The 144,179-nt window shown below is 41.0% G+C and overlaps 1 protein-coding gene and 1 pseudogene across 1 annotated transcript; one reads left to right on the forward strand and one right to left on the reverse strand.

Annotated features, from left to right (window-relative positions):
• The first annotated feature begins 33,586 nt into the window (after window positions 1-33,586).
• On the forward strand, window positions 33,587-88,018 carry UBL3 (ubiquitin like 3). The gene is made up of 5 exons (XM_069467392.1): window positions 33,587-34,614; window positions 78,382-78,490; window positions 82,464-82,550; window positions 84,641-84,718; window positions 85,037-88,018. Exons 1-5 carry the CDS (start codon window positions 34,588-34,590, stop codon window positions 85,087-85,089), a joined length of 354 nt encoding a protein of 117 aa, XP_069323493.1. The 5' UTR covers window positions 33,587-34,587; the 3' UTR covers window positions 85,090-88,018.
• Window positions 88,019-137,482: 49,464 nt separating this feature from the next.
• LOC138382477 (glyceraldehyde-3-phosphate dehydrogenase pseudogene) lies at window positions 137,483-141,105 on the reverse strand (annotated as a pseudogene).
• Window positions 141,106-144,179: the final 3,074 nt, after the last annotated feature.

The raw sequence follows: 144,179 nt of genomic DNA on the forward strand, positions 1-144,179 counted from the left end.
TCTAACACTAATGACACAGGCAGTAGGTCAAATGCGTCGATGTCACAAAAGAGAGAGCTGAATCTCAAATCTGAGCAAGTCTGTCTGAAAGGAGAGGGAGGGGCTCATCTCCAAGCATTTAAGCCCCCATCCTACATTGCCATTTTCTAGTCTTCTAACAATGAGGCCTTCTCTGGAGCCCCAGAGAAAGAGACCCTCTGGACAGTGAATGCGAGACTTGTTACCCACAAAGAGTAAACTAAGAAGTTGGGACCAGCATTTTCTTTTACATCAAGAGACACTTTTGTTTAAAGGACAAAACCATCTCAGAGCAGCCAGAGCCACAGCACAGGGATGGAGTCTGCACTGCCTCCTCCCCTCTGATCAGGATGGCAGGGCTCACGGGGCGGACCAGGGTCCCGGTCATCAACACCTCAGGAAGGATCCAGAAACCAGCCTCACCTTGGAAAATGGGAGCCAATCAGCTGCTCTGGGTCACCGGCTCGGGTGCAAAGTCCCAAGTGCCCTCCTTCCTCCCGAGAGTTTACCTCCTGACATGGAATCTCCTTAGAGGATACCAGAGAGACCAGCTACACCACAAGAGGATGTCCTGCCGCAGAACCAAGTCTCCCAACGTGCCGTACAGTCTGCTTTCTGGAAAGTAAGAAGATCTGCTGTTGCCAGGCAGGAAGCAACTACTGACACCTTGTCCTTGAGACCCGTGGGCGCTGCTTTTCTCCACCAAGCAATCTAGTCCTCGCCACGTGAAGTCGGTTCAGAATTCTGTCTTCCCAGAGAGCATCAGGAGAAACAGAGAATTGTTATTTACTAACATAAACAATTATTATTTAATATCTTGGAGCACGACAAATGTGCATTATTCTGAACACTAATACTGTTCCTGAAACAGAGAGAGTTCTTCACCCAACTCGAGAGACCACAGAACCACTCAGGTGGGGCAGGGTTAGAATTTCCTTCAGGGGATGGGACATTGGTCAGGGTTCAGGGACAGGGCTGGCATCTCTGCTCTGGCTAAAACTCAAATTGTACACGTGCCTCTATGAGGTGGGCATTTTGCTGTCAAAGGTTCTATGGATGGTTCCAGATGTGGTAACAGATTATTCAAAGGAAAAGAAAAGACTTGCGTGGCAGAACTTTCGCTTCTCAAGTGTTGGCCTGGGCTTTAGATTTTGCAAGTGTGATTTCAGAGGATGTGGGACACCCGTAGAGGCTGTTTTGGAGGGGTAGGAAGACAAAGGAAGAGAGGCTGTGGACTCAGTCCTCAGAGCTGCAGGCAGGTGGTAAGAAAGCACCAGGAACACGGGGCAGAGCACCAGGAACAAAGCAGTTAGTGCGGCAGGAGTCAGCACAAATCATTTTCCTTCCAAACTGGGGCATATTCTCAGACAGGCTTTTCTGGAGGTCTCTAGGGGCCCCAGCAATGGCTGCATTAACTCCTTGGCACTGACTGGGCACTTTGGGCTGAGACTCACTGTGCTTCTGTCCAGCACCCTGTGATAGACAAAAATGTGATGTTTGCTGCAGAAATCTTCAAAGTCTCCGCAGCGGTGGCAGTAAATCCAGGGTCAGCTTTTCTGCCCCTTAGGCACTAAGCAAGCCATACAGCAAGGGAGTGTCCCGTGGTCCCCAAATAATGAAATGTATCCCAGGCTGTACATTCAAAGTCAAGATTACAAAGGGATTAAAGGTGTCAGAAGAAGAGAGGAGTGAGATAAAAAAGCAAAAGGAAAGTCGTGGAGCCTCTAGGACAAGCTCCAGGGTGGTAAAGCCCCACTTGCTGCTCCTTGCTTTGCGCCAGCCAGAATCCTAACAAAATTGTTTACTCACCAGCCACTGATCAAATATCCCTTCATGGTGGTCGTCCAGTCCCTAGGTGGAAGTAGAGAGAATAAGACAAAGGATGGGATGACATGAGCCCACTGACCTTTCACCTTATCCCATATTGAGGGTGGCCTGATTCTCAGTGGGCTTCAGAAAAACCTTGGTGGTACAAACACATGTCAGGGCTTCCTCCTACCATCCGAGGTTTGCCTTCTTGCCAGGACTGGCCGCAAGCCTCACCTTCACACATGTCCTTCTTCCCCTGACGGGCTGCTGGTAACAGCATCCTCACAACTGCAGAGGATTAACAGATCTCACCATAGCCCAGCGACTAGTTAACTTTATCCTCACGTTCTTGCTGCGGAAGCTGAGGTCCAGAGAGAGGTTAGGAGACTTGTCTGACATCATACCATCTAAGGAAAACAATCATAAGCATCCAGTGTTTATTGAGCACTTACTACCTTCCAGACAAGTGCTCTATTTGGACTTATTATTTCATCCTCATAGCATCCTTATTATTTCAGCACTCATACCTCAGTGCTGCAGGTATGTTGCTGTCCGCAGGGGACAGAGGAGGAAGCTGAGGGCATGCATGCATCTTGCCCATGGCCTCAGCGGGGGTGGGAGGCCAGCAGTCTAACTTCACAGCCCTCCCTCTTCATGTGTCTCTGCCACAGCTGGAAACCAGTAAAGGTAGAATTTGGAGGTCCTAGACCCCCTTTTCCACTAGGCCTGTGCTTCTCAAATTTGATAGGCACATTTTGCATTTATCATCCTGTTGTAATGCAGATTCTGAGCCCACAGGTGTGAGATACAGCCTGAGGGTCTGCATTTTTACACAAGCTCCCAGACGACACTGACACTGCGGGTCCGCAGACCCCACTGTGAGTAATGATATTCTGTACTATAGACAGTTTTAATTGTTACCGCCGACTGCCACAATCCCTTGGCCCCCACCCCTATGCACACTGCTGTCCTGCCTATTCCTCAACAAACCTGTTCCGTGGTTGAATCCATTAGGGCAATGGCCCTTTACCAGGAATTAATATAGTAATCATCTGGGGAGCTCTTTCAACACAAAAACAGCCTCACCTCAGTTGTGGAGACTCTGATTCAGTATACAGTATTGGGAGTCGGCTGGGGTAGGTTGCACAGGGTGAGTCTGGGCCCTTTCCAGTGCCAATCAAGCCATCCCTTCTCAAATACTTTCAATTCACACGTTACCCAAGTAGTCTACGTAACAAGATCCAGGAAAGGGGCTAGCAAAATCAGAGTTCTCCTGAGTGGGGACACTTGTCCCCACACCTGGATAGGTCGACTTCCCTGCCAATCACAGTGTGCCTGCACGGGATTGGCTCTCTTGAGTCCATTCCCCCTCCCCCTCCCCCCAGTGACACAATCACTTAATCATAGGCTTCCTTCCACCACGTGTAGGTGTGCCCAATGTGCTTAAATATGAGCCTTTCTGCGAAGGATCAAACTGCTTCTGATCTAACAAGTATAAGACTGAAGTAGCATAGATGTTTTTTATCTTCCCCAAGTCCTGAGCCCCAGTAGTCCAGGCCGTTCAGAGCCTTGGCTGAGACATAGGAATTCTTAGAGGACTCCTTTCACTTTAAGGATTTTCAAAGACCAGCTCCCTATGTGATTACGTTTTCCCCTGATTTTTTTCCCCTACAATTCCAAAGAAAGCCTCACATTGAGAAAAACTAGAAAGGCGTGATTCAGTGATGTCAAATGCTCTCAGGATTCCTCCTTCCAAAGCCTTTGTTAATTGTACCCAGTATCTATAGTGATAAATTTAAAGACACAGGAAACAGCGGGATCCCAAAGACACTAGACTATTGTATTGTCCCATTAAGTTGAAACAATGGAGCAGAGTCTTGAGCCTGTCTCCAGGGCAACAGAACATGCCAGTCACAGTCAGGTGGATTTTCTGATAAATTTTTTAAAAACAGAGTTGCACATACTTTGTCATTTTAAAGATGGGAAAGTTAATAAGTATTTAGGTGCAATTACAAATACTCTGAACTGAAAATATATTTGATTTAATTGCCAGTTTTCTGTTTTGGTTTTTGTTGATTCCCATAGCAAAATAAAATCTCTCATACCAGGAGATAAAAGACCCCATGGAAAACCTAAAAACAGCATATTAGCAAAAAACTGAATTTTATTTAAACATCTATTTTAGTATTTAAATATCAGCACATCGATTAGCAACATAATATAATCTGCTGAGCTTTCTGACATGTGGTCTTAAAATCTCTTTCTATCCCCATACTAATTTACTTTGCTCTGGATGTCAGATCTGGACCTTCTAAAAAGCCCAAAGCAATCAAATTACAAGTTAGGAACGCTTGCAAATACAGCTGTAAGTAAAGGGCCCCAGCTCCGTCTAGAGGAAACTGCCAGTGGGACCTGTGCCTCCCACTGGGGACCTTGCCCTCAGCTTCTCAGTCTGGTCCTGTCGCTGTCCGCCCTGAGTGGCCCTCTGTACTCAGCTCTGATTCCTTGCCATCAGTTCCTGTGCATGACCACTCATTTTGGCAGCGTTTTTCCTGGCTGACCTCAGCATCCTCCTCTGAGTATGATTTTAAGTGCTTGCTCTCCAGACACATTTATGGTACCAGGAATAAAAAATTCTAGAGCTGTGCTATCCAATTTGGTAGTCACTAACCATATGTAGTTGTTTATATAATTTAAAGTGAAATAAAATGTAAATATCCAGTTCCTTGGTTGCAGTAGTCACTTTGCTCAATAGCCACAGGCAATGGACAGCATATAGAACAGTCCCTTCATTGCAGGAAGTTCTATTAAATCATGCTGACTTAGAGACGCTTCTATGCCTACCCCCAGCCTAAGGGGCTGACCAATTTGACTTTAGCATCTTCCCCAAATTCCCCCAATCCAAGTAATGTGAAACCAAAAATCCTGAAGTCTGAAATAATCTTGTTAACATTCTCTTAAGATAGTTCCAGGAGATGACTCCGGAACGCCTACAGACCACTCTGGCTATCTGGGTCTCCAAAAACACCTGATGGTTGGATCTTTAGTGAAGAACATTTTAGGTTTAGGAACTCACTGCAGCATGGAAAAGAGATTCTAGGAACAGTGGAATACCACCTTCATTACAGCACATTTGAGTAGAGCCAGAGTATATTATAATGGTTTGCTGCTTATGTGCCTCTTTTTTGGTCAAGGTGCCTTACAGTCCACTATTGGAAGTTTATTTTACTTTGGGTTTTATAGGTATCTTCTTTGTTCTCTATACTGGGAGAGAGTACACGGACCATACTGGTTAGGGCAGAGAAGGGAGAAAGAGAGATGCATAGGGTATGGAGATGCACACTGTCATTGCTGTCATTTTGGCTTACTTCCTCCCCCCCCAAAAAAATAACCCCGTGGGTGAGAGAGCAAGAATAAGGCTCTGTAGCCCCCATCATATATCAAACATCATATCATGAAAAGCTATTTTTAAATGTTACTCATATATACCCAATATAATGCTATGCCCATAGGTGCTCACTACATACCTGATAAATGAACTACAGTTAGTTTTAAGAATATTTTAATACACTAGAATTAGAATTTAATACATTTGAATCACACTGAAGCATGTTCATCCATTACAAATTTAAAATTAATTTTTAAGTACCCAAAGCAAGTTTTCTCATGCATTTTTGGCTTAATAAACAAAAATCATTCCGTCCACACCCACCACCCCAAACAAAACTTCTTCGTTTTTTTCACTCATTTGTTTATTCATTCAATAGCAATTTTGGTGTACCCACTCACAGTCTCTTCAGGGGATATGAAGTTGTATAATACCCCTTAGTCTGGAAGATTGGAAGGTAAATATTGCTAAAAGGAAAACTTTAGACAAATTAAATTGAACACAGTTTAATTGGGAAGAAGACAATGCAAGAATCAGGTGACCTCTAGAATCAGGACAGGTTCAGTGAGATTCTGGGGCGGCCAAGCGTCTGTCTGGCGCACAGACGGTGGAAGTGAGGTACCGAGAGAGCCGGGTTGATTCCGCTTGGCATTTGCCTTATTGGAGCCTGGCTTGAACAGCTGGCTGCCTGCAAGTCACCGAAGTTTAGCTGCTGTGATTGGTTGAGACTCAGCTCTTTGTTAACAAAGTATACTCCTAGGCTGGGTTTTCAGTATCCTTATGTCCTAAGTTAGGTTACAGTTCTTTAGGTAGGACTTGTATGGAGGCTTCTAAGGCTCAAATTTACTTTGATTTAACACTATGCAGTTCCAATGTGGACCTGCAGCTTCTAGAGGAAAAGATTCCTGGCCCTTGCTATCTCTGATTTCCATCCTCCATTCCACGTTCCTGAATCCCAGGCTACCAGTTAGACTTCATCTTGGGTGCCTAATTGAGGAAACCCTACATAATAGTGGCCCACACAAGATAGAACTTCATTTCTCTCTCGAGTACAAACCCAGAGTTGTCCTCCAGGACTAACATGGTGGCTCCTGGTCTTCTAGAATCCAGGCTTCTTCTGCCTCGTTCCACCAACCTCGGTGCATCACTTCCAGACCTAACATTTGCATTGCACATGACAGAAAGAAAAGAAAGACAGGAAGAACGTTCCCTTACCCTTTTAGGGGTCTTCCTCTTGATCTTACTGGGCAGAATTTAGTCCCATGGCTGCACCTAGCTATGAAAGAAGTTGAGAAATTTCATCTTTTTTCATCAGGCTTCGGATACAAAAGTAAAAGTCCAGAGTGGATAGTAGGGTAGATGCCTTGCAGTCTCTGCCACCTACCACATGCTGTGCTTAAGGCATGGTCCTGCTCTGAGTACACTACCTACAGATGCGAAAATAATAATCCATGCCCTCTGATAATGGAAACAAAAGCCATTAAGCTCAAATGATATTCACATCACCAACATTCTTTCGATCACATATATTGCAAAGAGCTAATCTCAGCTTTTGAATGCTTGCTTGTTACCATAAAATAGGAGTAAAATTGATGTCAGTAGGCATGACTATTATAAACTTTCATGTATATCAAGACAAAACCCTTGCAAAGGCAATAACAAAGCCATAAAGCACTAAAGCTATGGAATTAGAACATCTAAGTTTTTACATATTAAAGAAAACATTAAATCGGTCATATTGACCATGGTATTTTAAATTTCCAATTATCCTGCTAATTGCAAAATCTTAGAATAGGGCATGGGAAATGGGGAAATAAATTAATGTTACCATGAGAACGCTAATTTTTTAGACCATAACTTTGAAATAACTCCATGTCTTTAGTTTTTATGCATAAAAGGAAGAGGGAGAGTGGAGTGGAAATGCCAGAATGTGTTACACAGTAACAAAGTCCGAAGAGACTTTGATGTTAATACCTGGCAGAGTTAAAAGAGGACCAGTTCAAACCTCACCTGCTGCTGATACTCAATTGGGGATAATTAAACCACTGTCAGGTTTCCCAAGCAGAAGAACAGACATTTTTTCATGAGAAGAAAAGTGCTTCTCTACATTCTGCCCAAATAATACCTAAACACACCTAAAAAAACTTCTCTTTAAATTGTGACTTATTGAAGTTAACTGTTTGTAGCCAGTGTTTCACTTGCTTTCACCCTGATGAGTAATGTCAGATCTGGATCCGACGCAGAGTCCCTGCCCCTGTCCCCAGTGTTTCTGAGTTCCCGGAGTACCTCCATGTGCTCATGAAAATGCGGAGTGAAATTTCAGGAGATGGCTGCAGTGTTGTTTCTTTTCTGAGGCTCCTTGGGGTCCTGGCCTTCTCCTCTGGCACGGACTGCCAGGTCCATGTGTGCCCTGGCTCCCCTTGCCACCCTGCCACCTCTGCTGGTCCCTCACAGGCTCCCCAGTCTCGTGTCTCATTGACTTAAATCATAGATTTCTGGCTAACACTTGCTACAAAATTGGTAGACATGCTGAGGCATATTGCACCACAACAGTGGAATCAGCTTATATGGGAGCTGTGACCCTGTGGCAGAAACTCATGTCTCCCAGCACCCTTCCTCCCCTTTTTCCATGGTAATAGAACCCATAATTTTAGCTGTGCACATGGCTGCCCCAAATAAAGACACACTTGCCAGCTTCCCCTGCAGTTAAATTTAAGAGCATATGTCTAAGTTCTAGCCAATAAGATATAAGCAGAAATGGAAGAGAGGGATTATGCCCCTTGTTTCTGCTTTCACCTTTCTGTTGGTGAGAATTTAGATACAATGACTGGAGCACCAGCAGCTATCTTGAGCCATGAGATGACCTAGAGAATGGAAATCATGCATTAGGCAGAGGAAAAAAAAAGAGTTGGCAGAGTTTGGATTCCCTTACACTATGGAGTATACTCTAGTTTAGAACTAACTGCTTCTGAATTTACAGAACATAAGAGAGAAATAATTTTCTTTCTTGCTGGCTTGAGCAAGAAATGTTACATGATAGTTACAGCCAAATTTAATCCAAACTATATGTTAAAAGCAGAGCTAGCCATAGTCAAAAGAGTGACTGGATGAATTAGTTTTCCATCTCATAGGCCTTCTTTTTATGTAGTCCTCCCAGAGGCCTTTGCCCTCTGATGTCCTTCATTGGAACTCCCATGTTTTACAATTTTCTAATCACTTGTCTTCTGTCCAGATTGGCACAGCCTATATAGCATTCCTCTGGGATCTGGCAGATGACTGGCTAGGTAACGTGACAAAATCTATACTAAATTGTAACTGGGAAACAATGGGTGTTCTTATTCCAATACAGCATTGTAACAGTGGCTTGGGTAACTAGACCCAAGGAATGACTAACACGGGCACCCTGGCAGGTAATTATGGTAGGGATTTTCAAACAGGCAGGCTTATTGACATTTGATATAAGAAATACAGTTCTGCAGACTGTCAGGCAGCCCGAGTTTACATACATAGCATGTCAGATTCAGTTAGAATCTCCAGATACTTATCTCAACTTTCTCCTTCCATTGCTTACCAGTGCAAAACCATACCAGTGGTGTTCAAAATAAAATACATGGAGTCTGGTAAGGCGAAGGATGGAAGTTGACATTTTGAAAACTTTCCAAGTTTCTAGAAATGGTATATTTTTTAAATTTTCTTACCATAGAAATTAGAAACAAGGTTGGAAAAAGACCCTCATGCCCAACATAACAAGGAGTGTTGAGAGTCTTAGGCTTCCCCCATCATCTCCGTCAGCTAGCTCTCGCCCACTCCAAACAAGCACACAATGTCAGTAAAAACATTATGCTCTACGTACACAACGCCTGTAGACATGTTCCCTGACTCCTGTCCTTCCAAGAAAATTGTAACCCTGATGCCCTTCCATTTGGAAATTACGAGGCTACCACTGATTGACACAATATCGTCTTTCTTACTTGTTTATCATCAAAGCCAAATCTACTAATTATTGGTGAACCGGTATGGTTTGTTGTTATTTCAGTAGCTTATACTGACGGGCTTTTCTCTAACATCTTACAACTCCTAGCCAGCTAGCCGGCAGGGAAATATAGATATAAGGAAGTTCAGGAGACTGCCTGGATCATCAAATACTGCCTGGATAAACATCCGCTTTTTCTTAGCCTCCACTGGTCTCCCTTCTAGTAGAAATATAGTAATTTGAGCCTGTCTTCTGGATCCCAAGGCAACAGCTTATGGAAGATGTGTAATTGTAAACCGACTTCCTTAAAGATAGCAGTGCCTGGGAAATTAGGGAGCAAGTAACCTCACGCTAAACCTCTTCTCTTTCCTTTCAGCACCCTTCTCTTATTCATCTCTTCCTTTCCCTCTGTCCTTCATGCCACTAGTATTATCACAATGGACTCCTGGCAAGGAATGCGTTAAAAAAAGTTGTTACTCACAATTAAAAATATATATATATGTATGTCTTAAGCTACTCTCCCCCTCTTATTATTTCACTTTAAGAAGTGTGCCTTACTATAGAAGTGTTGCTGCTTTAAGCCCTTCCTGCCTAAGCTCACCAAGTTAGAATGAACTTTCCTGAGCTCCAAGGCCCGTACTCGCACAGTTTAGACCAAGCACACTTTGTGGGGGAGGATGAGGCATCTGCCATGGCTAACTGGTAGTCTTGTGGGAGACGACAGAATGGGTGGAACAATGAGAGAACAAAGCCAACTGCAGATAACTAGCAATGATGTCATGCTATAAGTCAGCTCTTGCAATAATGACCCACATGCCTAAAAATAGAGCGCAGGTGAGTAAGGAACTACGTGGGTAGAGAGGTAGAGCAACAGGAAGGGTTCAGAGGAGGAGATGTGAGCCATGCCGACTTCAGAGAGTTTTCAAAACTGCTAAAGGCAGATATTTAGGTCAGAGCTTAATCCCATTGCAGGTCTTTTGTGCATTTTCAGTTTGGAGGCATTCAGCACAGGTTGGAAGGGAAAGGACTCTGATGTGTGCCCCTGCCTCCTTCTCGACGAGTAGGAAAGCCACTCAGGTTGCGAAGCAGGAGTGACCCTTAACCCTCTTCTGGACCCACCTGAGAAAGGGCCTGGAGTGTTCTTCTCTGACAAAATCCTTTGGGATGCAAGGATAGGAAGGAAAGAAAGACACTTTCACTAGAAAGCTATTAGAGGGAAATAAGTGAAAATGAAATGAGATTTTACTCTGACTTCCAAGCCAAATTTTGCATATATAACGTCTAATTATAATCTTTTTGTAAAATGAGCAATATTTTAGATGCACTAAAGTCAATATTTAATTACTCATGAGTTCAAAATAATTTGCCCTTTGCAAATGTAAAATTCTTGCCACTAGAAAGAAAAATCCAGTCTACAAGGACTAAGATTTTGCTTCTAATTCTACATTTAAATAAAGGTTGCCTTTAAACGTCGTTTAAATTGTTGGGTTTGTTAATTTATGAGTTTGTGTTAACTAAAATAGAAAATGCCCACCATACTAGCTGGCCATTGTGTGTGGTGCTAAAAAATGTTAATTTATTATTTTTTAAAAACTCTGTAATTAAGCTGTGACCCTCAGTGATACAGGTGTATTGTGCTTTCCAGTTTTTCATTAACTCACTCATCCCGTGTTTTTCCATTTTAATGAGTTAAAATGCACAACAGGAGCTATTTAAAAACGTTCAGTTTTTAAATTCTACCTGACTCTCCCTACAACTCTTACGTCTCTCAGGATTCTGAATTAGAATGAACTCTCCTTTATGTGCTTTAGTAACCATATTGTTGGGGACAGGAAAACTAGTGAGAGGTAATAGAAATTAGAAAAACAGAAAGGAGAAAGCAGTTGTAGAAAAACAATAAGGAGGAAATGGTTGCATGAAAATAAAAGGAGGGGATGGTTGTTTCAGTCTTAAAGAATGGGGTAATTAGGCCACGGAACACTGACCACCAGTCAGAGAAGGGAGAAAACACCGTAAACAGGTGATGGCACTTTCCCCACCATACGCAGGTTAGAAAGAATGACCGAAACATACCCTTTAGGTCATGTGCATACCTGGGAAGAATTCAGTCCCCAAAGCAGTGACGTATAGTTATGAATAGTTGTAGTTAACCTTTACCTAAACATAAAGCATATATAAGGAAAAACATAGAAGTAGACAGTGTCTTCTCCACTCGCGGAGACAATCGCATTTCCCCTTAGGAAATGTACTTTCCCTTTGCACCCTTAAACTCTGCTCGTAATAAATTCTTCACGCTTATTTGCTGAGTGTCTGTCATCACTTTCTCCATCGTGTGGGCCCAGTCTTGCGATTCTTCCAAGCCTGGAGCCCAAGAACTGGGGCAACACTTCAGAGTTCAGCTGTGAACAGGACCGTGACATTATTATCTCAGCCAAGATATCAGATTTGCAGTTTATAATCATTTCCTCATGTGGAACAGGTCTCCATTGACTGACAAACCATGCTACCTACTTCCTGTTTTAGTGCATATGTAGTGGATGTCTGTTTTTCCTTCATTTTTAAAGAAACTGCTGTTGACCCAGTTGATATCTGTAACGGTTGCAACAGCCTATACAGTTCAGATGTGTGTTTAGCATCTTTGGCCATTTGCAGGACATTGCTGGTTTTATCAATGGAAGGACTGTTGGTATAAATTAAATGTAGGTAAACCAAATTGTTTTAAATGCAATAGGGCTTTCAAACAAATCCTCTAGTTGCTCCTTTGCAAAGTAAAAGATTCTCTTACAAAGCCAATAATTACTTCCTAATGCATGGGTTTTACGAATTGGGAATTTAATCCATTCGGTTTGCTTAAAGCAGGTAGACCTTTATTTGCCAATCTGAAGGTTGGTCTTTTGGCTTAATTTTAATTTACAGAATAAAGGAATCAAGACAAGATTGCACTAATTGCACCCTTGTTTTGGCAGAATTGATGATTAACGTGTAAAGAGTACTTGGGTGTCAGAGGAGGAGAATGTAAGGTATGGAGGTGGGCTGAGCAGAGCTGTGCCTCGCAGCAGCATGGTCAAGATTGTAGCACACCCATAGTTTGAATGCCTCCGATTTTCTCTTTAAATCTACCAGGTTGTTTGGGAGATTGTACTCTATAAAAACACACTAAAACCCAATATTCTACACTGCTGAAAAAGGAAGAATAAACCTGCAACTGCTTCTGTTCAGAGCAGTAGCAACAGGGTAGATGAAACTAGCACAAAGAGATACGTAGGTGCGGCAAGTAAATATCCAAGTTGATGTAGTAAATGAAAACCACTAGGATGGAAAAGGGCAGAATTAGTAGGAGAAGCATGTTTTTCTAACCTGGAGAATATAAAACTAAAAATAAGACCTCCTGCCTCTCAAGAAAGGCTGGACTGTACCCTTTAAACTTATCCTCTGTGCCCCTCACTCCCATGCTTCTCTCTTGTGTCGCTGCCATCCTATCCCCCAGGGAGGAAAAGAATCTTGCTTTGTCCCTGCCAGACCTTCAAAGCAAACGTAGCCCTTTGTTTCAAAGCTCTTTGTCCTGCACAAAATGCTGATACAGTTTCTACAAATCAAGGATATCTGATGGTGGGAGTGGGGGCAAGTTTTGCAGAAAAAGAATTTTCCTTCCTGCCACCAAGACAACAGGATAAATTTAAAGTCATCTCCCCAGGGATAAGGACTGTGCTAAGGACTGTGCTTAAAACCCTATGTACTTTTAAGAGTTCCTTTGCAGGACTCTATGACAAGCAGTGTAGAAATTAGCCGGGGGTTGGGGGGGAGGATCTATCCAACATAAATGCTCTGGCCCTCTAGCTGTCTACATTTTTTTCAAGATTTTTAGCTGAATGTTCTTCAAGGTGATGTATTTTCAAAAGGAAACCTCCAATTCTAACTCTCAATCAACCTCTTTGAACTTTCCTTTCAGGTTCTCTGAATGTTCCGTGTGCTTTACTGCTTGAAACTGAGCGAGAGGGCATTTCAGGGGATCAAAGATAATAGGAGGGTTCTGAGCTTTTATAGTTTAAAGAATGCTGTTTTCAGAAATCGTGAACAAGAGCACTATTATAAGCATTTAATTATTTCTATGAATACATTACAAACTCCTCCATCACTAGAATGTAATAACTAAAAACTGTCTTATAATGACATTTAAATGAATTTCATTCCATGAAAATGAGACTTCTAAATCAGACAGGCAAACAATGGCATTCTTTTCTCCTATTGGTTCCTCACAACTGTTGCTCCATCGAAACAGAAGAGGAATATTTTCCCTGACATGTAAGACATAATATAAACATAACTTTCATGGTAATTTCAGGACCCGAGTCATGGAATATTGCAGGCCAACTCCAACTACTTCAAGGATATTGTGAAATCCCTGAAACAAACAAACAAATAAAAACCTAAATAAAATTTAATACACTTCAGTTAAAATGATAGATACATGACATGAAAGATTTTTATAGGTAGAAACATAAATTATCAATTATATAAATGTATTTGTGCTCCTATGTACATATTCAAAATATAAATTTTTGTCAACTGCCAAAAGCCCAAAAGCCTGGGGTCTAAAAGATGTTAGATTGAGTGTTAATTATCAAAAGTAAGAAAGTAAACATTTAAAATACATTCAACTCTGATTTTTTAAGAGTTATTTACTCAATTGATGGGCTTTTTCTTTTTCTTTCTGATTATACCTGGACTTTGGGCAGTTGTTCTTTAAGAGCTTCCCAAGATGCTGAGTTTAGTAAGAAGAGGATTTGAAAGTCATACTCAAGCACTTGTTTCAGCTTACATAAAAATTGTAAATGGGGAGGAAGGAGAAATTTTGAAAATAAATATATATGTTGTGACACAGCCTTATCATGGAACAATTTGCAGCCATTCACTATGATAGTTGCAAAGAGTTGTGATGCTGGCAAAGTGTTTATGCTAGTTAAGAAAAAGGCAAGATTCCACATTTTATACATGGCATGAGTTCAAATATTTAAACTCAATGTATAAAACAAGATTAACAGGGGTTGGGTTGGTGGCAGGGGTTAGGTTTAGGGTTAAAGGTGGGATTTGTTTTTCTGACTTTATGTCCTTATACATTTTTCTAATAAGGATGTATTACTTTTGTCTTTGTGATTTTTAACCAAGTTTTAAAAGACAAATTTATTTCTATGCCTTCTCTGGACTCAATGATTCTTAATCCCTTTGTTATTTTTGCAAAGGTTAGAGATAAAGAAGCCCTTTAGGTATTGTTGTGATACATGGAGATTCCCAAGGACTAAGGTGGCCACAGCCCAGTTTCACAGAAAGCAGGGATCAACTGACTACCTGGGGCAGGTTTCTGTCTAGATGCAGTACATTGTACATGGTGTCTGTCTGTGAAATGACTGTCACTGATTATTAAGGGTTACATTTTAATGAGTAAACAAATGGCTCTCTTTTTATTCCTTCAGGAAAATCCAGATGGCCTAGTGAACAACAGCTTAAAAGGGAATACAGGCAGAAAACAGAGGACAGTTCCAAAAGAGAGACTTAATTTTTTATTTGCACAGAAGCTGAGCATCAGAAAAGACCTCTTTTTTGGGTCAGAGACGTTGAACTGGGAGCCCTGCCAGAGCTGGGACTAGAATCGAGGGCCGGGCAGAAACACTGCTCTGGTATTCAGGGAGAATCGCTTGGCCTGGAATGGGAAGAAGAGCGGGACTCGACAATACAGACTGTGCAGGAGTTCAGCAGAAACCAGCCCGTAAAAACAGACCTGATCTGTGAGGCTGCACAAAGCCATCCACGCCTTGGGATCTGAGTCACTGGAACCAGGCTGACTCTATTTTACTACCTATAACCACCTGCCACGGACAGATTGCACCCTCGTCAGTTACCATCAGGAGGAAAGTTGTTGTCATCACCACGCTCAGAAAGCCCGGCCTGCGTGCGCGCTGCTGTCACGATGATGGCCTCCCAGGGAGGAAAGTACGGGCAGAATGAGAGACTTCTGGCCAAGGGGAGCAGGAAGAATTTCAGGCTCTCCAGGAGATAAAAGCCAAGCTGCAGAGCTCTGTGCTGCTGCAGCCGGCTCCTGGATGTACCTGCCACAAGCAGCGGTGCTAATTAAATTGACATTCCTTATCGCCACTGCAGTACAACATATAAGTTTGTCTCTGTAATATCATCACTGTCTTTTCTGTAATCCTTTCCCTTATGTGACCACCTGCCATGGCTGCTGCACGGGGACAATTTGGCTGGTCCTGTTGACTCTACCTTAAACATACCCAGAATCCAACCGCTTTCCTCCTCTGCTCCCTCCAACCCAGGTAATACAAGTCATTATCGTTTCTTACCTAGATGATGCTAAAAATCTCCAGACAATCTCTCTGCTTCTTCTCCATGTAGCAGCCAGAGTGATTCATATGAAAGGTAAACCAAATGTTGACACTGCCCTGCTTAAGCCGTGCACATCTTCCCCGTGCATGGTCTCAGCTCAAACTCCCTGCCAGGTTTCTGAGGACCTGCATGAACTCTGACCTCTCTGAGCTCATCTCATGCCACTGTCTCCTACACACAGCAAAATCCGGGTCCTGGACCTCAGTTTCCCCCTACTCCTTATGTGGCTTTTCTTCTTGCCACCAGGACTCAGCATAAATGTCCCTCCTCAGAGAAGCCCTTCTAATCACCCATTCTAAGTGAGCCTGTCCGGTCACTCTGTCTTCTTGTGTCATTTTATCCATAGTACTTGGTACAATCTGAAGTGGCCTATTTTAGTTATTTATTTGCTTGGGTTTTTTATCTGTTTATTTTTTGTCTCTTTGTGCTGGAATGTCAGCTTCACAAGAGCAGGGATTTCTCTCTTTTGTTGCCTGCCATGGCCCAGTGCAGAGAACATAGACGGTGCTAAGGGTTCGTACCACAGTCGGTGGCTTTGGGTAGTTTGTATTGCCCTTCCCCAATGCACCCCATTTTCCCGAAAGATTTGTCTTCCTGAACTGCATTTATTAAGTTTTTACTAACAGATTTTCCTGTGAGATAATGCCATTATGTTCCAGCCCAAATCCAAGAAATCTGACATTTGAGTCCCCAGCCCCCCCCTCCAGCCTTATCAGTTGTAAATATACAAGTTCTTTTATCTTTTTTAAAGTGTTAAAAAAAAAAAATAAAAAAAAATAAAAAAAAAATAAAAAAAAAATAAATAAAGTGTTGAAGGTATCTCAAGGCCTCCTCCCTCCTCTCTCTTCCATTACCAGTTTTCGGATGCCTGGCATTGAGAAACCCAAGCGGAAAGCCCAGGGGATTAACCCTTAAGGGGTTTGCCACTCTCAGACCCTGTGATTCTTTGGGTACTACAATATGTCAGCTGAGCAAAACCTAAAAATGTCACCGCATCCAGGATCGTGCCCTCCTCCACTTACCTGTGTGGGTAAAGCAAGTTCAAGATCCACAGCCAGTCCGGTTAGCTGAGCTAAAAAAACAAAGGCTAGAACAAACACCATTCCCCCCGCCCCCCCCCCCAAAAAAACTAAAACAACAAAAAAGCAAAAAACAAAGGAGGCCATTCACTTTAACTGAAAAATCCATGGTGAATTGTCCCATTAAAAAAATGATCTGTTCCACAAATGGCAGGTCCTTATCCTTGACACGAAAGCATTGTCATATCTTGAAGTCAGCAAAAAAGTTTTTATAAGAATGAAAATAAACACACCCATGGTGCTATAACTAAAAGGTGACTATGGAGCCAGCTCAAAGGCACAGCGATGCCACCAGAGCACGGAGGATCACCAAGCAGCTGTTCGGAGGCTCACAGCACACCCCGACAAGGGAGGTTTATATTATAATTAAGAATTTTAATTTCATACTTGCCTCATCAGACTCATCACTAATATGATTTGTTTGCAAACTTGAGCCTTCACACATGTGATTCACCACGGGGCCCGCAACAAAATACCGCGTGCCCACGTGAAGAACTTACACGCACTCGAATCGAATTAGGGTTAAAATTTTTTAAAAGAAGAACGTCTCCAACAACAGCAACAAAATCCTCTCTGGGGTATTTTTATAATTGTTATTCGGCATATTCCAAAGGAATAACCTTACTGAGAGTAAACCGTGTTAACTGAATTACTGTGCCGCACAATACAAGCCCAGAGGAGCCACCAGGTGGGGGGCAAAGCACACTCAGGCTTCCAGCAAAATCATCCTTCATTTTCTTCAATGGGCAGCCTGGAAGAACATTTGAGTTTGAAATTTGGCAAGCACTTCTTTAGAACACTTTAAAAAAAGAAAAAAGAGCTTGGGACAGAGCTGGCAAGAGAAAGAAGGATAAAAAGTCACTAGAGCTGTTCAGGCCTCCAAGCGTTTTAGGGCGTCAGGAGATGTGTTTAAGCTTTCTGTTGCTACATACCAAAAAATGCGAGTGGGGTGGTTTGTTTTTAAATAAATGGTAAAATTTGATTTCAAAATTTTTTTTGCTACTTCACAATGCAGAGCTGCCTGTAATCATATTTGTACGGAAGGTAGGAACACCCTTCCAGGAATAAGACAAACCCAAGAGTGGATTTGGTGGATAAATTATATCCTTAAAAGAAAGTAAACCCAAAGGCAAACATTTTATTAAGCCAATAATTTATTTCTGGGACCCTGAAGCTACTTACCTTTTTTTTCTTAGCATGAGTTAAGGAGCGTGGAGCTTACGTTTTTCTGAGGTCTTAATTCAACTCTACATTAGTGAGTTAGTGCAAATGGCCACCTGGTACCTTTTCTAATTGTCCCCTGCCCTTCTCTTCAATCCTTCTCAGAGTTAACCAGACTCAAATCTGAATCCCAGTGACCATGAGAAAATTATTTAACTTCCGAATCTCTTTTCTTCATCTGTAAAAATAGGCAAAATGATGTGACTTCACAGGGTTGTTGTCATGACTGTGTGAAATAAAGTATGTAAAGTCCCTGACACATGGATGTCACCGGGGGACAGTCAATGCCATCCCACTCCCCTCCTTTTTCTTTCTATTGTCCTCTCGTCTTTTTCTTGTCTTGTCCTCACATCCTCGAAATGACAGATGTGTGATAGAGTCCAGGAAGATTGGTGGTGGTGGGGGGGTATTCCGTGTTCTTTTGCCTTCTCTTGCCTAATTAAAGCCCCATGCAGTATGAAAAATTGCATGAATAAAGCTTTACCAATTCCTTCATTTCTGTGCCTTTGTAATTGGTATAATTCTCCCTGGACAAGGTAACTAAACAGTCAAGGTAACTCAGGCATAATAAATGCAAGAGCTGAAAGCTCTGAGGATGGGCAAGGCTAACACCACCTGCCATGGGCTCTTCAGAGATGCAGCAGAACCGAACAGAGTGGACCTCCTCCTCCACCTCTTGCCCGGGGCATGGCATCTGCATTTGCTGCTGCTGTTTTTCAGTTAGCTTCCTCTTCTGCAAACTTTGTCTGTGGCTATACTGCTTCACTCTCTTCCATTTCCCTTCCGTTAATGTTCAGCGTGTATTCGGTGAAACACCCAGAAGTCTTTGGAGTGAAGTGTGCTCTGAGCTCCCTAGGATGTAGGGAAAAGTCAGCTTTGTTAAAAGATAACTAATAATGGAGATTCCAGTCAATAATGGAAATTACTGGGGTTAACTATTCAAATCTTCAGACTAGCATTGTTTACATCATAAGCATCACCTAGTATATCTTTGTTTGAATTCCTGCAGTACACTCCAGTGCAGCCCCTGCAGGGGCTACAAAATAAAGTACTTTAGGGAAATTCCTCATATTAGATTTTCTGTGAGTAGGAAGTAACCTTTTTTTCTCAACTTTGAAGCTGGTTTAGAACCTATGTGTGTCTTAATTTTCAAGCTAAACCAAAGTGTTTGTTATCTCAGTTCTGTTTAAAGATAGGACACACATTCTACGAAGTAAAATTGTGAAATGTGCTCTGGGGCTTTAAAAAGAATGAACAACATGGCTGTGTCACTGTCTCTTCCATGAGATCCTGATCTCACTGAAGTACTTCTAGTCCCACTTTAATGCCACTTGGGTATAAGATTAGGGATGGAAAAGTGACAACAGAGAAAATAACAGTAGGATATGTACAAAGGAACATTTCATGAAGAACCTACCCACAAAGACAAAATAGTAAATTCCTCTCCAAATCCCCATAGAACTTTGAAAGTGTCAGAACTGGGCAAACCCAGGGGCCAGAGGCAAGTTTAGTTTATAGGTCAGAAACATAGCAATTCTCCACTGACTCTACTTTTCTTGCTTACCCAAGACAATCCAGTGAATCTGTAAACTAATATTTTCCCAACAGGGGATGTTAGGAGAGTCCTAAGAGATAAAGAGCCCAGCTACTGAGCCTTCCTAGTTTCTTCAGCTTTACAATTCAACCACCTATTGAGCATTTATTGAGCAACTACTGTGTGCTGAGCTCTGACAGTGTACCAGGTAAGGGTAGGGTTTTTGTTTATGTATAACACTGTCTTTTGATGAAGAATACCCGGAGCCTTCTTCCCCTAGCTCTTCACTTGGCTGGCTACCTCTTTTCATTCAGGCCTCTGCTCAAGTGTCACTCTTTTTCCAGACTGTCTCTGATCATCCAGCTGGAGCTGCCCTCTCTTCTTGCCACTCTTCATTTCCTCACCCCATTTTATTTTCTTTATAATAATTTATGACACTTAAACTTATCTTGTATATTCATTTGTTTATTTGTTGGGTTTATTAGCTGTCTCCCCACTAAAATACAGGCTTCATGAGAGCTAGGCCTCACCTGTCCTGTTCTGTGTTCGCACCAGGTGCCTGACACACAGTAGGCAGGTGGATGCCAAAGCAGGGGGCACACCTGCCAAAGTGGTGTCACTCAAGGGAGACCTCAAGGCCACGGCTGAACTCAAATGTCTTCCCCTTGGTCCTGTGGGGGCTAAAAGTATGATTGGTCAAAGAGTGGGGAACCTGTGGATTACTTCCTGGAGGTCACTGAGTTTCAGGGGGTGAGTAGAAGTTAGCCAGGTGCTAAAGCAGGAGGAAGATATGCCAAGTAGAGGGAACAGCTCATGCAAAGATATGGTCACCTAAAAGAACTTATCACATCCCCAGATTTATAAGTTTTTGGTGTAACTGAAGTAGGTATTGAAGGGTGAAGAGAAGTAAAAAAATTAAATGGGGGAGAAAGACAGAAGGGGAAAGAGAGAAGGGGAGGAGAAAAAGAGAGAGAAAGGGAGAGGGAAGAGGCCAAATACTGAGGGAGATAAATAAGGTATTTGGGATGTGATTAAAAGATTTTTAAAACAAGGAGGCAATAAGACAGTGGTAAAGATCAATCAGTGGCTTTTGGGTGAGTCAAACCTGGGTCCCAGTCCCAGTTCCACTACTTACAAGCTTTGTGACCTACTGTCTGTGTCTTGATTGCTTCATATGTAAAATGGGAATAATATTAGAACCGACCTCACACGTTTGTTGTGAAGATCAATGCATGCAAATGCGATAGGCACACCCAAGTGTGCAATTGCTTTTAGCTTTGATGATTATTACTGGAGACAGAATGATAGTTTTACATTTTAGAAAGACCCCTCTGGCCTAGATGCACAGAAGACATTGACAGGCATTCAGAGTTTAAAAAAAAAAAAAAAACTTTATTGCCATATAATTGATGCCCAATAAACTGTACATTTTAAGTATACATGGAAAAAACATTTCTAAGAATTTTTGGAGACCAATGTAGGAAAGCTAACTTAAAAAATATATATATAATAGGCTGGGCTCAGTGCTCATACCTATAATCCCAGAATTTTGGAAGGCTGAGCCTGAGGATTGCTGGAAACCAGGAGTTCAAGATCCGCTTGGGCCACATCATGAGATCTCATCTCTACAAAAAATTATAAAAATTAGCTGGGTGTTGATTAAATTAAAATGCTTCTGCACAGCTAAGGAGATAATCAATAGAGCGAATAGACAACCTACAGAATGGGAGAAAATATTTGCAAACTACACATCTGATAAAGAGCTAATATCTAGAATCTACAAAGAATTCAAACAAATCAGCAAGAAAAAAACAAACAACCCCATTAAAAAGTGGGCATAAGACATGAACAGAAGTTTTTCAAAAGAAGATAGGCAAATGGCCAACAAACATATGAAAAAATGTTCAACATCATTAATCATCATGCAAATGCAAATTCAAACCACAATGAGATATTACTTTACTCCTGTTAGAATGGCTTTTATTAAAAAATCCAAAAACAATAGATGCCAGCATGGATGCAGAGAGAAAGGAATGCCTTTATACTGTTGGTAGGACTGCAAATTAGTACAACACCTATGGAAAATGGTATGAAGATTTCTCAGAGAACTAAAAGTAGACCTACCATTCGGTCCATCAATCCCACTACTGGGTATCTACCCAAAGGAAAACAGGTTATTTTATCAAAAAGACACCTGCACTCAAATATTTATTGCAGCACAATTCACAATCACAAAGATCTGGAATCAACCCAAGTGCCCATCAATTCATGAGTAGATTAACAAAATGTGGTATATGTATACCATGGAGTACTACTCAACCATAAGAAAGGATGAATTAATTAATGCCTTTTGCAGCAATTTGGAAGCAATTGGAGATAATTATCCTAAGTGAAGTATCTCAAGAATGGAAAAACAAACAACACATGTACTCTCTAATAAATTGGAATTAACCGATGGGCACACAAGTGCATGGAGGGAAGTAGAAGTAATTGGAAATCAAGCAGGGGGGAAGGGGGAAGAGGGGAAGCAAAAACCCACCTAACAGGTATAAGGAACACTATTCGGTTGATGGGCATATTTATAGACCTTACTCAAGCTATGTAACAAAAAAATTGATATCCCCTTAATATTTTGAAATTAAAAAAAGAAAAAGAAGATGACAAAAAATTAGCCAGGCATGCTGGTGCGGGCCTGTAGTCCTAGCTACTTGGGATGCTGAGGCAGGAGGATTGCTTGACCCCAGGACTTTGTGGTTACATTAAGCTATGATTGCACCACTGTACCCCAGCTTAGGTGACAGAGTGAGTCCCTCTCTCTAAAAAAAAAGTATATATATATGTATATATATACACACACACACACACACACACATATATAATATAAAGATAACCTATTATCACCATTTCAAAAGAAATTATTTTAACACTCAAAAATTAGGAAGAACATTTTCTCCAAACAGAGAATGATGTTTAAATTGAAAAAAAATTGCTTTATGAAAAACCCACTGCACTTTCAAAATTTTTCTACAGATTTATGAAAATTCTATCCTGGATTGGTATTGGGAAGCTTCCAATATTTGGACTTTATTAGAGGGAATGAACTTGGGTGCAGGGAGGCAACGTGGATCGCAATTGGTCCCAGGAAGAATTTGTGAACAAATGAACTAGGTTTGTGGAAATAGGTATGGAAATGTGGCTGATAGACTTCAGAAATGTTAGAAGGTCGAATCAGTAGGACTTGGATGTTGCGGGTGAGAGATGGGAAGAAGTCAAGCATGGACAATGGGAAGAAGCTGGTACAACATAGGAGGGAAGAGGCCTGGTGGGGGCAAGTGTTTGTCATGTGTTAACTTTGGAGTCCCCATGGGACATCCTAGTAGAGGATGAGCAGTGGGATGTATGGGTCTGGAGCCCAGGGGAGCAGCTGATGCCTGAGATGCATAACTGGACATCGTCAGCATCAGTGAGGTCTTGGAAGTCACTGCCGCGGAGGATGCTCAGATGGAGCAGAGGGAAGGGGTGGAGGGGGCAGGGAAAAGAGGTCCAAGCTAGCACCATGGAAAACATCGACATTTAAGGGTTAGATATATAGTAGAGAAATTAGTGAAGGAGATGGAGAGGGAGCAATGAGGTAGCAGAAAACCTGGAAAGGGTGGTATTCGAGAAAACTGTGTGCCATTTTTGAAAAGATAATGGTAGCATTTCTAGAGTGCCTTATATCTATCAGGCACTGTGCTAAGTGCTTTACAAACTATTTCCTCTGGTCCTCACAGCAATCCTATGAAGTATTAAATAGGTACTGTTATTAACTGTACTTTATAGTTGAGATGCTCACGTTTTACCTAGATAAAGTAAATGTGCCCACAATGCTTGTGAGTGGTAGAGTTGGAATCCTGTTCTGTCCAGTCTGAGTCAAGAGCTCATCCAAGGGCAAGGGAGTAGCTTATACTGTCAAGGAATCAGGGCACTGGTCAAGGGTGACCAGACCTGAAATGTGTCCATGGTATTTGGCAGTTAAAAATCTTAGCTTGGCCGGGCGCGGTGGCTCACGCCTGTAATCCTAGCACTCTGGGAGGCCGAGGTGGGTGGATCGCTCTAGGTCAGGAGTTTGAGACCAGCCTGAGCAAGAGCGAGACCCTGTCTCTACTAAAAATAGAAAGAAATTATCTGGCCAACTAAAAATATATATAGAAAAATTAGCCGGGCATGGTGGCGCATGCCTGTAGTCCCAGCTACTCGGGAGGCTGAAGCAGAAGGATTGCTTAAGCCCAGGAGTTTGAGGTTGCTGTGAGCTAGGCTGACGCCACAGCACTCTAGCCAGGGTAAAAGAGCAAAACTCTGTCTAAAAAAAAAAAAAAAAAAAAAAAATCTTAGCTTGCGCGTCTGGGTGAGGTGTGAAGGAAGGCGAGGAGGAGGATTGCCACATTGAAGTGGATAGAGCCAGCACATGTGGCCTTGATGCACAACTCCAGGGGGCGCCACTCACATCACTAAAATGTGAACTACTCCTGGAGTTGTGTGGTGTACAGCCTGCATGGGATTGAGTGGAGTACTTGCGATGCACTCCCACGTACTTTGAAGCAGCTTGATGTTAAGGGAAGGAAAAGAGAGGATAAGAGTTAGAGTACAGCACTGAGAAACGAGACAGCCTAGTTTTCCCAGATGGGAGAGACTTGAGCATATTCCCATTCTAAGGAGAAGTAGATTGGTTTGCCTGGGATAGCCCCACTTACTTGTTGTCCCTAGGAATTAATAATAGTGTCCCCCTTTCTTCTAATATGGGCTGGTTTGGGCAATATATTGTATGGCTCCCATAGGCAGAAGAACCTTAGGAGAGGGAGAGACAAAAGCTATAAGAGACAGAAGGATTGTTTGCTGGAACAAGACTCAGAGACAGAGGGGGCAGCCGGGCTGGTAGAGGGCTGTGCCAGAGAAGGGAGGGGGATAGAGCTTCCCCTGAGGTAGGAGGGTGAAGAGGTCAGAGTAAGCGTGGGCACTAGCAGGTAAGGGGCTGGATTCAAATTTGTGAGATTTCCCACTTGACCCTTTTTCTCTGCAAAGGAAATGGCCATTAGGTCACAGTTTGGGGTTCAAATTCCCAGGCCCCGTTTGCTGTACTCTGTTAGCTGTGAGGCCAACCTTCCTGTAAATGTGGTTCCACTGGTCTCTACAGGAAAAGGCAGACAGGGTGGGTAGGTCTGTGCTGAGCAGGAACAAGTAACTGAAAACACACGCTTCAAGAGAAGTTGGTTTAGCAGTGTTTCTAGCACACGTGAATAGTCATATCCCTTTCCATTACAATAATCATAACAGTAGGTTATTGAGAGCTTATGATATGCTAGAAAGTATTCTAAGTTTTAAATTTATATGTTTGGATGTAATATTCTAAATGTATGTACATTGCTACTTTTAATTTTATTATTAATTTTTTTAATAGATGAGGAAACTGAGTAACTTACCCAAGCTTCCACATCTAGTAAATGACAGAGTCAGAATTTGAATCCAGGGCCCACACTCTTAACCAATATTTTATTTCTCTCTCTCTGTAATCTATTAAGTTCATTTCAGGCTTTCTCTTTTATCTGTGGCATTAAGTGAAAGGTGGTCATTGTGATCAATTAATCATGTCTGAATCCTCTGAAAGAGATGAGCTGGTAACATGATATGAAGGCTCCTGGAATGCTAGACCCGATGCCAAGCAAAACAGGGTCACCAGTTCTTTGTATTGTTGCTACCTCTGTAAGAGAGTCAGGCCCCAGCTCTTCCATCAAGTCTCTGATGGGCGTGCTGGAGAAGGTGCATGCTAACTGGATTACTCAGTTTAGGAAACACAGCCACGAAATTCAACCATGTGGGCAGCTGCCCAATAAGGCCTGACTCAAGATTTGAATCAGCAATGACAGAGGTCACTCTCTGGCTGCAGCCACTGTCCAGTGGTGGTGACCACCCTGACAATGTGGAAGCCTGAATTCAAGAGCAAACTTGAGGCTTTGGAGAAATCTCTCCTTGATTCTTTATTCTGCTCTGTTAAATATTAATATAACGTACAATACCTTTTTTGATAAACAGTGCCACTATCTCCCTTAGTGGATACAGAAAAACACAATTTGAATGTGTGGAATAATTATGGATCAATCAATGAATCAGAAAACTAGAGTCAGAAAACTATATGGCATGAGTATGCTAGAGGTTATTGGGGAATTTATAGTTCATGACACAAGATTAGCATTAAAGAGAGTTTACTTGCCTACACTGAGGGGAATACAATGCTTATATAGGATTTAAAAAAATTTTTTGGATAGATTTTTATTACTTTTGGCATTAAAAATTTTTTTTTCATTGAATAACCCAATGATCATGGGCTGATTTCTATGACAACGAAAACCAAGAACAATAACTGTGTTTTATAAATACAAATTAGATAATAAATTCTATACTTATTTGGCACATTTATCATGATTTAACATAAAATTATATAATAATTCAACAATTACATAAAGCCACTAGGAATCATTCTTTTTGTTTCTTGAAACGTCTTAGAGGAAACTCATTCTCAGGTACATTTGAAAATTACAAAGAAAATGTGGCTGCTTCTCAAGAAGTTTCTATTTCCTCATTTGTGGAAAAAAAATATGGTGATGATATTGTCTCTAAGATTCCTTCTATTAATAGCTCTAGCATTGGTTGATTCAATGACGCTATGGTGCAAGCAATGTGGGGTCAGGGCAAGAAGAAAGGCGTTGGGGAACATCAGTAGGAGAGAAAATGCAAGTATTACTTTCCTGGTGGCCTATGAAGTCTTAGACTGCCCAACTCACATCGTTGCATGTTTGCAAAAAATAGTCAAAAACATGGTACCATTAAAACATGTAACTCTTGTTTTTTCAAAAGTAAATGTCTCCAATCCTAACATGAAATCTGTGTCTTTTCCCATTGGCATAGTCTCTTAGTCATGGGGAGGCAATTGAGCCCAGCCTTAGCAATCAAATCTGTGTAAACCGGCCACAGCTCTGGGTCTGAAGATGATGTTAAGAACGTCGTCCCTGACTTGACAGAATCACAGACTGGGAAGTGGTTTTTAAAGGTCACGTGTTCATCTCTTCAATGAACTTACTGACAAGATTTTGGGGTGCTATTCCCTATGTTAAGCTCTGGGGATACAAAGATAAATAAAACCCAGCTCTGGCCCTTAAGGAGTTTACGTGCAGTTGGAGACCCAAGGCACAGCTGATGGAAAGATGAGTGACGGTGCTGGAGACAAACAGCAAAGCTGCCAGCCTGCAGCAAAACTGGGTGCTGCCTCTTTCTGCATGCATGATGGATGGCCCGGGCGCTGGATTATGTCAGTTAATTATTTGTAAATAAGAATATGATTTCTAAATTTTAACAAATTGTTATTTGCATTAAAATGATCCTAAAACCAAGGGTTTACTCCAGGGCCAAGACATGAGACCAGAGTTTTCCAGCAATCTCTCAAATGAGTGTTCTTCAGAGGGAAATAGCCAGAGAATGAGGAAGGGCTACCACTGACCATTGCACTGTGGAGGACGCACCCACCTACCTGCCCCACAAGGGAGAAACGCCCTGGCTACAAGGTGGGCTTCCTGGGCTTAGTCTCACACAAGCCCTGGACCTACCTGTGCCTGTTGCCCTGTTTCCGCTTGCTCAGCATTAGTGCTTCAAAAATGTTTGTTTCCTATGCACAGAAAAAGGCTCAATCTGACAGAAACCATTGAAATGTAAAATGAGAGACCGCGAAGTACATTTTTTTAACCTAATAAATCAGCATGCATAAGCAGGGACAATTCCCAATTTTCTAGTTATGAGGAGTTTCCCATGTAGTTGGAATGTGTGTATGTGTGTGTGTGGGTGTGTGTGGGGGGGTGATTGTTTTGCTGAAGCTGTGCTTGCAGAGCAAACAATCATTTTTACTTCGGTTGTATCTTTACTTGGAATAGAGGAGAAGAATTAATGATATTGCCGAGAGAGGCTAAGACCTCCCCCAGTCCCTACTGTGCATGGACAGCACATCAGGGTTATGTGTATATAGTACACATGCAGACACAGGTCCAGACACATGTAAGGGCTGGGGGCAGCAGTGGGCAAGTTGATGTTCCCCTACACAGGTAGCATTCTTAGCAGACAAAACCCTCTTGGAAAGAAATTTGGCTGTGCAGCTCAAGAGCAAAGGGAATGCTCACAGACTTTGACCCAGAGATAGTAGTTTCTGGACTCTCACCTAAACAAGTAATTCAAAATGCACGTTAATATGCACAAACAGTGAACAACTGCAAGCAATCTTTATGTCCTTCAAATAGAAAATGATTGCATATGACGTGTATATGAAATGGAAGAGTATGTAGCACTATGAAAATCAGTAGAAAGATTACATAGTAATTTGTAAAAATAAACATTTTGGTTTAAAAGAAAAAAGAATTTGTTTTTCATATTTAAAAGAAAAATTTATGCATACCATAAATATGTGAAATCATGTATACATACACACACAAAAAAGGAAATATACCAAAACCCAAAAATAAGTTCTTCTTATTGCCAGAATTTCTATGATATTGATATTACTCTTTATTTTAAAAATAAAAGAGTAGATACATTTTTACTGTGTTGAATATGTATTATGTAGTAGAATGATTAAAAGTCCTCCTTGTTTTTGTTGAATTTGTGGGCAGGAGAGGGTAGTGGAAAAAGCGTTGCATTGGGAAACAGCCCTCATAGCCCATTAAACTGTATGTTTTCTGATCTGTAAAAAATGAAGAGGTGGGGTTTGATGATCTCTAATCCCTCCTAAAAGTTTTAAAATTGCATGAATCTAAGAGGTCATGCAACATGGCAACTGACCCATACATACAGGCAAAAGGTACTATTGGAGTTCAGAGGTCTTTTTTTATCCTAGTATGGAAACAAATCTTACCACCACACTCTCCAGCTTAAAACCTTACAATGGCCCCCATTTGTTGTCTGAGTGAACCCAAACTGCTCAGCCCAAATGACAAAGCCTTTGGTGATTTGCCCCCAGTTTCTCTCTCCCGCCCTTTTCTGACCCAGTTCTACCTTAACTCCCAGCAGCAGCTGTCTGAGGTCAGCCACTTCCCCTCCCTGACTCTCCCTGGCCCACATGTTCTCTTCCTGACCACCCCACCTATTCACCCGGCCTTCTCCTGGTTAGACTCCACACCCTCAAGGCTGTTTGCTCTGTTTCCTGTATGAGTTTGAGACCAGCCTGAGCAAGAGTGAGACAAACCGCCAGTGGTGTGCGCCTGTAGTCCCAGCTACTCGGGAGGCTGAGGCAGGAGGATAACTTAAGCCCAGGAGTTGGAGGTTGCAGTGAGCTGTGATGATGCCATTGCCCTCTACCTGGAGCCACAGAGGGAGACTCTGTCTCAACAACAACAACAAAAAAGGAAACAAAGTACCTGGTGCTTATTCCTATGGTGGCATTTATCAAGTCAACCCACAGGTATTTCAATTTTCACCTTACTTGTCTGTAGAACTGAGCAGAGGGGAAACATCTTGAGACAAAGAGACTTGGGCTGCATCAAGGGAGGTCAATGTCTTAGTGACTAAATGAATACAGTCGTTTGGGGGAGGAGAGAGCGGTGTGATGTGATTGTTCCTCAAGCCACTTGAGACTGTGGCCATAGGTCACCTTTACAAGTCACAGCACCTTCAGGTGAGCACTCAGGGAAGGGAGTTGGGCTGAAGGAATTTGGCTTGCACATGATCTCACATGATCTCACTTGCATGTGGAATCCCAGTGATTCTTATGGGAAGCAGGTTAAGAATCTCTGATTAGGGAAGCATAGGCTTAAACAGCTGGAGGTATCTGCAATGTGTGTGTGTGTGGGGGGGGGTCCTCAGGAATAAAAATACGTCGCTCAGCGTGTCCTATCTATTCCCTTGCTGTACACAATTCTATTCTTCATATCCCAGACTCCTGCAGAGCACAGTTCTCAAATCTACAAGCATACATATTCATTCTGCTCTGGCAAGAGTAAAGATCAAGGGAGGAAAGTCCATTACAAAACCAGTAAGCAAATTATCTCTAGTTTCAGGGAAAACCTCTTGGCCAACTGTGGTAGGGAATTAACATTTCTTAAGACCCCTTCTATGTTAGGGGGCTGCACATAGGTTTTCTCATGAGAACTAGAGCATAATTGTACAAAGTAAGTCTTTGAAGTGACTCTTACTTTGGCTGGAACCAAAGTAAGATTTAGTTTAAGAACTTTAGGTCTGGCTAGAGTTGTGATCATCTTCAGGATGGGCCACTGACCCTGTGCCATGACTGGGACACGTAGCGTCTCAGCTGCTCTTTGATGGGAAAGTCAAGATTGTGCCTAGGTTCCTGGGTACCTGCAGACCAGGCTATTCTTGGGCAAAGCAGAATGGGGCCATCTCTGCTTCTTGTGGTATCTTCCTACTCCCTGGTCTTTTGTAAATGACAATGGTTGGCACAATGAAATAAGCAACTAAAGAAATACCTGGTAAAATGTTACTGGTCTCAAAGACAGTAATGCTTTCACCTACATTAAATTTATGAGTTCCCTGGAGAAGACCCTTAAGGAATGATCCTAAGATGGTAATCATTTTGGAATCCTTACATGGCAGATGGGAGACGTTTTTTAACAGCTTTATTGAGATATAATTTACATATTATAAAATCCATCCATTTCTCAATAGCCAAAACTTAGAAACTCAACTGCCTATCCCCTGATGAATGGATGAACAAAATGTGGTACATACACACAAGGAAATATTATTCAGCCTTAGAAAGGAAGAAAATTCTGAAGCACGCTACGATATGGATGAACCTTGAAGATACTATGCTAAGTGACATAAGCCAGACACTGTAAGACAAATGCTGTGTGATTCCACTCATTATGAGGCACCTAGCACAGTCAAAAATCATAGAAACAGAAAGTGCAATGCTGGTTGTCAGGGGCTGGGGGAGGGGAAAAGAGGAATTAGTGTTTAGTGGGTACAGAGTTTCAGTTTTGCAAGATGTAGAGTTCTGTGAATGGATGGTGGTGATGGTTGCACAACAATGTGAATGTACTTAATGCCACTCAACTGTACACATAAAAATGGTTAAGATGGTAAATTTTATGTTATGTGTATTTTACCACAATTTAAAAAACAGAAAAAAAAATCCCCCATTTTAAAATGTACAACTCAGTGATTTCTAGTATATTTATAGAGTTATACAACTATTGCCATAACCTAATTTTAGAACATTTTCATCATTTTGCCCTCCCTCCACCCCCAAAATCCTTCATACCCATGAGCAGTATCATGGGGGAGATACTTTTAACAGGCCATGGGTGTCTCGCCTTGTTTTTCCAGGACTTGACTCACACAGACTCTTAGAAGGGACCTCAAGCTCCTCAGATGAAGAAATTGAGGTTCAGAGAGGCAAAGTGTCTTGGCTAAAGGTCACACAACTAATTCGTGGCAGAGTCAGATCTTTTGAGCTCTTGTGAAGTTATTTTTCCCATTACAAAAATGCTGTGTCATTCACTTCCTTCCATTTGATGCTGACAATAGATTCCTGGTATCAAGAAGACATTACCCTTCCCTGCTGCGGACAGCTGGACTCCTTTCTACAGCCTCCTATCGCCTCCTCCTGAGCCGGGAAGCAGAGAGCAAAGAGAGGAGGGTGGAAAAATCTGCCACTCTGTTCAATAATGCTTCCTCATGCCCTAACTGTGTTACAGAGGCGTTTTACTGAGAATAATGTCTCAGCCTCTCTTAGAAAAGTAATTGGAAACCTAGGTACTTTTGAAAGACGTGGCCTTTTGTAGAGGTGGCAGTGGTATCTGGTAGCAAACAGCAACATCATGTGGCAGAAATGCCAAGGTCTTGGGCTGGCAGTGGGGGTCTTAACATTCCTGGCCCTAGGGCTATTGAAAAGCAGCAGAGGAAGCGTGAGTTGGTGCTTTGATTCGTCCTGCCATCTTATGCTTCTTGCTTTACTACTTACATAGCACTTAGGCCTGGCAGAGCCATGGGCAGGGGAGTCATTGATAAAGGATAGGGTGGGAGGACTAAATTTGTGAGTGAGAACCTTCAAAATATAATTGCTCCAATGTTCCTCCTGAACTCATCGGTTAGTTGCAATATTTCAACTGGCCTTATTTCCTGGAGGGCCGGGTGTGGTGGCTCACGCCTGTAATCCTAGCATTCTGGGAGACCCAGGCAAGGTGGGAGGATCACTTGAGCTCAAGAAGTTCAAGATCAGCCTGAGTAAGAGTGAGACCACGTCTGTACTAAAAATAGAAAAATTAGCTGGGTGTGGTGGCACGTGCCTGTAGTCCCAGCTACTCAGGAGGCAGAGGCAGGAGGATCACCTGAGCCCAGAAGTTTGAGGTTGCAGTAAGCTATGATGACGCCACTGCACTCTACCCAGGGCGACAGAGCAAGACTCTGTCTCATTAACAACAACAGCAAAAACAAACCAACAAACAAACAAAAAAAACCAAGGAAATTTATTTCCCGGAGGGCTGGTGGAGGGGTAGGGGACTTTGTGGCTGCTAAACATGAAGAATGAGCAACCAGATAACAGAGATCATGGAAAATCACCTAACTACAGACTCAGAAAGAGCTAGACAAAGTCCTGAGGCCTAATCCTGGTGAGATTTGGGGCCCTCTTCTCCTCTGCCCTTTGGTTTCTTTGGGAATTTGATCTGTCCTCCTCAGGGTGATCTAGGCTCCTAGGAGTGTTTGGAATTTCTTAGGCAGGCTACTCAAGAGACAGGTACTTTAAACCCCGACCTGTGAGTTTCTATTGGATGAGACAATCTGGCCTGGAGAGATTGCTATGGGGAATGACAAGGGCTTCCAGACAATGAGCTCCCTGAGGAGTGACTGGCTTATTCATTTTTAAACTTCTAGCGCCTAGCAGAGTGCCTGGCACATTTGTTTGCTGAATGAGAGAATGAGTAGTAACAGCATTATTATTTACAAAGTGATTTAGTTCCCTTACATGAACTCATCCTCACAACTGCCCCTACTTTAACCCTGGAAAGTAGGCAAGACTGTTTTCCAGATGAGGTCACAAAGCAGTAGGTTGGAGAGGTGGCTTTCAGACTCTAAATCTGTGGGCATTTGGATACAGGTGTCATATTGAGAATGCCCTTCCTAAAGTACTCTGCCAAAAGACTAAGAGAAATGTGAATAGGGATTCAGATGTCTACCCCAGATATAGGAACAAAACACAGAAGCCACAAATGTCCATCTGTATCGTCTCTCAATAATGGCATTATTTTCTGCTATCTGCTAACCACTGTAGGTGTATAGGTTTTCAATTACATTATTTGAGTTAAATAGAATTTAGGAGCTAGAAGGGTAAACTGGCAAATCCCCATGTAGTCTGTAGTAGCTAATTCCTGATATGGATTTGATATGATAACACAATTGTATCTAATACAGTGTTTGGCAATTTCAATTAAGTACATTGTAGCTTTATGGCTCTGGGTCTTCAAGAAACCCATGTTCAAACATTTTCACTGCTTAATGAGATCCTTGTTCCTGTTGAACTTCTGTGACCTTATTGGAAATCAATAATTGTTTCTGATCCTCAAAATGTAATGTTGAGGAGACCTAGATCAAATCGCTCTACAACATGCTTTGAGATTGCAGGATGTGGACAGCGTGCTGTTATTAAAATGAATGATTCTGCTTGGAGGCATACCATATTTTAGCTCCGTGTGCATATTGTGCATGAGGGAATCTATCTGTGCAGAATTATTTCCCCTCAACAATTCTCATGATAGCAGCTACCACCCCTGGTAGCAGGTATCACCTAACTCCTGGACAGCAGCTTGGCTAAAGCCAAGGAAGGGAGCTTTCCTTTCCTAGCAACTGTTGCCATGGGGGGGCGTGGCTTCGGAGTCAGAAAAGGACACGTTCGGCGGCCCCCTCCCCCCACGCGCGTAGACTACACTTCCCGTGATGCTCGAAGGTGGTCTCCGTAGTGACGCACTTGGTGTCCGCGGAGGGAGGACGGGGGCGGTGGCTGCTGGGGGGGTGCTCTCCCCGTGTCCCCTACTCTCACTCAGGCAGCCGCTGGCGCCGCCGCCGCCGCCATGTTGGTTTGAGAGACGATGACAGGAGGCGGCCGCGGCATGTGGGACTGAAAAAGTGCAAGAGGAGGAGAAACAAAGCTCTAAGAGGAAACTGTTCCCGGGCTGAGGAGAGGGAGGACCCGGCCTCTTCCGGGGACCAGCCGAAGTCGGCGTCGCCCGGAGCTCGCGAGGCCGGGGAGGGGAGGGGAAGGCGGAGACGGGGGAGGCGGAGGCAGAGAGGAGCGCCGCGGAGCTGGAGACGATGCGCCCCGACCCTCGCGGCTGCCCGGAGGCGCCCGCGGCCTGAGTCCCGAGCAGCCGTGGAATGTCCTGGCTGGCCCCGAGCCTCCCCGCGCCCGCCGCCCCCCGCTCAGTCTCTCCGTCCGGCGCTTTCGCTTCGGTTCCCAACTAGTTAAATGCCCTTGAGCGCGGGGTTCCGCGGCTCGGCTCTCAGCCCCGGCGGCGCGAGTTGAGCCGTTTCCTGGGCCGTCCGCGCGGGTCCCCAGCGTGCGGCTCCTCGGCGGGGTCGCCCGGCCGCTGCTCGGCCGCCACTCACGGCTCACGCGTCGATGTGTAGCTACATAGTTATCTGTGTACATGCACGCGGGGGCATTTTTCTCCAGCTTAATGAGGACTTGACTCGGGAGCGAGTGTGAATCACTGCCGGGGCTGGGAAAGGAGGAAGGCGGATTTAACCCCCTCCCACTCCGCTCCATGTCCGTGTGTCACTCGGCTTGGTCCACCTGGCGCGGCCGGTCCTGGGGTTGCTGCTGCTGCTGCTGCTGACGACGACGACGACGACGACGACGACGACAACGACTACGGGAGCTGCCGCTGCCGTCCCGGGAGTTTCCTCGCTCCGGCCATACAGCTTCTGGGGATTGTTCCTCTTCGCACCAGAACCTCGGCCAGGCCGGCACTTTGGCTCCGAAATAACTTATTTTTGGAGGGGCAAAAGCACATCACGAACGAATCAAAGTCGTGAAGGTTTATTTCTGTAGCTTGAAGACTTCTGCTCTTTTTTGTTTGTTGTGGGGTTTTTTTTTTTTTTTTTGGCGTAAACATCTGGGTATATATCAAGCGGCAAGATGTCCAGTAATGTCCCGGCGGATATGGTAAGCGAAGGCTAAGTTGTGACACGCTTTGATTTAATTGTGGTCTCCAATCTTATTTAATCAGAAGGGACGCAGGCATGGGGCGAAGGTTTGCTGGGGACTGTCGAAAGGCCACTGTGCTAGTAGATTTGGAGAAGTTGAACCTTCTGGTTTTTTCCTTTCAGAACTGCTTTTAATATGCGTTTTCTCATTTAGTTGTGTTTTCTAAACCATTGAAGACAGTGGAGAAGTAGGTAAATGTAGCAAGGTAGCTTAAAGTGGAGAAAATATCTCCCTCTTTGCTAGAAGCCTCTGAACACTTACTTGTATTTTAACGCTTCTGAAAGCGTCAGTGACAGTGGGCAGAGCTGAGGACGGGTGTCCGTAACGAGAGACATAGGTGGACACGGAAACGGGAATCTTGCTCTGTGACACAGACGAGATCATTAATGCGGTAGGGACAAACTTGATATGTTACAAGAACAGGGATGCACATCTCTTCAAGAAAAAGTATACTAGAATTTGCAGTGAGCGTTTTGAAATGTCTGGGTGAATACGTATGGCAACAGAAACATTAAGATGCTTTGGAATTTTCACAGATCTAGGCTGGCCGTGTATTTGTACTTTTTATGAATATTCCAGGGCTTTTTAGTACCAAATATTTAGTAGATATATCTTAGACTTTTAAAAGGTAATGAAACATTATTGAGCCCTCAGCACTGAGTGTGGAGAACTTGAAACAAAAAGTACTCTTGTTTATTGACGCTTTTTGTTTATAAAGGTTACGGTTGAGTCAGTTGCCTAACAGTAACAGTAACCTTACAGTGCTGGAGGGTGGGTTTGTGTGAGTTCGAAATTACATTTTCCAGTGCTAGGGACAAACATAAGGCAACTAAAAGGAGGGTGAATAATCTTGTTTATGGAAGAATTGTGGTTAATGTAGTTATGCTCACTTATATTAAGTTAACATTTGAGTGTTTCTATATTCCAGTAGAAAAAAAAATTGAACTTTGCTGATGATTAAATTTTAAAATGTCAGATACTGCTACAGGAGCAAACCTCATTTACAGATTTTAAAACAAGAAAAATTAAATGACTCTAAGCGGCTTGTTTTGACCTTGATTTAGAGATATTTTACTTATGTTTAATTTACCATTTAATGCACTATTTAAATGCAAAAGAACCACTGTTTTCTGTCTCTTGGGTGGCCACAGCAACCTTACACTCTCCTTCCTGAGACTTAAAACTCAGTGCATTGTCCTTTTAGTTCTCCCTTCCCTCCTGCTGTGTACACATGAGAATAGTCTCCTGCCTGGTTAAGGATGGCTGAACAAGGTTTCCCCTACGCCACTCTTGAAGTCTCGGGGAGAGGTCTCTAGACAGAGCTGGGAAATGCTATTTCCCTGGTTCAATGAGGGATCTGTGGGCTCAGAGCCTCCAGCAAAGATTTGCTCTCTCCAAAGCCTCCATTTTATATCATCAAGCACAGTGTAAGATATGTTCATCCTAAGTACCATTTATTCTGTAACAGAAGTTGTAATGAAATAGATTTGTGTCGTGAAAGCAGTGCCACTACTTTCTTTAGGTCCAATGAAGAAGAAAAGCTGGAATGTGCGTAGCATCAGTCACAAATTGAGATGAATTGGGGAATACTGTTTCCAAGTCAGAGAGACAGAGAGGGTTTGGAAGCTGATATTAGGATCAGGGGACTGGGAAGTAGGGGCAGGGTTTATTAATAGCTGCAATTATAAAATATAACTATCTGTTTTAGACTCTATGTTAAGGCCTTGATGATTCTGTGGTGCTTTGAGATCGCTTGATTAAAGGTGATATGCAAGGGCAAATCAGTATTATGTAATAAATATATAATGTCCTGATGATGCTATTTCAGAGTGTGTACTAAGGTATAGCACAGGTTAGATTGTTCTGAATATTATGTCTTATTTTCTAGCTGTTTAAACTGGTTTGGAGGTTAAGATTTTTTTCTTTGTTAAAGCCTTTTAAACCTTCATTTGCTATTACTTACCCTTGCATTTTTGCTTAAGAAGTGCCTTCATTTGGTATGTGCCTAGAATTCTCAACTTTTTGAAATATAACGTGATAAATATTAGTTAGAAGTTGTTGATTAAATACTTCATATTTATTAAACTCTTCATGCCAATAATTGACAGTTGATTTTAGTTTACATTCATGACTTAAAAGTGAGAACAATTTACCACTCTTTGAATCTTGAAAAGCCCATCTCACCACTCCCACATCTTTCCACAAACTAACATTTCTCTTGCAGCATGAGTCTAAATTGATCAGGATATGTACTGTTGCAATCCTCTAAACTTGCAAGTATGAGTACATGCATTTTGCTAGGTGCAGCAAAATGTTAAGCTTTCTAAGTGTTGACAGTAAGTGCCATTTAGAAACAAATGTTACACTCTTTTACATTTTAATGGTGTTTGTCAGTTGTATAGGAAAACCTATTTGGGAAATGGGGTGTGTGTGGGGGGGGGGTGAAGTTATGACCCCTGTAATGATTTCATTAGAGATAATTTATTCTTGAGCTACAGTAATTGCTAAATCAATTGATGTTTTTGGTAAAGTCTATGGCTATGATTATGACTCACTTTAAAATCGATTTTTTAGCATTGGTTTTTGTTTTGTAAATAGAACTCACATTTAAAATTTATTTTTAAACATTCAATAAATTTTTGTGTTTCCCATTAAGGAGTCTCTTTATAATCCAAACTTAGTCAATTTTTTGGAGGGGAGAGAGGCACCCCTAGTGAATAGTTTAGCTGTTCTCTTTAGAAGAATAATTTGCAGTTGGTTCTTTTATTACATTCTATAATATATATGTCCTATAAATATAAATGTGTTTACATGAAATATTGTTTTTTCTTTTGCTAAGAGTGATTGAACTAGATTTACTAACATCTCAGGGTAGTCACTTATTTGTGAAAAAAGTCTGAAAATATCTAAGTAGAATATCATTATAAGACATTGTATTTAAATGATTCATTTCCTTTATTTTTCAGCCAAGATCATAGTTCATGATGGAGCAATATTCATTGTTTAATCGCAGCATGATTTGCATTAACAACTGTAGATATTTACTCTCTATGTCAGTAATAAAGACTGCGTAGCAGTAGTAATTTTGCTTTCTGGATTGAGAAAGTTATACATTCCTGTATATATAAAAGTATTATATACAACATTTGGGCTACTCTTTAGAGCTTTGGACTGAAATTATACTTTATGATATCTATTAAATTGAAAACTCTACCTAAGAGAGAAATTGGTAGTGTGAGAATAATGGCAAAGCAGTTTTGGTATTGGAAACATTTTCATTGATGAAACAGTTAAAGGAAAGCCCTGTGTCTTTAAAAACTGTTAATGTAGAAAGTATAGCAGATGTAAACAGTTTTTAGTCAGGAGTTGAATGAGATAATGACGATTCAAGTTTTTTCAGTACATTTTATGTGCTTCATATTGTAATTTTTGTTATGTTACTTCCATTCATGGAAGAATTATTTGGAGCCCTCTTGTGGACAGGAAATTACTAAAATAAATTTCCTTTCGAAGTGAACTTTTTCACTTTTCCAACTTAAAGTAAAATGACAGATGTAGAATATACCAGGGAAAAATGCCATGCTAGAAAAAGGTCCAGAGGATAGAAAATTTTTAACATTGAGAAAACTATACCGAGATTTAATGCCAAAGGATTTTCTCTCTTATAGCTCCTTTTTAATTTTCTTTTTCTTGCTAGACTCTTATTTCAGGTCTAAGTTGGGAGGTTTTATGAAGCTCCCAACTACTGTTTACATGTGTGTGTGACTTTATGAATAGCTTAATAAATAATATATCTCTCATTGAATGTTTCTCTAAATTGTTTTATTTGTGTTTTATATGTGGTTTTTGAATTAGATATTTTTATTAAGAAAACAAATGACAAATTATTTCCCTCAGCTTTGAATGCCTTCTCCTTTCTAGCTGAATCCTACCATCACTCATGACTCTGAAACAGTCTGTAGTTCATTCCAGCCCTCAGTGATCTTTCCTTCTTATGAACCGTTTTCCTTAGTGCTTTTGACATTCTTCTTAGATATCTAATTTATATGGATATATGTATCTTATATTTATTCTATCGCCCATGTTCTTAAAACAGAATAGGCATTAAAAAACTATTGAGTGACTTTCTTGACTCATGAGGCTTTACTTTCTGTTATTTATGGAAAAAGTAAATATTACATACTAATAGTGGAGTTAAATATGAAGTCTATGATGTCTATTTATGCTGTCATTTTGAATATGAAAAGTATAGTTGTAATATTAAAGTTTGAATTTACTTTAAATTAGTGAATAAAGTACTGATGGCTCTATTCATTTTCATAATATGAAACAGTAAATGTGTTTTAGGAGACTGAAACATATATTTCTTAAATATGCCTTTTTGATTTTCAAACTTCTCTCATGGGGAAAAAAATTGAAAGCGACTGTAGAATTGATGGTAACTTGGAAAGCCTGGGTAATAAGTCATTCTAAATTAGTCGATTTTCTGAATACAATTTTGGATTACTATTGTATTTGCTTAATTGGAATATACTATGTATAATTTAACTTTTTTTTTTTTTTTGGTGACTTAGAGCCACAATTTGAGTAATACTGATTCCAGTCAATGTTTATTGGATACCTGTCTAATATAGTATTATTATTATTCTATTAGCCACAACTGTAATACCCTCAGCACCTAATATAGATTGTGAGGCCTTATGCCCCTTCATTAGATCAGTAATTTTCAAAGTGAGGTGAGGTGAGGTGAGTCAGTTTTGGGATGTGAGAATTAAAATAGGAGAAAGTCTCTTTGTTTATTTTGTGTCCCAAAAGGGGGAGGAATTGATCTTTTGTATTAATGTTAATACTGTGTGGATTGGCTCTGAGGTTTTCCTAGGTCCACATTCAGGTGGTCACAGTGAGTGTGGTTTGCTGAGGGAAGATGTTGGAATTCTGTAATGTACATGCCAACAGCAGCACCATGAGTTTCTCACTGTTTTTAGTTTTTCTGTTACAGTGTATAGTTACTTTTAAAAATACTTTTTAACAGAAGAATCTGTGATACTTTGTATTGAGATGGAAAACAAATGTTTACTGTCAGCATATTTAAAAGAGTTGTAAAATTCAAAGATGAATTATATATTTTTATTACAAAAGATGAGAATCTATATCCTGATCTTTTCCCATGATGGCAAGTAGCTATTAATATTAATAGTATGCCACCTAGCAGATATTTTTGAGGGAAAAGAAACCCACTAAGTTGTCACATCAAGGCAAAATTGACACTGTAAACAGTAAGCGTGAAAGTACCTGTTTTTTGGAAGAAACTGTTATGGAGAGAACATTTTGAAAGCATGTTTAGATATTTCCAATCTGTTGAAAAATCTTCCTTATAAAGCATTTCAGTGGACTTTGGATCCATGCATTGGAAACACAAAAAGCCAAACGTTTTATTTAGTTTGTAAAAGTATCTGGCTGACATCAGGAAAAATAAAATTTTAACAACATTGGCATTAGGTAGCTAACTTTTGACAAAAACTTTTGCATATTCGGTGATAGAATGGAAAAGTAATGTAATATTTAGTAAGTGATACATTCTTTATAGATCTATACATCTTTGTGAGCTAGGTTTTTCAGTTACGACTTATGACAGCTCTTTAAACCAAGTGTCAAAATACATTGAACTTCATAAACTGGGAAACCAAGATTTTAAAACATAAAGAGGCATATTCAATAACAGTGCTCTCACTTAACATAATGTTAATAGTATTTTTAGTGATTGCAAGATTAAAACAAATTAGTATTTAAAATAGTTAATATTTAATTTAAAACAAAAAGGAAAATAATTCTATTTTTTAACTTCTGTTTTTAGTATATGTTTTAAAATATACATATGTGCAGTATAGATTTATAAATGAACACACATATACTGGAAGTATGTGCTTAAGTATTTTATTGTTGAGATGTTCAATCAAAAAGATTTAGAAGCCACTGCAATAGGTGACTTTAGATTTCTGAGCGTTTTAACTGCTTGTGTTTGATATTTACAGGTTTTTTTCTCTTCTGTCTTGTTGAGCAGCTATTTCTTCCTGTGGTCAATATGCCTACCTATCTCTCTCTTGAACTATTTACAGTTGCTGATTCTAATTTGCTATTGATGTAGAAAACAGATTTCTAAAGTTTATTAAAACAATATGTGTTAAAAATGAGCAAATGGTGTCTGAATAGGATTATCATGAATTACCCTACAGTAAAGTGCATTATCTTTATTTCATGGACTTGATCATATCTGTTTTAATTACTTAGAGTTCTGTTCATTTGGGGGAGCTTATTTTCTGGCTCTTAGCTGTGCTTTGTAGAGATGTAGATTCTTGATAGTGGAGAACTAGGTAGATGATTAAAAGTATAAAATTATATGTGTAGCTTTACTTTGTACCCGCAGAGGAAACTAATGTTTGTTGTGTATTTGCTATTTATCAGGCAGATGGTTGGCATTTTACATTGTAACATTTCATTTAATCCTCACAATGACCCTGGATAAATATAGTTGTTGTATAAAGAAACTTTTAATGCTCACCAAGTGAAGACCACCAGGAATACATCTTGTAGTGAAACAAGTTAGGTTAATTGGGTTGCTGCAAGGAAGAAGAGCACATGCCTGAGGAACCCTGCAGTCTCAGTAAGAGGGAATGGGAGGAGTTCTCAGTAGGGTTTGGCCTGTGCTGAATGATTCTAATGAGAGAGAGGGGGAAGTGGGGACTCCTGGATTGAATGCTATCATGTGTCTAGTGGTTGTGGGTTAGTAATTGGGTCTCTCAGCAGTCTTTGTTTTGGAGGCAGGAGATATAAAGGAGACTGGGGAAGTCAGTCAGTGATGAGAAAGTGGTAATCACAGAATGAGAGATTGTTGGTCATTTTGAAGCTGTAGTGTGGCCTTGAGAGAAACTTTGTTACCTGTTGTTGGTCTTCTGTTGGCCTTGTCTGTGTCTTTCAGACATCACAGTCTATCAACAGAGCTCATTTTTACTTTCTCACAGCCTAGGGTTAGGAGAGGATAAGGAACTTGTTTGAGGCCGTGTAGCTGGGAAGAAGTTGGGCCAGGATAGAAATTTGGGTCTGATGGTACATCCTGCACCCTTCTCCCTACCATACTTGAGCAAACACTGCTAAATCCCTCAGGCACATTTTCCTGAACAGGGTGCCTCAAATTCCTTCCCAACATTTTGCTCCAGGCAGCCACTGCTGATTGGCCTGAGCCAGCATGGTAGGTAGAAATGAAACCTGTTTTATACATCTTTGTAATATACTGTGTAACTTCTGGTTTGACTGATTTTAATGAAGATTGTTTTAGTAATTGCTAAAATTAAAGGGAGTGTTCTTTAAACTAGGAGTTTTGAGTCCTCTTTTGTATATATTTGTTATACAATATAATTTCCCTATAAAATAACAATTTGAGTGCTTTTTATATGTAACAAATAGATTGATTTGTAAAGGATTTAGTGCTTTCAGGGCATTTTGTTTTGGTCTTCATACTTTAACTGCTTATATATGATGCAGATGCAGATTCTCTATTGATTGTTTCAAATCTAGTAGCATTTTTTATGATCTAAGTAAAATATATATGTGGGCAATTTTCTTACTAGATTTTGAGAAGAAAATGTTCTTTGTACTGAAGAAAATTGTTGAAGTTTGGCATTCTGTTTTTTGTTTATATAGTTAAGATGGCAATTCATTGTGTCTAGACAAAATGTTCTCATGATATATGTTTTCCTTTACTTTCATATAAAATTGGCCTAGAAATATTCCTGCTTTTGTGTCTTCCTTTTTCATTTAGTCACATTTCATGAACATTTATCTATACAAATAAATTTAGAACCACAGTATAATTTTGAATGTAATAGATATTCCTAAACCCAACTCTGTGCCTTGTGTGATTATTCCCTTAGGATAAAACTCTTAGGAATGTAGTTGCTGTGGCAAAAGATACGTGTTAATTTTGGGGGGTCAGGGGGGGAGAAGGTACATATTTCCTAATTTTAATAGTATCTTTGAATTTCTGGGTATACCTTGCTTTTTCATTATGCATTATTCTTTTAATATGATAGATAATACTTAATTTGGAATGTTTGTAATTTTGTTCATGAAAAAAGACTATCAATTTAAATTTCCCATAAAATCTTTGATAGATTTAAGTATCAGTGTTACACTGCCCCTATAAAATGAGCTGGGAAATGTTTTTTAATTCTATGAAAGAGTTTGTGAAGGTTGAGTTTATTTCATCCATAAATGTTTCAAAGAATTCACTGGTGAAACCATTTGGAGTTTTCTTGTGGAGATTATTGATTGTATTTCTTTAATACATGTAAGACTATTCACATTTTGTATTTATCAATTTTTACAAGTTTTGCTTTTTAAGGGATTTGTCCATTTCATCTAAATTTTCCAGTTTGGGTTAAGGATTTTTGCATAAACTTGTATTAGTGTTTTGATATTTTTAGTATCTGTAATTATATCTGCTTCTTAAATCTGCTTGTTGGTAACTTGTGCCTCTTTATCTCATTCAGTCTTTTTAAAGATCCAATTTTCAGCTTTAAAATATTTTTTACTTTCTATTGATTTCTGCTTTTACCTTTATTTGTTTCCTTCTACTTAAAAGAAATGTAACTTGATGTTTTTGTTTGTTTGTTTGTTTTTTTGAGACAGAGTCTTGTCTCCCAGGCTAGAGAAATTGCAGTGGTGTCATCATAGCTCACTGCAACCTCAAACTCCTGGGCTCAAAGATCTTCCTGGCCCTGTCTGCCAAAGTGCTAGGATTAGAGGTGTGAACCACTGTGCCTGGCCCAATTTGCTTTTCTTTTTTAAGATTCTTGGGATGGGTACTTAAGTCATTAATTATCAGCCTTTCTTATTTATATATGTATGTACTCAGAAATGGGATTTTGCTGTGTTGCCTAGGCAGATCTCAACTCCTGGGCTCAAGCATTCCTCCCGCCTCAGTTTCGGGAATAGCTGGGGCTACAGGCATACCATGCCCAGCTCCCTTTTTCTTTTTTAATTTTTAATTTTTTAATGTATACATTTATATCTATGAAATTTCCCTGCTAATACAACTTTAGCTGAATCTCACAAGTTTGATTTATATTATTTTTGTTATTAAATTGAAAACATTTTAAAATTTCCATTGTGGTTTCTTCTTTGACCCATGGGTTATTTAGAAGTGGTATATTGCTTAGTATCTGAGCATTTGGGGATTTTCTGGCTATATTTTTACTATTGATATCTAGTTTATTACTGTTGTGGTCTGGGACCATTCTTTCTATGATTACAGTTGTGGGTAACTTGTTGACACTTGCTTTGTGGTCAATTTTAGAAAATTGAGCACAGTGTGCCATATATAGCAATGAAGTTTATTAATCAGGTTCAATCTACTATAACACTATGGACTTTTTTTATCACTCAGTTGACAAAAATTATGTTAAAATCTCCAAGTGTGTGAGGATTTGTCTATGGTTTTAGCTCTCTCAAATTTCACCTTATATATTTTGCTGCTAAGTTATTAGCTGCAAAGAGATTTGTGATTGCTGTATCTTCCTGTTGGATTGATCATTTTATCATCTTTATCTCTAGTAATATCTTTTACTGTAAAGTCTGTTATTTTGGATGTTAGTATAGCTTTCTTTTGGCTTCTCTTTCCATCTTAATCCTTTAACCTTTTCTTTGTCCTTATACTTACGATGAATCTTTTTAAACATCATATACTTGGGTCTCATTTTTTTACTAAGCTTGATAATATCTGTTGTTTTACATTTAATGTAATTACAGTACTACATAATTTGGGTTTAAATTTACCATTTTGATATTAGTTTTCTACTTCTACCATCAGTCCTTTATAACTTTTCCCTTCTATTTCTTGCTTTTTTTTTTTGGATTAATCAAACATTTATTCCAACCCCCTTAGCTTGTTGCTTGTTTGTTGTTATAAATTATTATCTTCTCTGGTTAACCTAGTGATTACAATATACATCTATGGCTTTATTGAGTCTGTTGGAAATCACTGTCTTTATCATTTCCAGAGAAATGGAAGGGCCGTACAACACTTTAATTCCATTTACCTCTCTTCCAGTCTTGGTTTTATTTTAAACCCCAAAGACGTCATTATTATTTTTGTTGAAATAATAGTAGTAATAAGAATAATGCTGTTGTGGTTAAAATAATCATTACTCATTTCAGTTTGTCCTCACATTTACCCTTCTGGAGCCTATTTCTTTCTATTTGAGGTCTTTATTTCTTTATGTATGTCTTTATTTCATTCTGTTTGATTGTATTTGCATCTGAATAATTTTCCTTTTGTTCAAGGAACTCCCTTTAGTATTACTTTTTGTACAAGTCTTCTGGTAATGAATTGTTTTTGTTTGCCTGAAAATTTGTTTATTTTACCTTCATTTTTAAAGGGTCTCTACTTTCAGCCTTGAGCACCTTCAACATGTTATTTTATCATCTTCTGGCTTCCACTGTTTATGTTAAGTCAGCCTTTGGTTTTATTGTTGTTCATTTGAAGTTAATATGTTTTCCTTTGGATATATTTAAGATTTTATCTTGTCTTGGTTTTTCAGCAGTTTTACCATGATATGCTTATATGTAGCTTTTTTTTTTTTTTTTTTTTTTTTTTTTAATTATTCTGCATGGAGTTTGCAGAGTTTCTTCAGTCTATCTTTGGCTTGCTGTCTTACTCACTTTGGAATTTTCTTAGCTAATGTTGTATTCTATTCAATTTTCCCCTTTCTTTATGGGACTACAGTTATGTGTATGTTAGGTCATTTCACTCTTTGTATTCTTTTTTTCCCTTTCTGTCAGTTTGGAGATTTTTTACTAATCCATTTTCAAGTTCACTTATATCTTCTCTGTCCAGTATCCAATTATACCCAATTATTGAGTTCTTAATTTTTGTGTTTTTAGTACTAAAATTTATGTAGATTCAAGTTCTTGTGGTGTTTTCATATGTTTTCTTGAGTGTGTTAATTACTACAAAATTCCTGTCTGACTCTAATACTTACATGTCCTGTGAGGCTATTTTTATTGTCTAGTTTTTGATCATTTGATCTTTTTTACTTGGATGTCTGGTAATGTTTTGTTAACATTGTGATGAAAAATTCTTGAGGATCTAGGGCTGGGTGCGGTGTCTCATGCCTGTAATCCTGGCACTCTGGGAGAACGAGGCGGGCAGATGGTTTGAGCTCAGGAGATTGAGACCAGCCAGAGCAAGAGCGAGACCCAGTCTCTACTAAAAAAACACAAAGAAATTAGCTGGACAACTAAAAATATGTAGAAAAAATTAGCCAGGCACGGTGGCACATGCCTGTAGTCCTAGCTATTTGGGAGGCTGAGGCAGAAGGATTGCTTGAGCCCAGGAGTTTGAGGTTGCTGTGAGCTAGGCTGATGCCATGGCATTCTAGCCCAGGCAATAGAGTGAGACTCTGTCTCAAAAAAAAAAAAAAAAGAAAGAAAAGAAAAATTATTGAGGATCTAAATGATAGTTATCTTTCTCCACATAGGATTTAATATTCTCTGGGAGGCAGTTAGAAAACATTGGTGACTTTGATTCATCAGTGATTGATATGGCATGAGGTTGAATAAAGGGCAGTCAGGAAATTCTAGTAGCCTCACTCTTGGTGCAAAGCCCTACTAAGGTTTCATTTGAAAGTTTGGAGTATTTACTAAGATGCCCTTTCCTTGGAAAATCCTGAATTTCAAGTATTGTGAGGCTGATGAAAACTCTGCTTAGCTTTTTAGCTTCTTTGAAGCATCTTTTTGCTGGAGTTTCCTGAATTTCAGTTTATGCTGTTTATGATTTAGCACATTCTAGGAAAAGTTGAGCAGAATGTTGGGTTAGTTTCTTGGAGTTTTCCTTTTTTCCTGGGATTCTTAATTCCTGGCTACCTTTGTAGTACAGAATTCCAATTTTTGTCTTTCCAGTCCTGTGAGACTGGGATGCTGCTGCCTTCTCTGTTGGCCTTTTGCCCTGTGCTGGTTATTGGCAAATACCTCAAGGGGGACTAGTAGGAGATCTTCTCAATGTGTTACCCTTCTCTAAGGGATCTTAATCTTAGCCCCTTATGTCTTGGCTTTTGGTTGCTCTCCCGATGCCTTCAAATAGCTGGGATTTAGGGATATTCTGTATCACTTTTATGGTTGTTTTCAGTGGGAACTTTGGTCTGACATAGCTGTTCCCTCATAGCTAGACCTAATTGCCTTTTCATTTTGTGTCTTGGTTTCATTTTTTACTGCTTTGTGCTATAGAATCACCAATTATCTCTTCTAGCCTTCTAATAGCTAAGAATAGCTAAAATTAATTAAATACTGAACTATGTTACTTACCATGGCACCATCAGCCAAGCAGTTGCTTAAGTCAGACATCTCTAGGAGCCATCGTTAATTCCTCTCTTTTCCTCAACCTCCGTATCCTATCAATTTTTCAAAGTGTATCTGAAATCCGTCCACTTTTCTTCATCTCCATACTACCATCCTAGTTCAGGCACCATCTCTTTCCTGGACTAGTGCATTAATCTTGGAACTAATCCTTCTACTTTTCATTCACATTCTCCTATAATACTTTGTCCAAAAATAGCTTGAGTGTTTCCATTGAAGAATAAATTTCCATCAAATAAAATCACAAATCCTTACCATGGTCCTTCAGAGCCCTACATGATCTGGCTCCTGCCTAGCTCGATGATCTCATTTGATTTACTATGCTTCAATTATACTGGCTTCCTCTCAGTTCCTCACACCTGCTGCAGGCTCCTATCCCGAGCTGGGCTGAGTCTTTGGACACACCAATCCCTTTGCTTAGGATGCTTCTCAGTATACTCCTATATCCTGTAGACATGGGTTGTGTCTCTTAGCTTTTTTCTTTCCTCAGAGATACCTTTCCTGACCACATGGAAAGTTGATAGTCTTCACTCCCTTGGTTTGTGTCTCAGGACTCTGCTGAGCACTTAATCACACTTAGTAATTCATTCCTCCCCAGGAGGTGAGAGATTCCAGAAGGGTAGGCATATATTAATATATGTTTTATTTGCCACTATAACCCGTACTTAGTATGGTGCCTTTTGCATAGTAGGTTTTTCATAAATGTTTGTGGATTAAAGGAGTAAATGACTATTATAGGTACTATGCCAAGCTCATTACTTGAAGCAGATTTAATCCATCAAAAAAGTCTCAGAACAAGCCCATCAGGTAGGTAGCAGGTAGGTAGGTGCTAGTGTTAACTGCATTTTAATGATGAGGAAAGTGAAACTTAATGATGTTTGATAGTTTTCCTGAAGCCAGCTAGCTAGGTGGACTTTTTTGTGTTCTTGGATTTTTTACTTCTCTAACCTTTTGACCAATTTTCACCTTCTTTAGGTCATATCCTCTTTACTGTATCTTAAAGCTAATGGTTATGGATATACCAATATTCTGATATTTCAACTTTAGTTTCTTGCCTTTGCTTAACATTTAATTAATTTTTAACATTTTAATTTTAAGGTTTAATAATTTCAGTGTTAATTTTAACATTTGCTGAACATTAATACAAAATGTCAGAAAAGAAATTTGAAGTTTGTAATGGAAGTTGAGAAAGAGTTAACTGAGGTTTGGTGCCTTTGATAGGACTTAAATGCTTGAAGTGGTGGATCTGCTGTGTGGCTATCAAGTATTGTGAGTGATTTTTCAAGCTATAAAATCTCATTACTTTGTGACTGTAAGTAGAAAGACTGTGCTATAATTAATGATATATGTGAATATATTATATTTCGTATGTATTTGAAGAAAACATTTTTGAGCCTTTTATACTTAAAGGACTGTTTAGTTATACAGATTTTAAATTTTAGCACTCAAAAAGATGAACAAAATTTCCATATTAGGTATTGTTTTTTTATCCTTATTAGTCTACATGCAATAATTATGTTCTTTTTATTTCTTTATTCAGAAAATCAACTATTAATAGTAAGCAGGACAGGGTGGTTCATGCCTGTAATTCTAGCACTTGGGAGGCCGAGGCAGGAGGATTGCCTGAGCTCAGGAGTTTGGGAACAGCCTAAACAAGAGTGAGAACCAATCTGTATAAAAAAATAGAAAAATTAGCTGGGTGTGGTGGTGCACACCTATGGTACCAGGTACATGGGAGGCTGAGGCAGGAAAGGGATCACTTGACCCCATGAGTTCGAGGTTGCAGTGAGCTATGATAAGGCACTCACTGCAGCCTGGGTGACGAGTGAGACCCTGTCTCTGAAAAGAAGAGAAAATCAGCACTTAATCACACTAGTATTTGTTGAGCACCTCCTATAGGGTAGGCACTTTTTTAGGTTTTAATGTACAGTGGTGAATGAAACAGACAAAATCCCTCTCCTAATAGAGGTTACATGTAAATAGTAGAGATACAGACATTCAACAGAATAAATAAGTAAAATATATAGTATAATATATTCAATGGTGGTAAGTACTACAGAGAAAAATAAAGCAGGCAAAAGGGGTTGGGAAGTGCTAAGAGTATTCGAGTATGTGCGGGTTGTTCAGTTTTAACTAGTGTGATCAGGGAAGGGCTCAGGGCAATGTTGATATTTGTGCAAGGGTCAGAAGGAGATGTGGAACAAGCTATGTAGCTGCCTTGGAGAATTATCTTCTATGCAGAGGGAATATTGCTGTATTTGATTTCTTTGTTCTTTTTCAATTTCATTATTTCTTCTGCCACTCCCTTAAATTTTTGTGTTTCTCGTGGGTTTTGTTTCCTGTCCTTTTATGTGATTTAAGTGATCTCGTTATCTTTCTCACTAATTTGGGCAACAAACGTTCTTGGATGCCAGTGTACTAGATGGATCCTGTCAATAGGCAGAGCCAATCATTTTTCTTTTCTTTTTTTTTTTTTGTGTGTGTCTCGTCATTTTTCTTTAATGTCTCTCAAATAAATTTCCTCTTCATCTCCACTACCTTCAACCAGGTCTCCATCCAGATGTCGTTTTCGTTTAATTATCCACTACTATCTGCCAGATATTTCCCAGATTTGTCTTTTGAAAGCACAGATTTCATTATCGGACTATTCTACTTAATAATGGCTAGCTAATCCAGGCCAACCTCCTTACCATGGTAGTATTTAGGTTCTTGGCAGCTGGGCTGCAGTCCAGCCTCATCTCTTGCTGTTGCCTTCTTGTATGTACCCTGTGTTTGAGTTGCCGTGAACCCTTGCTTGTCTTTCTGCTAACTCTTATGCTTCTCTCTTCCATCCTTGCACAGCCTTCCCTTTCTGCTTAGAATACACCTTTCCTCCCTTTCTTGCTCCATTTGAACCTCAGACTTGTCTTCAACTGCAGTGTTAAATTCCTTGGTAATGTCTTATGACTTTGTCAGGCAGTTAGTCACTATAAGTATAGCACATGCTGGGAGCTCTAAACCAGAAGTGACAGTTGAGGCAAAACTGTCTCCAGGAAGGGATCAAGTAAGGGATTAAGGAAGGGATCCAGAGTGGCAGGATAGCTTTTTCCGTCAGGAGTTGCCAGCAGTGTAAAGTACCAACTCCAGAGGGATAGACCTGACTTAAATCCCGTTCAGGTGTCAGCATTTCTGGTTCCGATGATCCAGGGATTTGTAGGTAGTGGTCAGTCTCAGCATTATTTGCCATGCCATCATAATGCCTGATGAACAAGGCCAAGTCTGTAGAGAAGGTAGATTATGGTACCTAGATGAAAGGATTGGAATCCTAACTGGTCTGGCATTCAGAGCTGGGCCACAGAATCAATTGCTTTCTCTTAAGTATTATTACCTCTACTCTAGCACTTGTAAACATTTTTATCTGTTTCCCCCACTGGACAGACTATGTACTCTTTGAGGGCAAAGAGAGGTCTTACCTTTCTGAACCCCTGTGCTAGCACAGTGCCTAGTACATAGAGAATACTCAAATGAATGTTGAATTAGTACCGCAGCTCTGTCTAGTAGAACTTTGTGCTACGATAGGAATGTGTTGTGTTATTCAACAAGGTATCCACTAGCTACATGTGGCTAGGGAGCACCTGCAGTGTGGCTAGTGTGACTGAGGAAATGAATTTTTAATTTTATTTAATTTTAATCAATTTAAATGAAAATAGCTATATGTGGCTAGTGGCTACTGTAATGGACAGTGCAATTATGTAGTTTATATAAATAATTCTCTCAGTAGGCTAAATAGATCTCTGCCTTTTTTAGTCTTTTCTTTTTTGGCTTATATTCGAAGTGGTCCCAGATTGCTAAGCTTTTGGTTTTACTTTTTGTGATTTTTCTCTTAATGTCAGCGTCTATTTTTTTTTCTTCTATCATTGTGTAAGCTATCATCAGCCATTCTTTTTTAACTTTTCTAATTTTAGTCTACTGTGCTATAGAAAGATATAATCAAGCTTGTAGAATTATCTTTCTAAAAAGAACAAGTAGTATAGGAACCCTGGAGTCATCTTTGACCTCTCCTTAACTCCAGGAAGAATAGGAAATTAGCCCTCAGGAAAGAAGAGAGGGTTAAAAAATAGAAATTAGTGTGGACAGTCAATTGAAGGAAAAATAATGTCAATATGGGATTAGATGAGTTCACCAAGGGAGGGAGGATAGCCAAAGGTACAACACTTCTATTTGGGAGCAGGGGAATAAAACCGTGAGGAAAGGAACAGAGTTACAGGAAAATTAATTGGGGAAAAAAAATCTGGGTTGTCATGGAAGTCGTACAAGGAGAAACTCAAGAAGGAAGAGTGGTCTGCAATAGCAGGTATTGCAGGGAGGGCTAAATCCATTTTGTATGATTTGGTAAAGGTGTATGGGTCTGAACACATTGTTAATTATTTTGATGTGGTCAAAACAGTGTTTTTAATATAATTCTTGTAGTTTTCTTCCATATTGATGTACCAGGCATAGAAGGACTCGGTATGTACACTTTTTCTGGAAGTCATAATTTTTCCATTTATGTCTGTATTTACCTTTTCCCAACCCTTTCTAATTGTCAAAACATTTTGCTATGTTACCGTATATAATCTGGACAAGCATTCATAGTACTTGCTTTTTGCTCTGAAATTGATCCTTTTTAAACACAGGTGAATTTCTCTGTTACTTAATAGGATTGCTGGTTCAGTCGCAACCATTCAGTTCATGTTTTGATGCAGGGTTTACTAAGAGATGTTGTTTCTTGTTCTCCATAGCCAGAGAAAAACAGTTTTACTAAAAAAATGGGACATCTTGGCTTTCAGAGGTGCTGTCAGATTCCCAGCTGGCATAGGAAGTAAGCAAATGGCTCTTTCATTCCCCAGAATACTGTCTACCTTATCCCTTTGGGACTTAGGACAGGCAGCCAAGAAAAATAAAAAATGGGAAAACATTTTCCCTAACTATCTTTATTCTGGGTTCATTCTTGAGTTGTGTATACTTCAGAGCGCAGACTAAGCTTATTATATTTTTGTTTTTCAGATTATGCCAACCATGAGTCATTTCTGGAAAAAAGAAATGCTTATGCATCTCATTTTCCAACTAGAACCACTAGATAGACAGCTAAAGTCTTCCTAGAATAGTTCAAGGGGCTACTCCAGGATGGGCAAATGGGATAGCAGTCTACCCTGCAATTGTAAAGTCCTTTTCTTGTTTCCCAGGTGACTTGAATAATTTACATAAGTTATAATTTTACCTAAGAAATACACCAAAGATAACCACAGGTGCAAAAGGGAGGGGTTCCCAAATAGGTGTTTCAGATATTACAAAGACAGGAACAATTGTACCTACTTCCACTCTTTTGAAAATATAGTATGTATGTGGTCATATATTATTAGTTTTAGCTAGAAGGGTAACTTTACTTTCCTAATTTCAGGAGTCCCCCAACCTATGATGAGCTGTATAATTATTTCTTTATTTATTACAATGTAATAATAATAGAAATAAAGTGCACAATAAGTATAATGTGCTTGAATCATCCTGCAACCATGCCCCTCGCTCCCCCACCACCGTCCATGGAAAAATTGTCTTCCATGAAAACAGTCCCCGGTGCCAAGAAGATTGGAGACCACTGTAAAACATCCTTGCCTTAATCTTTAATATTTTAAAAAATAATATAAGTAATTTCTTATAAATTTATAATTTATGTAAATGTAAAATAACTTAAACTATTTAAAATAACATTTTTTAAAATCAACTTTTTAGAAGGAAAAGTAATCTTAATTATGCAATATCAAATAGATTAATGTGATTGCCTCTCAGCCATAGATGAAATGAACCTATAGATGAACTTATCCTCCATTGTAAAGGAATGACGTTTATCCTTTCTGTGATCTCTCAGTGTACTCGACCAGTGGTTCCTAAAGAGAAGTGTTTATGTGGCTTGTCCCATTTTGCCCTTTCTTGGCCGTACTCTAGTCATTTTATCTGTAAGCATTTAAAAATTTTAAGTTAATGTTTTGTTTATTGTTTTTTTCTAATTTTGTAACTAGAAAAGCAATAGGATTATTGTAAAATTTGTAAAAATAGAAAATATTTTAAAGAAAATAATACCATTTAAAAAGTTCTATTTCTTGGATATAAATACTCTTAATATTTTTGCTTTCTGCTCTCTAGACTTTTTCTGTGTGTGATGTATGTAAGAGAGAGTGTGTGTGTGTGTGTGTGTGTGTGTATGCGTGTATATAGTTGATGATTCATTTTGAAATGTTCTAATTTGGGGAAATCTTTCTTAAAGATCAAATTTAATTGTGTGTCCATTTGTAGGCAGCTTACATTCATTCATAAGAAAACTTTTAGGCCTTGATATTTTCTAAAGGATAAAATAGGCTTCTTTTTTAAAACATCATACATAATCTATATAGTTTCTTCTTTAAAATGCAGTCTTTCTGGGGATTCTAGAGAGTCTAATATGGTTTTGCCAGTAACTAGAAACTTTTTTTTAGAATTTTAATTCAATAATTCCACCAAAATCAAAGCAAAATCAAAACTCACCTAAATCAGACTTTTTCAGTAGACTCTAAAGGAAGAGGGGTTTGAGTTTATTAATATTTGAGATTTGCAGGAATGTTTATTTTAAAATCTTTTTCGTCTCACAAAAAGACTCTTGGTTTTAATCTTGCTCCCCTCCAGTCACAGCTTTGCATTATCCTATTTCTAAGTTTGAAAGTACATATATGATATCTGTATACATCTCTATAGCACATAAGATTTTTAAAAAGAATCTTATAATTCAAATTTTATTTACTTTTTTACATGTCAAAAGTAAATAAGGTAAAACCAAATCTTTAAATGTATGATTTATAAAATTTATGTGTACAGTTTACTTGAAATCACATTTGCGTAAAGTTCATGGACTGAGTTCAGTGTCTGCTAATTTATAAACTACTTTGCTTGCCAGATAGCCTGCCAACCAGGGCAGCATATTCCAGTGATAGTATTGTTAATTATGTCAGAATTAAGACCCTCCCCACCTTTTCAAAGTCCTTAATGAGAGCAGGTTTCTCCTCCTACTAATTTAAGTAATTTAACAAAAGGCTTTAAAAGACCAGTTGTAGTCACCTGACAACGACTTACAATAAAATTGTTCTTAATTACATTTAAGGTCCTTGAGAGCCACTGTTGATTGATGATTCTATTTGGGGGATTTATGTGTAATCAGTTAATTCAGATTATGTATTTCTCTCTCTCTTTTTTTTTTTTTTTTTTTTTGAGACAGGATCTTACTCTGTTGGCTGGGCTAGACTGCAGAGGCCTGAATCATAGCTCACTGCAGCCTCAAACTCATGGGCTTGAGCGCTCCTCCAGCCTCAGCCTCCTAAGTAGCTGGGACTACAGGCACATGCCACCACACACAGTTAATTTTTCCATTTTTTTATAGAGACAGGGTCTTGCTCTTGCTCAGGCTGACCTCAAACTCCTGGCCTCAAGCAGTCCTCCCACCTCGGCTCCCAGAGTGCTAGGATTACAGGCACGAGCCACTGTGCCCAGCCTTTGATTATGTATTTCTTTACAAAGTCAGTAGAACACCATATATCAAAAGTTAGTTTAAAAAAAGTCAAAATTTTTCTATGGCCTTGTACTAGAGAAATAAAAAGCAAGTAAAAGGGTTTTGTTGGCATACTAAACTTTGCTACCAGTGGAATACATGCTCAATGAATAAATGATATACATGGAAAATGTTAGAAAACTCAAGCAAAGAAGTTAGCATGTTCTTTTGGGAAGGACAGTGTCTCCATGTTCCAGGTGAAATTTAGTATCTGCAAAGCAATAGTAGCCTGGTCTTTTGCTTTAGAGGCTTTAAAGTTAGATGTACCAATAAATTTTTGCAAAATGGCTGCAAACATCTGGATTCTTGAGCAATTTGATCAGTTACCCAAAAACCGAGATTATTATGAAATGACATAGTACAGCTGTAAACAATAAATACAAATTTAGTCCTGGTATGTGTACAGCTTTGCTATGTCACGAGGAAGGCATTTTATTTTTCTCTGTGGTGAATTTAGTGTAATAAATCAAACAGATATATTTAACCTACAAATAATAGGTTAAAAATTGTGAACATATTGAAACACTGCTCAGATTTCATAGTCTTTTATACAAGGTCCTTTTGGTACTTAGTAAGCTTTCTTGTCTTGTTTGTATTATTTTCAATAATTAGATATGATTTAGCTAGCTAGTGCCAAGGTAGGTACTATTCTAAGTGTTTCACACATACTAACTCAAGATTTCCCTTCAATGCTATGAGCTAGGTATTATTATTATGCCCATTTTACAGATAAAGAAGCTGAAACATGGAGATTTTTAAGCACTTTGCTGGTTATTGGCAGAGCCAGAATTCAAAGACAGGCATTCTGTGTTCAGACCCTATTATATGACAGTGTAACATCGCTAGAATTCTGGGAAGGTGTATTGTACTATTAAATACTGTGTGTACTACGTATATTAGAAATGAGGCAATTCATTTTATGTATGCATGTGGTAAAATTATAGAGCAAAAAGGCAGCATTCATTTAACAAATAATAGCAAATAAGTGGAAGGGTCAACCAAGGGCATCATGGTCATAACCCAATATGTTGATTTGAGCAATGTCCATAGTTAGTTCTTTAGAATTAAAGAACAAAAGTATACTGGAAGATAACTCAAGGGGAAAAAAAAGCTTGATATAATATTTTAAAATGTTTAATACCATTTCAAATATAGGAACCATGAGTGAAAAGTAAACCCTAGCATCGTAAGGAATCTGGGGAATATCCTAAACCCAGAGTTCATTCTGTGTATGTTACTATAAAACGTCTGAGGACTTCTCAGTGAGATTCTGTTAATCTCTGGTACATCTCTTTTTCAGGGTCACTAACATAGTACTATCACTAGGAACTTCATTAGACAAGCTTTTTTCCAGAAAAGAAATAAAATACCTTGTGCTGGAAGTACTGCAGTAAGTTAAAAGACATTGTTGGCTTATGCAAACACCATAAATTATCCTATAAAGATTTTACATTTCTAAAGTTGTTTACATTTTATCCTTGCAGTTGTCTCTAGAAAGTTTTGAGAGTAGGGAGTGCAGAAAAGGGATTATTGTTCTTGAGTTATCCCCTGTGGTGGAGGTCTCAGGTCTTTTAATCAGCCCTTTGACATTAATGACTGTTGCTCATTAATTCTTGGGGGTGGGGTGGTTCTTGTTTCTCTCTAACTTATTAATATGATTCTCTTCTGACTTTTCCTATTTTTTAAAAAATTACGTCCTTTCTGGTAGAAAAAGAAGACATTAATTTTTCAAAAATGTTCATCAAAAGGAAATCTACATAATTTGCTGTGTCTTAGTATTTTAATTCTTTTTTATAATTAAGCAATAATTATCCAGGATCGATTACAGAAAATATAACTGCTTTATTATATCATGTCTTCTAATCTCATAAATTGGTAGGTTAATTTTTTTCCACATTTGTAGAGGTACAACCTCCTTAGTTTATGGACTTGGCCAAATCTTGTATTCACAAGGGGCTATTCTTGTGAACTCTGACCATGTTTCTTTTTTCCAGGACTCCAGGTATGAATACATGGTGCAACAAAATAACCTTACTTGGCCTTTCCCTTCCATCTTACACTACATACTTCTCATTTTCTGTCCCAAAGCTAAATGATAGTCTTTACATGGGGTTTAACTCAACTTTTTTCAGATTATAACCTTCAGAAAGTTGCTTCAGTGGGATTTTGTAAATATTTTTATTTTAACTTTTACGAAAAATTTCAAACATATACAGAAGTAGAATATTATAATAAAACCCCCATGTATCCATACATATCTCAGTTTCAACAATTATAAACTCATAGTCAATAATGTTTCATCTGTATTCGTACTTGCATGGTTTGCTCTTCCTGGATTATTTTGAAACAAATCCCACATATATCACTCATAAATATTTCCAGATGTGTGTGTATGTATATAACCATAATACTCTTACCACACCTTAAAAATTAGTAGCAATTTGCTAATATTATTAAACATACAGATATAAAGCATATAAAGGCAAATTATGTTATCTTTTAGTAATTTCAAATGAAAGCATTGAAAAGTAAACATTTCAAAAGTGTTTAGCATTAAAGTGGTTTTTGTCCTGTAAACATTGAGCAGGGGAAAAAGCATGGGAAACTTCTTTTTTAATCCTGTTTGAGATAAGAGTCTTAAAATTTCTTGGTTTTTCAGTCTTACACTAAAAGGAGTAAAAGAAGGGTCGCTTTGCTTTCAGTATATACAGACTATTATACATTGGCCACTCATGCTGAGCACAAGCACACTTGTGAAATGTATATTATGTGAAGTAAGCGCTTAAGATAAGGTAACAAAGTATTTTTTGAAAGCCTAGAAAAACTGCCTTAACGTTTAAAAATAGTTCTTAGAGAAATTTCCTGCAGATGATTGATTGGCTTTAATTTGAGAAATCGTTAGGTTTCTGTCTTTTTTATTGGAAGGAAAAGGAAGAAAATAGGTATTTGTATACCTCTGGTCAAGTGACCTAAACAGTTTTCTTTTTCCTTTGCTCTGTAAAAGATTAGTAGTTATTTAAATAATTGATGTTAAGTGTCTCTGAGTTCCTGTGGTTTGAAGGCTTTGCAGATATTAACTTTCTCTTCCTGACTGAAAAGGATGTGTGTGATAGTACCTTTTTTTCCTTAGTCAGTCTAAATTTAGACTTCTTGATCATGAATTAGAAAGCCTGTGAGAATATGTGAAGGAGAGGTAGAGTATGACTGCTTTCTTCTATTTCACTGCTTTTGTTGCTGAACTTCCTTTTTTCACTGCTTGGTGTGGTTAGGGGTAAACGCAGAGCTAAATGCTGGTGTAATGCAGCTTCTAAGCCAGAGCATTTGCACATAGTACGTTCTATACCAGGGACTTGAAACAAGGACTAAAATAAAATTTCTGAATGAACCACCTTAATTTGCTAAACTAGCAGCTGCATGAAATGTTTGCTATCAGTTTAGGCTAGAACAAGTTATTTTCTACAGCTCAACTAAATAAAAGCAAAAGTTTAAAACATTTTCTGGATCAAATTTTGAATCCTTGCTTTTTTTGTTTTGTTGTTGTTTGTCTGTTTGTTTTGTTTTCTCTTTTCCTTTGTACTGAGTAATGAATCCTTGCTTTCTGTACAGAGAAAGCATTTGTCTATGTCTGGTTGCCATTTATCCAGCTCCCTGCTCTCCCATATATCAGAATCCTGACCCAGTTTGGGATTGAAGTAGGAATTGGCCACATGCACAAGTTTTTACAAGCAAGCATGCATGTACATGTGAATTTGTACTTAAGTATTTTATTTAACAAACTTGATTTCAACATTGATCTTCTGCTAATTGGAATTTGTTTTATCATCTGTGGATTACTTTTTGCTTCTGAAGTTGTATTACAAATTGCATTTTAAAAAATCAAAAACCTTCAGAAATCTTGTCCTTTCTAATACATTTAAGCTGTTTTACTTATGGTCCCTTTCCTGATCCTCCCCTGACCCATTCTCTCATTCTCATCACCTCACAACCAGCTTTATCATCATAACCCTACACCCCTTCCCCTGTCAAATGGGGAGGGGACTAAGCGGTGATTAAAACATTAGAGCAAGCCTGGATAGTTTAAGTCATATTTTAAAAAATTCAAGGTTTCTGTTGCCTATATATCTGTCAAGCAAGAGGCAAAGAGAGGAACTGAGCTTTAGTTATTACAGTTTATATTTTTATCTTAAACCTGTAGCCTACTGAGCTATAATATATTAACTAGTAGCCCTTCCCCATAATGACATTCAAATTATAAACTAGAAAATGTTTTTGTTCATTCGAGAATAAATAAAATGTAACAGACAAGAAATTAAAGTATTTACCCACTACACGTGACTTTATTTATTTATTTATTTATAGACAGAGTCTCTTGGTCCATCATCCCAGCTATAGTGCAATGGTGTCATCATCATAGCTCACTGCAACCTCAAGCTCCTGGGCTCAAGCAATCCTCCCACCTCGGCCTCCCAAAGTGCTAGGATTGTAGGCGTGAGCCATCATATGACTTTAAAGATTGAGATGGTTTAGTATTTAGCACTGGAACTTGGAATTGAACAGTCCTCAGCACAAAATGTCCAATGATAAAGAGGAAACAGCATAGCAGCACTAACATGGTTTTTGTCTTTGGGGAATTGTTGCATGCAAAGAAGATAACTTGTGTTCCACATCTTGAATCAAGATATGTTATGCAACCCATAATTTACCCAGCAGTTATCAGTACAGTAGTCTCTGCTCTTTGGTGTTTATCCAAGACCAAGGAAATAGCAAAGGCCTCCAAGCAGCAAAAATATTAACATCAATTTCTGTAACCAAATTTATAAACTTTAATCCTAGAAGATTTCCCGAGTTCATTGGGGGTTTATTTACTTTTACTTTGGACACATTTGCTCTAATTTTAAATGGTTTAAAACTGATTATCTCAGCCCATAGTAAGAGATTCTTTTTAGATTTTTTTCAGCTTCTATGATAAAAACTCCTTAATATTATTAGGTCATTAAATATGAAATGTCCAATTTTGAATCAAAAGTTTATTATATCTCAAACAAGAAGTACAATTAATCAAAGTATACACCTAAACTGTCAACACAGTTTTGCCATCTTAACATTAGCTCATTTATACTAGCAGTGAAGAAGCGTGGAGAGCAAGTCTCCATGAAATCTCAAAAGGTGTTTTCCACAGCTTGTTAAGAATTGAGTATTTTTCCTTGCAAGAAGTGGTCCAAAGCCTGGAAGAAGTGGTAGCCAGTTGTTGCAAGGTCTGGTGAATACAGTGGATAACAGAGTTTCCAAGTTCAGCCTCTGTAGTTTGAGCAGCATTGTTTGGGCAACATGTGGTCCAGTGTTGTCTTGCAAGAGGATTGGCCTGTCTCAGTTGACCAATCTTGGCTGCTCAATTGGAACCATCCTCGTCATTTCATCCAATTGGCTAAAAAGTACAGTGAATTATGAACACTCATATCTATCATATAGATTGTAGTAGACATTCGTTGTAATTGATTGACCGGGTTTCATGAAGCTTCAGTGGATAATACCAATGCTGGACATTAGCTTTTTTGGATGAATATTCGGTTTGGGGCTGTGTTTTCAGCATTTCATCTTTATCCAAGCCGAATGCTTGCGATTGCCAAAAAGAATCCATTTTTCATCACACGTAACAGTATGGTGTAGAAATGGTTCGCCTTTATGCTGTGACAGCAAAGAAAGGCAATCTTCAACACTATTGTTCTTCTGACGCTCATTTAATTCATGTGGTACCCACCTATCCAGCCTCTTTACCTTGCAGATTTGTTTCAAATGGTCCAATATTGTTGGAATAGTAATGTCAAACCTTGCTGCTAATTCACACATAGGTTGAGATGGATTTGCTTCCACTACAGCTTTTAGCTCATGCTTATCCACCTTGGACTCAAGTCACCCAGGTGACTCATTTTCAAGATTAAAATCCCCAGAAGGGAACTTCTCAAACCATTGATGTACTGTGTGTTCATTAGCCACGTCCTTCCCAAACACTTCATTGATGTTCCAAACTGTCTTTGCTGCATTGGTTTCATGATGGAACTCATACTAAAAAATAACACAAATTTTTGATTTATTCATCATTTCACAAAACTTGCTCTAAAAAAAAATTTGAAAGATGACCACAAGCCAAAACGTGTGTTTGAAAGGCTGAGGATGTACCTTCACAATAAAAATAAAACAAGAACTGTCAGAGTGAAATATCAGAGATATCAGCTGTCAGACTTAGTACTTAAGGAAGTCATCAGACATTTCATACTTAATAACCTAAATAGTTGGTTCCAAAAGTAAATTCCCTAAATTCCATGATTATATTTCCTAATTTAGTGAATTTCTTCAGTACCACATTGCTTTAATTAAGGGGAAGAAAGAACTCTACACAAAGTTACACAATAATAGTAATATTAATATTATTAAATACAATTGTAATATATTTGCAGAGTGTTTTCCAGTTAAAATGCTTTCCTTCATATTCTTATTCAAACATGGATTATTTCTTCTAAGTTAGAGTCTGCTGACAATGAAAAAAGAAATCCTTAAAATCTGGCAGAATTCCTAGCATAGCATCCTGAAAGTTTAGGGAAAAATATCCCTGAGCAGCTAACTAATATGTCCTAAGGGTGTCATTGTGTGATAAATGATATTTATGATGCCTCCTTGCAGAAACTGGTTGTTTGCTAGATATTGAAAGGTGTTAAACTTACCTACGTTAGAAATGTATATATTATTCAACTGTTCATTCACAAGCTGAGGTAGAACTCCGCCCCTCCAAGCTAAAATAGTACTGTGTAAATTCAGTTCCTTCACTGCAGTACGGGAGTTCTCAGACATCTATTGAGTGCTTTTCTATTTGGATTGGAATCTGTTTAATCTCTGTCATTGCCATAGCCAGTTGTTTCCCTAGGTATGGAAACTCATCTAGTAACATGGACAGATTTCTAGGCAATTTGGGAAGCACACTGAGAATTTCTATAAAATGTCAGTAATATTGGCTGAAGTTGGGTTTTGTGTTTTAGTCTGGGATGATAATACACATTTGAGAATAAAGTGGCATTCAGGAGAGCAAGAATAAAATGAGGGGTTTTTTGTTTGTTGGTTTTTTACTTTAGTTGTGGGTTATATATTTCTTGGCTTCTAGCCCTCACAAATTTATTTTTTCAGGAAGTTAATTAGCAAATTTCTAACTTAGATAAAGTAATTTTAATGTTGATATCTTTGATCATGGTGGGTTGGTAATTCATGGTCGTTTCCCAAAGTAGGTGTATTTATCATTTATAGTATCCAGATTAGAGGATCTCAGAAGTTTAAAGCAGATTTACTATGAGATATTTTCCCCATTCACTTCCACTCGACTATCTTCTATTTGAAATCTCAGCTTTGGAATCTCTTTCTCTGGTACTCTCTCCCAGACCTTTGTGAATCTGTGTTGGTTCTCACCATGTGCCCCAGTGACACAGGATTTCTGTCGAGGTACTTGATCACACTGGACTGACATTTCAATTGCTACTGTGTTTTGCCCAGAGTTAGGCCAGTTCATCTGGGTTGGGAACTAATAGTTGGGAACTAATACAGTAGTAATATTCTTTAAATGTTTGCTCAAGATATACTTAATGGAAGAGCAATAAACTGATTTTCTTTTCATAACATTTCTATATAGAAACAAATACTTTGCTAATTCATTTCTGTTGGCCAATGCAGGGTCAGTTTTCTAAAAATAATTAGATAAAACATTTCCTAAGTTTTTGTAGTTTTAATTCCTGTTTTTAATTTCATGATTTTTCTGAACCAGTTTTCTAGAGAGTGTTTAAAATTAGATGATAAAATTTATTAATTCTGGTGAAAATCTCTGTTGTTCAGTTTTGGCACTTCAGCTGCATGCAACCACACATGGCCGGCATATTCCAGTGGTGCTTTAGTGCACCTTATAAGTGTGTTTTCTACACAACAGCCCATCTGGGTCATGCTTTGTGGTCTAATGTCTAATATATCCAAACCCTAGCCCATAGGCTATGAGAGCTTGGAACATGTACACCTTATTCAACCTTATATCTTGGGCCCATTACAGTGTTTGGAAAAGAGTGAATGTTCATATATATTTGATGAAATGTCAAGAGTATTATAGTTTCTCTCCCCTTTACCCAAGTGCAAAATTTGGCTTGGCATCTCAGAAGTAAAATTTTTATCATTGTTTTTTATTACATAGTTGGTGTATATCTCTGTGTATTAAATGATCATTTGTGTTAACAATGGAAGCTTTTAGCATGCTTTCATGTTGTTTCCATGAATTCCTTTTCTAGATTAAGTTTCTGTTTGGTAGAATATAAAATGTTTTCCTTGATAACGTCTGTAAACTAGCAGGCAGGCTCAGCCTTAGTTAAGGACTGATAAGTAAAATATGTAACTGCTGAAAGATCTTGTTGCTTTTGTTTTAATTTAAGATCATTAAAACAGCCTTATTTATTATATTGGCTGTAAAAGATAATTTCACAAAATCTACAGCAAAATAACATTACATACTCTTTTAAAAAAAGATTATTCATTATATACACCTAATCTCTCCTAGCAGTACTGTAAAAGCTTTTTAATGTCATTTTGTTAAAGATTGTGGTTTACCCACTACAAAGAATTTATAAAATAGATTATTATTGCATGATAATACATTTAACCATTAAATAGCAATAGATAATCCTTTTAAAATTTGGAAAAGGTGGATAATATTTTAAAAATGGCAGAAAAGTCACCCATGTTACCACCCAAAGATAACTAATGTAAATATTTTGATTTATTTCTTGCCAATCTTGCAAATAATTGTTAAAGATAAGTCTTGAATCAGTCTTTTCCTCCTCTTCTTCAGAATTCCTGTTTTTTTCAGAACAGCAAACATAGCTGATTGTAGTTAGATCAAAACAGCCCTCAAGGAAGCAGCGATCCTATTAAGACTGTACACTAGGTACCATGTTTACAGTTAGACTAATTCATACTTCATTGAACAGCGATATAAAAAGTTACTGGATAAAAACAACTGCTAGATAAAAAAGAGCTTTAAAAATTCATAGAATTAATAGGACAAACTGGATGTAGACTTGTGGTTGAAGTCAGTAATTTGGTGGAAAGTAGAAAATAAAGGGATAAAGTCAGTAAGAATTGTAGTCTGAGGTCTTAGAATCACAGAACTCGGTGCGAGAAGGGAGCTGAACTGGCAATCCAGATTCTTGTGCAGCTCCTCGTTTTACAGGTAGGGAATTGGGCCCTCAGCAGTGAAGTGACTTATCCAGGACTGTGTGGCCAGCTATGTAAAAGCCAGGGCTAAGAGAATCCAAGGCTCCAGACTTAGAGTTTAACCTTCTGTCTTTTATACCGGAGGCAGCAAAAAGTGGGCCTGATGTTCTAGAAAATGAATCCTACAGATGTTAACATTATATGAAGTTTGTGGTACCCATCTTCTCTAACATTAGTTGGATCTCTGTGGAAAAGGAATGAAAATAGTATAAACTTTCAGATTCAAACACCTAAATTCAAATTCTGACCAATTCCTTTTTGGTATTGTTGCTTTTTCTTTGTGATTTCATCATTTTAAAGAAATACAATCTGGTATACATTGAATATTAGTCTAGAAATACAAGCCCACAGTAGGAAAAAACAAGATGGAGATTATTATTTAAGGCCTAAAAACTGCACCATTCACACAAAAGCTACTGAATAAAGCATTACAGATCACAAAAGACAGTAAAGTGAGTTATGAATATGCACATATCTCACTGGGTCAGGAGAGATGACAAAGCCAAGGCCAATATATCCCTTCAGGCAGTGGCCCTGTAGAGCAAATTCTGGTGCAAAGAAAATGCTTTTTAATATAGTCTGTATTTAAGACAACTCCTCACTTAGTATTTATAATGAAGCAAAGATCTTGGTCCAACTAAAAAAGACAGACCGGGGTCAGTAAATAAATGGCAACCTTGTACCTGAGTGTTGCATCCAAACCCAACCCCCCAGCCCTCCTGTTTGCTCATGACAGATATGGATAATTAATCAACTCACTTTACACTGAGCCCAGAGACAGTTTAAGACTCCTTCCTGATGGAACATATTTTTGGCAGCCAATTCCTGTAAATCAATAGAAATTGGCAGAAATGATAAACCCTATTTTCCAATCTGGCATTAGATATTTTCTGGTTATTTTCCTTTCTAAAGTAGACTAAGGTAAAGGTTAATAAGCCAATCAGTAGCCATACAAGAGGCGACAACTACTCACGTGCTGAGTAAAAACATTTTTTCCTCCGTGGCACAATTTTATCTAATTGGATGACTTGTATGTAATTTTATTAATATAGAATACAAAATGCTACTTTGGGTGCACACCAGTTTATTCTAGATTGGCATTTGTAATGCCCCTTGTTTTTTAGAAATTATTAGTAGTTTTAGAAAATGGTGGGGAATTGCTTGTTAAGAATTTATTTTTAAATCTAGCCTATGTATAATTTAATATTAGATTATTGCATGGAAATTGAATATAATAAGTATTTATAATAAAATTGTGCTCTGTCATCTCAACTTCTTGAATGAGAATATTTACAATATTTCATCCATTCAATAAAAAATATGAGAGGACAAATTATCTGAAAATATAAGAGCAATGAAGTTCATAATAGTTCTTCCTGTTGTACTAGGAAGTGATTTTGTTTTTCCTTAAGTTAGAAGAGACAATTTTTTGTGAAAAAGATGTGTAGAATATGTAGCCGTGTTTTTCAAAGAGAAGGCGGTATTGTTGGTGTAAGAGCCTGTTTCTAAGTGAGGATGCCTATGATTTCATCCCAGAGGACATGAGTGTCTTGGAAGAGGGGGCCCAAGCCTATAAATATAACCTGAAAAAGCTCCCCAGATGATTTTGAATCTCCCTTGCCCGCAAGGACTGCTGAGACCTGGGAACTTTAAGAATTTAGGTGGAAAATTAAAATTGAGTTTGTTTTCCAGGCACAATTATAAGGAGAGAATTACTGTGGAAACTGCTAGACCATTTAACGCACCCATTGTCATAAAATTGCAACCATACGTAGTTTGATATAGGTATATGTTTTACATAAATATTAGTATTTCAAAGATTTTAAATACCTTTTAATCATTGAATAGTCTCTTTACAGAATTGTTTTTTACTTAAGTCATTGGTTTAGCTTAATCAAATGGTCCCATGTTTCTGAGTTAGATGGCTATTTTGATATTTATCTTTTTTCCAAGTCCTGATGGCTGAAATATAGGATTATATGTTACCAAGATGTATAATATATATGTGTGCATGTATATTTGAGGCCAATGCACATGTGTTGTGTATGATCAGATTATTATAATGTGGGGTAATTGAAAGCATTATAAGCTCTGTGTTACAATATCTGTTGTTTGTAGATATGAAAGTAAATCATGCTCATTGTAGACATTTAGGGAAATGAAGAAAAAGATAAAGTAGAAATTTGAAATCACTCATGCTATCATCGAGAAATAACAGCTATTAATATTTTACATGTTCCCTTATTTTTCTGTCATGCTATAAATACAGTTTTATATTTTGCTTTTTAAAATTAGTATTGTCGAATGACCATTTTCTCAGGATATTATTCTTTAAAAACAATTGTTTAGCCTTATTATCATAAGAAAATGTATATAAAATGTCTGGCATAGTGCCTGACACATTAATAAGCGTTCAGCAAATAAAAATTCCCTTAGAGTTGGAAAGGTTGCTCAGGCTGGTCTCAAACTCCTAAGCTCAAGCGATCTTCCCACCTCTGCCTCCCAGAGTGCTAGGATTATGGGTATGAGCCACCAAGCCCAGCCTGCCACTTACCTTTGAAAAGATATTTAACCAGTTAAGCCACAGTTTCCTGATCTGGAAAATAAACATAATAATGTCTACCTTGTATAACTGTAGTTAGCACAGTTTCTGACCCATGGTAAACAGTCTACAAATGTTCTTATTGTTACCACCATCGATAATATGAAGGATGTAAAAAATCACTAGAAAGATAAAGTTTGATGAGTCCTTATAAGCATTATAGTTTTGGGGTTTCTTTGTTAATTTTTCTCATTTGAGAAAGAATTCACATATCCTTTGTGTAATAGCTGTGCTGTTGCAAGTACAACCACTTAGACATTGTTTTCCTTATAGTTTCTAATTATACATGCCTCAGGCTACCCTATTCATAACTTATTATCATCAAAATCATAATGGTTTAAATAATGTGAAAAATTTGTAGAATGATTGCAGACATTTAGAGGACCTTGAGTCTTTGGAATAAGGACTGTTAGTAAGTACACGGATTGTTGTCTTTTCTTTTTAGGGCTACATCTTCAGTAGTAGCTGTGGCTTGTTAGAGATCTTGTTGGTGCTCATTGTAATTGTGGTATTTTTTCTCTTTCTCTCTAATGGCCCCCTGATGATTTTACTGACGCACTTTAGGGAGGATGATCAGCTGGTTTTGTACTTGTACCATGCCTTCATTAAGGATATTTAGTATGCTATCACAAATACTCACTCTGTGTCAAACTGGCTAAAGGTGGAGAAGCAAAGTAGAAGGAAGCAAAGACACAGAAGGAATAGAAGACATCATGATTCCTGCCTTTGAGAAGTTTACAGTCTAGTTGAGGGGATATAGCTTACATACATGTTTAATTAGTGCTCAGAGGATTTACAGACCTAAATGTATGTCAGATCTCATGTATAAGGTAAGAAGTAATTGAGCAAGGTTAGGAAAAGGACAAATCAAGGAAAGGCATGTCTCTGATGGAATCTAAGTAGTCTTTCCATATAGATACAATACTAACAACAGTAACAGTCTACACTGAATGATCATATTTATTTTATTTGATCTTTGCAATGGTTATAAAAGGTAAATTAACAGTTATGTAACATGGGTCCCAAATGCATGTAGGTAATGTCAATTAAATTATAGATTTGAAAATATTGGGATTGTGAAAATATATTGGGGAATGTCAGGTGGCCCAAATTTCTAGGATCGATATCTTCAATTGTCTGTAAATTATGGGATCCACAAATAGTCCACATTTCACCCCTATCCTTGAGTCAGAGATACTTCCTTTCCCTCTCACTTGGAGAACTGTCTCTTCATTTCTTTCTCTCTAGTTTGAGTCACCACTGAGCTTTCTCTCCATCCTCCTGTTCTTCACCCCTGCTCCATTTTTGTCTGCACAGAAAGACTGGTCCCATAACACACCAATGGGTCTTTCTGATTTGAACCTAAGTTAATAGTTTCATTGAATCTTTGTTTCTTGGGGCAACAAGATGGTACTACCAAGATTGGTATTACCAAGAACAATGGTGGAGGAAAATTTACAGAAAATAAATAAATTAAAATATCAAGATATAACTCTGCCCCAGTAAATGTAACATACAAGACCATACTAAGAACTGGAGTCAGAGATTAATTCAATATATTTCTGGAGTGATTAGTACAAGTTATAGCATTATTTGCCATTACAGTCACCTTCCAGACAGAGATATTTGTTTTGTGTTCTAAAGGCAGAGCAATTCAGGTTTTTTGGGAAGCATAAATTTTGGAGACAAATGGGGCAGTCCGAGTGCTTCAGCTTACCCAGGGGCCCTGAGGTCAATTCTATATATACATATATGAGTGGTTAATTAAATAATATTTGATTGAGTGAAGTAGTGAAATGATTTTGACTTTAGAAGATCTTTAAAGCATTAGATGAGTCATTTGAAGTAAACCCATGATGTATTTTTAAAAATGTGGGTGCTCTGTGAGCTAAACAACCTTTTAATGATTATAGGCAATTTACATAGTAGCTAAAAGCACAGATTCTAGGGCCAGGTTAGGATCAAAACCCAGCTCTGTGAGCTGCTACTTCTTAGTTATTGGACTTTGGGCAAGTTTTTTAGTCTCTGTTTTAGTTTCCTCATCTATAAACATGGGCATAAATAATAATAACTTCCTCATAGGAATACCATGAAGATCAAAATAGTTAATATACATAAAATACCTAATGGATCTGGCACATAGTAAGCCATATGTGTTAGCAATTAATAATGTTACTAACTTGCACTGCATATTAGGTATATTTTACTCATGTTATTAGATTAGGTAGATTCTTAGGAGTTTCTTGGGACACTAACTGCCATATATAACCTTTTTTTCTATAGAAAATATAATTCAGGTTACAAATAATATACTTACAAATGAAGCTTTTGGGACATACAAGTTTATACATTAGAATTGGTTAGACTCCAAATTATTTAGTATTTGCTAGACTAAAGTCATTGGTAGTAGACTTGTTTCGTGAGGGCATTAGGTCCTGTGCACAGAAAAGCTTATGTGTGAGTATATGTGATCAAAATCATTAGCTCCATTCAGGAGCAAATAGCCTGAATGCTTGAATTTGAAATGTACATTTGCTGTCTTATCATTTGAGTGTCAATCAAGAATAGGCTATTTTGTTGATTAAAAATGAAACATTGATGAGCGTATAGTTCAAGTCAGAGGATTGTCATACTTAGCAGATCTGCACTGATGTATTTGGAATTCTAACTATCTTCTCGTTTCTTTATAACCTTAGACAATGTTTCTTTAACTCCAAACCTGAGTCGCTAAATTTGAAAAAAGTATAATGTGATGTTTTCTAACTTAGTACCAGGGATCCTTTAGTTCTTGAATTGTTTCTCTGGCAACGATGCATTCTGCTCTTTTTATGTCTGTGTCTTTGGATAATTGTCTCATCTGCACATATAACAATGTTTCCTATTTATGTATATTCCTTTTGCTGTCTCTTAGTCATTGACTTTTCCCCAGGAATTCATTTGTCCTTTTCCTTAGCTATTTCTTTTTAAAATTTTTCCTTTCAGTTTTAATTTGCACTTTTATTTCCTCTCTTTGAAGCCATGTGCTGCCATTTGCTTTGCTTTCTGTATTGTAATACTGTTTTGATACTGCTGGATTTATATTCTGTAACAATAGTTTGTGAGCCTTAAGGTTTTTAAAAGAACATGAATAGTATGATGTATTCACCTCCAATAATTAGCACTTAATGATTCTGTTAATTAGCATTCTTAGCTTAAAAAGTATGCATAGATGCAGAATTTTGTGCTATATTTTATTTATAATTGTATTTAATATTACATAGTAACATTGATGCATTTATCACTTTTGCCTATCTTTTCCTTATTTGTTATGCAGCATTTCCTGTTGAATAATTTTTCATACCAATTCTAAGTAAATTGTTAAATTATTTATTAGGATTTTAACATTTAAGAAATAATAATAAAACACCATTGTATTCAGTTAAAATTAGTGACTATTCCAGAGACATTAATTTATAAATGAGAACCTCAATATTAAGAGCACATGAGGTCATGGCTCTCTGGGGCACCACTAAGTGACAGTATCACTAGTCACAGGTTGATACAAATTGTCTGTGCAAGCTGAATAGGACTGCAAAGCACACACAGTGTAAAACAATCATTTTCTTCATAGACAGAGAGAGTGTATTCTTCTTAAACAGGAGAGCTTGCTATCACTTTTGAATAATAAGTTGACTGACAAACATATTGTAGAGAATAGGATGGTTTTTTATAACATTTTTTTCTTTTTTTCCCCCCCCTTCAGAACAACTTTTTTATTATCACTGTGAAATAGATTTCAGAGCTTGTATTCCAAGATAGCTCTGTATGAGAAATAGCAAATCTATTATCACCTAACTATGCATAACAGTAAAAAATATTAGAAAACAGTTTTTCTTGGTAATTGTTGGTGGAACCACTTTCTGGTTATAACTAAAGTGTATTGAAATATTTTAGGAATGTTGGCTGTAGTCTGGCATACTCTTATATGTTATTCATTCATCCCTTCAATATACTAAATGCTTTTTTCAGGCACTGTGATTGGGGTTAACTATATTAATTAATTCAAAATGTATTCTTTTTTCTTTTTTGATCTAAAAGCAGTTTTTAATTGAGAAACAAAACACAGTCAAAAGCACCTCATCTCCAAAATTGTTCTGTAGAGACACATACATAATAAATTGTGCTTGATGTTGAGAGAAATAAGTTTTAAGATTTATTTTCCATCTTCAAGGACCATGATTTAATTGGAAAGCAACTGTGTCTTGCTACAATAATTGATGTGATATGTGTAGGATGGCCTTATTGTCTAAATTGAGATACTTTTGAGAGTAAAAGGGGACACTCTTTATAGTAATAGATAATAAATACAAATCAGAATTCTCCTAGGTGAACATGGACCTAGGGTTACCAGTGATTGGATACACTAATGATTGGATGGGACCTCTGAGGAAGGAGTGAGTAGTGTAGGCTTGAGTGGTCACGTAGGCTTCAAAGGTGGCCTTAGAATTGAACAAGAACAATCAGGAAGTCATTCTGGTGATTCTTGCCCACATGGGGTTTATAATGAATGTATTGATTTGGCTGAAATAGAAATTTGGGAAGGGAAATAGTAGTTGTACTAAATAGTACTTTGTATTGTAAACTATGTGTCTTTAAGATCTACTTAACCTCAGTATCCCAGTTTACCATCTGAAAAATGGAGATAATAGTATCTGTCTCATAGGGTTGTGTGATGCTTAACTGTGTACCTCATGCAAAGTACTGTGCAGCACTTACAAGTGATCGTTAAGTGTCAGCTATCTAGAACACACTGACAGAATTTTAAACTGCTGAGACTATTTGGCCATGTGCAGAATGGATTGGGCTGAGAGATTGGCAGCAGAGAGAATTTGAAAGAATTAGTAATTGGATAAGGGGGGAGGTAAGAAAAAAGGGTAGGAGTAAATGATTACTGAGCTTTCAAGCCTAAATGACTGGAAGACCAGGAGAATTCAGCAGAAATAAATAGTTTCAGTTATAAACATTACCCATTTTGAAGGGACGTAGGCTATCCCATTAGAAACGGTCAACTGGCAGCTCCGTGGAGAATTAGTTTGGTAATATTCCAAATAGGTGGCAGTTGAAGCCTTGTGAGTGAATGAGAGCTCTCTAGATGGAGTTGGTGGGCTGGTGGGGTGGAGAATTGATGCGGGAACTTTGGAAAAGCCCATTTTGGGATTATAAAAGGAAGAAAAACCAACTAAAAGAGAGGATCAGAGGATCAAATCAACAAGAATAGTCTTCCCCCAAAAGTATGTTTTACAAACACTAAACCTGTGGGGTGGTAACAGGTAACACGGGAAAGAAAATCTGTGGTTAAATACTTGTTCACTACAAGAATTCTCTGGGCTTTTAGTATGTTAACATCCCTGGCAAATCTCCAAGAGAGGAATGTATGAAGCAGTGTTTCACAGATTTATCTGATCACGGAACCCCAGAGTACCTTATGGGGGCTAGCGTTCCAGAACACACACTTCAGGAATTACAGAAACCTAATGAGGAAATATGTTTAAGAAAGAAGGAGTTAAAAGATTGTGTGGAATGTTACAGTGAGACTAAGGGAGATGAGAAATGAGAAGCAGCTTTTTCATGTTCTTATTAGATGGTTATAAGTGACCTTGAAGAGCACAGGTCAGTAGCATGACTTCAATAGGCATAGATTTATAGGGAATTAAAGGTGAAGAGTTAGTGATGGGGAAATGAAGGCATAATCCCATCTGTATTAATTCAGGTATAAAGTATGACTGATAGGAATGACCTGGTCATTACTGAATGTTTCTGTGTCCTATGTATATTATTTGTATTATACATAATAAAATTGTTATATTTCTAAATAACATGCCCTTTTTGTTTAATGTTAGTCATTTGATATTAGTGCTGGAAGGGACTTTAACAGTCATCTAGAACAATCCCTCTGAGAACCATTAGTTTCCTTTTTATAAGGTAATGGCACAAATTAAAATTATTTTCTTAGCCACAGCATCAACCATTAAGCCATTTTCCCCCTGTTTTCTTAAAAGTATATCCGAAAGATAAGCCTTATTCAATTGTGTGTTTTTACAGTGTCCATCTTAATGTGAATTTTAGTGTAATATTAAAAGCTATCTCTGGGTATATTCTGCTCTTTTGTACAACAGTGATACAAACATTTAATTCACACTTATACTATAAAAGGGGGAAAGTCACTTTAACACCCTCTAACAATAGACATAAATAGGTTATTTTAATGACAGCTATTTCAACACTTTTAAAGATAGAATACTATGCCATGGGACCGATGGCCGACTTTCCAGTGCAAGTGAAATTTGTTTCTACATCAGTACATTATGCCCAACAAATCTAACCATCACCAAACAAACTTGCATTTCCATGACCTGTTTGTGTTAACCCCATTGTTTCCTGAGGCGATTGAATGCCTTGTAACAAACCAAAAGTACCGTAGAGTTAGCGACTGTGTTTTGGTCAACTTTGTATTCGCTACAGCTTATAACCTAGTGCCTTATTCAGCACACATTCACGTGTTCAGTCTTTCGAAGTATCGGCTGACAGAACAATCTTGAACACTCTGGCCTAGGCCTCCTCCCCGCTCAGAGAGTTTGTCATATGAAAGATTCTGAATTTTGTAGTGAAGAAATTTGTTTGAATTAAAATTTTTTTTTTTATTTTTAAATTGTGGTAAAATACACATAAAATTTACCATCCTAACCATTTTGAAACGTAGTTCAGTGGTATTAAGTACATGTATAATGTTTTGCAACCAGTACCACCATCCGTCCGCAGAACTCTTCATCTTGTGAAACTGAAACTTTATACCCTCTAAACGATAATTCCCCATTATACCCCACCCCCATCCGCTGGCAACTACATTGTTGGAATTTTTTAACCCATTTCCAAACTTACTTCACAGTAAATAAGAACGCTTTTCCTCTTAGCATCTACTTCTATTCCCTGGAAGTTCCATGGGTCTGAGAATGCAGGATTAGTTTTCAGTTAGTATATAGCAGATTAATTTAGGAGTATTTCGTCTCAAAAGTTGTTCCTTTTGAAGAGAAAAGCAACCTCTTCTAGAGTGGCCATTTGATTAAGACAGGAATTGAATATTTAGAAAGATCTAGGGGGAGTATTAAGAGGGTGTTTGGGGGTGGCATTGAAGTATGCTGGAACAAGCCTTAACCTAGGAGAGAGAAAACTGGGTTCTTTATTTTGCATTACCACTAACTGGCTGGCCTCTCAGGGCCTCTGTTCCCTGTCTGTGAACAGGATGAATTCTGAAACTGCTGCTTTAAAAGTTATTCTATGTTGAATGACTGAGCAATATTGTGAAGGGTATAGAATTGAAAGTAGTACTGAGAATTTGATGAGAACATCGAATAAGTAGGAGGGAGAGAATATCTATGTAGATACCAAGTAGGCTAATTTACTATTATTGTTCATTCATCTTTATAGCCCAACAGCTTCTTGTTCATGTTCAGTGTTAAAAAATAAATATTTTACTTAATAAGTAATTGAACGGTTTATATAATTCCAGAAGTATTAAATGTTGCTTTGGAATATAGTTCTCTACCTACATTTTAAAGTGAGTTAAAATGTTCTGGAAATTCACATTCCAAGTAAATGAGACAATGTTATAAAAGTTTTACTTGGGAATTTTTAAGCTAGAGAACTCTTTGATCTCTCTTTTATCTGCCTCACAGGGTAGGTAAATGTTTCCACAATTAAAAATAAGGAATCTCACTGAGTTTTCCACCTATAAGGATTTAATATTTAATATATATTGGAATCTATATCATGCTAAGTACTAAAAGGAATATAGAAAAAGATCTCATAGCTTCAATCCATTTAGCAAATCTCTACCTTAGTTTATAACTCTGTGCCTTAGTCCATTGAATATGAGTAAATTCATAGATAGGAATTCAGATGTACTTTCCTATAGGTTAAAATCTATTTTCATGGGATGCTTTATATAACTTCTTCACAAATAGGATTGCTCCCCTATTCCATCAGGGAATAGGAATGCCTTCTTGGCTTCTCTAATTCTAATTTGAAATTCTTTTCCTACTTTTTAAAAAAAAATTTAGTTTTATTATTTCATCCAGGGCTGTTAGATTTGGGGGGGAGGGGAGGGCATTATTTTTGTCATTCCCTCTCAAACATAATATAAGCCAGAGTATGAGAACTGAGGTGCAGAGTGTGGGGTGCAGAGCACTCCAGGCAGAAGAAACAACCTGTGTAAAGGCCTGGAGGCAAGTAAGAGCTTGGCAGTTTTGAGGAACTAAGAGAAGATCCCTGTGGTTGGAGCCTAGTGAGGGCAAGAATGGTGGAGATAATGTTAGAAACTAAGCAGGGCCGTGGAGACTACAATAGTAAGGAATGGGCTGGGTCTGCCTTTTGCCAAGTGGTGAAGTAGGTCAGTACTGTGTTGCCAATGCACTGGGGTCAACTGTCAATTTACCCACTTGCTAAAGTCTCTAACCTCATTCCCACAACTCTAAAATGGGGGTAGTAATACCTTTTTCAGAGGTGGGCTAGGTGGAGTAACTAAGTGCAGTACCTTCCACTACTCAATAAATGGCAAGCTTAACTCACTGTTCCATACCTTACTCTAGAATCTTTCCTTCCTCTCATTTTTTCCATCCTAACCAATTAAAAACAAATTATTGTGTAAATTAAGTTCTAGAAGAGATTTCTCCAAATCAATATAATTTAACAAGTAGAAATGGCAGTTTGACTGAAAATTTATTTAAACTTGAAATTATATACATTGAAGAATTCCTATTGTTTCCATTGGCCCTACAGGAATTGATCATGGTAGTTCTACCTTACTAATAGTCTTGTTTTGATTTGTTTTGCCTCAAAAGTAATTATAAAATATACATAATTCATTTCTATCATCTAAATGCCATCCCCTGGGAATTTTATTACATAATAGGAGCTCCATCTCATACCAAGTCATTCAGAGTCGTTTTTAACAGTTTTCTTTTAGATAAATATGTACACAAAGTATATCCATTTTAAGCTGTAAATAAGAGTCTTGTTTTTAACCATTGTTGATGTATTGAGGATACTACTGCCCCACAAACAGAGATTTTAAAAGATATTTTATATTTTATAGATTGACTTAGCTTGGCTTCAAATATGTAAAAAGTTATTTTGTTAATAAGTATTTAAATAAGTATATAATATTTTAAAGAAATTGTCAGATATTCAGGAAGAGGAGCTATAATTGACGTTATTTATCTGAATAAGTCCAAGAAGATTCTTACTATAATACAGGAGCAGTTAACTGCTGACCAGCCTGTGTAGACAGGTGTATCTGGGTGATTGCTTTCAAGATTTCTTCTAAGGGAAATTACGGGAATTCAGTGTTTTCCTCCACTAGTGTTACAGTCCTAAGATATCCTTGACTGCTTGCCTCTAGTCTGGGAGCAAGGTTATCTCATAGATAAAAGCATGGGACCAAGTTACGACCAATCTGTTAGTCTTTTGTATCAGTAACCCCAAACTAGGCCCAATATATATGCTAATATGGTAGCTCAGAATTAATTTTACTTTTCAAAATACCTTACTAAATGATGGCATTTATATTAACTGTGGCATGTTGCTGACAATTAAGATCCAGAGCCTGACAAATTAAAGATCGAGGTGTTCACGCACTCGAAGTTTCCACATGTCCACAGCACTGCCACGCACTGGCTGTATTATCCATTCCCATTCTCCATGCTGCGCTGGCCGTTCCATACGGTGCCTAGAATGCTGCAGCCTAGATTGGAATCTGAGCTCTAACTTTTTCCAATCTACACTTTCACTTGCATCTTGAAACTGAAGAAACTAAAATATTAATCAACCAATATTAGCTGAGCACCTACTATGTGCCAGGCACTGTTCCAAGAACTGCAAGTGTTTCAGGCAAGTGATTACTTAATGTTGTGTGTTTATTGCTGCTATTTTTAATTTTGGATATAACTTACTTCTTGAAGTAGTCTTTGTTAGTTTTAGATAGTAAAACTTGATAAATTCTTAGATTTATATATTTACAGACTTACTTTTGAAGTTGTTATATTCTCCCCTGAGGGTAATTCGGTTCCCTCTGAATAGATTTTAAAATCTTACCCTGCTTTTTGTTCTCATTTTGTATCCCCAAACCCCATTCAAACTCTACCGTGAGTTACAAACTCAGATGCTTTCTGGAGCTAGGCCAGAGTGATTGAGTCCAAGTAGAACTGAGACTATGCCCGCCTAGAACATTAAAAAAATTTTTAAACCTGTGTCAAACACATCTGGAGGCCAGAAGATTCCAGCGTTCTGAACATGTAGCTAAAGTCTTTAGACCATTAATTTTTGAAATATGAAAGTTATAATATCAGTTTATTGGTGACAGTGATGTATGTCAGTTTTAAAACAAGAAATGCTGAGAACTTTGCAGCACGAACCCAGACAGTTGTATTTATGGAGTGGAGTATGTGTGTGTGTTTTGTTTTGTTTTTGTTTTTAAGCTTGTGAGAGGGAAAAAAAGAGAGAAACAGAGAATGTCCATAGGTGATTCCTTCAGCCAAACTTAGAACAGAAGGTCTTAACTTAGATTCAATGAATAATCTTCAGGGGTTCACAGCAAAACTGAGAGAAAGGCACAGAGATTTGCCGTACACCCCTTGTCTCCAATATGTGCACAGCCTCCCCCCCATCATCATTCCCCACCAGAATGGTACATCTGTTACAATTGACACACTTAGCTTTTTATTTTTTATGATCTCAAGGGGAATGTATACTTAAGAAATTTGTTTAAGTTGCTTTGAAAGCCCCTCCTGATACAGTACTTGATAGATTTAAGAATTTTTAAATATTAATAGTTTATTAGGAATATTGTGAAATGATTAAGGAGTATACTTTGAATAGTCATATGTTATTCTACTAGGTTGGTGCAAAAGTAATTGTGGTTTGAGACCATGAATTTTAAATCATTATAACTAGGCTCAAACACATCTTTATCAATCAAAATAGGAACCATTACAATCAGCACATTTTGGCCAATGAGAAATAAGTTTGTTTATTCCTGTAGCGTAAAAGTCTGTGCTTTGGGGATTCATCGAACTCTTGGAAAGCGTTTTCTGCATCCTGCTGGTTGTGGAAGCATTTTCCTTGCAAAAAGTTGTCTAGATGTTTGAAGAAATGGTAGAAGTGGTAGTCAGTTGGCGAGAGGTCAGGTGAATATAGCAGATCAGGCAAAAAATACATGATCGTGCAATTGGGACTAAAGCAGCCACTCGTATTGATTCCCCCATTGTAAAGTTCTTTAAAATCATAGTTTCTGGTTAATTTATTTACGTTTGAATAATTTTTATAGGATAAAATGTTGTATATAATTTATTTTCTCTTAGTTATGTTTTTTAAGAAATATTTTTTTCCCCTGTTTGGTGATGAGATCTTCAACATTTTTATTAGTTTTTGAATAGAAAATGTGTATTCTGTAGTAATGATAACTAGCAAAAGTCCACGTCTGAACATTGTTGGAGTAATTAAATTTAAAAGCATAATTGTTTTTTCTTTATTTATTATGGCAAATATATCTGTATATCTGTGACACATACACACACACAAACACATACACATATCTTAAATAACAGAAAATAAAATCATATACCAAATTCCCATTCTTTTTTTTAAAAAAGCTTTATAGAATTTAAGTAAATGGAAACCATGAAGTGGAATTGTTAATAATTTAGAATGTGATTGAAATGAAAAGCCTATGAGTCTTTTTTGTTTTTACTTTAAAAATTTTAAGATTTATATTAAAAGAATCTTTGTCTTGTTTCAGATAAATTTGCGCCTCATCTTGGTAAGTGGAAAAACAAAAGAGTTCCTGTTTTCTCCTAACGACTCTGCTTCTGACATTGCGAAGTATGTGTATGACAACTGGCCAATGGGTGAGTGGGGTTTTTCTGTTGATTCTCTGTGCCCTGCCTTGTTTCCCAAACATTTTGAAAAAGTTATAAATACATAAAATTTAAAAGAACAACCCAAAATTGAGGTGTACTTTAAGTTTTTTTAAGTTTTAATGTTTTGAGATTTTGCTCTTCAGCTATCTCATTCCAAAATGGTAAAGGAGTAGTATGCAAAGTCCCTACTTTTGCGTTAGAACTGTTTTAATGTATGTGAAAAATATATTTTAAAAACAAAAACACAAAATAGTGTGAACCTATTTAACTAAAACACAAAGTAAAAGAAAAGAAATGCTATCTTTAACAGATTATAATGCATTCTCTCTAGTCTACTCTGTACATAGCCTATTTTAAATTAAGTTTGAAACAAAAGTTAATTTCTAATTCATGTTATGTCATGTGTTCCCAGAACTACTATAAGGTCAAGAAGACATAAAGTTCATTTATGGTTTGCATTTTCAAGCCAGTATCCATCACAATTTTGGAATGTGTTTGTGGTATTCCTTCTTTCCTTTGGTTCTTCTCTATGTGATAAGACTCGTCTTGCCTCCCTTAAGTGAATCTTTATATTCTTCCTTTGAACTTCCCCGGGGATCATCTTGGCTCTTTTTATGTCATGTACCATAGTCACATGACTGTTTTAGCTGATTTTACTAAGTTTTTATTAGCAGAAGCAATTTGAACTTTCAAGGACAAGATTTGTTCCAATAGAGAACACGGTGTATACAAAATAAATCAATTAGATCAGTGCTTCTCAAACTTAATTAATATATGGAACCTTTTTTAGAGGAAGAAAATTCTTGTAGATCCCTAGTGCTGCCTTAAATTATTTTTATTGTAATGTATATTTTAACGTAGAAACATAAAACCCAATTAAAACTCTTTGTTCTTGTTAACTTATATACAACCATAAAACTAAAACAGATCTATGAAGAAAATGCAAATATAACTCTAAAACCAATAATGTTGAAATTAACGGTATTAATGTGCTTAGACAATATACTTTTGCCAAAGCCAACTCACTGCTTGTACCATGCATACTGTTGAGTCTGGCAAGCCTGTGTTCCTACATGGTGTTTGATGACCAAGTTACCTGCAGATTCACCACAAAACCTTTAATCGTACAGTGTAACAAATCGTCATTCAGTCTTCTCTCCGAAAGAATGCATCGCTTACCTATTAAGTCAACCTGTGTTCTTATCTCATTAGCCTCTTGACGATTAAAGAAGTACTGACTGGTTGGCACCAGAACAATCGTAAACCTAAAACATAGGTGGCTATGAAAATCCCAAGGCTGCCTTTGATTATAAAGTGATTATAAAAATCGTCTAGATAATCTCTTCCAGATTATCATTAAAATGAAAATACAACTTAAAATTTCTTGAAGTGTTCTTTCAGACCCTTTGTGGGTGCATAGGCCTGAGTTTTAGAAACACTGATTTAGACAAATACTTTGAACTACTGAATCTTCTCATTGGTAACCCTTGAAGGGGCTAGTTCTTGAATCAGGAAGAGACTGAAGCTAAAGGTTATAGCTAAGAAGGAATTTCAGAAAAGCTAAAGTAGACTAGACCTGGGGCTCTAAGAATATTAAATATTCTTTATAGCCAGGCAAGATAGGTAACTATCAGTATGAAAAGCATTTTTAAAGACCTTAAGAGTGATCTTAGGTATGATACAAAAGATTAATGAGTTTTTTTTTGGGGTGGAGGAAGGTTGCAAAGATAGCTTTTATATATGGATATTATAGAAAAGATTAAAAAGAGTAATGCCTCTCAAAAATTTACTTTATATGGGCAATATTATAACTTGAAGTAGAAGAAATAGTTTTACTTTCATTATCATTTGACCTAGATATTAAATTGGTTTTAATTTCTTAAAATGTCCTTATTAATGCTAAACAATGGTAAGAATCAAGTGCATATCTTTGCTATAAATATTTTCCCAAATGTGAACGAACCATCTATCAGTATTGAAAATTGATCGTGTTGATCAGCTATTACTTACGTTCATGAAAAAAGATTGTGATTTCTGTCTTTCCTCAGTTTGCCAGATATACTCAGCAATTTTAGATACTGCAGGGAATAAAAAGAAATAATTTTATTTTATATAAAATATTTAAATTAAAATGTAGATCTGTATTGTATCACGTAATGTACTAAAGGTCAGCAAATGTAAATGTTTATTGGTGCTCATGTTATTAGGTATAGTAATATGAAATTAATAGAATAAAGTACTTTGTGCAATGTACTTTTGTAAGGAATTAGTTTTCCTTAGCGTACAATTTCCTTTGTGTAATTTAGTGAAAATATTGCTAATATGTGGAATAGTCAGACACATAGCTGTTACTGGGTCAGAGGTCCAAAGAAAAAAAAATCTACTTTATTATGTGTTAATAATACCTGAAATTCCTCCTTTAAGCTATGTACTAAGGTCTGTCTAAATTTCAGATCCTCAGAGAGGGAAAGGGGGATAGCATATTAAACCAATGAAGTGCATTGAAATCATGATGCTCTATATGAGATAGTGAAACACAAGGCTTCCAGTTTCTACATCTCAAAAAAAAAATACTTAAAATAGTTTGTACAATATTAGCCTTTGTTTCCTATGAATTAAACAATTTTTATCTTTTGCCTTTATATCTATTGAACACTTCCATTTTGACCAGAAATATTCTATTAAACAATAATTTTGAAAGTAATGAATTGAAAGTAATTCATACAGAAATGTTACAGGCTTGTTTGATCTTTCTTCTAGAAGAAGAGGGAGCTGGGCGCAGGGGAGTCAGAAAGGCAAGAGAGGCTTGCCAGGGAGAGACAGGGCAGGGGTGGGAAATGACCGAGGTTCAGTTCTCCTCCACTGATTTCTGCTGTGCCTGAGTCACTGAGAGACAGTGGTTTTATTAAACTCATGTTCCTCATTTTGAACACTCAAAAAAAAGTCAAAAGGAAAAGTCTCTACTTACCTCCTTTCTCTTCTATCACTCTTTTCAGAATATTTTAACCTATTTTTTGCATTGACAGTTACCTCCTGACAATAGGAGCTTCTATAGGAAACAAACACATCATATTAGAATTGTTAACAAAAATGACAAAGGCATTCTCAAATCCTTATCAAAATGAAAGCTTAAATTGTTACCTCTACAAGCTAATGAAAATTGCCAACCTTGTATCCTATAATAACACCAGTGTCCTTAAACCATTATTTTAACAGAGTAGTGTTCCATAGTTTACTATAACATGTTATATGCTAAAATTAAATACTCTGCTACCCATTCTACGTATCAGTTTGTCTTTTGATTTTCCTTGTGCACTTTCCCAGCTTTCATATTTGCATGGTATCTTCTAATATATATTATTTTTTTAGTTTCTTCTGAGTATTCATTTTGGGTAAAGTGAACTGAAGTTCCATCTTCTGTAATATTTACCAATTTGCTTCAAAAAGACAATAAAATAATAAATCAACATTATCCGAAAGTAAAAACTGTTAATTTTTTTTGTTATTCTCAATATCAATATAATAATTCTCTTTAAAATCTTCGTTAAGCCTGATTCTAGCCTTGAATACACATTTTAACAGGTACAGATATTGGAACATTATAGTACTCTGTTAATTACTGGTAATTGAAATTAATTTTCAAATGATATTTCTCTTGACTAGATAGATTTTTCCCAACTCATTTGCGTTAATTTTTTAAACTTTAGGACTACAATTTGACACATCTTAGTATTCTTTAAGAAGCAAAAGCTTGTCTTTTTGCAACTCTGGCTGTTTATCAAAAATAAGCAAGAACCCAGGCTGCTGTGAATGCATGAGTAGTGACTGTCACTTGGTAGGAAGCTCCAAGGGTATTCTTTGATGGTCACTCACTAATTTAGATCTGAATTTTTAAAACAATGCAGTAGTACCTTGATTATGTGTTGAAATGCACCTAACCAGTTCGCTGAATTCTTTTCAGACTGGGAAGAAGAGCAGGTCAGCAGTCCAAATATTCTAAGACTTATTTATCAAGGACGATTTCTACATGGAAATGTCACACTAGGAGGTAATAGTCACCTTTGTAATGGGACTTAACGTCTTTCTCATGGTTTCTTATTTGTTTTAAATACTGATGTCTTTGAATTTACTAAGGAAATTCAAACTCTGATTTTTGCCTATTTTTGGTACGCCTAATCCTTAATGTATTCTGTTAAATTTAGCACTGTAATTGTTTACTACGTTGTGAAATAAACTCTATCCAAATATAGGTAGGAATCCATACCTACTATTTTATAAATGTAACGTTATTGTACTGCTGGGTGATACAATTTGGATGTAATATTTTTAACTAAAAACTGTACATACAAACTAGGAGAAGTTTATGATAATTGGTTTTCAAATGTTATATGAAGAGATGTTTTCAATCTGAATCCACCTGATATAATTGCCAATCATATGAGAACAAAAGTAAATGACTGACACTAGTAGAGCAGCTAGATAGTGCAGTGGTTAGAAGAGCAGGTTTTAGGACCAGACCATTCCAGTTGTGTACTGGCTCCACTGTTTACTGGCCGTTTGACCTTGGGCAAGTGACTTACCCAATCGGTATTTCAGTTTCCTCATCAGCAAAATGGGATGACAGTATTGCCTACCTCATAGTTTAGGGGAGCGGTAAGTTAGTATATACATTCAGAATACTTTGAATATATAAACAGTGCTTGGCACATAGCAAACACTTTAATTGTTAAGGTGTTATTGTTCTTTTTATGTGATTGGAGAAATGTAGCTCAATAGTGCCCCCTTACGGGCACATTTTCTACCATCAGCAGGGTCTGTTTTGTTTTTAGAATATGTATTTCAAATATATTCAAATAATTGGAAATTTATAGACAAGTGAATATATTTGAATATATCTTTGTTTCAATATAGCCTGACTTTTTCCCTCTAAACTTAATGATGAAATATTTAATATGTTTTTCCTTAAAGGTAGACTTATTTTATTCATTCATTTAGTTTATATTTATTGAATTCTTATATGCCAATACTATACAGGAAGTTATCCCAGAAGGCTCTCTTATTTTATCATGTGTGTATTTATGGGCCATCATGCTTAATATGAACATCAGAAGTTAAGAGTTTAGACCAAATAATGGTTGGCCAACTTTTAATATGATGGAAACCCACCCTGATTATATGAAATAATACTAGTATTAAAGATAATTAGGACTCTTTAATCTACATGTTAACTATCATCTTATAGAGCAGAATTCAAAAAGCAGGTAGCCGGAGGATTATACTTGCTAAGTAATGATTTTAAGCCTCATTTAAGTTTGTAGATAGTGAAGAGGAAGTAATTTGAGGTGTCAGAACTAAAATATCACAACTATGAAAACAACTCTAGAAGTTAGCTGTACCAGCTGCTTCTAATTTTATACACAGAATAACAAAGATTTATCATGAAACTTGATGTTTATATTTGGTATAGTGGTTCATCGATACGTGGGTGTGTGTTATAGTCTATGTCTGAAATATTTCATAATAAGTTTTATTGCTTATGAGTGAGAAAAATATTATAAAGACTTGATTAGAAAACAATTAATAATGCTGGGACGGTATTTTAAGAAAATTATTTTCTAATTGAAGAATACACAAGGTTGAGAATAAGTGTTTAAAATTAAACTCATCATTTCTTCTATTTCTACATCATAGTAGCCTGCACAACGTAGTAATTTTAGTAAGCAACTGACAAATAATTAGATATAAAAACAAATGTCTCTTAATCTAAACTTTACCCTAATCTAGAAAAAATACTCTTTTTAAAAAAGATTTTTTAAATTCTTATTCTTTCCTCCTCTAAAGGTGATCTCTGATATTAACCAGTTATGTCTTTTCTCTTACCCTTTCTTAAATAATATGGATATTTGCATTAAGTTAATGGCCATAGCTGGGAAGAATAATTTTTAAATCATAAAGCTATGTCTGATAATATTAATCTAATTTCATTTTGTAAAGGAGGTGCTCTATTTGGTAAGAAGTTTAATCTGTTGAAGAAATCATAAGAAAAGCAATCAATTTTTAAAATGGTTTCAAATCTGGTTAGTGATTTTATAGGAGGTTGATGTATATGTAACAAATTGTCTTCTACTTTTCACATAGCATTAAAACTTCCTTTTGGCAAAACAACAGTGATGCATTTGGTGGCCAGAGAGACATTGCCAGAGCCAAACTCTCAAGGTAAGCTGCACGCTGGAGAAGCGTCTCAGTCAAGGCACAAAGACAGACATTCAGAAATGGCTGGGTTTTTCTTGGACATTCTAAGGGAAAGGAAGTTTACATAGTTTATGAATAGAAGTTGTCAAGCAAATAAGCAGACATTTTTAAAACATGCTAATATTAAAAGAACATTTATTATAGCAAATAGAAATACTTAAAAAAATGATTTAGTTAACAAATACAAACATTAGCAAAACCCAAAACCGTTTCTTAGTATAGCCCCTTCTCCCCCGCAGTTCTAGCATTTTTATAAACAAGGCTTTTCTTCATTTTCCCTAGGTCAGAGGAATCGTGAAAAGACTGGAGAGAGTAATTGTTGTGTAATCCTGTAAACACTGTCTGCTAAGAGTGATGTGATATATAGTCGTTGTATTTCATGCTGCTGGGACGGAAGAGACCCAACATTGCTTCAGAAACCTTTAAGAACAGTCTGCCTGTAAATCCATGGAACTGAATCACCACACGAACACTGTCATCTTTTCTCATGAAAGTAAAAAGAACCAAGATCATTTTTCACTATAATTTTTTATTTCTTGTGTTTTTGCTTATGTTGAGCAGTTTTAAAACATATTGGTTTTTGAATGCAGTCAGTCTCCAGGGAAAAGTTAACAAGTTAGCTTTCATAGCAGAAACCATTTTGCTGCCACGAAAATTTTCATCACCAGAACTAACAAATCAAGTGTTCCAAATACAATTTGCACTAAAAGAGATTGGCATTATTTTCCTCATCAGCAGAATTTATAACAGTTTGTGGTACCTAGAAATACTCATATATACAATTCCATACTGGAAGACACTCAGCAATTAATGAAGTTAATTACTGGGCCAACTTGAGGGGAAAAAAATGGAAAAGAAATTAAAACGTTGGGTGATTTCTACCAAAGTCAGCCATGGCGGCTGCACTGGCACAGAATACTAAACCAAGTGTGACTATTTTCACTGCAACAAATGAAAAAACAAAAAACAAAATGTGCCTGTTGTTTAAAGCACTCAGTAGAGGGCTGATGAAACTATTTTTCCTTTAAGACATGCACTCTTGAGTCCTACAGTAACTGAGTGCTTGTTCAAACAGCACAAGAGGGGTGAGAGTGCGTCTCCTAGCCTTAATGTGGGAGGGGAATTCCAGTTGCTCATAGGCTTTCATTATTGTGCAGAAATGTTAGAAAACCTCATTGACTGATCAATTTTGTGTATTTGAATATCAGCAAAGTGAAATTTTCCGTAATTGTTGCTCATCTGTAACCATGTCCAGTGTCATGCTTACTCCTTAGAGAGTTCAGATGAATTCTTAAAATTAACAAAAAAAATCTCCATAGTACTAATTTTGTTTCTTTATGTAGCTTGCATTTGGTATTAGTGCTTGCAATTGTATTAAAATCAAAAGCTGATTTTTACAGCATACGTGATTAAGGATGCCATTCTTTTATTTCATACCAATTTAAAGATTGATATGCTAAAAACAATTTGCACAGCACTAAAGCATGAGCTAGTTTCATCTAAACCTGTAAAAATATGAAAGATTTTATATTTTTTCACTGGGAAGAAATTCTTCCTGGATGAAATGACAAATATGTGTAGAATATATTTAATAAAAGACATATAAAATACCTAACTATAGATCTTAAATAGAGATTGGCGAGTAGTATATAGAACAATATTCCATATAAATAACTTTAGCCTTTATAAAAATAAAAAAGTTGCAGGCTGACATTATGTTCTCTATTTACTAAATGTCTATGACCCTTACAAACATTAAGTGTAAATGGTTTCAAATGGTCAGCGTTGTTTAAATGTAATCAGGTTACTTTACTCATTGTTAATGCTTTGATGAAAAGGCTTTATATGCAGTAGATCTACAAAAATATTGTTCATACTGATCACAATTAAATTTGTATAGAGCAGAGTTTTAAAACGAATGTAAATAGCACTAAACATTTTCTTTCTGCAACCTGTACTTATAGATTCTTTCTGTAAACTAAATAAAAAAAAATCATAGTGCATTTTGGTGGTAATTTTAAAGGTCCTGATTAGGTCAATACTTGTTTAAGCACTGTCTCATCCATGTTAAAATTGTTGTCTACTTTTATTTCTGAAGCTTTTAAAATTCGTTAAATTAATATTCTACTGTTGGTTTGGGGAGTATTCCCAATGTATCTTTGATATTTAACCTGGTTAATTTGTGCACAGTCACAACAATGAATAGAATTATGTAGTCTCTGTTATCACTAAAATGTTATATTTGAGAGATGTTAAATATTTATGTTTTGTTGACCAGCTCAAATGTGAATTCTGTTAGTGTTGACTAAAGAAGAATCTGGTAGTTACTTAATTGGGCAATTAAACAATTTATGGCTCTATTCTTTTGGAAAACAAAATGCTGGTAATTATTTTTAGTACCTATTTTAATTCTAATTAGTCTTGATTTTCCAAAGCTAAAGACTATCAGTTAATTCAGACTTAGTTTTTATGATGGTTAAAAATAATTTTCTATTGGTTTTCAATATATTTTTCTGTGTATTCTCACATTATATATTTCCCTTTCACAAGAAACGTAAATCAAGCAATTGCTAAGTGGGATTAACTGGTTCATTAACAGAGAAAGAATTATGACACTTAATATCATAGTTGTACAGAATGAAAAAAAGAATAAAAAGCAGTAAAATTATATACTGAAAACACCAAAAATTTAGATGCCTTAATGTAGTGTATTCGTGAAAAACTCAACTATCCCTTTAAAAATAATCCCTTGGACTGCCTGGTGGTTAAAACATTCATCATATCCAAGGCTACTTTTGAAGATCCTGCTGCCAAAAATAGTGGCTCATTTACCTAAAGGTGAGAGCTGCATAGATCCAATAATGTAAATAAAGCCTGAATGGTGAGCCTAAGCCCCCGCCCAGCGCTTGGTATCTAACTCATCTCTTTTACCTAAAGTCCTAGGAAAAGTGTTTCTGGACAAGGCAAAGCTTATCTTCTTTATTAAAGCCTCAGCATGTCTCCCTGATCTGAACTATTTGCTTTCTCTTCAAGATAAGTTGTATCTTAACCATGAAAACTATAGTATCTAACATTATCATTCACATTAAATGAGGTTTTCTCATAACAAATATTTATGCTTAGTTTTATGAAGTCATTTTGACGAATATTACAATAATTTCTGTTAGCTGATTGTGGTAAATAATGTTTAATGTGAAAAGAAATTAAAACTTTCTTCATCTGTTATATAATATTTTTCTTCTTTTAAAAGACTTGCATTCATAATATTGATGTCTTTTCCTATTCTTGATCTATTTTTCTCTTTTTTCCTTTCTTCGGTTATTTTATTATATTCTTCAGTAAGATTCAACATTGTGCCAGGCTTTATTCTGCAAATATATTTTACCAAAATCAAAAAGAAGTGACTCTGAAGGAAACTAGTCACTTTTCTACAAATAAAAGAAAAAAAAAAAAAAGAGAGAAAAACAAAAAGAAGTGACTGATGAAATTTTAGTATGCCTTCACACCATCTTTATTGGTAACTGTTGCAGGCATTCCAATTCTTTTTCCATTTTTGTTTTGTAATATAGTCACTTCTGAGCCTAACAGAGTGGTGGGGGTAGGAAAAGGGCTTGAGAGAACCTATAGTTACAGCTGAAACAAGGGTGCAGACCGCTGGCAGGTGTCTAGGCAGTTTCTGTGGCCAAAGCAGGTGGTCTTGAACATGAGCAGCAGGTGGTTGGCTGTGATGCCTGGCCTACCCTGCCCCCAGCTACTTGGCGTGCTTTCTTCAGAAGGCTGTCACTTCCGTGAAGCTCTTTTACACACCAGGCAAGGGAGGAGGTTGACTTCTGAAAGAGTTTATGAACAGAATTCAGTGAGAAACATCTAATTCTTCCAAGTTTAAACCAGTACTAGAATGTGAAAACCAATTTCATTTATTATTTTGTAGTCTTTGACAATGATGTCAAATGTATATTATTTTTTATATTTTGCCTGTTTTTTTGAAATCACAACTTTCAAGAAATACAGAGTAGACAAGTAAACTAACATTTGGGAAAAGGGAATGTCAATCTCTTTCATATGATTCAACCATTAAAAAAGGAGTTGGATAAATACACACATTTTCTAAAATGGCTCTGGAGGTGATTTGGTTTTCAAAGTCTTAGGCAGAGGGTCTAACTGATTTTAGAATGTAGTTATTACCCATTCAGGCATTATTTAGTCTCTGACTTTTACCTACTACAAATACTCCTTGAAGCTTACTTGATGTAAGGGCAGTCTGCAATATAGTGGAGAAACTTTGATGTGGTTAAATAATTCGAGGAAGCCACAGAATCCAGAGGGCATCTATGGGCCATGAGCAGAGCTGGACGCAAGGTTCCTTTTGGACATTACACAGAGGAGTACAATGTGGGGACTTGTTCAGTCCTCGGTTGTTTGCCAAAGAAGACAGTTTTTCCCCCGCATTGTGGAGACTGGCTCCCTCACTGTCTCCTTCCTTAGCACATGGTTTCCCTGGAGCCATCCCTAAAACTGAATCCTACTGATCAGTGTGCCATCTCCCCCAGAATCTGATAATTTTAACACATCTCCATGTTGACTGACAGTTTTCAGTGTCTAGATTTCAGAATACCACAAGAACAGCTGGGCTTTGGAGTCAAGCCTGACTTTGCCCTGGATGACTCAAGTTACTTAATATTTGAGCTTCAGTCTTTTCATGGATAAAATAAAACTAATGCCAATTTTGGAGGGTTGTTGTTAGGATTATTTTTAAATAAATGCTTAGAGCACTACTTTGCCCAGGAACTCATATGACCAACGGGCAAACCTGCCAAAAGTTTTTATATTGGAAATAAAGCGTTAGGCATCAACGTGTGCTCTCAACTTTATGAAAGTAGCTTACGAAAAGGCCAGAGAAAATATGTGGATGATTCTGCGTTCAAAGACATTTAAAAGGAAGCTAATAGTAATTGGGGTGATCTCAAAAATAAGTTGTGGAATAGAAGAAAAATAGAGAACCCAGTAATTTACCAATGAGACTGTGTCCTCAGATGTCTGTATACAGTGTGCCAGGTTATAGAGCTTGGACAAAAACAGAACGAGAAGCGTTAACATGGGAAGATATAGCTGTCAAAATTTGAGGTGGGATTTGTTACTAGGATACAATATATACATTGTTCAAAGAAATAGGTCTAATACAGGCCAGAAGCAGCACTGTGTCAAGAAGACACATAAGTAACTTCATAGACCTAAGCGGAGAAGTAATCTGAATAATGATGAAAAAGAACAAAAACAAGATTGTGGGATTATAGTGTACATTTCTTCAGATTCAGGCTATCGGTTTCTGTTCTGAATCTGCAGCAGGGCAACACTGAGGCCAGATACCGCAGTGATGCGGTATCTGGTTCTGCAGGCCCTAGCTCGGGCCTTACTTGCTAAGAAAGTCTGGTTAACTCTTGACTTGCTGCTAATGCCATCCCGTTAGGTTGACAGAAGTGACAAAACTACTGCTCTGGGATTCATTTCCGCCCGAAAGAATGATTCCAGTGGAAATGTTGGGAGCCAGCAGAGAAAATGGGTGTGGCCTCAGATTTTTGTAATAATAAAACTAATTAAGGCAGACACTGGTGGTTATTTCTCCAGCCTGCCCACGTCTTTCTTGCCGGCTGTCTGACTTTTGGCGGGGAGGAGACTGTTTGCCCTTCCCCCTGTGGCTCTGGGAAGCATGACCTTGTCCCAGCCCCAGGGGTGAAGCCCATTCCCTTTGGTGTGACGGGTGTACCAGTGGCCCTGGGACCCCATGCTGGCAATTAGACTCGAGGGAACTCTGCCAGGGTATTTCTGGGGAAAGTTCTTTCACTCCCAAGGAGCCTATGCAAGAGACTCTTTTTGCCTCTCTGCATGTTATTTTGTGTGGATATGACACTGAAACTGCTAGAGCCGCCTGGGGCCCCAGAGGGGAGTTAGCCAAGGGCAAAGCCAGCACGCTGAAGTTGCAGAGTAGAGGGACAGGAATGAACCTGCCCCTGCTGAGTCTGCCCAGTGTGAAGCCCCGATGCTTTAGACTTGACAGGTAATCTATTTATTGAGATTTTTTTCCTTCCAGTCAAGAGCATGATATACATAGAAGGGAGTGCTAGGCATCAACATCTCCAAACTTTATGAAATTAGCTCACAAAAAGATCAGAGAAAATATGAAGATGATTCTGTGTGTTCAGGTCTCAAAAATCAATCTCTGGCTGTGTAGTCACAAATTATCTTGATGAAGAGACATCTAAAGAGACCATTGTGGCTACAAGTCAGCGCTGCAGTCTCATCATTTTAAAAGACATGAGCAGAAAATGGGAGTTTGGGTGTATAAATCAAGGATGAATGTAGTAAGTGCTACACACCTCTGAAAATGATGTTGGAAAGGCCTGGGATGAACTGGAGTTGATAGAAAATAATAAAAAGTCCATGTTAGCGATGGTCAGAAAGGAGGCAGGGATACACCGCTGGTTCTCAGCCCTGGCCGGACATTAGAATTACCTAGGGAGTTTCACTTTTTAAATTTTTTACTTTCTAATACTGATGCCTGTGGGCCTCACACCAGCCAAATTAAATCTGAACACTTATGGCTTGGAGCCTTAGTTTTTGCAGATGACCAAAAGCAGCACCACTTAGGTACCAAGAATACAAGGGAATACAGTGGAAAGTTGGGAAGAGGAACAGTTTAAATGGAGCTGGAAACCAAACGAGATGACGACAGGCAGCCGCTGCCCAGCTACTTGGGAGTCAAGCTGCCAGCCCCAGTTGTATTTCAGAATTCTAAAGGAACTTGTGCACGGAGTAACACTGTCCCTGTGCCCACCTCCCAGGGTCATTGTCAGAGCAGGGAGACCCCCAGCCCCCCTCACACAACCTCACCATCATCACTTGCTCTGAGACCATGAGAAACCCCAGACCACCAGGTCCCCTCTCAGTGTCCTCCCTGGAACCCTCACATGGCCCCGGCATGTCCATTTCTCTGCTCGCATTTTCTGTCACACACCCTCCCCATTCCAGAAACCCTTCACTGTGCCTCTGGAACTCCGGCTCCTCCAGAAGCCACCCATATTGCCTACCTCTGGAATTTCCTTTCACTTTCTTTCTCTGGTCCCTAACTCTCCCTTGAGGGTACTACCTCCCCTGAAGTTCTAGGAGTATTATATTTTTTTAAAAACCATTATGTAATGAGCGCTTACTTGGTGACAAGCATTGTCCTATGGTCATGACACAGGCTCATTTTACAGATGATAAAACAGGCCCAGAGAGGCACTGTTAATTTTTTGAACATAGAAGATTCATTTTTTCTTTTTATTTCGCTAAAACCATTTCATGCCAAAGAAGGATCATTTTCCCAGGCAAAAAGTATTCTTAAAAATATGCCTTATTGCTTTTTTTCTGCTTTTAAAATTGATATTTTTCCATTGTGGACGTCTCATAATTACAGAAAATTATGAGGGGAAAAAATGAATCCTACTATCCAGAACTATTCTAACTCTTAATTCTAGATTCTCTTATCTTGGTAAATTACTGCTAGTCCTCTCTATTAATATGTTTATTAATATGATTACATATCACAATCATCCACCAGAATATTGTCTTCTTTGAAAACACATCTGTTTATAGCTATATAGTATTCCATTTTATGGGCATATCATTTTCATTTATTCATTTAATGTTAAAACCACATGGAATAGCACTACATTCCCACCAGAAGGGCTAAAATTAAAAGGATTGACGATACCAAGTATTAGCAAGGATGTCGAGCAACTGAAATGCTCATACATAAATGCTCATCATAAATTGAACAATCATTTTCAAAACTTTTGCAGTATCTACCAAAACTAAAATATATATACCTTCGGATTCAGCAGTTATACTCCTGCATAAATATCCAACAGAAATCAATGTGCGTGTCCATAAGAGAAATGCACAAGAATCTTCACAGCCACTTTATTCATAAACCAGAAGCAACCCAATGTCTGTCAATAATAGAATGGACTTTAAATCGTGGTGTATTCATACAATGAAATATCATAAAGCAATGCCATCTTCCCTCTAGCGTGTTCTTCCTTGCCAATTGAGGATGATCTTGGGACTTCTACTGAATTACAAAGACTTCCTTACATCATCGGTTTCTCCGAAAACCCCTTTCATATTTTAACTAAAGTGTGACCATCCCTTAGTGTATTTGTCTAAGCCAAGTCCCGAATAGAACAGAGGCTTCAGCAAAGCTTACAGCTGAAGCATCAATGGGAGTCTCATCCCAGAGCAATAGGAGTGAGATGAAAAAAGGAAGTTAGGCAGGAAAAGAGGGAAAGCAAATACAAGGTAGTGGTTGGCCACAGTTTCAAAACAAAACACCTCCAGCCTCACCTCTCCCCTTTCCCACTTAGCACGCTAATCTTTATTTATTTATTTATTTATTTGAGAAGAGGTCTTGTTTATGTTACCCAGGCTGGTCTCAAACTCCTGGGCTCAAGTGATCCCCGCAGTCTCCCCCGCCCCCAGCTCAGCCACCTGAATAGCTGGGACTACAGCCACACACCACTGCGCCCATTGGCCCTTTTCCACTTTCAAAGACCCAGCTGAAGTTCATTGAGGCCACCTGGATAATCTGGGCTAAACTTCCTATATTAAGGTCAGTTGATTAGCAACCTTAATCCCATCTGCAATCTCAATCCCTCTTTGCCATATACTGTAACATAGTCACAGATTCCGGGGATTGGAATGTGGACATTTTGGTAGGGCCATTATTCCACCTACCACAAGTCCAAACCTTGCATTCTTGACATTTACAAAAATAAAATAGATTCCAAACCTTCTTACTACTTTTCAGAAGACAGCAGGATATTATAGAAAGAACTTGAATTAGATGCATATCTACCTTGAATCCTGGCTTCACAACCAACCAGCCAGGTACACTCAGGTAAGGTACATAAACTCCCCCACTTATAAAATGAGAAAGATGCTATTTCTGTTACCAGGTTGCTGGAGATGAGGTGGCACGACGTGCCCAGAGAGCTTAGCGCTGCCTTGTTCGCAATGACTGTCTGTCCTCACCAGAAGCTTCCTGAGTCCCAGGGATCTTTGTATAAAAAATTGCCTCCCGGTAGGGTAGAACTTTTCTCAATTGATTTTCCCTGCATTCCTCAAACTCTATTTTATTCACATACCTTTTCCTTATAACAGCCCACAAATATTTCTTATACTTTATGTGCAAATTCCCTCCTTTTATTTTCTAACTCATTGGTTTGAATCATATTTTAGCTTATTCTTTTCCAGATTTTTCTCCTTTGCCATTTTCAAAGAACATATTTATTGACCCTTCAAACTCCTAGAAGAAAAGATAGAGCTTTAAACTTCTCCTGCCCACTCTTCCCCCTTTTCTTTAATTATAAAACAGAAACATAAGCACCTTACCCCACTGGAAAGCTAGAGTTTTGTATTTTCCAGTCCTCTTTCTCTGAGGGACAAATAAACTAATTGTTCCACTTAACGTAGCGGTTCTTCATCCAGTTGTCAGGAGCCAGCCACAGAGAAATGTTCCGGAAGGAACACATATGGACCAGGCTCCCCCAAAAGGCTGGGTCCTTATATTCCATGGCTTTGATTTATTCTTACTTTTCCCCAGTTTTGCTTAACTCAACTTTAGAATATAGCTTGTTCAAAAGATTTCAAGGTGGTAATTTTGGTTTGGGGCACTTTGATTCCTGTTTTTAGATGTGTTTTCCCGTCAGCTGTGCTCATTCATCCTCAGCCCCTAGTTCTGACGCAGCCCGAGCACACAACAGTGAGTGCAGCTCCTCCACCTCCCAAGCACGTAAGCTAATTTTCCTCTTAATGCTATTTCACTGTCTCCTCCTCATGTTGGATCAGACAACTGGGCACGAGCATGACTTAGGAAGCTATGCATGATGGTTAATTTAATGTGTCAACTTGACTAGGCCACAGGGTGCCCAGATATTTGATCAAACATTATTACTGGTGTTTCTGTTGAGGTGTTTTGAATGAGATTAGTATTTAAATTGGTCAAGTAAGTAGAGTGGCCCCCCTCCTAAGGTGGGTGGGCCTCACATCCAATCTGTTGAAAGCCTGAGTAGCACAAAAAGGCAGACTCTCCATGGAGTAGAAGAGAATTCTTTTTGCCTGACTTCAGCTTTTGCTTGCTTTTGGACTCAAACTGAAACATCAGCTCTTCCCGGGTCTCAGGCCTCCGGCATTTGGACTGGAACTGCGCCATTGGCTCTCCAGGGGCTGCAGCTTGCCAACTCACCCTGCAGGCCTTGGACTTGCCAGCCTCCATAGCCATGTGAGCCAATTCCTTGCAATAAATCTCTCTCTCTCTGCCCCCGCCCCTCTCTCTCTCTATATATATATGTCCTAATTGTTCTGCATTTCTGGAGAACCCTGCCTAACACATTATGCACCTGAGAATTCTTGAGAAGTGTCAAATACTCAGCAACACGGAGATAGGGGAGGTCTCCTGCCATAATAGCTCCCAGGGATATGACATCTTCAGAGACCTTATCTCACTCCTCTTACCTGTTTGGCTTTCTGGCTTTGCCTTCCCCTTTCCTTACCAGCTCTGGGCTTTGATAGGTCTGTGAACTATTGTAGAATGTCTATGGGATTCTTACGTTCCCTGACAGCAGTGGTTCAGCTATGTTACTAGAATGTGCAGCCACCCTGACCAATAAATCCCTCAGCAGAACATGATTGCCTACTACCTGTTCTGGGCATTAGGTGAATCAACAGGGATTCTGAGTCAAGTGAAGTAATCCCTGCCCTCAAAAAGCCTGTGGTCCAGCGGGTAAAGATGGCAGCAGAACGTATAAACCAGCAGTTGTGATGTAACCTGACAGACAGGACGGTGTGTGCACAAGATGCCACAGCAACACCATGGGTGGGTCCCAACCCCAACAAGCAAATCAGGAATGGCTTCCAGAAGGTGAAATCCTTCAAAACATGTAGGACTTGTACATCAGTGTTCATAGCAGCATTATTCAAAAGGTAGTAATGACCCAAATGTCCAGCCATGGGTGAACTGGTGAACAAAATGTGGTATAGACGTGCAGTGAAATATCACTCAGCTTAAAAGGAAGGAAATTCTGAAACATGCCATAAAATGGAAGAACCTAGAAAGCGTTATGCTACGTTAAATAAGCCAGATGCGGAAGCACAAACATCATACGATCGCACTCACACGAGGTACCTGGAACAGGTGGATTCGTAGAGACAGAAGGCAGGATGGCGGTGGCCAGGGCTCAGGAGAGGAGGTGTGGGGAGCCGTTGTTCAAAGTGCAGAGAGTTGCAGTTTGGGATGATACAAAGTTCTGGAAATTCAAAGTGGTGATGCTTGTACGACACTGTGAATGTCCTGAGTGCCCCTGCATTCATTGTACACTTAAAAATGCTTAAAATGGTAAAGTTTGTGTGACATGTATTTTGCTACACTAAAAATGGTAAATTTTTAAAACAACAAGGAGTAGGCATTAACCAGGAGGAGCAGGGCGGAGGGGCGGCGAGGGGGTGGGGAAAGGGTGTGCAGGGGTGGTGCAAACAGAACCGCGGAGGCCAGGGTGGCAGAGCGTGCGCTGGCCGGGAGATGGTGAGAGCGTGGAATACGCCACGTTGATGGGCGGGAACGAAGAGCGTTGAGGCTGAAACAGTGAGCAGGGAGAATGACATGAGGGATCTTGGAAGTCCTGCCTTTGAGTCTGGACTGTTTTCAAAGGCAGTTGCATAGGTGAGTCTCATCCACGTCCCTGTCACCAGGAATGAACTCTGGTTACCACCTTGGCATATTTCCCTCCAGTCTTTATATTGTAATAAATGATGCATCACTTTCTTGTGTTTATAAAATAATGCTTATTATAAGAAAGTTACATAGTCCTAAACATGAAGAGATGTGTTTTATGTTACTACTCCAAGTCCATCACTCTTAAATAAGAACATTAACTGAATATTTTCTTTTCATATAGTTGAATTAGTTGAAATGGTTCATAAGCAAAATCACTTTTATACACCCTTAATTTTTAACTTTTTAGGCATTCAATTTTACTTGAAGTCAAGTAAAGAAACTGAAGGATTCACCACTGTTACATAAAAGTTTCTTCATCACGGGATTGTTTTTTAACGATTCCTTTAGGATGAAGGAAAGAGTAATTATGGGGAAAGAAAGAGAAGAGGCTGGGGTTATTGTTTCTATAGTATTTATAACTTGATGAATCAATTTCAGACAATATGGATCAACTCCTTGTTATGAAAGATGAAAACGTTAATACTTCAGCCATCTGACCTCCCTCCAAATTTTGTAGATTACACAATTATTTTAATATTTCCTAGGTTTCTAACACACCGTGCTCTACAATTATCAAATATTTTAGTGGATTCCACATTCCCTTGCCAGTCTTTTATCAGGGCTTCCCTACTCTTGATGGTTTTTGTTTTTAAGTCATGATTCATCTACAGTTGGTAAGGTTTTATTGTGGAATATTTTTTCGAGAAGACTCTTGGTGTTGTCTAGAGATGTCTGCCTGTTGCCCTGCGGTCTGAGCGGCATCTTGGCCGGGTATAACTATCTTAGGTCACACTTGCCTTCAGAACTTTGCAGACATTACTCCATTGTCTCATGGCTTTGATTGTGGTTGTGAGAATTCTAAGCCAGTCTAATTTGTTTCTGCTGTTGATTTGTGTGTTTCTGGAAGCTTGGGGATTTCTTAGTTTTTCTTGGCACAGAAATTTCAGTATCGAAATCTCCAAGAACAAGGGGTATGTTTTCAATCTGCAGATTCAACTCTGCCCAGGAGACCTGGTATGTTTATCTTTGCGTATACCTTCTCCTCCACTTGTCAGTCGTCTACTTTGGGGAGATGATTCTTGAGTTGGTTTATCTTCTCTGTGATATGTCTAGTGTCCTCTCAGTTTGTTTTAACACTTCTGTCTTCCTTATTTGCATGCACTGAGAGTACTGCAAGTCTTCTATGTCAGCACTTGGATTCTCAGTGATGTCTAGTCCTTTGATTTTTAAGAAGTGTGCACTCTGGTTGTCTAATTACAATGGAGTCTGAGGAAACGGGCTGGGAGGATAGAAGAAGAAGGAAGGAAGCTCAGCTGCGACCACGTGCAGACTCAGGGAGAAGCTGTGTGCGCTCTCTGCTGCGGTGCTGCTGTCTGGAGCTGGAGCCTCTGCCTGGCTGGGGGGGCTGGGGGCGGAGAAGGGGTTAATATGCCCACCTGGGGCCGCAGCTTGTTCCCCCAGGTCAGGCATAGTCCTAGAACCCTCACTTCTGCTGGAGAAGCAGCTCTATTTCTCGCTTTCTCCCATTTCTCCCATTCCTCTACCTCTCAATAGCTTCAATCTTTCCCTTGACCCTTTGACTCTTTGTCTCTTTGTAAAGTGCTCTCTGTATCATACTTCTCATGCTACTGGTGACAAAGAGGGAAGAACAGCAAAGCCTGTTGACTCTCATTGTTTTAAATAGTTCTTTAGTCACTGGCCTTTGATGATCACTTACCACCTTGGACTTGTTCTTCTCATGCACTGGGCACCTACCATGTGCCACGTGCTGGGAGAGGTGCCAGGGCCATTTCCTTTCCCATTTCCTCAGTCATCAAATCCCCGCAATGTGCAGTTAGTGATGATTCTCTTCCTCTCTGCTCTTGTCAGCCTGCTCCAAGCCTTCATTGTCCCCTGCACACATTACAGCAACAGTTTCCTACTCATTCCTTCTTACCCAAGACTTCCTGGTGACAATCTAGACTGCAGAATGTTTTTAAGGAAATCTTTTAGAAATCACTTTCTTCGTGACTGTTCTCTGGCCAAGAAATGATCGGTGACTCTCTACTTCTGACCAGACAAACCCAAGCTCCTATGGCTCCAGGCTGTCCGTGTGCAGTGAATGCTGTGGGCTGGCTTGTTCAACACCCACTCCAAACCCCTGCAAGTGCTCCTTTTGTAAGCCACACAAGCAAGAGTGAAAGTCACATTTTCCTGACCCTCCTGCAGCTACAGTCCCGGTTGTAGTTAAATTCCTCCTGTCGGATGCACTCAGGTGAGAGTCTGATTCAGAGCTCAGGTGTGTGGATTGAAGCTGGGCGTGAAGCATCCATTTTGCTGGTGTGGGCTGTGGCCAGGACAGCGGGTTCTGGTTTGGAAGCAGTGACTTCCTGGTTTGTAGGCAGTTTCTGAATGTGGCGGCTGCCTGGGCACGACCAAGGCCTCAGCTTTCTTGGCGACCTACTTCCTCAGTGTAGTTAAGGGAGTCATTCTTGGAAGCTCAGCTTAGGACTTATCTGTTTATCCTGCCCATTGTCCAAGTGTTATACACTGCTAAGTCCTTTCTGCTTTAGCTATCACGGAGCCTGGTTCCTGCAATAATTACTCTGGCCAATATACTATCCAACCTAAAGTCTCACTTTTCCCCAAACCTATCAATCAGGCCGGGCCCCCTCTGGCCCCAGGAGTCTGCATTGTTCACTCCTGCCCCTGCCCCCACTTTCACTTCCACTCCCACTTTCCCCTGACCTGCAGTGATCTCTACCCGGTCCTCTAAATCCGGATCTGGAGCTAGATCTGCCTCTTGGAGCCTTCTGTGCCCACTGAGGTTCCCACTGATCATCTCCAGGGGACAGGGAGGCACAGCCCTGGGAGTCGGGAGCAGGTTTGTGGTCTCAGCTCTCCCACCGACCAGCTATGATACTGGAAAAACCAATCCTCAGTTTCCTTCCCCGTGAAGCATGGAGGTGGGGCCGCCTGAACACTACATTCTTTTCCAATTCTAAAGTTGTAAAGACTCTAAAGCTCTAAGAAAAGCCACTTCCCAAATCAAGAGAGCCATGCTGCTCTTAAACACATTTTATTTTGAATTCTGTGACATCTTTATTTCCCGACACCTTTTTTCTGCAAGGTTGACTGTGCACATGTGGAATTGTTTATTTTAATTGCTGGAAAGCAAGTCCCTGCAGCTGGCAGAGCCAGGCATTGAGCGATGAGGAACAGAACCATTTTTTTAACGAGGCAATTTCCCCTCAGAGTGTGGTCACTGCTTTATGGACAAAGTAAACAACCTGCATATGTTCAATTACCCGGCTTGCCTACCGAGGCCTCCAGGCCACAGCGCGGCCTGATTGGTGAGGGTCCAGCACAAGCTCTCAGGACCGGTTCCAGAGGAGGCAGACGACCAGGCCCGGACGACAGGACACGGGCCACGCTGGGCTCATTAGAGGCTCTGCGAGGGTCAGCCCCAAGGAGCAAATGCTGTGTGGCCGCGGGGCTGATGGACTTGCGGAACAGCCAGGCCTGTGTGTGACATCATACCGGGTGGGACCCACTGATTTCCGCACCGCCTCGGAGCTGGAGCTGCCGTGGTCACAGGGGCGGGGGACGGAGCTGCGCAGGGGAGGAAACAGGGGCCTCTCTAGGCAGGTCCGGCAGGCCACCCGCGGGGCCTGGGAGTCGCTCAGGACTCTGCACATTGGGGTGGGTCCCAGTCCAGTATGATCGGTGTCCTTATGAGAAGAGGAGACCAGAAAACACAGAGGAGGAAGGCCGCGTGAGGCCGCGGGGGAAGATGGCCGTCTGCACGCCAAGGCCAGGGGGCCCAGGGGAAACCAGACCTGCCCATGCCTGTCGCCTGTCGCCTGTCGTGCACTGCCAGCCCCAGAACGGAGAGGAAAGAAAACCCTGTTGTAAGGCCACCCGGACCGCGGCGCTTTGCTCTGGCAGCCCTGGCGGACTAATACATGCTGTTATTAGTTTAGAATCCTCAGGGTTTATTAGTTTCTTATTTCTTTTTGGCTTGGCTTGGCTTTGCCTCATCATGTTTAACTTCAAAATAATGCATAAATATGCTCCCTTTCTACCCAAGCCTCCTCTCCTCTCCACTTGTATGCATTGTTTCAGTGTGGAGTGTGCCAGTGTATGTCTCCACAGCGGCGGTCCCCAGCCTTTTTGACACCAGGGACCAGTTTCGCAGAAGACAATTTTTCCACGGACTGGGGTGGGGTGAGGGGAGCTGGTTTGGGGATGATTCAAGCACATTACATTTACTGTGCACTTTATTTCTATTATTATCACATTGTAATAGATAATGAAATAATTATATAAGTCCCCACAAGGCAGCATCAGTGGGAGCCCTGGGCAGCTGTAAACACAGATGAAGGCTCGCTTGTCCACGGCTCACCTCCTGCTGTGCAGCCCGGCTCCTAACAGGCCACGGGCCAGTACCTGTCCTCAGCCCGGGGGCTGGGGACCACAGATCTATAGGGTGCTTTTTTATAAATACGATAGTATTTTACATAGTGCTGAGTATTGCATTCTGTAACTTATTTTTTTAACTTGGCAAATATAGCTCTGAAATCTTTCTATTATATATTTTAATGTTTTCCTTATTGAAGTACTTTTAAATTGTTTATAGTGTTTGCTATTAGAGTTTTTATTTTGCAAAAAATAGCTCCTTAGAAGTGATTGACGGTTTAAATAGTCTAGTTTCTTTAAACTTGCATAGGGAATAGAATGGTTGTCTTGAATAAACTGTCCCTGGCTCAAAAAATTACAAAAATAACCAAAGTTGTCAGTTTCTTAAGAATTCACCAAGGCCATATTCCTTAATTTTATGCTTTCAATTTAAGAAACAAAATTTTCAATAGAGCAGTGTTACTTTTTCCAACACATAGAACTTACACCTAAACCTAAATGGATTTCTGACAGTGCTTAATTCCCCAAAATGTGGACTGAATGTTGCCAATAAGGCTTGGTGGAGCTTTGCTTTTTTAGTCTTTAGCTGTAATACTTGGAATGTACAAGGCCTGGTGACCATTTGCATTTTATTGTAACTCAGTATGGGTCCAGATTGTTTTGAATTAAAATCAACCCCCTGGCTAAGAAAGGCTGATAAAATTTATTTTAGGCTTTGAGTGACATACCAGATGTGACAGCCCTCCAATTTGCTATTACCTTTGAGAGATCTGGCTCTAAATATTTCACAATACTTTTGGTGCATACAATTGTTTTAATTTATTTCCAAAGGATTTTTACTTTCACTATAGTCATGATTGTTTAGTCAATTACTTGTACATTTTACAGATTCAATTTTGCAGCAAATAACATTTATTTGAAGTCTAAAGCAAAAGCAAACACAATAATTTGATAGGATGTGTGCTGAATTTTTAAAAATCCAGGAATTTTATTTAAAAATCAATTTAAGACAAACAGCATACAAAATGCCCTAATGCAGGTTGATATTAAGTATCAGTTAGGTTGTAATTAGAACTCACAACTTTAACTAAAAATTGTAATAATTTAATGATAACTATTTCAAATATTTACAGTATCAATTAAAATGTGAACCTTTAACACAAAAAGCAATAAAAGCTTTTATTTTAAATCATCATCAGTGTTCCCATTCCTCCCTCCAAAGCTCTTTAGGAAGGTGGCGTTGGTCTATTTGAAAGTTGATACGGAGCGTGGAATTCTGTGACTGCATCTTAAGACATAACATGATCCCAGTTCCAGATCCAACAAAAACATTTGTAGTTCAGTGCTCAAAATTAGAGCCCTGACTGGTGCACTATTAGTTATCACTGATGCTATTTTTAGTGCATTTGTTCAAAAACCATTCCTTGAGCACCATCATCTGCCAGGTCTTCTGCTAGTCATTAAGCATAAATGGAGAACATGCCCGATGCTATTATTCCTGTCCTTGGGGTGCTTATGGTCTCATGTGAGATGCAATAAACATTTAAACAAATAAATGATTGCAAGTGGGGATTTGTACTTCGAGAGAAATAACTGAGCGCCAGAAAGCAAATGTCTTTCTGAGGAGGTGATATCTAGGCAGAGTCATAAATGATAAGAAAAAAATGTAAGGACAAGCAAGCAGACAGAGGAAAGCATTCTAGGCAGGGGAGAGCGAGCGCAAAGGCCCCAGGACAGGAAGAGCTTTGTGTGTTGTGAGAACATCCGTGTGACTGAGCGAGGGAGCGGGAGCCAGTCACGGGACAAGGTTGTGAGGTTGAGAGGAGCCAGAACGGGCAGGACCTTGTGGGCCTTTGTCTTTGGGGCAAGGGGACAACACTGGAGGGTTTTACGCAGGGAAGTGACATAATCTTTCTTTCAAAGAATACTTTGTAGACAACCGTGGGAGAAGGGAGGAAAGGAAGCGGTGAGGCGGTGAGGAGGCCGCTGCCACTGGCCGCGTGAGAGCTGACCGTGGCTTTGACCCGGATGGTTGCGGTGGAGACAAAGAAGAGACCGGTGCATACCAGATATGCTTTGAAACAGCCCAACAGAACTTGCTAGTGGGTTAGACAGAGGTGAACAGAAATGTGAGGAGTCCAGGCTGGTACCCAGTGATCAGGGGCTTTAGAGACCAGGAGGATGATAGCGGCTCTTACTGAGACAAAAAGGAGGAGGATCAGGTCTGGACCCAGGGAGGGCTGCAAAGGTTACGTGTTCACATCTGAATTTGGGCTACTATAAGACATCTCAGGGGAACTGCTGATAAATGAAACTACTCAGAGAATGCAGGCAGACTAGAAGAGGACTGAGGACCAGGACTTGAGGACGTCCAACACCTAGGGAGTAAAGGCAGGAGAAGGAAGGAGAAGAGGTCAGGGCCTAGGAGCAAAGCCAGGACCCCGCGGCGTTTCAGACGCCAAGAGAGATGCTCAGATGCTCAAGAGAGAATAGTGTTTCAAGAAGAGCAGACGAGTATGTCCAACAGAGCAACTTAAGGACCCAAATGTCCCTTGAAGTTGACAGCATGAGGTGGCTGGTGATCTGGCACACAGCTTCAGCGTGGAGGTAGGTTTATGGGGTGCACAGGCGCTATGTGGGGTGAGCTGGTGAGGGAGCACGTGCAACCTTTGCGCACAGCTCTTTTGAAAGCTGTTCCTCTTTGCCAAGCACGGGGGTGCAAGACAGGGCCCCACACTACTGGGAAAGGAGCCTAACCTTCTTTCCGATTAACTCCTGGACTCCTTTCCCGGACAGCAAAACCTCCCCCTCCAGCTCCACCCGTGCCTTTCTCCTAATGGTGGGGGCAGGGCGGGAGGGAGAAGGAGCCGCTTGCTTTTGACCCCTGTGGTGGACACTGGCCAGGCCCCCCATCCTCTCCTGCTGCTGACACCCCTGCCCCACCCCTGCCCCATCCCTTTCTTGACTGCGGCTCAGCTTGCTCAATCTGAGTTCCTGTCACTAACAGTCAACTCGCCCTTTTCTCCCAGATGCTTCGAGACGAGCTTGTTCTGGCTTTCTCACTGAGCCGACAAGGAGGCAGGACATGGACAAGTCCAGGAAACATCGAAGGGTAGGAAATTAAGGGGAACGTGTAAGAATGCAATTGTTCTCGCAAACAGTTTGGTTTTCCAAATTTTGTTTTGTTAAACTAACCACATTATGGGAAATTGCCAATGGAGGAATGCTGGCTTTTCAAAGCAGAGCTTTAGAAAGAGATTATGCGGCTGCTATTGAAATTGTAGAATAGCTTTATTTTGTGTGTACTCCTGTCATGGTCTGGGATGAGGGGAGGATGTGTAATAAACGTAAGGAAGGGAATAAAAGGAATTTTATTAAAGGTGGGATGCTAGGACATGAAGATTCGAGCCCTTGCATAACTGAAGAAGTGTAGAAATTGGATATCAGGAACCAAAGGAAATAAGTGAAATAAGATGAAGCAAGTTGAACCGATTCTCATATCAGCAGCCAGTTAAACTCTGCTTTGCAGATCGACAGCTCTTCCCTGTTCGCAGCAAAGCTTCGGAGCCCCAGGCAGCCGCGGGGCCATCAGCGCATCGCAAACCGCAGTGCGGACACTTCCTGGAGTCCCGCATCTGACCCACATCCTTCATTTCTCCTCCTGTGTCTGTCACCACAAATGAGAAAAGATGGGAAAGACAACAGTTGTTTCCTTTCCCTGTCAGTGCTCTCTCGACACCTCCCAGAAATGCCGTCTAATCCTCTGCCTCCCAAGTCCCCACACCCCACCACTGCCGGGCAGTCGCAAGCCGTGGGGTCTGGCAGACGCAGGAGAACGCACTCCTTTTTCTTGGAAACCCTTTGTGGGAAGTTCCTGCTACCCTTTGGGGGTGAAAACAATGTGCATTTTGTTCACTCTGTATTTCCAGTGCCTGCACAGTGCCTGGCACTTGGCGGACACTCAGTCGTGTTTCTTGAGAGAATAAAGGCACGAATAAATGAAGCTTTCCCAGTGGGTGGATAAGTCACGTGCTAACTGCCGGTCTCTGTGTCCCTGTGCTTCCATTTATGTCTGAAGAAGTCTCTCCTGTTTGTTGTTTGTTTTTGTATCTTAGTTCCTTGTGGTTCAGGGTGGTGGGGGGCAGGGATCAAAACAGACTTTTTTGCTGGATCATAAAGCATGAAAGTGAAAGGATCAGAGCTCGGCAAGTCTGGGGGGCTGCTGACCTCTGCCGCCTTGACTCCCCGCCCAGGGTCTCGTCCGCAGGGCCTGCCGCCCTCCCCACCTGCCCATTTCTCTCTCCTCCCTCCTCTCCCCAGCTTTCCCACCCGACTCCCCGATCTTCAGGGCTCAGCTGTCAATTCAGTTGCCCAAAGTGTGGTTTATGGGGATTGAACCCTCCTAGATTATTCGTGATTTTTTCGAAAGTCACAGTTTATTGTTCTGTAATCAGATTAGATTAGGAGAAAAATGAAGAACCCACTGGTAGTAGGAAGAAGCAAGAATCTTCTGGGGTCTGGCATTCGATGAGACAGATATCCAGCGACTCTGCATTCCCATTGTTTTTCCACGGCAGAACATATGGCCCAGATTTGGGAACGCGAACGCCGTATGTCCCATAACTGTGCTGCCTGCTGGGCTGTTGTTGCCACAGGAGTTGGCTGTGCTCCAGACAAGTGGGGTGCTGGTCTGTTCCCACAAATCTTCATCCCAGTCTTCATCGCAAGGGGGGCACTGTCATGGGCTCTCTCAGCCACAGTCTCCTGTCCGAGGTTCCCGGTTCCGTTGACAACATCTTGCTCGATACAACTTTTGTTGTCACAGCTTGAGATATGATGGCTGATTTCAGCCCGAGGAGCCTGGTGGCAGGCATTGAAGGGACAAGTAGCCATTTGTTTGTGACATCAGGATGATTCTTTCGCGCTTGGTGAGATGACAGGGAAATCTGCAGGCTGTGATCGTAGGGGCATTGCCATAGCTTTTCAGGGCCCAGGGAGTGGATTAAGTTTCTTCCATGCTGGAAATGAAGGAGTTGACTGTAAGTGCTCAATTGAGACACATTGTTCCCACAGATTATTTGAATTTTAGCAGAAGATTCTTGAGGACCAGCCCGAGGGAATAAGGCTTTGTAGTAAAATTCCGAGAGGGTGGGAGCAAGTGACTTAGGAGGACTTAATTTTTCCACCTCAAATTGTCCTGAAGAGGCAGCTATGTATCCTGGCCGTTCACAAGACTGTATCTGCCCATGGACCGCTCTGATGGACAGAATTGGATCAGGACCCAGAGTTGCGAGATTGTCTTTAATGACTAACTTCCATCCTTGCGTCCATCCATTCATCCACCAATTCCATTCATTCACTCACTGCAGACCCGTTCCCTGGTGGCTTACAGACTCAGCAGAGAGAGAGTACTCACTTAACCCAACAAGATGAAGAGAGGCGGGCTGTGGGGGTGCACCTAGAGGGCCCACAGAGGCCAGGTGCATCCAGAGGGGGTTCCCAGAGGAAGGGGAGTAAGAGGCAGGGCTGGAGAATGGGAAGGGGACACCCACAGGGGCAGGGAGCACGGCTCCTTCAAGGCACAGAGCACAGGCTGGAGCGCGGCCGTTCAGATATCCAGGTGAATGACTAGCTGGGCAGGAAGGAAGGCAAAAGCCACACCACTCAGGCTCTTGAGGGCCATGTCGAAGATTTTTATCTTCAGAGCAACAGGAAGCCATTGACTAGTTCAAGGGGGAGGGGCAGTGACATTGTCATGCACTGAGATATTTTAAAGTATATTCATGCATGACTGTGCCTTTCGTCTTTTGCACTCCTAAGCGATAGCATCTCTTGCTGGGGAGAGTTAAGACCGTGCTTGCCTGGAAAGCAAAGACAGAGACAGGCTCAAGCTTCCGCCGTTGACTTCCACGTCAGAGATCACAGAAATGGAAAGCCAGCGCTCTGATTTGTAAGGCAGAGCTTGTAGCGAATCAAAGGCAAAGCCCTGAAGAGAGCAGGGCGACCAAGTTCATCTAAACGCCGGTAGATAATCAACCGGAGGACAGGGGAGAAGGGGAGTGGATTAGGAGGATGAGTTTGAGGCCAGAGGGCCTTGCTGACCTGGAGGACCCATGTGGGGAGCAGAGAAGAGCCTGTGTGGAGAGACCGCAGGCATCAGGGCACCCCTTGGGGAACTGCAGACTGTCCACACCTGGGAGGAGCACGTGGGCTGCCGGTGGCCTGGGCGGAGGGCCGTCTTTCTGGCTGCCTGCATTTGCCCGTTGCTGGGAGGTTCAGGAAAGCCAGCACTGTAGTCTCAGGGGGCTGAGGCTCGACGTGTCTCCAGCTGCAAGAAGGGGGATGTCTGAGACCATGGTCAAGGTCTGGGTAGGCCACGGCCAGCATCTCTACATCCCACTGCTGCCCTCTCTGGGCCAGAGCTTGGGGTGGAAATACATCCCGATGGGCCTCATTGCCTGCATCAGCAGATCTCCCTCCTCCCCTTCCTCCTCCTCACATCTGCCCAGGCCCACTGATCACGCACTGGCCTGTGCCATTCCTGTTGTCTGGTGGGCACTGATGTCCTAAGCATCCATGGGGCCTTTGTCATGGAGGCCCCATGGCCTTTGCGGCCCAGGCTGTGGTGACCTGGCACCCAGCCCTGTGTGGCTCCAGTGTCACCGTGCACACCTGGACCAGCCAAGCACACTCAGCCTCCACACTCTGTCTCCATCTCTCCATCTCTCTCCGGGTGTCTGTGATGTAGACAATACCTGGCAGGTTCCCCAAAACGTGCAGCTCTCCTCCTTACACCTAAGTGGTCTTAGACAATTCGCTAACCCACCTGTAGCCCCGATTTCCGCATCTGAAAGATGAGGATGATAGCAAGGTCCCAGTGGCATGACACACGGGAGCTTTGCACACTGCCAGGTGCATTATCAATGCTGTGTGCTGGCAACCAGCATCATCCCTGCCGGCAAAGCCGCCTCAGCGTGGGGCCACTTCTCATGACAGTGTGCCCCATGCCACGCCCACAGCTCTAACAACCCCAGCCTGTACAGCTGGGAAGCCGCAGTGCTAGTTTTCCTAGGTTGGCCTGGTATTAACAGTTAAGCACGACATGTTTATTCCGGTTCCTTCATCTCTAGCGTCTGAGGTCTGGGTCTCCTTGGCAAAGGCAGTTTTCCTCCCTCCTCCCGCAGAGGCCGTCTTAGGAAAGCAGTATGTCTCTGGGACTGTGCACACAGGGCTCTGCTGCTCTGTGGGACTTGAATAGTCACAGGAGTGAGAATATCTGGTCCCAGCTTGCATCTGTCCTGGGACCATGACCTTCAGGGAACGTTCATTCTCAGTTGAAAATTTCGGCAGAGCCGTTCCACACAGCAGCCTGTCACAGTACGCACATCTGTCCCCAGCTGACATACAGACAGACGCCTTGCTCAGCTGCCCAAAACACATACCCAAACACATCTTCCCTTCCTGTCCCACCCTGAACAGTACAGTAATTATCTTGCTGTGTTGTTATGCTTGTTATTTGAGTGTCCGACTCCCCACTCTGCCGCAAGCACTGTAAAGACACCATCCTGTCCTCTTTGAGTCCCCAGAGCATAGGCACTCCGGAGAGATGTTTGCTGAATGAGCTTATGTGAGAAAACAGAGTGATGCGATAAAAGAGCACGGTACACTTATTCAGATGACCTGAGTGCCAGCCCTGCCCTATACTACCTGTGTGACATTAGGAATCCTGTTTCACAACTATTAAATGAGGCAGAAAACGGTCTATCTCCCAAAGCTATCGTATGGAAGAGATGAGATCTATGGAAGAGTTCTTTTTAACTGTGACGTCTGAATAAATAGGCACTACAGCAATACCCCAAAGCTGGAAACCAGATGTCCTTCCATGGGTAAATGGTTAAACAAACCGTGTTCCATCCACACCCTGGGATACTACTTAGCAGCAAAAGTAAACAAACTACTGGTCCATGCAACCAGGTGGATGAACCTCAGGTGAATTATGCCAAGTGCAAACAGCCGATCCTGAAAGGTAACTACTGTGCATTTCCATTGATTTAACATTACTGACATGACAAGACTATAGAAACGGAAGGCAGGTCAGTGGTTTCCAGGGGTTAATGGGAGCATGGGGGCTACAAAAGCCAAACACGAGAGATCCTAGTGGCGATGGCAATGTTCTGTCCCCTTGACAGCGTCGGTGTGAGTATCCTGGCTGTGATATTGTTCTGTAGTTTTGTAAGATGCTACCCTTCGGGGGAACCGAGTAATCCCTTTGTATTATTAATATTTCCTGCAACTTCCTGTGCAAATTTCAAAATCAGAACTTTCATTTGAAAAGATGCATGCTAGTTATGTGGTTGGATCACAAGTTCATAAAATCATAACGTGTTTACTGGCTGCTCTGACCACGTTGGCGGATTTGTCTGCCTCAGCTCGTCTGCTCTTAGATGTCCTCATTTACAGAGGATCCAGCTGGGCACTGGCAACGTTAAGGCCACACAAAGAGGAAGTAGCAGAGCTGGGGTTGGCGTCCGGAGCCACCGCACCATTGTCCCCTCCTGTCAGGACAACGAAGCACAGTCAGGATTTGAACCTGGGCAGCGATTAATCCTCAGGCCATGTGTAGGTATGTTTTATTAAATGTGAAGATCACCAGCAATGGCAAGACTCACTAAAAGTCATTGTTCAGGGTTTCTTTTGGGGGTGATGAAAACATTCTGGAAATAGGGGTGGTGATTGCACATATCTGTGGTGCTAAAAACACTGAATTGTACACTTTTATTTTTTTTATTTATTTTTTTGAGACAGAGTCTCACTCTGTTGCCTGGGCTAGAGTGAGTGCCATGGCGTCAGCCTAGCTCACAGCAACCTCAAACTCCTGGGCTTAAGCAATCCTACCGCCTCAGCCTTCCGGGTAGCTGGGACTACAGGCATGCACCACCATGCCCGGCTAATTTTTTCTATATATATTTTTAGTTGGCCAGATAATTTCTTTCTATTTTTAGTAGAGACGGGGTCTCGCTCTTGCTCAGGCTGGTCTCAAACTCCTGACCTCCAGTGATCCACCCGCCTCGGCCTCCCAGAGTGCTAGGATTACAGGCATGAGCCACCGTGCCCGGCCTGGATTGTACACTTTTAAAGGGTGAATTTCCTGGTATGTGATTTACATCTGAATTTTTAAAATCTTCCCCCCTCCCCCCCCAAAAAAGTTATTGTCATGGTCTGGAAGTAAGAAACTGACCTCTGATGGTAGTGGTGATGGTAAGGAAATCTCCAGGGAAGAATTAACTTACTAAATGAAAGTGGAGACAGTGACAGAGACATTGGAGATGCCTGAGGTTTTGAGCCAAGTGACAAGAAGAAAGAGAAAGGAAGCCCAGAAGCGCATAATAGACATGTTGGATTTGAGGTGACAGCAAGCTCTCCTAGGGACCTCTGGTGGGTGAAATAGGGGCCTGGTGTTCGGAAGAAAAGCCATAGAAGTTTCGGGTCCAGGAGTGGATGAGCTATCTCAGGGAGACAGGATCAGGACAGGAGATCATTTATCAGCAGGAGATGGGCTGGGAAGAATTCATCTCTGCCAGAAAAACAGAGGCCAGCGTGTGAGGCCTGCCTTCTCAACACACTGAATTTCCTTCTCTCCTTCAAGTGAGGGAGTGGTGTAAGGAAACACGTTTTCCCCGGGGAAGTATGTGGCCTGGTTTCCTGTCTACCTTGGTTATCGTAAGGTGTTTTTGTTGTCCTGAAAGATTTTGAGTGCAGAAAAGATGACTTTGGTGTTAAAAATTATTCAAATCTTTTAGAACAACATATTCTAAAACCCAGCCTTTCTCAAGCTTTTAAGTTAAACTTAACACATCTTATCATTTTACTTATAAATCTATTAATTTCATGTAATTGTTTACCAGAGGACTTTAGAACTTAGTTAATTAAATTTCCTTGAACATTTCATAGTACACTTATAACGATTAAAATACGCTGAATTTTCTTTTTAAGCACTTTGGTTGTCTAATAAGCAGCACTTTCTCCTATTAAATAATGCTTGCAAAAGGAATAAATCAGCCCCAATACACATGGTGGGTATTAAATTATCTTAAATAGGCACCACTGGCTGCATCTGACAGCCAGAGACTAGCCACCTAGGGGGTGGCCTGTCATTCCACACTTTGGGAGAGTCTGGCACAAGGAGACGGCTGTTCCCATAAAAAGCAGAACAGGCCTGGATGACCAAGGACATAGTGCAAAACTGACCATGTGAAAATTCTAAGTTGTCCACAGAGTTGGTCCTTCCTTAGGCCATACCTTCCAACAGGAAGACAAGCAGGATGGCTTCCGAGGTCTATCCACACGTCAGACCTAGAGCGTTACCCTTCCTCCCTGTCTGCCTGCCCAGATGTTGTCCACCACCCAAGACAAAGGCCTCCATGCTTGAATTGCCCTGGTCTCTGGTAGTGGCCCCATCTCTGAACTTTGGTTTGTATACTTTCTCTCTCACTCTTCTCTGAATGTTTCAGATGTATATGTCTTTTAAACTAATTCATATGTTACTTTAAAGCAAGTGGTTCCTACCATTTTTTTAAGCTCCACCATGCTTATGACGGAGCTAGCCACATCACACCAACAGCACTCAATATGCATTTATATGAGATCCATCATTAATGACAGGACCCATCCTTTTGGTGTCTGTAGTTCACATGAAAACACTTCAGCACACACCGTGTGATGTTATGAAGCTGCTGGTTAGTTAAAGCTTCAGTTCTAGAGGTCAGTTGCTGGTTTTGAGAATCTGTACTCCAGAAACAACACTCTCCAGGAACGGGTACAATGAATGCTTCTGATTCCCAAATCTTGAGCAATACTTAAGGCTTTGTTAATAAATATGGTGAATGCCTGAAAGGGTATTGATGAGTGAAATTAGCTGCTAACTAATTAATGTTATAAATATTAGAAATGGGCTTCATTGATGATAATAAAGGCATTCAAGAAGCGTGAGCTGGCGAAAATATTCTAAAGACAGACTCCACCCTGAACAGAGAGTAGAAATCTCATGACACCCGTGGCCTGTACTCATGAGTACAACACTCAGGCTGGTCCGTAAACAGCCCCATGTCTGGCCGTGGCTTTGGGAGCCTCCCTGTGTCTGGCCAAGGGAGCAGCGGAGCCTGCATCCCTGCTGCTGTGTGCCCTGGGCCCTTTCACGCAGGGTGGGGTCCGAATGCAGACTGTATGAAATTTTGTGCCTCTTTGTTAATAAATGTTTGGGTTTTTAAAAAATAGTCGTATGTCGGAATTTGATCTGAGATTTGCTTTAATTAGAACCTGGTGGCAAGGTTGAGGGGAACTCTAACCCTTTCCATCCTCGTCTACCAAAAAGCCCCGAGAGCCGCGCGTGACGGCCAGTTGTTTTCCACCGGTGTTTGCGAGCCCAGGGGCGGGAGAGTCGGACTTACTGAGGGGTTCTGTGTTCAAACAGTCTGGCAGGAAGGAATTCATGTTGTTCCTGCTGAGTTTGCGCACGTCTCCTGCTGCGTCTCTCTCAGGGAGTCCGTGCTCTGCCTTGCGTGAGGATCCCTGCGAGATCGTCTGAACTCCACCGCGAACACCGCTGCCTTTGGGGCCAGCCTCCCTTCAACCGGCATCCGTACGGTGCTCCAGGGAATCCGCCCTTGGGGATTGACCTCCAAATGGATGTTCCGTGTTCCATGTTTTACACAGTGACCCATAGCAAGGTTCCAGGTCCTCCAAACATTTACCAAATACCTAATATGTATTAGGCAATTTCATTTATGTTTTCTCACTTCTTCTTCCAAAAAGCACTGAGAGATAGTTATTACTGTCACCATTTTGCAGATGAGGAAACTGAGAACCTAGGAAAAGGCAGAGAGCCAAGACTCACAACCAGGTCTTCATCATTGTCTCTCCACAGCAGCAGTTTCTACACCTGATGCTCATGGTTTCGTCCTCAAGCCTCCTTCCTCCAGTGACTTAGGGTATTTCCAGAGTGCTTGCAAGCAGAGGAAACCCAGGCCAAGCAGGGCTATATTTGGACTGGAGGACATTCCTTAAAGCCACAGGGAAGTGTTTAAAATCCAGAGTACAGAATAGGCAAGTCCAGAGGGTTCTTTATTCTTTGATGGGACAGCTGGGGAGGCCAGGAGAATGCCACCAGTGTGGACAGGTGGCTCGACAGTTCTAGCTCCAAGGCTGGCACAGAGGCCTGTCCCACCAGCTTGAGTTAGCACTTCAACCAATTAGTCACACTCAGAGATGGTAAAAACTCAAACATGCTTTATTCTGGGTGAGATGTTGGACCGTGAGTCTGGAAGACTGTGCTCCAGTCTCAGCTCAGCTGGGGGCCCCACCCTGGGCACCCACTCCCTGCCAGCCTCCAGCTCTCCCCCTGGAAAGGCACAGCTATTTAGAGCAGGCACAAAGCCGGCTCTCAGGCACTCCCATTGTCACTGAACTCCTCCCCAGAGGAGGCCCCTGTCCTAGGTGTCAGCGAATGCAGGCTGGCGGTTCTGTGGCTGGGCATCTCAGCAAAGATAAGCCCTGCTCCCAGTGGGCTCCCTGCCCAGCGGAGGACAGAAGGCAGGAGCAGTTACTGCATTCTCCAGGGCAACTCTGGTGGGCGCAGGGAACTGAGAACAGAGATCCGGGCACATGGGGATGGGAGAGGCTGCTTCTGGCTGGGTGGGCAGGAGAAGTGGCCATTGGGCCGGGGGTGGGTGCAGGACATTCCCCTGGGAAAGGGTCCTGCGGATTCCCCTTGGTCTGCCTGAGCAGCCAGCCCCACCCAGCCAAGTCCAGGCAGCGGGGGCAGAATCGTCTGTCTTCTTTTGCCTTCTCCACTGTGGTCAGAGCCTGAAGATTTGGAGGCTGCTCTCAGGTGGCTCTTGCTATGGAGCCAAGGACCCTCAGTGGCAGAGGCTGATGGACCCCAGATGTATATACTTTCACAGCTCACAGAGACCAGAAAGAGCCCAGTGCTTGTGCCCCAAGATTGTGGTAAGAAACATTGATTTGAACCATTCCCCCAGTCCAGGGTGAATACTGATTGATGAGTAGCTGAGGTTTTTAAAGCAATTTTATTGACCCAGACACAGGTTGGGTATCAGAGGTGAGAGGTGCAAGCGGTGTGCTTATGATTTTTAAAGCCTCCCTTGAGGAGTCTGGGGGCCTCGGCTGACAGGATGATCCCATCCGGCTTGCCAGGAGCCAGCATTTGCCTGCAATTCCAGCCCTTCCCCACCAGAGGACAGCAGTGTGTGGCTGGCTCTGCCTTCACAAATCACTTCTTATTTAGAGTTCATACATTAATAGAAATATGTGCTCGTTCCCTTATAAGAAAAAGAAGAGGCACGGGCTGAATCACATATACCTAGTAAGACAAACTCCAGAAAGGGCATTGCTCTGGGAAACAGACCTAGGTTCATATTCCCCTGCTGTCGCTAATGGTGAGATAGAGGCAAGGTATTTAATTCTTTGAGCCTCAGCAAATCTGAGCTTTCAGAGGTTTTTGAGGAGCAAAGAAGTGCCTCTCAATTTTTCACGTGCACACAAGTCACCTGGACATCTCATTCAAATGCAGATTCTGATGCAAGAGCGGGGACTGGGTCTGTGCTTCTAACCCGCTTCCGGGTGATGCTGACGCTGCTGGTCCTCAGACCCCACATTGAGGGGCGAGCAATCAGGTCATTGTCTTGAACAGGGTCTTCACAAAGCTGTTCCCTCCCACAGGAAGAGTCTCCACCTTGTGGCACAGCGTGAAAATTCATCAAATCACATCAAATGCATATTATGTCCCTTGAGGTGACAGCCAAAGCAGAAGTCAGTCCAGGACTGGCAGAGCCAGGCCAAACCCTTCCTATGGTCTCTTTGGGGGAAAAAGAAGAGGAAATTGATTTTCAATGAATGAGTTTAGCCTGGTCTCTTCTTGACTCCACACCCATTATATAGTCCATATAGTATTGCAATGTGGTTAATGCAATGTTGATAATTGGTAAAGAAGAGCTAATTTTATTTTAGAAGGTTGATCTTCAGGGTTAACTTCCGGTGGTAGGACAGTAGTTGGTGGCATTTGATCTCTCTCTTCCTCAGGCCTTCAAACCAATGGCTCCTCTGTTGTGCCTTGGGTCAGGGTGGGACTGGGTTTCGCCCTCTCTGCCTTCAGGTTTGACCAGGGCTTGCTCTTCACGCTGCCCGTGGGACGCAAGCACAACGCTCCCCCAGGGGCGGTGAATCCTCCCTCTGCTCTACTCCCCTGGCCTCTCGCTGGAGTCTTCATACCTGGGAGCCAGGCGGAGCATTCTGCATGCAACTACCGCACAGCATGAAGAGCACCTGTCTTTGGAGCCACGAAGCCTGGGAGATAAAGGGAGGCCATGCCACTGCTGGGCTAGCATTTTGCAGCTGGTGACTCCCTGCATCAAATGCACCTCCTGGGTGCTTGTTTAAAATTTCTGGGACCTACTGAATTAAGATCTCGGAGTACTTTTGCATGCTGAATTTTGAGACTTTGCTTCTCTGCAGGAAGCCAGGGGAGGCCTTTGTGAGAGCATGAATGGCAAGGAGGTATCTGCCTGTGGCTCAGGAAGTGAGGGGTAACTTCTGTGAGCAAGGAAGCCCAGAGCACTTGTATTTTTTTTTCCCAGTGGCATGAACACCTGCTCCTTAAGGGCTCCACTAAGCCCGGCTAAGGGACTGGTTTCGTTTCCTGGCAGGGTGACCTGAGCAGCTTTTCCTCCTAGGAATGCCACACCCGTTTCATTGGCACTCCCTTTCCTGGGCCTTTAAGATGAGGCAAGAGATGATGGTCCCATCTTAAGCACACTGCACACATTGAAAATGCATAGCAGTCTGCAGGAATAGCACCTATTCAAGCAACAAAATGTGGAACATAGTGCTGGCGAGAAAACCCCGGCTTCCCAGGCTGGAGGAGGAAGCCGGCCAGTTGCCGAGACGCCTCTCCACTGCAGCTCACCCTTCCTAGAAGGGTGTGTGGCCAAGCTCGAGCGGAATATTGTATCAGGAAAGACACGCTCCAGCTGGTCTAGGCCAGATCTTTTGGCTGTGTGCGAGATTAGCTCCTCTGACCAGCATTTAAGATATTTTCCATGCTCTCATTAAATCAATGCCTTTTCCCTCTGATGAATGAATTTGGGGATTGTGCCAGAATCAGAAAAGTTTCTGTGGATTTCTCCTGGAATTTCAAGGGTCTGCAAATTCTGTGTCTGGCTGGGAGCCTACTTTGATTATCTTTAATGCAGAAGAGGATGTATTTGAGCATCTGGCCTAGAAAACGACGAAATCTGTCTGTAGTGTAATTCGTCCAAAAGAGCTGGAAGACAGACGAAGAATGGTGGGTGTAGGTAGAAGAAAAGGTGGCAGAAGGGGAGCCAGATGATGAGACCAGACACAAAACACACACACAAACAAAGAGTGCGTGGGATACCAGGACAGCACATTTGCATCTGGGGTCCAAACTGGCACAAGGGGCCTCCTTGGCTTGGAGGTGTCTAGACCCAGCATCTGGCTCCCAGGACAGAGCCTGTCCCTGCACAACAGGAGCCCAAACCAGCTTCCACATGGGGTAATCCCTGGTCACATTGTGACAAGTGGTCCAAATTGGCCTTGCCAGTGAATTCAGAGTACAAACAACTGGTAGAAAAGTCATTGGATCCCTTAGAGAATTTAAGCTCAAGGCTGATGCTAAGGTCTGATCAGAGCCAAAGATTAGAGGAAGATGATTTCTTGGTTACTATGTATAACTTTTTCCTCTGCATGTTAGGACTCCAAGGCAGCCTAAATATATTCAGTTTGCAATTCCGACCAAGTGTGGTAGAGTATCTTGCATGTGGTGGGACCCTCATACTACGGTGATGAAGACATTCCCTTATTTGATCAAGCCTCATCGCAGCCCGGAGGGAATCAAGAGTTAAGAATGTCACTGCTGACTTGCATCTTGCGCTCATTTGTCAGCAAGGGTGAGAGAAGGTGTTGCCCAGCAGGCTTAACTGCTATCTCTTCCTGACAGATATTTATAATTTAAAAAAATCATACATTTTGCATTTCCTTACAAACACTGAAACCATTTTCTGAGAGTACCAAAAAGAGCCTGGGAGAGACTGTCGCAGTGAGAGATGACACTGAGGCAGGTTCGTTTAACAGCACAACAGTAAATAATTGCGTTGCCCTTTTCAGAGCCGTGATGCGTGACCCACCCAATTAAGTCTCCCGGAGTCTCATTCCGGTGGCCCTTAGTTCTCGACTTCCCGCACACGTTTATCATAACAGCTTTGTTTTCTGCATCTGCTTCCTTTCGCAGTTTGCACCCCGTGCAGTCAAATTTCATGCTTCCAGAATGAAAAATAAAACTGCCAGTTCTCATCTCTTTGGGGGAAATTAGTCTTATTTCTTTCATAAATCATAAGTATGCTCCGGCTGTAAACAGAGCATTAGCGACTCTGGAAGTAAATTAACTTAAGTTCCTGGAGAGACCCGAGGTTACTGGGGGTGACTGGATCACTTTGATTTAGGGAGGGGGGGAGGCAGGCGGCTTCCGAGTGGGCGGGAGGTGTGGCTTATTTAACCCCTGCAGCTGCAAGGGGGGACGTCCACACCTGGCTTCCAGGGTCGTCGCAGCATAATTCCTCCACAAGTGTCCCAGTTTGGATGATAAATTATATGGTCACTATAATTAAAGTGCAAATAAAATAAGGAGCAAAATCTTGTTTTGCGAAAGAAGCCGGACACAAAAAGCCACATATTGTGTGATCGCATTTATACGAAATGTCCAGAATAGGCAAGTCCGCAGAGACAGAGAGTAGATTGGTGGTTGCCAGGGGCTGAGAGTGCTTGAGGGAAATGAGGAGTGACTGCTCATGGGTATGGGATGTCTTTTTGGGGTGAGAAAAATGTTCTAAAATCGATTGTGGTGATGGCTGCATGACTCTATGACTATCCTCAAAACCGTTGATTTCTACACTTTAGGTAAATTGTATGGTATATATAAGTTATAGCTCAACAAAGCTGTTATATTAGAACAAGAGTTAAAATGGAGTTAAATCATGTAAATACCAGAAAGGGAAAACAAAAGAGCTTGTGTTCTGTCTTCCCGCCAGGGGGCGCTCTGGCCTCTGGGGCTGGTCTCTCGGGAGGACGCTGATGGTTCATTGGTGGCAGTGGTTGGCCCTGGAGGATGGGCGCCTTGCACACAACTGTATTTTTATGACTTTAGTGGAGCAGGAAAAGAAGTGTGAATTTCCCCGTGGTCATTGCTGAGAATTGAGGTGTGTGGGTTGACCTTTACATGATAAGGGTGCCGGGGAGGGCCCAGCAGGAACCTGAAGGGCCCCGCGATGGCAGTGGGCTGGAAGGAAGCTGGCAGAGGATTCCAGTCAGGACCCACCGTTCCCCAGCCATGCCCAAGGCCAATGGGTTCCCAGGTAGGGAGGAGGAGGGGGAGTTGCAGGGTAGGGTGGAGGTGGGTGGGTGGGGAATAGGAGTTTCAGTCTCCCCAGAGGAATTGAGCCCATCGTTCCACATGCAGCACAGGGCCTGGGCGGGGCCGGATCTGCCCACTCAGGTCGGGAACTTCGGGGAACCAAGGATGACCACAGAGGGGCACTTGATGCTTGGACCCCTCAGTCCAGTTCTTCAAAGGGGAACCCTGTTCCCAGTCTATCTCTCAGCATTGGGATCCTCCTTCAAAAGGAGGGAGTTGAACTTGAAACCCAGGACAAGACTGAGAATGTACCCTGTACATGTTAATATACTCACCCCCTGGAACAGGGCCTGGCACTCAGGAGTATATGGGTGGATAGACGACAGCGCACAGGGAAGGCCACGAGGGCAACCTGTGTCCCAGCCTGGGCATTTGGGCCAGGTCACCAACAGAGGGTGCTGTACACCCACAGAGCAAGGCTGGGTCCTGGGGCCAGAGCCCGCTTGGAAGACAGGGTGATGGAGCTCTCTGCACGTGGCAGACCAGGCCCGGGTGGGGACGGGTGTTCAAATGCTGGAGCTGGGGCGGGCCCTGATTCCCAGTATCCACACGCTCAAGGAAGGGAGGAGACAAACCTGTTCCCGGCTTGGGCATTTCCCCGGCAATACGAGAGGAAAAGCAGGCACCTGAGTGGGTAGAGGGTAGGGCCCGTGTGGGGTTTGCTCACCAGTGTGTCCCCAGGTGCCCTGCACGATGGCTGGCACAGAGAAGGCACGCGAGCAAATGAATGAACCTGGGACCACCACGTGGGCACTGGGCCGTGGGAGTTGCACATAGGTTCCTGGGAGCCACCCGGGGGGGCCTGTGCCTGGGCAGGTCTTCCCACCGGACAGAGCTGAGCACCGAGAATGTGCTCAGAACTTTTCTCAGAGTTCTGGAGGCCAAAAGTCGGAAATCGAGGTGTGGGCAGGGCCACACTCCCTCTGAAGGCTCTAGGGGGCATCCTTGCCTGCGTCTTCCGCCTTCTGGTGGCTCCAGGCGCGCGCTGGCTGCATCTCTCCAACCTCACACAGCCTTCTCCCCCGTTTCTGCATCTCGAATCTCTCCCTCCTTTCTCTTATAAGGACACCTGTCCTTGGATTTGGGGCCCACCCTAAATCCGGATGACTCCATCTCAAGTTCCTTAACTTAATTATATCTGCAAAGACATTTTTCCAAGTAAGGTCACAGTCATAGGCCAGGGCTTAGGGCTTGGCTCTGTGTTTTGGGGGGCTACATTTCAACCCGCTACACCACCCACATGGGGGTCCCAGGCCTGCCATGCTGGGCCAGCCTCCGGAGGTGCAAGCTTCCCCAGGGCTGCCTGGGGCAGCACCTTATCAGGGTCACCCCCTGGGGTTGCATCTTGCTCTTGCTTTAAGCCAATTTTGCTGAGCACTTCAGTTCCCTCATTGCACTTGAAGCAGCACCGTGAGGGTGCACCCACCTGGCCCAGGGCTCCCTCGGACCCAGTGCCGGGCCTTGAGGAGCACACCACCTGGCAGACAGCGCCGGGTAAATTTCCCCCTCTGCAGTCCATATCTCTCAACTACCTAGAAAGAAGCTTCTAGAGAATGTTGGGTGTTCTTGGGTGTGGAGTCAAAAAGAAGCCAGGCTAAACTTGTTCATAAAAAATGCGATTTCCTCATCTTTCTAAAATTTATTGTTATTTTTTTAAGACTAGTCAAGTGCAGGAGTGAGAAGGGGGAAAGTCGTAGAGCAAGGAGTTCAGTCTGTGACTGGTGAGCAATCCAGTGAGATCACTCACTGCCTTCGGACCAGCCACTTCCCTCGCCTTTTCCTCAAGGGACACATAGCAAGGGCTTCGCCTGGCTCCGCCAATCCCGGACTTGCCTTCTGCCGGTTGGCACCTCCGGGAACAGCAGCGCTGCCAGGACAGGCCCCACCTCAGAGTCGCCACCGGGCCTTGGAGCAGCTCGGAGAGCACTTCAGCCTGTGCTGTGGTGTCGGTGCCTTGGGACAGGTGTGGAAAGGGCATGGCCACCTAGAGGCAGGACACACAGTGGTTCAGGCCTTACAGTCTAGAATCAGACCGGGTTTGAACCCTAGATCTGCCGCCGGCCAAAGATGTGACCGTGGGCAAATTCCTTAGGCTTTCTGAGCTTTGTCTGAAAAATGGGCAGTTGTACAGATTGAACAAGGGAAACTTTTCAAGTTTTCCAGGCAAACTGCTGAACATTCTGTGCCTGGCTGCCAGTGTGTGTTCCTAAGTGCTCATTGTCAGGGTTATTAAAATTATTAAGAGGGAGGAGACCGGCCTGTCACACCCTTTGATCTGACTGCCCGCCCCCCCACCCCCTTCCCGCCGACACACAGCCTGGGGCCAGTGGGTTGGGAAAAGAACGGGAACACGGTTCCACCTCCACCCCCGGAGCTCCACTTTCTGGCCCCATCTTGTCATTGCAAATGCGTCTATGACTCACTCAGAGACACTGACACTTTCTCTCCATAATCTGATTTATGCAAAGTACAAGGTGAGCTTTTTAGATCTAAGGAGCCACGAGGAAAGAAGTTTTACAAACGTTCTGCCATTGTCTCCTAACGATAGTCCCAGATGTCTGGAAGAGTTGTCACCTACCTACTGCCTTCTCCATCTGTGGCTGTCTCATTGTGTCCTCTAACCAGGAACGCATTTCATCCCAACACGAGAGCCCGTGTGGCCTACAGAACATTTGACCGGAGGCCTGGCGGATAGAGTTCAACCTGAGGGGCCGTGGAAAAAAAGCCAAATACATTTTGCAAGTGGCATCCTGACTACTTCAGTGCCACAGGGCCACTCCGATCCTCACTCAACCAAAGGAAAGCGATTAGGATGGAACCAACCTCTCGTGACCTCCCACACAGTACTGAATGAATGACCTTGACCCACTCGCCCCTCGTGTACTACTCCGTTCTCCCTGTTCTTCCACTTTTCTCTCTTCCCTTCAATGCTAAGTTGTTCCCACCCCAGGGCCTTTGAACATGTTCTGCCCTCCCCCCCGTCAGATACATGAGCTTCTCCCTCAGACGTTGGCAAGGCTGGTTCCATTTCGTCACACGTGTCTCAACACACACGTCACCTCCTAAGAGGTTGTGCAGTCTTAATAAGTACTCCCCCCACTTCATTCACTAGTCAATGAGCCTGTTTTATTTTCTTCATGGCACTTACATGTATTTTAATTTGTCTTATTTGTAAGTTGACAAGTTTGTTGTCTGTCTTCCCCTCCAAAGAGGGCAAAGATGTGGCCCATCCCATGAAGCTGTGCCCCCTGGTGAGTTCCCCACGCAGGGGAGAAAGGGAGTTTGGAGGCGGGAGCGGTCGGGGACGATCTCATGGACTCGGTGGTTGTGGAATATTATCTGGGAGCTGAGGAAGAGTGGGAAGAGCATTCCAGGTGAGGGAACCAGCAGACACGAAGGCTCCGAGGTCAGAGCGAGACTTTGTAAGCACTGAGGGTTGCTAGTGGGGCTTAGCAAACAGGCCTTGGCTGCTACTGTTCTAGCAGCATCAGGTCCAGCCAGGGCGGACGGGGGTGACGGGGATGGTGGTGAGGAATGCACCAGGAGGGATTGGCGGAGCTCTGGAAGCCCGGGAGAGGCCAGGAGGCAGCGATGCGAAGGAGTGGAGGCCCTGGGGTCATTGCTGCATGCCAGAGCACAAGCCCAGGAGCAGGAAGTGAGTCACCGCAGGCTCCCAGAGGCAGTCGGGCAGGACGAGCCTCTGAAGTGAAAGCCCACAGTAAAGCTACAAGCCCTGACTTTCCCGGAGAGAGAGGGAAATTCAATAACTGTGCTGAGCGAGGCTGGGTGAGTCCATCAGAAAGGATGGAAGGATGGAAGGTCTTACTCACGCTGCCGATCTGTGGCTCAGCTGACAGAGTGCATTTGTGCCCCGCCAGCAGCCGGGCCCTGGGTTCTTGGCTGTGCCTGCGGCTGCAGCTCAGCGACAGGCCTTTCTCTGGTCTTCTCTGGTCTTCCCTCTTATGGGATTAGACTGGATTGTTCTCTCCCTTCCCTGTCTCTCAAGGAAACCGTGCGGATTATCTCGCAAATCTTTCTAAAGCTCTTTGGAGACCCTCTGTAGTTCAACTTTCATTCTTAGCCTCCAGAGACATAAGGTGAACCTTGTACCCAGGATCTTAGTGCTGTTCATTAATTCACTTATTAGGTTGTTAATATTTTTATTATTGAGTTACAGAGCTCTTGATATGTTCTAAATACAGATCCTTTGTCATAGATAGACATATATGTATATATCTCCAATCTATGGCTCACCTATCAATTTTCTTAACAGTGGGGTTTGTTTGTTTGTTTTTGGCATGTAAATGTAATAAAAATGGTGTTTTTTGATGAGCAGAACATTTAATTTTGTGAAGTCCAACTTATCAATGTTTTCTTTTATCGGTAGTGTTCTTTGTGTCTTATTTAAGTAATTTTTTCCTATGAGTGCTTCTAGAAGCTTTATGGCTTTAGCTTTTACATTTAGGTCTACAGTTCATCCAGAATTGTATGGGTATGGGGTGAGATAGTGATCAGATTCATCATTGTCTATGTGGACATCCAGCTGTGCTAGCACTATTCGTTGAAAAGATTTCCTTTCCTCCATTGAATTGCTGTGGCAGCTGCATGAAATATAAATTGATCATATCATGATGGGTGTGTTTCTGGACTTTCTATTCCGCTGCATTGATCATTGATCTAGAGGGATATCTTTATGCCAATACCATACATTTAAAAGTTGGGGAGAAAATAAAAAAATAGAAGTTGAGTATATAGTTTGAGTCCAGTTATATAAAAAATCTATATATGCGTTCCAAGGAAGTTCACCATTGTATTAATGTTATTTGTCTCTGGGTTGTGGGATTAGGAGGTGTAACTTCTATTTTTTCTCTTTCTACTTTTATGGTATCAATATTTTCTATAGACAGCACTATTAATTTTACAAAAAGAAAAATAATTTGTAAACACTCATTGTGTAATATTCAACATTCATTCCATTGTTTCACTTGTTTATGTCAACAAATACGAGGATTAGCTACCTTGGAAATGACCTAGTTAACAGGTAAATACTAGACCCCTCATCTCAGACTTAAGAATCCAAAGTCAACATCAGCAAGAAGAGCTGAGCATCACACCTACTTTGGTTGTACTTTTTCCCCATCAAGGTAACTGTGGGCAACTCTGTACTAAAGTGGGTAGCCCAGCAAATATTTATGGTCCTCCAACAGTATGCCAAGTGCTGTGGTAGGCACTTGAAGGAAATAGGCCTTGATGTTTATGCTAATAGTTATCACAGGAAGGGGTTTGATGCAGTGATGTTCATGATTCTCTATGCCTTCAGCTTTGCAGACTCCACCATGAAGAGGTTATTCCACTTTCCCTAAAGCTGATTTTACACTATAGATAACCATCCTTCCACCCATCCATCCAGCAAAGCCATGTAGGGCAGTGGGTAAACCCAGTTTACACAGGCCCTTAGCTGAAATCCTAGTGGGAACCAAATGGTCCAACTGGCTGAAGTCAGGTCCAGCCTGTGAGCTTCCAAATGGAAGTGGTTCTGCACGGCCCAGCAGCTGCTTCTTAATTTTCTACTTTCTTATCAAGAACAAGATTCCTCCTTACTTCTAAAATAAATCCAGTCAAAGATTTACTTTTATTTTAAAATATATTGTTTTAAGTAAACTTTTTTATTTTGGAATAATTTTAGCTTTATAGAAAAGTTGCAAATACAGTGTATGGAGTTCCCATGCAGTTTCCACTAATGTTAATGTCCTTCATTACCACGCTATCTTCGTCAAAGGTAAGAAATTAACATTGGTGCAGTACCATCAACAACACTCCAGGCATTATTTGTATTTCACCAGTTTTTTCACTAATGTCCTTTTTCCGTTCCAGGATTCCATCCAGAACCCGCATTACACTTAATCATCAGGCCCCTTAGTCTCCGCCGGTCTCCGTCTATCATGACCTTGACAGGTTGGGCGCGTGTTGGCGGACATTTTGCAGAGTATCTCTCAGTTGGGTTTGCTTGACGTTTTCTTATGATTAGACTAAGATTATGGGCTTTGTGGATGAATACCCAAAGGTGTACGTGAGAGGACTTTTTTTTTAAAGGATTCTTGAATGTCTGTAATGCTAACATGATGCTGTACATTGTGATTCTCAAGAGGGAAAGTATTTTTTATGGAATAAATTTCAAGGAAAAGATATCAAAGGAAATTTCTCTTATGTAGGCTTTGTTTTCGTACACGTTTTCAGCCTGATTATATTTTCTAATTAGATACCTGGGTTCGTCCTCAGTGTTTTAAATCTGACTCAGCAGGAAAGAGTCTCTGACCTTCTTTGTTTCAAGATCTCACTGTCCCTTCAGCAGCACTAACGAGCCCCTCCAGTGTGAGGGGCTGGAGCCACCAACACAACTAATCCAGGTCCCTACTCTGCAGCTCCCCTTAGTTGGAGGGACTAAGCCTTGCAAACGGATATAAACCAATTTGGTTTCATGATTGTCCAGTCCTTTTGGTGGACGACGATGGCTTTCAATGACTGGGGGTACCCACAGATGCCTCCTGCCCAACCATCTCCCTACTGGGTGGGGCACTAAAATGAGAGCAAGTCTTAGGCCATGTTCCACAGCATGAACTTACTTCTATCAGCAGGCAGGTAAAAACCCAGTCACTCAACCTAGTCTGTAATTGTGGTGAAGTCCCCACTCTCTGTTCTTTCAGGCCTCTCAACAAAGTTTCACTAGAGGCAAATTTGACTGTATCCTAACAACAGATCAACCAAATCAAATCAGATGGCGGAAGCCTCCAGGAAGTGGAAGACCCAAGGCCGAGTAGGGTTTAGATCTTGGGCACTCTCTACTCTGCCCGTTGCCAATGAAAGGGCAGAGATTCTGTGTAAGTCTTTCTGGTCCATCATATATTTTGAATTTCACTCATTCAATAAGTGAAAAATTACTTCCCACATTCCTTGCCCAAAGAGCAAGTCCTCTGGTGCAGATTTAGATAAGAATATTTGAAGTTGCTGCAGTCTCCTCTGGACCATGGACCCCTAGGTCCTAAACTAGGGCTTCCCAACTGTTGACTAACCACCCTTGATTGTGGGTTCCTGATTAAGATACTTCAAATACTAACTAAAAGCTCCAGGTGGTGGATGAAAATTAATTCACACACACATTATGCTGTTAGAGAAAGCATAACACAAAAATTGATGTAATTGTACTACAGTGAGAGTAGCAAATGTCTGTATAAAGCACTCTGAGAACCCAAATGTGGAGCTGGATGAGGAACCGGGTGAAGCTCGCAGTGGTGGTGTTAGGGAGGTTTCCGGAGGAGGCAAACTTAAGCAGATCTCCAAAGGTTGAACAGATATTCATCAGAGGCCAAGGGAGAAAGGGATCGAGGGCACAGGGAGCCACTAAGAAAGGGCAGAGGGCAGGAGAGAGCTGGCTGTGGACATGGCAATCGTGGGATCTGAGAGGAGAGGTTGGGGGGTGCAAGTCTTGGAGACCACCCGACACTGAGGAATTTTGACTTGCCCTCATGGGTAATAGCCATGAGAAGATTTTAAGTAGCATTTAAAGTGCATGATCAGATTGATGTTTTCGAACGTTCTCTGGCAGCCACCTGGAGGGAAGGAGGGAGAAGGGACTGGCATCAGGGTGACCAGCTAGAACTCCTTGCAATGATTCTGGTGGGAGACACAGATCTCACACCGAGAAAGTGTAGTAAAGGAACCTTCTCCAGCATTTCCTCCGCGCCAGGCTGTCTTCTGAACCTGTCTGTTACATCCTTTCACCCTGACAACCTCTCCGGTAGGCGCTGCTCTTATCTCCCTTTTAGACCTGAAGAGTGAGGTCCAGGTCATGTTGCCAGAGAAAATACAGATGCCCAATTACATGTGAATTTCACATAAACAAGGAATACTTTTTCAGTGTATATGTCCCATGTAATATATTATTTGTTAGAGCTGGCACCCCAGGGGCCAGAAAGGTAAAGCAGTTGCTTAAGATGTCACAGCTGCCAGGCAGCAGCGTCAGCACTGGACTCGGGCAGGCAGGTGAGAGCCTGCGCTCCGCTTTGCCCCTGGTGCGGGCAGCACAGGGTGGGCTCCCAGCCACTGGGGAGGGCTCGCTGGAAGCGGGACCCCGGCCAGGCCATTAGAGTTTGCCTTGGGGCAGCTTCATTTACCCTTTCAATCTGCCGGCTCATGGAGGGCTTTTTTTTTTTTTTTAAACCTTACTTAGAACAGGTCTGCAACCCTCCTACAAGCCATCTTAAAGCTTATAGCAAAATCCTGCCCTGTGACTAAGTAGCTAAATCCCTGAAACTCCAAAGGTTTCTCCGCCCTAGGGTTCGGAACATTTTTAAGGTTTTCCAGTTCCCCCCACCCACAACTAAGCACTGCAATTAGGAACTTACTCAGAAAATATGCTTTTATTGCTCTACCTACCTGTTCCTACTAGCCTGGGATATAAAATAGAATTTAAACCAAACTGTTTTAAGAGATTTAATAAGGTTTCACCTGAGGTACAAAATACAATTGTACTGTCAACCTTGGAATGTTTGAAACGTTCAGCAAACGACTGCTAGGTGCTGGCAATACAGTGAGACACAGGGCGGGACAGCTACGCTTGGAGTTACTGCCCCTTACGGGGTCGTGAAACATGGACTTTGGAATCATCTTGCCAACGTACACACACACACACACACACACACGCACACGCACATGTCCATGCTCATTTAAGTAATGCTTTCTATTGCATTGAACTTACAGAATACTTTGGGGGGAGATTTGGCATCTTTAAAATAGTCATCTCACCCACAAACATGAAATAGTTTTTCATTTATTAGGTCCTGTTATGTCTTCCTCTAAAGTTTTATAATTTTCTATGTAAATGTCTTAGACATCTTTAGATTTTTTTTCCTTGAGCACCTTATATTTTCTATTGCTATTGTAAATGATTTGTTTTAAATTCACTTTCTACTTTTGTTTTTCAGATGATTTGTGCCTTAGAACAAGTATACTTAATAAATACAAATCGATCATTCTACATACAAATCTGAGCATATCATTACCAGATCCTACTGCCGATTTGCCTGTCCTGCGTTCAACAACAGGTACAACCAATCCCACACCAGCTCATTTGCTTGTCTTTGCCTCTTACAGACCACTCACCTCCTAGTTCCACGTGTGGCTGATTACCCCTTCTACACTGGAGTGGATCCTTCTTTTACTTCTAGAAAAATCAGTATTGTTCTCTTTGCTTTGTGGGTTCTAGATACAGCCAAGAGCCGTCTGGGAGAGCCGTGGGGATTCACTTAACCTCCTGGAGCAGCCGCAACCTGGTAGAGAACCCATGCGGCCGGTCCCTCCGTTTTCCAGATCAGCTCACGTGTACATTCTACTTACCGGCCCCAAATCCGCACACTCGAGTCACTAACAGTTTTCAAACAGACTTTTGTCCCCCTCTAAGTCTTTCATACTCATTTTAACTTTCCCAGGAATATAAAACACTAAAGGAAGAAAAACAGTGGTTTGTCTTAGGGCTGTGGTCCTCCACCCTAAAAGAAGACCTGCGCCCTATACCTCTCAAAAGGAAAAGGTCCCTCTAGAATATCAAGTCCCCTCTTCCCCAACTGACATAGTTTGCATGTTTGTCCCCTCCGAATCTCCTGCTGAAATTTGATCCCCAATGTTGGCGGTGGGAAGGTCTTTGGTCATTGGGGCAGATCCCTTTATGAATGGCTTGGTGCTCTCCCTGAGGTGAGGTGATGAGTGAGTTCTTGCTCTATTAGTTCATGCAGTGCAAGAGCTAGTTGTTTAAAAGAGCCTGGCACCCCTTCCTCTCTCTCTAACTCCATCTCTCACTCCCCCTGTCGCCTGTGGCACACCTGCTCTTCTTTTGCCTTCTGCCTTGATTGGAAGCTCCCTGCAGCCCTCACCAGAAGCAGATGCTGGTGCCGTGCTTCTCGTACAGTCTACAGAACTGTGAGCCAAATAACCCTCTTTTCTTTACAAATTACCCAGCCTCATGTATTTCCTTTATAGCAACACAAACAGGCTAATACAGCAACACTTCCCACATAACACTGCCTTCATCCCGATTATCTCCGGCCATGGATTAGCTCCTTCTGGCTGCTCTAACAAATCACTGCAAACTTGACAGCTTAAAACCACGCACGTTTACTATCCCACAGTTCTGGAGGTCAGATATCCTGTGGATCTTGCCGGGTGAAATCAAGGTGTGGACAGGGCTGAGTTCCCTTTGGAGTGTCCAGGGGAGAACCCGTTTCCTTACCTTTTCTGCCTTTCAGAGGTTGCCGCCTTTCCTTGGGTCATGGTGCCCTCCCTCCATTGTCAAAGCCGTCGATGGCTGGCTGTGCCACTCTGACCCTGCTTCCTTCTGCACATCTCCTCTGGCCCCGACTCCCTCTTCCACTGCTAAGGACCGTCATGTGACCTTGGGCCCACCTGGACCCCCAGGATAACCTCCCATCTAAGATCTCTAACATCATCAAATCTGCTGAATCCCTTTGCCATGTGAGGTAACGTATGGCCAGGTTAGGAAAACGAGGACATGGACATCTTGGAGGGGTGTGTTATTCCGATTACCACACTGTTTAGAGCAGTGCTTTTAAAACCAAAAGCTGTTGACTCATTGAATCAACTTTGTGATTCAAAATTAGCATTTTAAAAAATGAAATCAGAGTACTTTGCTTCTGATAAGGTTAAGCATTGTTTCATTGAACAAGGGTTTATATTTTTTCATAGACTTTAGCTTTCCTTGATATATATATATTAAATATATATGTGTGTGTTACTAGTTACCAATATGAATATAAACTGTATTTCCTACTGTGAGTTGTGATGGAAAAAAAAAAAAAAAGGAAAGCAACGATGGAACCATCATAACAGCCTCCTAATTGGTCTTTCTGCCTCCAGGCTCTCCAATCCATCCTCCACACTGCGGCCAAAAAGTTCTTTCTAAAAATAAATCAGGCATGTCATTCTGCTTAAAAATCTCCACTGGCCCTCCATGACTGAGCTGGATGTCTCTGCCCCACCAGCCCACTGTCCACGTCCCACCCTGGGGCTGACCGTTGTGACCCCTTTCAACCAGCCTCCTCGGCCTGGACTGCTACTCAGGTGTGGGCAATGAGAGGCCCTGGCCAAAGTCAGAGGGCTGGAAGGGAGAGAATCGTTTAGGCTGTTTTTCCTCCAACTTCTTCCCTGCCAGGCAAGACCAGCTTTGCGGGCGTTTGCCCTGCACAGTTGGGCCCCTGTGCTCAGAAAGGCTGTGTGCTTGATTTAATGCTCTGCTGCCACCATCTTGAAAAGTCTTGCTAATTTTTGAACAAGGGGCTCTCACTTTCATTTTGCACTGGGCTCTGCAAATTATGTCACCAGTTCTGCTTTCAGGGCACATGTAGCAGTGACAGTGTTCCTCTACCAAAGTCTCAGCTCTTGTCTGAGACCCACTTCCTACAACAAAACTGTTGGGAAACAGCTTATCCACTCCCGTTGGCAGTCCTGGTGGTGATGGGAGCTTCCTGCTGTTGCTGGCCCTGGGACGCTCCACCATCCCTTGTTAATTTTTCTCAATCCTGCCTACTTTTTAAATAGTTCCTTCATTAAACTCACTTCACCCTTTTCAAGAGTGCCATCTGTTCCCTCTCAGGACCCTGACTAATAAAAAATAGTCTACAAGATAATATCTAAGTCTTAGCCTTACGCTTCCCTCTGCTTACCTTCCTAGCGGATTTACCACGTTACCTCACTCGTGCTATGATCCAGCTCCACCAGACTTCTTGTTGTTTTGCTATGCTTTTTTTTCAGGTCTTTAGTTTTCTGCAATTGCTAATGATTTCCCAGTGTATGGTTTTCTCGTCTTCCATCATAAGAAAGTCTTAGCTGGGCACATTTCTATCCAGACTAAGGCAACATATTCCAACTTCTCCGGTAGAAAATGTGGCCATGTGACTGGACTCTGGCTAATGGTATATAAGTGCTGTGTGTGCTGCAGATTCCAGGAACCTTCCCTAACAGACTCCTGGAGCATTGCCACTGCGGGCTCCTCTTTGCCCCTTCTCCCATCCAGTGGCCTGAGACATGGGCCACCTTGGACAATGAGGATGAGGAGCATACCCTAGGGATGGGGGAATAATAATTTGGAAGGATCCTGTATCCCTGAAGATTTTATGGAAATAGCTCTGGACAAAATGTCTAAAAGACTAGAGACTCTTACATAAGGATGAGATAAACCAACTTTTAAAGCCACTGATATTTGGATTTTCTATTTTTTACCAATGAACCTGATCCAAACAAATGCCATACCTATCATCATTCATTAAATAAATATTTATTAAGAAATTCCTGTGTGTTGGACACTGGTATAGGCTCTGGCATGTGATTCTGAACAAGCAAATAGCAGTGAGCTGGGTGCAGGAGGAGGCAATGGCGATTGGAGGTGGTCAGGGATAGAGAGGAAAAGGCCACCAAGTGTGCTCGGAAGAACCAGGCAGAAGACTGGGAAGAGCATGGACAAGGCTTCAAGGCAGAACACAGACGATGACATACAACCCAGAGTCCCAGAGAATACAAAAAGTTATAGCCTACAAAAGATAAAATCCAACCACATACTGCTCAAAATGTACATTCATAGACCAAGCGACTTGGAAAGGTTAAAAGGCAAACGTGCAAATACAAGCAAAAACAGAGCAGGAGCGGAATGCCTAGTATCAGAGGAAGACTTCCGAGAGAAAGCATTCAAAGGACAAAGCCCTCCTGCAAAGGCCGTTCCAGTCCCAGGTGATTTCCCTGATGAATTCTATCAAACATTTAAGGAAGAAATAACACCGATTCTACGCAACTCTTTCATAAAAGGTAGAGGAGGAAGGAACCACTCACAGATTCATACCATGAGGCCAGTAGTGCGATACCAAACATGGTGAGGATGTTACAAGAAAACTACAGATCAGTGTTCCTCACGAGCACCAATACAAAAATCCTTAAAAAAATTTAGCAAATTAAATCCAGCCGTTGGAAATGTTTTACATGGCCAAAAGGCAGAGAGTGCTGAGAGACCAAAGGGAACATGTGGAAGGGACACCAAAGCTGGCTTGAAGGGGCTCCCACTGGCTGAACTTGGGGCAATTAGAGCATCAAAAAGAACAATGACAGTACTGGATTATAATTTATTGAATAAAAAGGAACTCATGAGTTTATACTGGTACTAAAATAAAAGTGGGGGGAGGCAATTCTCTGTACAAAAGCAGTTTTAGCTGATCACTGTAGCAGGGATAATAGAAAAATCAGCAATTTGCAATTCCCAATGTAATACTTGACTCTAACAAGGATCATGAATGGCTGCTGAAATAATTGAATAAAATGTTATTGGATACGGAATATACACATGGTCTTGAAGTATCATCCTACATATTGCTTATAAATTACAAAGATGAAAAAGACCTTTTCAAAAGGAGAGATCTGGCAGATGACAACACAAAACAAGTGACAAAACTTAATGTGTTCACTCACTATTGGCACAAAAATACTGCACCATGAACTGTCCCAAAACTTAATGACTTATAAATGACAATCATTTATTTTTATAACTGACTTATCTGTGCATTGGCTGGAGTCTGGCTGAGGTAGGCTGGGCTGGGCTAGGTGGCTCTGCTGATCTTGGCTGGACTCACTCAGTGACCTGCAGGTCAGTTGGAGAACTCTGCTCCAGGTTTGGGCTGAGGATGCTTAGGGAGGGCAATTCTGGTCACATGTCTCATTTAGTCTTCCTGGAACCAGTGGGCTAGCCCAGACACCTTTTCCTTGCTCCAGCAGAAATACCAGAGGGCAGCCCAATTGCACAAGCACTTTCCAAGACTCTCCTTGCACTGTATCTGTTAACATCCCAACTGAAGCAAGTCCTATAACTGAGCTCAGGAGCAGTAGACCGTGCTCTGCCTCCCAGTGGGAGAGTGCTGGCAAATGATGTGGTTTGACTTTGGTTTAACAGTGGAGGGAGAGAGGAGAGATTGGATTCAGAGGGGATAAGAGCTCTTTGGGCTCTAACGTTCCAGGATTTAACTATGTATCCCCTTCTCCAAGCGTAGGGCAAACAAGAAATGAAAGGGCCAAGGAGTGTGGGTATTTTGACTGCTTCAGTCTTCTGGAGTTGTCAGAATGGTCCAGACGATAGCAACCCAGAGGTGTTCCTAACTGGAGCCTTAATCTCTGCCTAAGTTATCAAAGAAAAATATTCATTACAGTATTATAAATAAGTAACTCTTCCCAGCCTTCTCCATTCAACATGTCATTTACAATTCAGAGTAATCATAGTAACACATTTTAAATCAAGCGGAGGAATATGAATATACACACACACGTATATAATAAATGCATATATTTTTGGAAGGCTGCTTCAGATTCATGGGGAAAAAACATATAGCCAGGTAACATGAGAAATTAGAAAAGTGGTAAAATTCATAGGCTAGGCCGGGAAATTTAATTCATTCTAATGTGAATAAGAGAACAATGCAGTGGTTGAAGATTTCTAGCTTGGTCTCGAGTGATTCATAGCCTGACTCATTTCAGTGCGTTGCCAGTTCCATAAAGGATGGATTCCGAGGCAGCAAGGTGCCACCACGTAACATCAGACTGAATAAAATCCACATCACAGATTCTATTATGAGGCTGCCAGCTTCTGTGCAGCTTTGTAAGCAACCATGAAGGAGACATTTGGGGACAGGGAGAGGCAGCCTGCCTAGGATGCAGCCTCACGTGTCTGAAGCAGAACATTATAGCCTCTAAAAATAGGTGCTAAGTAACCACTTTGCCAGGAAATAATATACTACAAAGTTAAGCTTTCCACTTGGGAAATTTGAAAGGACTTTTCTTTTACTCTGCTGTGATCTATGTTAAGAGGGAAAAAAAGATGCAAACTTTCAGGATCTGGAAATGCAAGGACTCAGAATTTGAACACAAGAGGATTCTATACCTTCTCTATCTAGGCCATTTTTTTTAAATGAAATTAAACTATCAAGAGCATCAAATCCTTTAGCTAAGAGCCAAGTCTCTGTTATATTCTTGGACCAAGATTTTGGTCTGGTTTCCCATAATGCTGGTACCTTGAACAAAATACCCCCACCCTATCCTCACTCTGGCCTGCAGTGCTTTTTTCAAATACATATTACAAAGTATACTTTGAGTAATTCTTACATGAACTATGGCAGATGTTGATGGGAAAGGGAAGGAGCACAGGAAATGGAACAGGGTGAAGGGAAATGATACCGACTGAGTTGGGTCCCCCTGCAATGCATAGGTTGAAACTCTAACCCCCATGAGACTGTATTTGGAGACAGGGCCTTTAAGGAGGTAACTAAAGTTAAACGAGGTTGTAGGATGGGACCCTAATCCAATAACACTGGTGCCCTTATAAGAAGAGGAGACACCAGGGCGCATGCACAGAGGAAAGGCCTTGTGAGGGCACAGGGAGAAGGCAGCCGTCTGCAAGCCAAGGCAGAGGCATCAGGAGAAACCAATCCTGCTGAAACCTTGATCTTGGACATCCAGCCTCCAGGCTGTGAAAAAATAAATTTCAGTTGTTTAAGGCCCCCGCTCTGCAGTACTTTGTTATAGCAGCCAGAGTAGACTGACACAGGAGCAGTGTTTATTAGTCATCTGCAAGGTGGCAAGCCCTGAGATCAACTCTTAACTCATGCCATTAACTCAATCATCACACTATCCTTGCAGGCCAGGGAAAAGGAGAGAAAACTAAAGTTTGGAGAGAAGCAGCCTGCTCAAGGTCATACAATGCAAGACTCTAAATCTGAACTCGTGTCTATTTGATTTCAAATTTTAAACTGTTTTCACTGTTTTAGAGGTTCTCAAATATGGGTGTGCTACAGAATTATCGAGAGGGCTTGTTATAGTTTTAAAGGCCTCTATCCAACTCAGTACCTGCTGAGTGAGCTTGAGTGTGGGACCCACACCCTCTACTTTTCACAGGCTCGCAGGGGTGTGGATTCACACCACTGCCCTGCTCTATGAGGCTGTGTGAGCAAAGTTTTCCTGTTTGGTAGCTTTTCGGGGTTCCAGGGGTAGATGAGCAGCTGCCCAAGACTAGTAAAGCTAATTTGCCATCTTCACCTCTCAGCTTTACTGGGATTCCAGGATATATTATTTTCATGAGCTTGTATGGGGGAAAGTGTTCAGCAACATCATTTAAAATACGAAAATCAGCTCTGATTTGGTGCAGGGTCTTGGGTAATCACACAACCATATGGTCCTTAGTTTCCAAAAGTTCATTTTACACTACCTTTTGAGGTACTCATCTTTGAGTGTAAATACTATTAGCAGAGAAATCTCTGCAGTCTCTGACCCATTGTTGTCAGCCACTTCCAATACAAAAAAGATCATCGACATAAAGTGTGTGATTTTTTGGAAAATGAATAACTACTTAATTCTTAATGTTTTGTGAATTTGCACTTGTGCTTACTGTATTCTTATAAAGTGTGTGCATGCATAATTATTTCTGGCCTTTGGACGATCAGTTTGTAAAGGGAAATCAGACAAACACAAGATGTTAATATCTCCTGACTATGTTTTTTCAAACTGTGTAGTCTCGTGGAAAAAGATACTCACTTACACAAGGCAGTCCATTATTTTTTTACCATCAAAGAATATCCTTTCTCGGCATAGCTCATATCCCTGAGGGTATGGATTTGCCAGACTGCTTCATAATCAGACAGAAGCATAATTTGCAGCTCTGTGATGTTTTGAGGCCTGATTCTTGACTTCTTTTCCACTATTTTATGAATGCAATAGATTCAGAAACTCAGTTTGGCTTCAAGGATTGTTAGCTAGTTTCCTAACTGTGTCTCCAGGGAGAAAGAAAGAGTCAGAGGAACTGAGAAGATGGCAGAAATCAATAGCGTTGCATGAATTAGCTGCCTCCCTCCACCGAACGTCATGGGTGAGCTGGAGCCTGCGCTCGGCACATGGCAGCCAGAGGCACGCAGATCCCAATGCGCCGCAGGACCGTGGGCAGGGGACCCGCGCCAACTGCAGGCAGGGATGGAGGCAGCCGGAGGGAAGGGCAGACTCCTGCTTTGTTCTAGTTCATCGTTATCAGAGGAAAACAAACACAGGAAGAGCACTGTGCCCAAAAGAAGCCTCGACAGAGCAGAGTCTGCAGCACCTGGAAGAAAGGCCGGCTCTGCGGAAGGGACAAATTTATGCTAAGGACTCTGAGCTGTACACTTTGAAACGGTGAATTTTATGGCATGTGAATTATTATCCCCAACTTAAAAAACTGTATGAGAAAAAAAATCTGCACTAAGGGATCTCATTTTAGATACACAAAGAAGGAAGAGAAGGATGGAGAGGAAGAGTAAGGAGACGCGTGTGCACATGCACACACAGACAGTCATGCACACACACATACACACCACACACACACACACACACACACACACGAGGAATCTGGAAGCCCCGGGAGATGAGGATGATCACAGTCCAAGGAAGGGCAGCCTGACTGCAAGTGTGCTGTGTCTGCATACAGCAGGTGTCCACAGATGTACCATCGTGGCTCATGAGGCCACTTTATGTTGGGACATTTGCATTCCCAAGGAGTCCAAGGAGGAAGCGCTTTTGTCCCCAGAGCAGCCATAACATGATAGGCTCCCTGAGATTTGATACGTACATCTTCCACTGCTACCGATGGGGTTAAAGGGGCCCCCTCTTTAGGTCGGGACCATGGGACCACAGCCCTGCTCTTCATGTGCGATCCCTGCTTCTGCTCAGTGAGTCAACCAACTCATGAGGCTCCAAGATGGCCCACAGAGAAACCTACTTCAGCTGACTTATAAACGAGCCACCTGTGCAGCCTCTTTGGTGCCAGCTTAAATCCTAAAACCAGCTCCACTCCTCAGCCTTGTCCTGCTTATGGCTGGGTCATTCAGGCTCCATGTCTCCGAGCCCAGCCCTTGAGCCAAGCGACAGGCTGCTTCTCTGGGCATCACTAACCAAAAAGCTCTCAAGGCCCCCAGCAGGTGACTGTTGCCCCTCTGTTCCCACACTCTGAACGTCTTGCACAACTCTCTGGGCACACAGTCTAGGGCAAGTTTGACAAGCCATGGTTCCCATCAAACGTTTTTCCATAAAGATCATAGCTGTCCCTCTAATCACTGAAGTTTTCCTTCCAAATCTTCCCACCCCTTCTAACCCCGGACATCTGTGCTTGCTTCTTGCCTGCCTTATGTGATCCACACCCAGGAAAGATGCTCTGGTAACAACTAGCATTACGTTGAGAAGTGCAGTGTGGAAATATACGCACCCATGGATGCAGGAAATGATTGGAAGGAGACACGCCAAACCAGAGAGAGTGGGTGTCTCTGGGGAGGGCCGTGAAGCTGGAACAGGGACCCCACAGGGAACAGTGCTTTGCTCTTACGACTATTTTTTTTTTTTTTTTTTGAGACAGAGTCTCGCTCTGTTGCCCGAGCTAGAGTGAGTGCCGTGGCGTCAGCCCAGCTCACAGCAACCTCAAACTCCTGGGCTCAAGCGATCCTACTGCCTCAGCCTCCCAGGTAGCTGGGACTACAGGCATGTGCCACCATGCCCGGCTAATTTTTTCTATATATATTTTGGTTGGCCAGATAATTTCTTTCTATTTTTAGTAGAGATGGGGTCTTGCTCTTGCTCAGGCTGGTCTCGAACTCCTGACCTCGAGCAATCCTCCTGCCTCGGCCTCCCAGAGTGCTAGGATTACAGGCGTGAGCCACCATGCCCGGCCAACTATTTTTTTTATACATCTCTCTCTTTTTTTGGCTGGGTACAGGGGGGCTTTATTGATGGTACATGACAAGGTGGGGCTCCCCAGGCCCCTCCCTTTCTTCAGGGGCCCTGGCATGGAAGCTGAGCTGGGAGGGCAATCCTCAGTGTGGCGGGGGGCGGGGTGGGCAGGGATGCCCCCACAGCTGGGGGCCTCTCTCCTCCTCTCATGCTCTCGCTGGGGCTGGTGGTCTGGGGGCTCTTACTCCTTGGAGGCCATGTGGACTATAAGGTCCACCACCCTGTTGCTGTCATCAAATGTATTGTCATGGCAGGAAACGAGCTTGACACAGTGGTTGTTGAGGGCAATGCCAGCCCCAGTATTGAAGGTGGAAGAGTGAGTGTCACTGTTAATGTCAGAGGAGACAACCTGGTGCTCAGTGTAGCCCCGATGCCCTTGAGGGGCCTCTGATGCCGGCATCACCACCTTCTTGATGTCATCATATTTGGCAGGTCTCTCCAGATGGCAGGTCAGGTCCAGGACCCACGCGTTGATGGTGGGGACACAGAAGCCCATGCCACTGAGCTTCCCATTCAGCTCAGGGTGGCCTTGCCCACAGCCTTGGCAGTGCCGTAGATGCAGGGAAGATGGTCTGGAGAGCCCCACAGCCAGCACGCCACAGCTTCCCAAAGGGGCAGTCCCTGGTCTTCTGGGTGTGGTGATGGCATGGACTGTGGTCATGAGCCCCTCCATGATGCCAAAGTTGTCATGGGTGCCCTTGGTCAAGGGGGCTAAGCTGCTGGTGGTGCAGGAGGCATTGCTGACGATTGTGAGGCTGTTTTCATACTTCGCATGGTTCACGCCCACCACAAACTTGTGTGCACGAACCATGGCAGCACCCGTGTACGTGAGCCCCAGTTTTCTCCAAAGTAGTGAAGACGCCAGTGCACCCCATAACATAATTAGCATGGGCATCACCCCATTTGGTTTTGATGGGATCTCACTCCTGGAAGACAGAGATGGGGTTTCCATTAATGACAGACTTCCTGTTCGCAGCCCAGCTGTGCCCCGGGACTTTCGATGGGTGGGATCATAAGGGAACATGCAACTGTGTAGTTGAGGTCAATAAAGGGGTCACTGATGGCAACAATACCCACTTTGCATTCTTGGTGACCAAGCACCCAATACGGCCAAGTCCATTTACCTGCCTTCACTTTGACCATGGCGCCTCAGGGACATGGCAGGTGCTGCACGAGAAAGATGCAGCTGTCTCTCCAACAGGGGGAGTGGAGAGTCACTATAAATCTTTATAATTTTTAAAATACTTCATGAGTAGAGAAAATTTTAATTGCATGAAATGATTCTTGCCTGGAGGAAAAAAAAAGGTACACAGACATAAATAATTTAAGAGGATTGAATTAGTCCCCAAAGCCCTCGTACTTGAGTCTACTTTTATTAAAAACAATATGCTTTCAATATTTAACATATGTAAAAAAGGGATAAAGAATAATACAATGATGCTCATGTTCTCATCACCCAGCTAAAGAAATAAAACATTGCATACACAGTGAAGTGCCCTGCACACCCCTCCTTTGTGGAATTTATTCAATAATCCCAGGAGAAGCGAGAACTACTGCTCCTCGTCATCCCAGGACCAACCCAGTAACCCATGTAGGGATTGTCCGGTGCTCTCCAGGTGGAAATTCCAGAAAATGCCATTCAGGAAGCACAGAGAAGGAATGCGAGGAAAGTCTCGGCCGATTATTTAGCATTCTGTGTTATCTGCAGTAATGCTTTCTTCCTTTGGCAAGAAGGTGTTAGTTGAGAGCATGTCAAAAATGAAATCAGCCAGGCGCTCTGGGCGGCAGACCCTCGGTAGCCGTGCGGTGATTGGCCCCACTTCCTGTGAGCCCTTCCCTGTGACCGCCGTGTCCCCTGTGCCTGGAGCCATGAGGAGTTGGCTGTCGTCCACTCGGTTACTGGATGTGCGTCAGGGCCGGCCATCTAATCAGCGTCCCACCGGGAGGCGGCTCTGTGACCCTGCAGCTGGATGACACTGTTGCTTTCTGAAAACCGTAATACGAAGGAAGCAGAGATTGCTGGTGAATGAAATCTTTTGTTTTCTTTTTTATTAGCACTTGAAATTATGTTTTCCCCAGTACATTTTGATGCTCTGCAAGCTCCAATGTGATGGATATGTCTTTGGAAATTAATGATGTAATTAGAGAATCTGCTCCTTCTAGATCTCTTGCCGGTGGTTACAAGGTGTGTTTCATCTTCTTTTTTTCAGCAGAGTTGATGAAGCCCAAGTTGATTTGATATAAGCAGAGAATGCTCACAGTGATTGGATATAAATAAGAAATGAACTAGACTTTTTCCCAATGACAACGATTCATCATCGTAAAGCCCCGTTTTTGTGTGCTAATTATTGTTCCATGTTTTTGTTGTTGTGGCTGTTTGCTTTCCTGAAAGAACTGCAATATAAATAATGCTAAGTATGTTTTCATATACCTGTGTGTTAGTGCCAGGTGAGAAGGCTTGCAATTTCCCTCACTTCAGATCTGTACCTAGTATGAAACGGAAATTGTCTAAAAATGGACGCAGTGCTTTGCCAACGGGTAGCATCAGCTTTCCGTGTCAATTTGAAAAGGTTCAGATGTGAAGGAGTGGCATACTCATGCCAGAATGATGCCCCTTACCTCCATGTTATTTTATTTTAGTTTTGTTTTTGAGACAGGGTCTCATTCTGTCACCCAGGCTAGAGTGCAGTGGTGTCATCATAGCTCACTGCAGCCTCCAACTCCTGGGTTCAAGTGATCCTTCTGCCGCAGCCTCCCAAGTAGATGGGACGGTGTGCACCACCACACCTGGCTAATGTTTTTCTTTCTTTCCTTTTTTTTTTTGGAGATAAGGTCTTGATATGTTACCTAGGCTGGTCGTGAACTCCTGGCCTCAAGCAATCCTCCCGCCTCGGCCTCCCAAGTGCTGGGATTACAGGTGTGAGCCGCTGGACCCAGCTCCTCCCCCCATTAAAGAGATGGCTGCTCATTGGCTCTGCCCCACCCATCCACCGAGGCACCAGGACGTTGAGGGGAAATGGTTCATCGGTCAAAATATCAGAAGTGGATCCATCTTATTTAGGTCTTTCCCCTTAACATCATCCACAGGGTTCCTCTAACTTGGAAAATTAAAAGACAATAAAAGTACCAATTGAGAACAACTGAAATAGTATGTTTTTTATCTATCTAAAATCATAATATATGATATATAGAAGTGTATATATCATATTATGTAATAGACTAAAAGTCAGTTTAGATATAACCAAATAAACCATAAATTTCAAATTACACTTACGTTTTCAAAATGGCTCTCCCTCCAACCCCTGCTCCCTGCCCCTCAACTTCCCACCCCCACCCCCTCCTCACCACCCCCCACTCTGCCTCCTGGCCAGGGGGTCCAGGTGTGAGGTGTCTCTGCCCCGGTTCCCTTTTTTCACCACCCTGAGTGTCTCTGAGCCACTTCTCAGCCTCACTCTCAGCCACATTTCATGCTGATGTGATCACGACATTTGCCCTAACAAATCTGATAATATGTATGGGCCGTAATTATTTTGCCCTCATTTTATAGGCAGAAAAAATGAGCCAGAGGTGCTATGACTTGCCCAAGATCCTGTTAGTCAGTGGTGAAGTCAGAGCTAGAATTCTGAATTCCTAAACCTGCTGTGTGCCGTTCACCTCCCCAGAACACCCTTATCTTCTAGGGAAGACTAAAAGATGCTAATTAAGAAAAGGCTAATTAAGCAGTGCGCGTAGTGTTACATACAGGCACGTAGAGTATCGAGAGAGAACACTCACTTCATAGGCCTCATCTTTGACATCGTGCATCTTGTTAGAGACACTAAAACCATATTCTTCGGATGTTTTTACCGAGATTCAAGAACTAACACTTGTTCACCACAAATGCCTGTTTTGCAGAATCCCAGAAAACCCGTAGTCCTGTGGATTTGTACTGTGTTTGGGTTTGTCATCACTTTCTCAGCGATTGTGTCAGCATTTCCAGCCAGTTGGAGAAAAGCCAGAAATGAGAAACTCAGCTCGGAGAATCTGATGCCCTTGATTTCATCGCCGCTTTCATGGTGTTAGCACTGGGCTCTTTTTTGGCCAGTGATGATTAATTCTTGTAACAATCCAGTTTTCTTTTGCCACAGCTTGTCCAAAATACTTTCTTGCATAATCTTCTGTCAAAACTTTTGTGGTTAAAAAAATATTAAGACAACAAATGAACATAAAGAGAAATGTTTAGCCATTTCCATGGAATGAAGTTAAACTCAGGGCCCAGTTTCACCTTCCCCTTGAATTGGGCTAACGCCAGCGAGGCAGAACTCTGCAAGCAAAGCAGGGGAGTAGCATTCCATCTCAGTGAAGCTGGTTGTCCTTGTTCACTGGACAGAGGGCACTCTGCGAGCAGCTGCACTTGCCGTTGCCGCAGAGATAATGGGTCTAGTGACCCCACTTCTTCACACTTTGATAAATTCTAAGCTGCATTTTAGTAGAAAGTTCATAAGAGGGAGACATTACTCCTCTGCCTTAACGTGAGAAAGTTTCTGATGGAAGAGAGAGGTGTATCCACTTCTTGTTTATTCCTACTGCATCTAAAGCTAGTCCACATGGTAACATAGACTCCAGAGAATGTTCAGGGCTACACCTTCGTCCCCCGTAGGCTTTCAGGGCTCCGGATGATTTCTGAGAGGCCAAGTTGTAGACTGTGTGGCCCCTTCCCTGAATGCACTGTGGCTGCATATGCTATGGTGTTAGCAGTTTTTCCTGGTAGGGGGGTGATGCACACACACCTTCATAAGACTAACAGCTCCTGGAGGGGAAGAGGACTTGAGCTCACAGATTCCTGTTCTCACTCCAAGTCCACAGTTCTCATCCACATGAAGGGGTCCAGGTCAGCATCTTGTATGAGACAGACCAGAGCATCCTGTGGTATCAAAAAGTAAATCCAGCCATTTTCAATCACTAAGCGTAACTTCTCACTCGTACTTCCCGTGTGTCAAGGGTGGGCTGCAGCTCTGTTGCACGCATTCTGCCTTTGGGACCCAGACCGCTATCACAGCCTCTGCTTGGGACGTTGCTGGCTATCTCAGCAGAGGGGAAGGAGGACAAGAAAATCATGCAGGGACCCTTAAAATGTCTGCCCGGGATGGGCACAGGGCACTCCTGCTCATGGTTCATTGGCCAAAGCAACTCAAACGGCCACTACAGGTATCCGTTAGGTGGGGAGGTATAAGCCTCCCCCAGGCAAGGCTAGTGGGTATTCGAGAATGAAACAGTCAGTAATGCTGATTAAATGCTAGACACTTCCAGTTCACAGACCATTTGGTAGGTATTAATGATACAGCTAACAGCGCTGTAACTTGTGCCTGAATGAAGCTTCTCTAACCCATGTGTTTTCTCCAAAAGGCACATCACAGCCTTCTTGTGCTTAGGAACACCAGACAGCACTTCAGCATAGGGGTCATTTTAAACAGCAAAATCATAAGACAAAGCACAAACATGCAAAAAATGTGGCACTAAGTAGACCTCAGAAAGGATGCATGTTTACTGTATGGGAGCTGAAACAAGAAGGCAGAGCCCAGCTGAGACTAAGGAGGCCTTGCTCCACGTCAGCCAGGTGCGTGCATTGGTGACTCACATTTTGCATCATTCTGCGCATGAATGTCCATGAATTACCAAGAAAGTGGGGGCGAGTATTGGCTTTAGGGTTACAAATAAATTTTAACAAGTAGGTGACTTCACAAATGTGGAAGCATGAATAACGAGGATTGATTGTAGTCTCTTCATAAACAAACTCTTCTCAGATTATGCTATTTCAAAATGCCATCAGTTTCTAATTGAGAGTCTGATTTAATAGGTGTATATGCCAGAAATCTACTGCCAACATCGTATTGAATGATGAAAAATTAGAAGCATTACTATTAAAGGAACAAGGACAGGCTGCTGAATCCTTCATTATGCTAGACATCATTAGCCAATGTGATAAGGAAAAAAACCAAGATATGAATATAGGGAAGAAAAACAAAAATATCTTTGATTTAGAATGACATGATTATCCACCCATTAAAATCCAAGAGAATAAATTAAAACTTGTTTAACCAGACTTCATCAAGAGAGTTCATTAGTGTGGATGGGTATAAAAACAACATATGAACAGTAATATCTTCCCAATGTGTTAACCAAAACCAATTAGAAAAAGTAGTTGGAAAAATGATTCCATTCATACCACCAATAAAACTTCTAAAATTCCCAGGAATAGGCCCAATGAGCAAAATGTAACATTCGTACGGAAAAAAAAAAAAACTTATTAAAGACAAAAATATCTGAATAAATGGAGAGTTAGACCATGTTCCTACTTTGGATGACCTAGTATTTTTAAAATATCAGTTGTCCCCAAATTAGTTTATAAATTCTTTGCAATATGGCAAAACCTCCTCCCCAACCCAACTCTTACAACACATGTCAAAGGTTTTAAAAAATTCATTTGGTTGAGAATATGTACCCAACCAGCAAAATCTATTTTGAAATAGGAGACTTAGGAGGCTATCAAAATACGTTATAAATTATAGCAATTTACAGAGTGTGACCTAAAGGGAAGTAATAAACAAAGAAATCAGTGGAACACAATTCAGAATCCAGAAACAGACCTTTGCATGTATAGAAATTTAGCAAATGACAAAGGTTGTACTTGGGAACAGTAAGTAAAAAATTCAACAAGTGATACTGGAAAACAAAAGATGCAGGAAGGTATTTGTAGCATATATAATAAGAGACAAGAGATGAATATACAGAATATATATGCAATTCCTACAAATCAGTAAGAGAAAATGCAAAACAAAATTGGACAATGAATGTGAAAAGACAGTTCAGAAGAAAACATACAAATGACCAGCAACTAT

This window comes from Eulemur rufifrons, chromosome 4, assembly GCF_041146395.1.
Source record: "Eulemur rufifrons isolate Redbay chromosome 4, OSU_ERuf_1, whole genome shotgun sequence".
Classification (NCBI taxonomy): Eukaryota; Metazoa; Chordata; class Mammalia; order Primates; family Lemuridae; genus Eulemur; species Eulemur rufifrons.

What these genes read in the sequence shown, in the direction of transcription:
- UBL3 (XM_069467392.1), top strand. Translation starts at nt 34,588, where the DNA reads ATGTCCAGTAATGTCCCGGCGGATATG. An exon ending in GTATGACAACTGGCCAATGG is followed by an intron (nt 78,491 to 82,463) that starts GTGAGTGGGGTT and finishes AATTCTTTTCAG; the next exon opens with ACTGGGAAGAAGAGCAGGTC. An exon ending in GCCAGAGCCAAACTCTCAAG is followed by an intron (nt 84,719 to 85,036) that starts GTAAGCTGCACG and finishes CATTTTCCCTAG; the next exon opens with GTCAGAGGAATCGTGAAAAG.